The sequence below is a fragment of the Macaca fascicularis genome, chromosome 4, assembly GCF_037993035.2.
Source record: "Macaca fascicularis isolate 582-1 chromosome 4, T2T-MFA8v1.1".
Classification (NCBI taxonomy): domain Eukaryota; kingdom Metazoa; phylum Chordata; class Mammalia; order Primates; family Cercopithecidae; genus Macaca; species Macaca fascicularis.
The window spans coordinates 143,523,432-143,664,804 of NC_088378.1; the positions used below are offsets into that span (position 1 = coordinate 143,523,432).

The 141,373-nt window shown below is 44.7% G+C and overlaps 6 protein-coding genes, 1 non-coding gene and 1 pseudogene across 31 annotated transcripts; 3 read left to right on the forward strand and 5 right to left on the reverse strand.

The window, feature by feature from the left end:
* The first annotated feature begins 245 nt into the window (after positions 1–245).
* ZFP57 (ZFP57 zinc finger protein) lies at positions 246–9,079 on the forward strand. Of its 7 annotated transcripts, none has more exons than XM_045390616.3 (5): positions 246–349; positions 4,351–4,834; positions 5,648–5,774; positions 6,221–6,322; positions 7,804–9,079. In XM_045390616.3, exons 2-5 carry the CDS (start codon positions 4,412–4,414, stop codon positions 8,958–8,960), a joined length of 1,809 nt encoding a protein of 602 aa, XP_045246551.1. In that variant the 5' UTR covers positions 246–349; positions 4,351–4,411; the 3' UTR covers positions 8,961–9,079. The 7 variants fall into 7 exon arrangements, with proteins under 7 accessions (XP_045246551.1, XP_073894716.1, XP_073894715.1 ...); XM_045390617.3 differs by lacking the exon at positions 246–349 and adding an exon at positions 553–674; XM_005595976.5 differs by lacking the exon at positions 246–349 and adding an exon at positions 765–848.
* A 139-nt stretch (positions 9,080–9,218) lies between these two features.
* Positions 9,219–24,715, reverse strand: MOG (myelin oligodendrocyte glycoprotein). Of its 8 annotated transcripts, none has more exons than XM_074038617.1 (9): positions 24,488–24,715; positions 22,004–22,351; positions 15,543–15,656; positions 14,171–14,191; positions 13,910–13,930; positions 11,328–11,375; positions 11,152–11,268; positions 10,828–10,848; positions 9,219–10,127 (listed from the first exon to the last, which is right to left on the reverse strand). In XM_074038617.1, exons 1-9 carry the CDS (start codon positions 24,573–24,575, stop codon positions 10,099–10,101), a joined length of 807 nt encoding a protein of 268 aa, XP_073894718.1. In that variant the 5' UTR covers positions 24,576–24,715; the 3' UTR covers positions 9,219–10,098. The 8 variants fall into 8 exon arrangements, with proteins under 8 accessions (XP_073894718.1, XP_065400332.1, XP_065400331.1 ...); XM_065544260.2 differs by lacking the exon at positions 11,328–11,375 and adding an exon at positions 12,774–12,888; XM_065544259.2 differs by lacking the exon at positions 11,328–11,375 and adding an exon at positions 12,774–12,888 and having other exon boundaries at positions 9,219–10,381.
* A 24,517-nt stretch (positions 24,716–49,232) lies between these two features.
* On the forward strand, positions 49,233–93,627 carry GABBR1 (gamma-aminobutyric acid type B receptor subunit 1). 12 transcript variants are annotated; one of them, XR_012434077.1, is made up of 23 exons: positions 49,233–49,532; positions 49,996–50,083; positions 50,787–50,990; positions 51,740–51,925; positions 53,264–53,284; positions 54,738–54,898; positions 58,340–58,474; positions 58,879–59,049; positions 60,166–60,267; positions 60,556–60,621; positions 61,081–61,272; positions 68,384–68,626; positions 69,256–69,319; positions 70,893–70,970; positions 73,167–73,299; positions 74,670–74,786; positions 74,884–74,991; positions 75,423–75,516; positions 76,201–76,328; positions 76,905–77,033; positions 77,254–77,397; positions 78,166–78,335; positions 92,452–93,627. XR_012434077.1 is itself a non-coding variant. In XM_005553691.4 (23 exons), the coding sequence occupies exons 2-23, from the start codon at positions 49,996–49,998 to the stop codon at positions 78,337–78,339; spliced, it is 2,889 nt and encodes a 962-aa protein (XP_005553748.1). In that variant the 5' UTR covers positions 49,233–49,532; the 3' UTR covers positions 78,340–79,639. The 12 variants fall into 12 exon arrangements, 5 of the variants coding, with proteins under 5 accessions (XP_005553748.1, XP_073894720.1, XP_005553749.1 ...); XM_005553691.4 differs by lacking the exon at positions 92,452–93,627 and adding an exon at positions 72,521–72,671 and having other exon boundaries at positions 78,166–79,639; XM_074038618.1 differs by lacking the exons at positions 49,233–49,532; positions 92,452–93,627 and adding exons at positions 49,595–49,699; positions 72,521–72,671 and having other exon boundaries at positions 78,166–79,639.
* On the reverse strand, positions 89,771–93,133 carry OR2H2 (olfactory receptor family 2 subfamily H member 2). Its single transcript, XM_005553690.5, has one exon. It carries the CDS (start codon positions 93,131–93,133, stop codon positions 92,195–92,197), a length of 939 nt encoding a protein of 312 aa, XP_005553747.3. The 3' UTR covers positions 89,771–92,194.
* A 4,746-nt stretch (positions 93,628–98,373) lies between the features above and the next one.
* On the reverse strand, positions 98,374–98,925 carry LOC135970674 (large ribosomal subunit protein uL13 pseudogene; annotated as a pseudogene).
* A 158-nt stretch (positions 98,926–99,083) lies between these two features.
* On the reverse strand, positions 99,084–99,170 carry LOC123573213 (small nucleolar RNA Z195/SNORD33/SNORD32 family). Its single transcript, XR_006697943.2, has one exon. It is a non-coding gene; the product is annotated as a small nucleolar RNA Z195/SNORD33/SNORD32 family (small nucleolar RNA).
* Positions 99,171–123,559: 24,389 nt separating this feature from the next.
* Positions 123,560–126,856, forward strand: UBD (ubiquitin D). The gene is made up of 2 exons (XM_005553694.4): positions 123,560–123,617; positions 126,155–126,856. The coding sequence occupies exons 1-2, from the start codon at positions 123,591–123,593 to the stop codon at positions 126,623–126,625; spliced, it is 498 nt and encodes a 165-aa protein (XP_005553751.3). The 5' UTR covers positions 123,560–123,590; the 3' UTR covers positions 126,626–126,856.
* Positions 126,155–129,072, reverse strand: OR2I1 (olfactory receptor family 2 subfamily I member 1). The gene has a single exon (XM_074038621.1). It carries the CDS (start codon positions 129,070–129,072, stop codon positions 128,296–128,298), a length of 777 nt encoding a protein of 258 aa, XP_073894722.1. The 3' UTR covers positions 126,155–128,295.
* Between the last annotated feature and the right edge of the window lie 12,301 nt (positions 129,073–141,373).

Here is a 141,373-nt window from a genome sequence, read left to right on the forward strand (position 1 = left end):
ATGCTAAATGGAGAAAAGTTGTAAGTATTCCTCCACTGGAACAAGACAAGGAGTCCCACGTTCATCATTCTTACTAATTGTAGTACTGGAAGTCCTAGCCAGAGCAATCAGGCAAGACAAACATATGAAAGGCATCCAAATTGGAAAACAGTAAGTCAAATTATCTCCCACCCTTTTAGCTGGGTCAAGGGGCAGGTTCTCGGTGGCCTGAGGACTGGGAGGGAGGAGAACCGGGCGGGGCCTGGGCGGGGCCGCGGCGCCGGGGCTGCGGGTGCTGGGCTGGAGCGCTCCAGCCGCTGGTTCCCGGGAGACCCTGCGCCCCTAAATCGCGGTCCACTGCGGGGGTCAGGTGAGTAGCGCGGCGGCTGGGAGTCGCGTTGGCGGTGGTAGAGGCTGATGGTGGATGTTGTCCCCACTCCTCTGACTCTTCGGCAGGCCAGGGGAGCACCGCGCCCCTAATCTTGGAGGGGCTTTCAACCTCTGGGGTCCTCCGGGGAAACGTGGGTTAGTCTGCGGTGTAGCCAGGTGCCCTCTCCACTGTGGGCACGCTGGGGATTCCGGGCCCAGGAAGGGCTCCTGGCACGTGTTGAAAAAGTCGGCATCCCAGAAGGAAGATTCTGGGCAGATGCGCATCGGGGAAGGCAATCCCAACCAACGGGCCAGTTTCTGAGCACGTAAGCCTATTCAATGGGTGCTAACAAGCGCCTGCTTTGCCGGGCAACAGCTAGCAAAACCGGCTTTGTTCCTGGCCGCCGGAAGCTTCAAGGCTGGGGTTCCGGAGCTGGGCGCGCAATGGCAAACTAAGCGCCGAGGACCGGAACAGGAGCGCCCACCAGGGCCGCGATCTGGTGGGTAGGGGCAGGGCAATGGCTGGAAAGGGTCCTTGAAGCCCTGAGCAGAGACCCAAGGGCCGCACGACTGCAGGAAGGCCATTTTGCTTGACTGACAGGTGGAAAATTCACGTGGCTGGAGTAGCAGGGTTGGTGACGACAAGGGCGAATCCCACTAAGCCTTGAAGCTGTTTGGGGTGTGAGGGGTGAGGGGGATTCTCATTCTCAGAATTGCTGTGGTGTGGATAGAGGGTTTTGGGTTGGAGAGAGATTGGGTGCACTCAAAGGACTGAAAGATGGCGACGACACATTCTCTCAGAGGATTTACATTCTGGAAGGGTGGGGACAGGCCCAGGTACAGATAAGCCTGCAGGCGGCCTCCAGCTCTTACAGTCGAAAGTATGATGAGTTATGCCCAGTCGCCTTCCTCCTCCCGCCGGCCTGAGGTCTGGGGCCCCGTGGACGAAGGAAGTTCATGGGAGGCAAACGTACCTGGGCAAGCAACAGCTGCAGAGATTCAGTCCCCACAGGGGTTAGAGTCACACTTCGGGCCTCTTCCTACCGCCTCCAGCAAATGGCCATCTTGAGGACTAGCGGCAGCAGTAGGTCTCCTCTGCCAGATAACTGGAAGACCAGGTTCTTGAGGGCATTGTTACTAAGGCTGTTTTTGTTGTTGTTGTTTTTGAGACGGAGTTTCGCCCTTGTTGCCCTGGCTGGAATGCAGTGGCGCGATCTCGGCTCACTGCAACCTCAGCCTCCCGGGTTCAAGCGATTCTCCTGCCTCAGCCTCCCGAATAGCTGGGATTACAGGCATGCGCCACCACGCCCGGCTAATTTTGTAATTTTAGTAGAAAGGGGTTTCTCCATGTTGGTCAGGCTGGTCTCAAACTCCGGACCTCAGGTGATCCGCCCGCCTTGGCCTCACAAAGTGTTGGGATTACAGGCTGAGCCACCGAGCCCGGCCTTATTAAGGCTGTTTTGAAGTGCAGTTGGCTGGAAAGTGGAAGAATAATCCAAGATCTGCATGCCTCATAAAAGGAGTGTGAATGGTTTTGAAAGATAGGAAAGGAAAGGGAGAGAGAAGAAAGAGGAAGAAAGGAAGGAAATCAAATTCATATCCCAGGAATGCAGCTTTCATGACAATATTTTGGAGATCCAATTAACTCTATTCCTCGAGGGTGTTTTTCCTTGCTGGTATTTTCACTTCTATTAACACTTCTCAAAAAGTGAAAGGAAAAAATAGCCAACAGGGTTTTTTGGTCTTTATTCTTTTCTTTCTATCTCAAGTAAGGGAGATGTGGGTGAGTGGCTGTCAGCAGGAAAAGATTCAGCTATGTTTTGCATCTGAGCAGGAAACTTTCAAGGATGAGCAAGGAACTCCAGTGCTGGGCTCATTGTGAGCCCTAAATAAGGGATTGCTCTTGGGTTGTTAGCAGTATTCTTTACAAAGATCTGTGTATACAGTGGTTCCCCTTATCCACAGGTGATAAGTTCCAAGACCCCTAGTGGATATTTTGTTTTTGTTGTTGTTTGAGGCAGAATCTCACTCTGTCACCCAGGCTGGAGTGCAGTGGCACAATCTTGGCTCACTGCAATCTCCACCTCACGGGTTCAAGTAATTCTGCTGCCTCAGCATCCTGAGCAGCTGGGACTACAGGCACGTGCCACCATGCCCAGCTAATTTTTGTATTTTCAATAAAGACGGGATTTCACCATGTTGACCAGGGTGATCTCAAATTCCTGACCTCAAGTGATCCACCGCGCCCCACCCCAGTGGATACTTTGAAACCACGGACAGTACCAAACTCTGTATATACTATGGTTTTTTGTTTTTTTTTCTGTACATACATACTAATGACAAAGTTTGATTTATAAATTAGGCATGGTAAGAGATTGACAACAATAACTAGTAATAAGATAGAACAATTACAGCAGTATATTGTAATAAAAGTTGTGTGAATATGGTATCTCTCTCTCTCAAAATAATTTATATTGCCAGGCGTGGTGGCTCACTCCTGTAATCCCAGCACTTTGGGAGGCTGAGGCGGGTGGATCACGAGGTCAGGAGATCAAGACCATCCTGGCTAACCAGGTGAAACCCCGTCTCTACTAACAATACAAAAAATTGGCCCAGCGTGGTGGCGGGCGACTGTAGTTCCAGCTACTCAGGAGGCTGAGGCAGGAGAATGGCATGAACCTGAGAGGCGGAGCTTACAGTGAGCCGAGATCACGCTCCTGCTCTCCAGCGTGGGCGACAGAGCGAGACTCCGTCTCAAAAAATAAAAAATAAAAAATAATGTATATTGTAAATCTTAGCAACCTCAGCATATGATTTTTTTTTCTTTCCTTAAAACAAGAATTTTACCTTTTCATTTTATGGCTTCTCTTTGCATATCTGAATTTCCAGCATCTCTACTCTTGTGCTTTAGGGCCATGATTAAGTAAAATAAGCGGTTCTTGAGCACAGGCAACTGCTATACTGCAGTAGTCAACCTGATAACTGAGATGGCTAGCTACTAAGGAACTAATGGGCAGGTATTGTCTGCAGTGTGGATATGCTAGACAAATGGATGATTCACATCCTGGGCAGGCCAGAGAGAAAAGGTACAAGATTTCATCATGCTATCATGCTACTCAATGTCAAGCAATTTAAAACTTAGGAATTGTTTATCTCTGGGTTTTTTTTTTTTGGACGGAGTCTCACTCTATCTCCCAGGCTGGAATGCAGTGGCGCAATCTTGGCTCACTGTAACCTCCGCCTCCAGGGTTCAAGTGATTCTCCTGCCTCAGCCTCTCGAGTTGCTGGGATTACAGATGTGTGCCACTATACCCAGCTATTTTCTTTTTGTATTTTTAGTAGAGACAGGGTTTCACCATGTTGACCAGGCTGGTCTTGAACTCTTGACCTCAGATGATCTGCCTACGTCAGCCTCCCAAAATGCTGGGATTACAGGCATGAGCTACTGTGCCTGTCCTCTGGATTTTTTCATTTAATATTTTTGAACCACGGTTGACCATGGGTAACTGAAGCATTGGAAGGCAAAACCATGATAAGGGGGAACTACTACATGTATTGAAAATCCAGATCACAGAATTTTGTGTGTGTGTGTGTGTGTGTGTAATTTTCGTCATGGAAGAGATCTTAGAGAGTGTCTCCTTTATTCTCACATTTCTGATGAAACTAAGTCAGAAAGAATAAAGAGACTCACTCAAGGTGATCTGTGACAGATCCTAGCCTGGTTACCCCAGCTACATGATTTCCAATGGTACTGAGTCTAACATTAACGTTAGGTTTAAACATTAACTTTTGTAGATCAAGAATGTCCACTTGTCCTTGGAAAATTATTTAGCATCTCTGCATTAGGTCCTTAAGACAGGGCCAGTAATTGTTACCTCATTGCTGAGAGCATCCAATGGCACACAGCAGGGGTTTAATAACTAATGGCATTCCCTGACCAAATAAGGAAGCTGTTTCTTACCCTCCCTCTTGCTGATATGTTTTGTTTTTCTCTGACTTCAGGTATATAGAAGCAGGGTAGAACAGAGGGCAGACACCTAGCCCAGCCTGGTGTTACTAAACAATGGCAGCTGGTGAGCCAAGGGTGACCAGGGCCCTGAATTCTGTGGCCCAGGCTTTGAGGGAAACAAAGTTGTTCTCGATTGTGGAAGAGGAGAATTTGGACAGCAGAACAAAAAAGGAAGACAGCCTCTTGGAGCAGATACATTTGTCACAGGAAGCCACATCAAACCCTGGGGCCTTTGCTGAGACTCTCCATCTGCCCAGTTACTGGGAGGTAGATAGCCCCAGGAAGGAATCCAGTCAGCCCTGGGCGCCAGGTCAGGAGTGGATAAAGCTAGAAAGAGACACCACAGAAGAGAAGATGTTTGAACAGCTGAAGCCAATCGAACCTGTACAGAAGATGTTCCCATGGGTGGGGAAGGTAGCTGCCACCCTGCAGGAAGCCATGAAGAGAGATTGCTGGAGGGAGGCATGGGTGAAGAAGGTGAGGAGACTAAGCTAGAGAGAGGTGGGGTCCAGGTCCTAGACTCCAGGAGCTCTTTCATGCATGCTCCTGCCTGCAGGTCAAATGAAATCTCAGATTGTTCCAGACTGAACGACATCCAGAAAAAGGAGCTGCAAAACCTTTCTTCATCTCCCGCACCACCCTGGCATCCTTCATGTGGTACTTCCTAAAATTTGTTAGAGTGGCAGCATTTTTTCTTTTGCTTTGCTTTCCTATTTATATTCTGCATATCCTCTTTCCTCTCCCCCACATCTTATCTTTCTCCCTTTCTCTTTATCTTTCGTTTCCTTTTTTTTTTGAGACAGAGTCTTACTCTGTCACCCAGGCTAGAGTGCAGTGGCGTGATCTTGGCTCACTGCAACCTCTGCCTCCCAGGCTCAAGTAATTCTCCTGCCTCGGCCTCCTGAGTAGCTGGGATTACAGGCATGCATCACCACACCCAGCTAATTTTTGTATTTTTAGTAGATACCTGGTTTCACCATGTTGGTCAGGCTGGTCTCGAACTCCTGACCTCATGATCTGCCTGCCTCAGCCTCACAAAGTGCTGGGATTACAGGCATGAGCCACCACATCCGGCCTCCTTTCCTTTCTATACTTAACAGTTGCTGGCCTTGTGTCTCTCCTTTAATATTTCTCCCTTCCATGGTTTTATCTTTCTCTTAGGTTTTAATTCTCTGAATCTTGAGACTGGATGTTAATCTTGTACACACATACACACACACACACACACGCACACATATACATGCCTACATATATTTATGTAAACTTTTTGAGTCTCTTCTGTTCTTCCAGAAGCCAGTCACCTTTGAGGATGTGGCAGTGAATTTCACCCAGGAAGAGTGGGACTGTCTAGATGCCAGCCAGAGGGTCCTTTACCAGGATGTTATGTCGGAAATCTTTAAGAACCTAGCATCTGTGGGTAAGAGGCTGGGCTTCCCTCAGCAAGCCCCCTGTCATAAGGGCCCTGGAACATCTGGTTTCCCTGGACAGGTAGATCAGCTTACAGTTAGTTTCACTGACCCCTGGTTCTATGCTTTCCAGGTGTGAAAGATCTGAGTCACTAAGCTCAGTGGTAAAGAGAAGAAATGATAGCCTGCATGAAGGCAAAGATAACACTTGTAACATGATGACAGTGTTCTCAAAATATGCAAATTTTTCCATTCATCAAACAAATATTTACTAAGTCACTCCTGAGAACCAGATACTTTGCTAGCAGCTGACCTTTTGAATGTCTCCTTTCTGCATCTACATGTCCCAGGTTATGGTTCTTAAACAAAGGCTACAGGAGGTAACCTGTTGTCCCCATCAGATGTGAAGGGGCCACACCTGGGACCAACTCAATTCTTTCTCATTCCCACACATCAGCCAGAATCTTTCTGCATAAGCCAGAGCTAATCACCAAGCTTGAGCAAGAAGAGGAACAATGGAGAGAGTTTGTCCATCTCCCAAACACAGAAGGCCTTTCAGGTAAGAATTGCCAAGCAGGGAGGAAGGTAAAAAGGTCCCAGAATAACCCCTGAAAGGATGGAGAGCTGATGGGGAGGATGAATGCTCTACAGATGCTCTCCTAGTGAACCTCTGTCCAGCCTGGTCAGACTTGGAGTTGAAAGAGAGCTTAAGATCATAGGCTCAAGTCCCTCGACTTCAAGTTGAAGATCTAGGTCTCTTTTTTTTTTTTTTTTTTTTTTTTTTTTTTTTTTTTTGAGACAATCTTGCTCTGTTGCCAGGCTGGAGTACAGTGGCACAATCCTGGCTTACTGCAACCTCCGCCTCCTGGGTTCAAGCGATTCTCCTGCCTCAGCCTCCCAAGTAGCTGGGACTACAGGCATGTGCCACCATGCCCAGATAATTTTTGTATTTTTAGTAGAGATGGGAGTTTCACCATGTTGGCCAGGATGGTCTCGATCTCTTGACCTCAAGTGATTCACCCACCTTGGCCTCCCAAAGTGCTAGGATTACAGGTGTGAACCACCATGCCTGGTGGGCTGAAGATCTAAGTCTTTCAGGAGAAGTAAATGTCTTCAGTTTCTAGAGATTGAGAGATGACATGAAGGTTGCTTATGTCCATGACACTGTTCTGATTAAAATGTTCTGTCCAAGAGAAAAGAGAAGCAAAGGAGATAGGCTTCATGCTGCGTTGGAGTAAGAGAGGCTTGCCCCTGGTAGTAAATAGTTGAGAGAGATATCAAGCTAGGCTGACTACACTTCTTGGTTTGCCAGGATGGTACTGGTTTATACTTCTCATCCTAGCTTGATTATTAATAATACCTCTTGTCACCTGCAAGTGGCCCAATGTTCATGATGCGTTATTATGCGGGTGTCTGTGGAGTGTCTATGGGAATTTGAGCAATAATGAGAATGAGATAAGATAGATTTCAAGAAGTGTTGTTGTAAGTTAAAATTTACATTTCTGACAGTGTTGAAAGACTCCAGTTAAATTTTTATTTGCTTTTAATTTGAAATGCCAAATTTATTTTTTCTTATTTCTAGCCTATAAGGCCCAAGGGCGAGGATGAATGTGTTGGGTGGGAGAGCAAGGGCAGAGACAAGAAGTGTCTTGGGCTGAATGGAGAGCTGTGTTGTAGTTCTTCTTCTTTTTTCTTTTTTTTTTGAGACGGAGTTTCACTCTGGTTGCCCGGGCAGGAGTGCAATGGTGCCATCTCAGCTCACTGCAACCTCTGCCTCCTGGGTTCAAGCAATTCTCCTGCGCCAGTCTCCCTAGTAGCTGGGATTACAGGCAGATGCCATGATACCCAACTAATTTTTGTATTTGTGGTAGAGACAGGGATTCACGATATTGGTCAGGCTGGTTTCGAACTCCTGACCTCAGGTGATCCGCTGGCCTTAGCCTCCCAAAGTGCTGGGATTACAATTGTCAGCCACCATGCCCGGCCTCTGTTGGAGTTCTTATAGTGGAATTTTGTGTTATTCTTCCTCATTCACTACAGAAGGTAAGAAGAAAGAGCTTCGAGAACAACATCCCAGTCTGAGAGATGAGGGGACTAGTGATGACAAGGTCTTCCTTGCATGCAGAGGGGCCGGCCAGTGCCCCCTCTCTGCCCCAGCTGGGTCTATGGACAGGACCCAGGTGCTTCAAGCATCCCAGGCTGGGCCACCCTTTTTTTGCCGCATCTGTGGCAAGTGTTTCAGCAGGCGCTCCTACCTCTATAGCCACCAGTTTGTTCACAATCCCAAGCTGACTAACAGCTGCAGCCAGTGTGGGAAGTTGTTTCGGAGCCCCAAGTCCCTCAGCTATCACAGGCGCATGCATCTTGGGGAGAGGCCCTTCTGTTGCACACTCTGTGACAAGACCTACTGTGATGCTTCTGGACTAAGTCGTCACCGCCGTGTCCATCTGGGTTACCGGCCCCATTCATGCTCCGTGTGTGGGAAGAGCTTCCGGGACCAGTCTGAGCTCAAACGCCACCAGAAGATACACCAAAACCAGGAGCCAGTGGATGGAAACCAAGAGTGTACTTTGAGGATCCCAGGCACCCCTGCTGAATTACAGACACCTATCCCCAGAAGCCAGAGGTCCATCCAGGGGCTTGTGGATGTGAACCATGCACCAGTGGCCAGGTCTCAGGAAACCATATTTAGAACTGAGGGTCCTATGGCCCAGAACCAGCCATCTGTACTTAAGAACCAAGCATCTGTGACCAGGACCAAGGCACCCATCATTGGAACCCCCTGTCAGGATGCCAGATCCAACTCTCATCCAGTGAAGCCCTCGAGACTCAATGTCTTCTCTTGCTCGCATTGTCCTTTGACTTTTAGCAAGAAATCCTATCTCTCCAGACACCAGAAGGCCCACCTCACAGAGCCGCCCAACTACTGCTTCCATTGCAGCAAGTCTTTCAGTTCATTTTCCAGGCTGGTCAGACACCAGCAGACCCACTGGAAGCAGAAGAGCTACCATTGCCCTATATGCGACCTCTCCTTTGGGGAGAAAGAGGGCCTTCTGGATCACTGGAGGGGCTATAAAGGCAAGGAGCTGTGCCAGAGCAGCCACCATAAATGCCGGGTGATCCTGGGCCAGTGGCTTGGCTTCTCTCATGATGCCCCCACTATGGCTGGGGAGGAATGGAAGCATGGAGGTGACTAATCTCCCCCCAGGATCCATACCCTCAGGAGAAGAGGCCTAAGAGAGAAGGCCTGCAAAGGAGACAAAACAAAGGAGGCAGTGAGCATCTTGAAACATAAATAAATGGCCTTTCTGACTGAGGTCTTTCTTTGTGTTTGGTTTCCTGAGGACTGACCTCTGGGGTAAGGAGGCTGGAGTAGAGGGAGACAGGTGAGTGGATAAGGAAGGAAATATATAAAAGAAAAGGGGTTAGAAGTGTGCATATGAAAACTCGTATTATTTATTTATTTATTTATTTATTTATTTATTTATTTTTTCGAGACAGAGTCTTACTCTGTCACCCCAGCTAGAATGCAGTGACGTGATCTCAGCTCACTGTAACCTCCGCCTCCTGGGTTCAAGCGATTCTCCTGCCTCAGCCTCCTGAGTAGCTGGGATTACAGGCACCCACCACTATGCCCAGCTAATTGTTTATATTTTTAGTAAAGACGGGGTTTCACCATGTTGGCCAGACTGGTCTCGAACTCCTGACCTCGTGATCCACCTGCCTCAGCCTCCCAAAGTGCTGGGATTACAGGTGTGAGCCACCGTGCTCAACCAAAACTCTTATCATTATTAATTAGCACCTAGCTTGTTTGTTTGTATCTGACCATCAAGTAGTAGTTGTTGAATAAACAGTGGATACTCTGGTAGATATGAAGACAGGAGAAAAAGGATGAGAGGAAGGAAATTCTGAGACCTGTGGAAGATGTGTAAGTAGAAGGAAGACATTCTAAAGCAGGCATGTTGCCCAGCTTTCATTTCTTGCTTCCCCAGTTCCCTAGTAGGCTGCCAAGACAAGGTAGAGCTCTGGCTAGTATTCTGTAGGTTTCTCCCCATCTCCAGGTTTGGGTTAGGGCTACCCATATCCTCACTCTTCAGTTCACTCAGCTCTCTCTTCAATGTTTCACACTCTTCCTCTTCCTTCCCTTCACATGCCTCTCAGTTCTGCGCAATCAGGGCTGGAGTCTTGGAAGAAACAACCACCATTTGCAAAGTTATCATACTGTAATTTTCAGTGAGGAGGTTCCTGGCCTCCAGTTCATGGCAGAGACCATCCTATCTGTGTTGCTCTCCAGCACAGGTGTCCTCTGATGGAGAGAGGGGCACCTGCCTGTCCTTAGCCAGGAAGGGTTTCCAAGTGGAAGACTGGAGAGAGAAATGGAAAGAAGGATAATAAAAATGGGAAAATGAAGGAAGAGAAAAGGTAGATGACAGAAGAAGGGAAATCAATTCTACTTGGAATTCAGAGTGTTCCTGAAAGTGCAAATTGGAATGTCCCCATAGCAAAGATGCCAGTGAGTATGCAACTTGATGGATGAGATGTCCCCAAGGACCAATCCCTGGGCAACCAGGCTCTCCTCCACCCCTGCCAAGATGTGACATCACTCAGAAAGGGTTTCCTAGAAGAAGGAAAAAATAACTTGAAAAATCTATGTCGGTAGTTTGTATCATAAAACCATTGAACTAGGGAGAAGAAAAGCCCTTGGGGTCATCTTGTCTCCATGCCTGCCTCAGTGGTTGGTCTGAGAGGCAAGGCACTGGGCAGTTGCTGTGGAATGGGCAATGAGACCAGCTAGGGTGGGGTTCCTGCTTAGGGGCAGTGAAGGAGGAATGGGTCAGGCAGCAGATGGGAATGCCTCCAGCTTCTCTGCCACCTGTAAATGTGTCTAACAGCTGGCCTCTTGCCCCTGTCCCTCCCAGGAGGAGTCTTCGCTCCACCCAGGCTCTCCAGCTCCTCCTTTCCTCTGGGACTGTGATCTCTCAATAGCCCCCCTCTTCCTCTTGTTGCTTCTGTCTCCCTTTCCTCGCTTTTTATTCTGCTTATAAGAGAGAGAAGATAACTTACTTAGCTCTTCAAGGAATTGCCCTGAAAACAAAAAGAAACAAATACATAATCAGTGGAAGATGAATAGCACCTTCCCCACATCCTCCCTGTGGATATTTGGAGTGACCCACACTGCCCTTTCCACTGGGGGACCCCACAGATCCAGTAAGTGGTTCTCTTCACAGTTTCTCAGAAGAGCCTGGGGTTGGGCATGGGGACAGAGGAATAGGGAAATCCCAGCTCCCCTAATCTTGAGCCCTGGTTCTATTCTCTTTCAGCTTCCCATTCAAAGCTGGCTTGGTTCCCCACTATTTGGTGGTCTTGCCTGCTGCCCAGCCACTGCACCTGCTAGTCTTCGATGTAGCCAGTTGTAGCAGATGATCAAGGCAACCAGGGGTCCAAGAACCGGCACAATTACAAACAGGGTTATCTTCCAGCAGGGCACCCTCAGAAAGTGGGGATCTGAATTGTTCACCAGAACAAACAGGGTTAACATGTGTTCCCCCTCATGCCCCACCCACCTTTCTTTTTTGGTTCCTTAACCTGGGATCCTAGAACACCAAAGGATTCTGGGGACAGAATTCAGAGAGTCCATGAATTTGGATGAGAAAAGTACTGCCTCCTTATTTTCATTAACTGGATTTAACATTTTCTTTCATTAAAAATGTAACAACTGGCCAGGCACGGTGGTTCACACCTGTAATCCCAGCACTTTGGGAGGCCGAGGCAAGCAGATTACGAGGTCAGGAGATCAAGACCATCCTGGCTAACATGGTGAAATCCTGTCTCTACTAAAAAATAGAAAAAAGTAGCCAGGCATGGTAGCGGGCACCTGTAGTCTCAGGTACTCTGGAGGCTGAGGCAGGAGAATGGTGTGAACTGGGAGGCAGAACTTGCAGTAAGCCAAGTTCGTGCCGCTGCACTCCAATCTGGGCGACAGAGCAAGACACCATCTCAAAACAAAACAAAAAAAATGTAACAACTGCCAGGCGTGGTGGCTCACACCTGTAATCCCAGCACTTTGGGAGTCTGAGGCGGGCAGATCACGAGGCCAAGAGTTCAAGAGCAGCCAGGCCAACATGGTGAAACCCTGTCTCTACTAAGAGTATAAAAATTAGCCTGGCATGGTGGTGCATGCCTGTAATCCCAGCTACTTGGGAGGCTGAGGCAGGAGAATCGCTTGAACCTGGGAGGCGGAGGTTGCAGTGAGCCGAGATCCTGCCACTGCACTCCAGCGTGGGAGACAGAGCAAGACTCTCTCTCTTGGAAAAAACAAAACAAAGCAAAACATGTTACAACTAACCACAATATCAGCAGTACCTGTGACTTAATTACCAATGGAAGCCATATATGTTTTCATTCCCATTAGAGTTATTGCAGAAATCTTGAAATACTGTTTATGTTTATTAGTATTTTCAAATTAAAGGTTATTGGGCCAGGCCTGGTGGCTCACACCTGTAATCCCAGCACTTTAGAAGGCTGAGGCAGGCAGATCACCTGAGGTCAGGGGTTCAATGCCAACCTGGCCAACATGGTAAGACCCCGTCTCTACTAAAAATACAAAAATTAGCTGGGCCTGTAGTTCCAGCAACTTGGGAGGTTGAGGCAGGAGAATTGCTTGAACCCAGGAGGCAGAGGTTGCAGTGAGCTGAGATCGTGCCATTGCACTCCAGCCTGGGCTACAAGAACAAAACTCCATCTCAAAAAAAAAAAAAAAAAAAAGAAAGAAAGAAAGAAAGAAAGAAATTACAGGTTACTAGACTTGCTGCTACATTACTTAATGTATTACTTTTGCTAAAGAAACATTTATGATTGGGCATGGTGGCTCATGCCTGTAATCCCAGCACTTTGGGAGGCCAAGGCGGGTAGATCACCTGAAGTCAGGAGTTTGAGGCCAGCCTGGCCAACCTGGTGAAACCTAGTCTCTACTAAAAATACAAAAATTATCTGGGTGTGGTGGCGGGCACCTGTAATCCCAGCTACTCGGGAGGCTGAGAATCGCTTGAACCCAGCAGGCAGAGGTTTCAGAGCGCCTAGATCGTGCCATTGCACTCCAGCCTGGGCGACAAGAGCAAAACTTCGCTTCAAAAAAAAAAAAAAAAAAAGAAAAGAAAAAGAAAGAAACATTTATGTTGCTATATCACAAATGTGATTATCGGTTGATAGCTATATTTCAATACAATGATTGTTTTTACAATCTTATGTGTTCTATTTTATGTGTATATTTAAAAACATTATTCTGCAAAGGGGTCCTTTAGACTTTACTGGAGTGCCAGAGAGATTCATGGTACGAAAAGGAGTTAAGACCTTTAATAGTCAAGTCCTCCAAAACAAAGATACTATTCCTCCTCTTTGGGTGTGTCAAGGCGTGTGTGTGTGTGTGTGTGCATGTTCCACAAACTAGTCTAATTTTATAAATCGTAGGTTAGAACTCTGTGTGCCAGGTGACAAAAGTAGAGTCACCTACAGGCTTGGGAGGAAGGGCTGTGAAGGAAGTTTGCTCAGAGAAGGTACTATCTGTGCCCTACTGACACCTTCTAGTTTCTGCAACATTTATCTAACAGATATTTGGGTGCTCTTCTGTTGGCATTGTCTTTAGGCATTGGGCAATCTGCAGTGAACAAAAAGGCTAGAAACCATGTCCTTGGGGGGTCAATTCCTAGTGGGGCTTGGTGGCTTTTCTATTTGTCCATGAGGTCTCTGATTAGTCATGTTCTGTACTCATGGAAACATCCTGAAATATAAGTACAGGTGATACAGTTGTGTCTTGTTTTTCTGTTCGTTTCACCTCCCCAACCAGACATCAGGTTTATGTGTAAACGATCTATATTCCTGAAAAGAGAAATCATGTGCATAAGGAGTTAAGCAGAATAAGATAACGTTTTTGTAAAGCAGTTAGAATAGTGTCTGGCACATAAAAATAGTATATGAGTATTTTTATTATGATTTTACCAATCCTAAATGCAAATGACTTCTAATTTAAAGAAAGAAAAGAGAGGAAGGGACCCAACCAGGAGCCAGGGGTCCTTGTTTCCCCAGGTGACTGGAACTACAGTGAAATGCCAAGTTGACCTGGGTAGGGCCTGGATATACCAGAACTTACCAAAAGTCCGGTGGAGATTCTCTGAAAGAGAAACAAATGGAAATAGATTTAGTAGGGCACTCAAAAAGGATCCTTTATCCTGAGTCTTTGTTATTTAATTACTTAAAACTTGTTCTAGGCATGACACACCCACCATAGAGAAAGGGAAACTAAGGGAAAAACAGGGTATTGAGAGGGACAGATGGTCCGAGAACACGACCATTTCCATTATGCCAAAACACTGAAAGGCAAGAATTGAGAGAAAGGATGACTGTAACTCACCTATCTCTGCTCGAAGTTTTCCTAAAATAGAAAAAGGCAACATTTTAGTTCCTGCATGCTCTGACTCCCGGTGGGGACCCTCCTACACCCAGCGCCTGGGCCCCTTGTGCAGGCTATTTCTCTGCAGCCCAGAAACAACCTTAGGAGAGTAGGAAGAGCACTGGATTGAAAGCCAAGGGTTGTGGCTCTTTCTCTAGCTATAGTCTAGATACAATAGCGAATAAAGAATGTGAGCAATGCCCCAAACCAGCACAAGGATCTACTACCTCCCAGCTGCTCTTCGCCCCTTTTCTTGGATTCTCAGTTCATAGTGCTGCTCCAGCCCACAGCGTTGCCACTTCCCATCTGAATGAGGAAGGAGGAGCTGAGCATTTAGTGAGCAGCTAGCTACTCTGTGACTGGATTTGTAGTAGGCACTTTGCATGACTTTTATCCTCCCTACAATGTAGGAGGGAGGATGTTTTCTCTATTTGACAGACAAGGCAATTGAGGCTTGGAGAATCTAAGAATTTTGCTATATAGTTCAGTACCTGAGATGGAATTCAAACCCAGGCTGCCTGACTCTAACATTCAGATTCTTTCTGCTCAGCCATGTGGGCTGAAGGCCTTTTTCATGTGGGAAAAGTAGACAAGCAGGCATCTGGGCTGAATTCAAGGTGACAGAAAGGACTTTGTTGTTGATCCCACCAACACCCATTCCCCCAAAACATTCCCCATACCCTCCTTGCTACTTTCTCCTCTCCTCTTAGTAACAAATGAGAGGTGGGGCATGGGGAGGAGTGAAGACTCTTCCTGCTCCAGCATTGGGGAGACACTTGGTAGGGGGAGAAGGCTCAAGATGAAAGCTCTAGGCACAAAAGAGGAGCGTCATCAGCAGCTGAACCTGAGTCCTCAGTGTTGAATGGAGAAGGAAACAATGTTTGAATGCCTACTGTGTAGCACAGACTTTCACTTCAGTATCTCTTCAAAACTCCTAATAGCCTAGACCTGTCTGACTTTGAAGCTCACACTCTCCCAAGTTGCATGGAGCTGCTAGGTATGAGCCAGAGGCCTCAGCTCTACCACTTACAGGTTATATTGGTCTGAGTAAGTCACTGAACTACTCCTGGCCTCAGTTGTATCCTCTGTAAAATGGGGTTACTCTATGCCATAGTTAGCTCATAGGGAAAGCTGGGTCCGCTTATTCATATGAAAGCATTCTGTGAGATGTAGAACTCTTTCATCATGGAGTTATTTTTTTTCTTTATCATTCAGTAGTGAGAAGAAGTTCTGAACCCGGAAGTCACTCACAAATACATGTTTAGTGGTGTAACTCCAAGAAGCCAGCTCATTTAAAGGAAGGATCCTGATCCACCCACCCTCCGCCTTGTACCTCTCAGTCTATACTGCAGGCAGAGGAAGACGAGGCCGACAGTGATCTGCAGAAGGAGCACAGGCAGCACCGCGAGGAGAACCAGCACTGCAGGGCTGACCCAGTAGAAGGGATCTGAAAGGCAGGACACATTGCCCAGAGCTGAATTCTCAACACTCAGCACAGTACCTGGGGCCCAATAAATCAGGTCAAATAAAGACATGAATATCATCAGGATTCAAAGAAGGTGACACAGAATTGGTCCCTGAGCTTAGCCTTGATGGAAAAATGTTTTTTTCCAGGAAATGCTATTGATTTAGAATGACAAGTAGTTTGGCCGGGCGCGGTGGCTCAAGCCTGTAATCCCAGCACTTTGGGAGGCCGAGATGGGCGGATCACGAGGTCAGGAGATCGAGACCACCCTGGCTGACACGGTGAAACCCCGTCTCTACTAAAAAATACAAAAAACTAGCCGGGCGAGGTGGCGGGCGCCTGTAGTCCCAGCTACTCGGGAGGCTGAGGCAGGAGAATGGCGTGAACCCGGGAGGCGGAGCTTGCAGTGAGCTGAGATCCGGCCACTGCACTCCAGCCTGGGCGGCAGAGCGAGACTCCGTCTCAAAAAAAAAAAAAAAAAAAAAAAGAATGACAAGTAGTTTAAAGTCAAGATTGTGTATTGGGTCAGGCTGGGGGAGTTTTAAGGAGCAGCTAAGGGACTTAGATCTGATCCTCAAGGCCGTGGGGGTGCACTGAAGGATTCCAAACAGAGAAGTGACCACATCAGATTTAGCACCTACAGGACTGGAGAAGATAGGGAGAAATGTTAAGAGACTGTGATAACAAAGTAAAAAACAACATGAGCCTGAACTAGGACAGTGGTAATGGTATAGGAAGTCAGGGGATTCAAAGCTTAAATACGGAATGAAAAATACATATTTTCAGTAACCATTGAACTGAAATTTAGTGTTTACTTTGATTATGCCTGTAGGCAATACACCACAATAATTTGAACAGAACCTTTGACTTTGTCATCAGTAAAAATCACAAACATTGGCTGGGCGCAGTAGCTCACACCTGTAATGCCAGCACTTTGGGAGGCCGAGGCGGGTGGATCACCTGAGGTCGGGAGTTCGAGACCAGCCTGATTAACATGGAGAAACCCCGTCTCCACTAAAAATACAAAATTAGCTGGGCATGGTGGCGCATGCCTGTAATCCCAGCTACTCGAGAGGCTGAGGCAGGAGAATCACTTGAACCCGGGAGGCGGAGGTTGCGGTGAGCTGAGATCATGCCATTGCACTCCAGCCAGGGCAACAAGAGTGAAACTCCGTCTCAAAAAAAAAAAAAAAAAAAAAAAAAAAAAAAAAAAAAAAAAATCACAAATATTTTCATATCACATTAGAAAAGTCACAGAAATCTCAAACTATCACTTATCTATTTTTGATTTTACATTACTACAAATACATTACTATTTTGAAATTACACTAATTACTAGGGCAACACTAACTCTTGTTAATTTAATATTTTGATGACTGTATTTTGGTATAAATGTTTTATTTGGTATATTTAAAACATTCTTCTGGCTAGGTGTGGTGGCTCTCCCCTGTAATCCTACCACTTTGGGAGGCCAAGGCAAGAAGATTGCTTGAGCCCAGGAGTTCTCGAGACCAGACTGGGCAACATAGTGTGAGACCCTGCCTCTACGAAAAAAAATTAAAAATTAGCCGGGCATGGTGGCACAAGCCTGTGGTCTCAGCTATTCAAGAGGCTGAGCCAGAAGGATCACTTGAGCCTAGGAGGTAGAGGCTGCCATGAGCCATGATCGTGCCACTGCAACCCATTCTGGGTGACAGAGTGAGACCCTGACTCGAAAAAAAAAAAAAAAAAATTCTGAGATGGGGTCTATCAACTTCATCAGCTTGCCAAAGGTGCATAACACACAACAAAAGGTTAAGAGCCCTCTTCTAGAGCTTTTAAGAAGGTAGTTTACAGCGGGCGCGGTGGCTCACGCCTGTAATCCCAACATTTTGGGAGGCCAAGGTGGGTGGATCACCTGAGGTCAGGAGTTCGAGACTGGCCTGGCCAACATGGTAAAACCCTGTCTCTACTGATAATACAAAAATTAGCCAGGCATGGTTGTGCACACCTGTAATCCCAGCTACTTGGGAGACTGAGGGAGGAGAATTGCACGAACTGGGAGTTGGAGTTTGCAGTGAGCCAAGATCACACTATTGTACTCCAGCCTGGGCAACAAGAGCAAAATTCCGTCTCAAAAAAAAGAAGAAAGAAAGAAAAGGAAGGTAGCTTACACAGGATTTGGTAACTGACCAGATGTGCAGACATGGAGTAGGTTGAGCAATGAGGGAGGGGGGCCTTCACTTTTGTGGCTCCCATCTATTTCCCATTCTAGGTCTGCTCCTCAGCATCCAAAAGCCCCGCTCTAATCTCCATGTGCCATGCCGCAGCTGAAGCCCTTTTCATCTTGATCTCTGCTTTAAGGGAGCTAAGTAAGGATATTGACATCGAAGGTGGGGAAACATCACAGCCAATAATGTTAAACTGGTCCAGGAAGGTGGCTCAGGTATAATTGCAATCCTTTAAGCTGTAGACTAAGGCTCCTGTCTATTATTGTGTTCCCTAGAGGAATATGCAGCAAACTTTACTTTCAAGTTCTTAATGGAAGTTACCTATAGCAATGTGATTTAGTGAGTACATACTTAAGTGAGTACATACATACTTTCTCCCAAACCCCCATATTTTTACTTTCGCAAATAATTAGAAAAGAGAGAAAAGCAGACATTATTAGCCTTTGGATGTAAATCAACAAGAAGTATAGAGTATCAGTGATGAACTATACTTGCCAAAGTAAATCAAACACGAATGTCATTGCACTTCCACATCTATCAGTTTACAGAAAAACACAGGGCATGGAGGACCGTATTATGTAGCAACATGGGAATGTTGTCAACAAAATTCAGACAGTGGGAAACCCTAAGGGCAAAGGTCAACAGGTGGGTCTTGTTTGAATCTCACTAAAAGAAATCAACTGTAAGAGTGTATTTATGAAACAATCAGGAAAATTTGAACACAAACTGGGTATTTGACGATATTAAGAAATTTTTGTTGAGTTTTTAAGATGTGATAATAGTATTGTAGTTATTTATGTATTTATTTTTATTATTTTGTGTGGTTTTTTTTTTTTTTTTTTTTTGAGATGGAGTCTCACTCTGTTGCCCAGGCTGGAGTGTGGTGATGCGATCTCAGCTCACTGCAAACTCTGCCTCCCGGGTTCACTCCATTCTCCTACCTCAGCCTTCTGAGTGACTGGGACTACAGGCGCCTGCCACCACGCCCGGCTAATTTTGTTTTTGTATTTTTAGTAGAAACAGGGTTTCACCACATTAGCTAGGATGGTCTCCATCTCTTGACCTCATGATTCGCCCTCCTCAGCCTCCCAAAGTACTGGGATTGCAGGCATGAGCCCTCGTGCCCGGCCTATTTATTGTTTAAAAAGTGTTCTTTGCTGGGTATAGTGGCTCACGCCTGTAATTCTAGCACTTTGGGAGGCCAAGGTGGGAAGATTGCTTGTGCCTAGGAGTTTGAGACCAGCCTGAGCAACATGGCAAAACTGAGTCTCTACAAAAATTACAAAACATTAGCAGCGTGTGGTGCTGTTTGCCTGTGGTCCCAGCTACTATGAAGGCTGAGGTGGGAGGATGGCTTCTGCCTGGGAGGCAGAGGCTGCAGTGAGCAGAGATCATGCCACTACACTCCAGCCTGGGTGACAGAGACAGATCCTGTCTCAAAATAAAAAGAAAAAAGAGAAATGATCATGCTGCCTAGGATTTACCTCAGTAATTGAGTAGGGGAGGGTGGTAATGAGTGGGGAGCTGGTGAAGTGGGTGGTCCCTGGATTGACAAGTGCTGCAGCAAGGTGGTAGGCACTTGGAGGCTCATTATAATGTTCTCTCTGTTTTGTATGTTTTTTCTTTTTTTTTTTTTTAGACGGAGTTTTGCTCTTTGTTGCCCAGGCTGGAGTGCAATGGCACAATCTTGGCTCACTGCAACCTCTGCCTTCTGGGTTCAAGCGATTCTCCTGCCTCAGCCTCTCGAGTAGCTGGGATTACTGGCATGCGCCACCACACCTGGCTAATTTTGTAGTTTTTAGTAGAGACGGGGTTTCTCCATGTTGATCAGGCTGGTCTCGAACTCCGATCTCAGGTGATCAGCCTGCCTCTGCCTCCCAAAGTGCTGGGATTACAGGCGTGAGCCGCCGTGACTGGCATTTGTTGAAGACTTTAAAGAAAGGATTAGAGACAACTAGTAATAAAATCACAAAAATGACAAGAAAAAATAAGTAAAAAAGAGAGATTAGAAACTCTTCAGAGAAAGAGCAGAGGTAGTTACACCTGAGACTTGCAATAATACCATTACTTCATCTCATTCCTAAATTTGTCTCAACTTCCTGGCTCCCAAGCCTAGGCAAAGTGTCCCTTGTTTACTTGTAAAACAGTTTCTTTTTAGATTCTTAGGCATGCAGACTAAGAGGTGGGAACAGGAGGTTGGAATGTGGATAGCAACCCAAAAGACAACTTTCTCCCCTGAGGCAAAGTCTTTAGATCTTTAGATGCTTTTCTTTTTGTCTTCCTTTTTTTTTTTTTTTTTTTTTTTTTAGAGGGAGTTCCGCTTCTCTTGCCCAGGCTGGAGTGCAATGGCGCGATCTTGGCTCACTGCAACCTCCACCTCCCGGGTTCAAGCGATTCTCCTGCCTCAGCCTCCCAAGTAGCTGGGATTACAGGAATGCGCCAAGCTAATTTTGTATTTTTAGTAGAGACAGGGTTTCTCCATGTTGGTCAGGCTGGTCTTGAACTCCCAGCCTCAGGTGATCCACACACCTCGGCCTCCCAAAGTGCTAGGATTACAGGCTTGAGCCACTGCACCCGGCTTGTCTTCCTTTTTTGGTGTGGTAAAACTGAGGCAGATTGTTGGGAGAGGCAGTTACTGAGCTAGGAAGTTGTTGAGCAGCAAGGAGAAAAATCTGCAAACTGGAGAGGTTCTCTCTATCAAACTTTTTGACAAGTAGAATTTCCCCAATGAAAACAGCTGTATGAAGAACATTATGAGACACACAAAGCTATTTCCATATCCCTGCAGGCAGTCTCTAGAAATAATGCTTTGTTGTTCCACATACAATGCCGTCTTCTGGTCCCAGCAGTGCAATGGTCACTCACACCCCCAAGATACAATAGTGATCAATTGTCTGATGTTTGCACTGCAGTTGGGGAGGAGGAAAAGGGAAAGGATCTGACACTAAGGCCCTCAAAGCAGTTTAGTTCTTCAATTAAATAGCAATTAACTTTCAAAGCTCCACCTCCATTCTCTTCACCTTGTCCACATCTTAATCATCCTGAGATAGAGCAAAAAATAATCTCCAAAATCACCCATCACGCAGAACATGTTGCAAATGAAATTCTGAGGCCGGGCACTGTGGCTCACGCCTGTAATTCCAGCACTTTGGGAGGCTGAGGCGAGTGGATCACCTGAGGTTAGGAGTTCAAGATCAGCCTTGCCAACCTGGTGAAACCCTGTCTCTACTAAAAATACAAAAATTAGCTGGGCGTGGTGGTGGGCACCTGTAATCCCAGCTACTCAGGAGGCTGAGGCAGGAGAATCACTTGAACCCAGGAGGAGGGCACCATTGCACTCCAGCCTGGGCAACAGAGCAAGACTTCGACCCCTGCCAAAACAAACAAACAAACAAATTCTGCAGAATGAAATAGTGGAGGTACAGCCAAAAGGTGATATCTTCTTTCTATAATTATATTTAGACATTTGCTTTACTTGCTTATTCACTAGGACCACGCACAGGCATGTGTGTATGTGTGTGTGTGTGTGTGCTCACAAATACAGGGTTTTGTTTTTTGTTTTTGTTTTTTTTTTTTTTGACACAGGGGTAGGGAGTGGGGGCGAAGGGTCTTTGCTCTGTCACCCAGGCTAGAGTGCAGTGGTGCAATCATAGCTCACTGTATCTGCAAACCCCTGGGCTCAAGCCAGTCTCCCACCTCAGCGTCCTGAGTAGCTGCGAGGCAAACCACTATGCCCTAGGGTTTTGTTTTTGTATCCTACATTTTGCAGCTTGCTCTTATCACTCAACAATACCTTATAGCAGGCCTGCAAACCATCTGGCATAGTGCTAAAATAATCTTTTTAATGCCTGCATAATATTCACAGTATGGCTACCATTGTTTATTCAGTCACTGACCTACTCAAAGGCATTGACTTTGATCCCAATTTCCTCGCTACTCTGAATAATGATGCAGCAGACATCCCTAAGCATATGAGTTTCTGCTTATTGATGTGTACGTTTGTATGGAATTCATTCCTAGGCGTGAGATGTTTGGGTTGAGGGATCTCATCTTAATTGAGAGAATGATTGTTCCTGGCCACCCAACAGTTAATACCTAATATTATACGGCACTACTCACCTTCCACTTTCAATTCTATTGCTGCCTCCTCTTGGTAAGAATGATCTCGGAAGAAGCAGGTGAAACCTCCTTCATCTGAGAACCTTACATTCCGGATCCTGAGAGTCACCTTTCCCTCACCAATAGCGTCTTTCAGCAGCTCTGTCCGGCCCCGATATTCAGGTGCTTGCTCTCCATCTTGGTCCCTGCCATTTCTGTAGAGATGAACCACCCTAGAGAAGGGGGGCCGGTACCATCCCACTTCCATGCCTGTAGCGTTCTTCCCAGGAGATATGCGACATGGCAATTCCACTTCATCACCGACCAGAGCCCGGATAGGTTGTCTTGGTCCTATCACTCTGAACTGTCCTGTCAAAGACACCAAAAGGAAGAGACTGAAGGTCAGAGGGAACCTTGGCAAGTAAGCCTGTCATGGGAAGGGCTGCTTCAAAACAGGGAAGGAAGAGGACACTTGACTTTTAAATGAAATTCTAGATCCAGGAAGGAATGCAATTTTTTTTCTTCTTCTTTCTTTTTTTTTTTTTTTTCTGAGACTGTTGAGACTGAGTCTTACTCACTGTCACCCAGGCTGGAGTGCAGTGGTGCGATCTTGGCTCACTGCAACCTCCACCTCCCTGCAACTTCTGCCTCCCTGCAAACACACACACACACACACACACACACACACACACACACACACACACGCATGCGCATGGTCCTAGTGAATAAGCAAGTAAAGCAAATGTCTAAATATAATTACAGAAAGAAGGAGATGTCACCTTTTGACTGTACCTCCACTATTTCATTCAAGCGATTCTCCTCCCTCAACCTCCTGAGTAGCTGGGATTACAGGTACCTGCCACCACGCCCAGCTAATTTTTGTATTTTTAGTAAAGATGAGGTTTCACACTGTTGGCCAGGCTGGTCTCGTGCTCCTGACCTCAGGTGATCTGCCTTCCTTGGCTCCAAAGCGCTGGGATGATAGGCGTAAGCCACCACACCCGGCCCCAAGTTTCCTTCTTGAGAACAACAACAACAAAAAAGTCTCTGGTTATAGAGATATTGTGAATATCCTGGACAGAACATTCTAGCAATCATCTCATCTCAGCATCTGCCCATCTTTTTGCCAACTGTAGCCATCTCTGACTCTTCAGTCCAGGCTTTAAGTTTCCCTCTTGGAATGTGATGCAGCATCTTGAGGTTGAATCTTCCCATGGGCCTCCCTGTTAGGACTTGGCCAAACTGCTGCTTATTCTACCCTTAGAGGTTTTGCTTTTGTCACTCCATCCACTTTAACTGTCTCTCCACCACTTCTCACTATTCAATCCTTGTTCATACCCTGTTTCCCAAATTCTCCTCTGAGATCTTCCACCCTGGGGATGGCTCTATTTCACTCTTCCTTCTTCTGTATCTTCCACCTCACTGTGGCTCCTCGACCCTGACCCAAACAAGTTCCATGTTTTTTTCTATGTGGGTGTGTTTCTCGAGTCAGACTCTGAGCTACTAGGAAATAAAGCTGCTTTCTCCCCTAGACCTGGAGAGTGGATGCACTGTACCTCTCTCAGTCAGGTGGCTCCCTGAGGATGGGAATCTTTCTGTTGATTTCCCCTCTGCATGTGACAGCCGGGTTCCTTTAAAAAACTTACCGGTGCGTGATTATGCAGAGCAAAGTCTCAAACATGACAAGATATGATAATTCCACAAACATTTATTGAGATTTACTATGGACAGACACTGCTAAGCATGTAATCTCATGTAATCCTGATGGGTACTCCAAGAAGTTGCTATGATTTTATCTCAATTTGAGAGGTGAAAAGACAAGTAAGAACTAGTTCAAGGAAAGCCTTGAGTTAGTCACATTAAGGAGTCTGGGCTGGGTGCAGTGGCTCATGCCTATAATCCCAGCACTTTGGGAGGTTGAGGAGGGCAGATTACTTGAGATCAGGAGTTCAAGAACGGCCTGGCCAACATGGTGAAACCACGTCTCTACTAAAAATAAAAAAAATTAGGCTGGGTGCAGTGGCTCACACCTGCAATCCCAGTACTTTGGGAAGCTGAGGTGGCCGGATCAGCAGGTCAGGAGATTGAGACCATCCTGGCCAATTTGTGAAACCCTGTCTCTACTAAAATACAAAAAAAGAAAAAAAAATTAACTGGGCTTGGTGGCAGGCACCTGTAGTCTCAGCTACTCGGGAGGCCAAGGCTGGAGAATCGCTTGAACCAGGGAGGCTGAGGTTGCAGTGAGCCGAGATCATGCCACTGCACTCCAGCCTGAGCAACAGAGGGAGACTCTGTCTCAAAAAAAAAAAAAAAAGAGTCTGGACTCCATCTTGAAGGCTGTAAGAACCACCCACGGAAGGTTTCTGAGGAAGGGAAGCATGTCAGCAGGTCTATGTCTCAGAAAGATAATATAGCAACTTGAGGATGATTGAAGGAGCTAAGACCCAGGAAACTAGCCTTTCTGTTTTCAGGGTCTCCCCAGGGCAGGAAAAAAACACGTCTTACCTGCGTAGCTGGAAGACACTTGGAGGAGCAGGAGGAGGAGGAAGGAGCAGAGGCAGCTGGGCAGAGAGGGTCTTGATAAGCTTGCCATGTCCACCGTTCCTGGGGACAGAAAGCCCCCACAGCAGGGTCAGGCCAAGTGGAGGGCCTCGGGGTGCATGTCCCCTTACTGCTGAAAAGCCAGAGGGAAGATCTGGGAGGGCAGTGCTGCCTGGGCCCTGCCTCCACTCCAGTAAGTGCTGCAGCTGTGCCCGCAGAAACAGACCCACGTCACCCTTGCCAGGCATTCACACAAAAGGTCTACAGACTGAGGGGATGACCAGGGTTTGCCTTCCCCACCCCCCCAGAGCAATGGAGCAGAGGCTGCCTGGTACTGGGCTTTCCTCCCCCACGCCCTCCTGGAGATCCAACCCTTGAAGGGTCTTGCAGGGGCTAATTGGTGGGGAAGGATCACTTACAGGACCTCAGGGAGAGGCTCGTTTATGGAATATGTAAGGTTCCTCCAATCCACCCCAGCCCTACCAATTAGTCAAAAGAGAGAAAGTATGATTGGTTCTTCAAAAAAGAAAGAAAACTTAGATTTTTTTTTCCTATTTCTATTATCTCACAACTGTCATCACCAGACCATTCTTCTTGATGTCTAACCTCCCTTTCTTCTACCACGAATCCAAACTCTGTTTTGTATGTTTGTATATGTGATAGGTCACTTGGGATTTGTTAGTTTCTTGTCCCCAAAGAATGTTTTTAGGGAAGTCATGAGATGAACGTCAGGAGTGCTCAGAGAGGCAAGGTTGGAGGAAGGGAGACCAGCAAGGGCAGCAACTAACTGTGTCAGTCAACACAGGCAGCAGGGACAGAGCCAGCATACAGGACACGCTCTCCAGCCTTCACATCACTTGCCAGTTTCCTCAGTGTCACAGGGGAGAGTGAGATCTGGAATGGAAGCCTTTCTCTCACCTCTGGGCTCAGCTGAGAATTGCAAGGGTGAGACCAGCATTGGTACCAGGTTCCAAAAATAGACTTCCCAATCTTAAGGCAAGTATGCCTCCTCAAATAAGGAAAAAAGGCTCAATTTAGAGCCGTGCCTTCCAATGCAGCAATCACTGCCTGCAAGTGGCCACTTAAAATTAATTACAATTAAATACATTAAAAATTTGGTTTCTTGATTACACTAGCCATGTTTCAAATGCTCAATAGCACTACAGTTAGTGGTTATCTCATCAGACAACACAAATGCAGAACATTTACATCGTCACAAAAAATTATATTAGGGAACACAAAAATTTATATTGGGCAGCAAGGGGTGGAAACACAACTGAGACATACATTTCTGCTTTTGTCCGAGATGGGTGTAAGGAGCTAGAAGGACAGATTATGGTCAGTTGAATCTGGGAACTGCTTATTCTTTCACCCTGCAAGGCAGCTGGCATTTGGGCACAAGCAATGCTTGGCTACTCTGGGGCTGTGTGGTTGAAAGTCAAGATTGCACGGGTGGATCCCATGGAAAAAGTGGCCGCTGTGGATCCCTGGCTTTTTACTAAGTGGGGATTTTCTCCTTCAAAAACCTAAAATGTCCTGGGACGCTCTTTCTCCCTGATGCATATTCAGGTAGGAGAGTTATGCACAAGATGTTTCTGGGCAGGGTTTGGGGGCAGTAGGATGTATGCAAGTGTCCAGCACTAAGCAAGCTGTCAAAAGCTGGATGGGAGATCAGGATGAGGGTGGAGGCATGTGGGAGCAGGGAGGGTCAGGAGCCTGCTGAGCCATCGCAGCCACTTTGGAGAAATCACAGCATCTCTGAAAACAACAGCAACAAAAAACTAACCACCTTACTGAGATCTTCTATGTGCTGTGGTTCTAAGTGGTTTACTTGCATTAACACCTTTAGTCCTCACAACAACAAAACAAATATTGAACTATTATCACCCATATCTTACAGGGGAGAAAAGGGAGGTACAAAAGAGGTAAAGGAACTTGCTAAAGTCACACCACTAGGGAGTGGAAGAGCTGGGATTTCAAGCCAGGCTTTCTAGTCCTAGAACTGGCTCTTTTAACCACCACAATACAAGACCTCTGAAGAGCTCAGCTTATTTACTTTCATGCCCTCAACTGCCTCAAATCTCCTGAAAGGGGAGGATTCCTGGAGCTGTGAGAGCAGTCCCTTGGCTGATGTGGTCTTTGGGCAAAGGTGATATATACAAGGGAAGTAGAGAGGGGCCACCAGCAAAATGAAGCCAGTGCTGTTGCCACTTGCAGAAATCTGGGGTGTAGGGGCCAGGCGCAGTGGCTCATGCCTGTAATGCCAGCACTTTGGGAGGCCAAGGCAGGCAGATTACCTGAGGTCGGGAGTTCGAGACCAGCCTGACCAACATGGAGCAACCCTGTCTCTACTAAAAATACAAAAATTAGCCAGGCGTGCTGGCATGCACCTGTAATCCCAGCTACTTGGGAGGCTGAGGCAGGAGAATCCTTTGAACCTGGAGGCGGAGATTGCGGTGAGCCGAGATTGCGCCATTGCACTCCAGCCTGGGCAACAAAAGCGAAACTCCGTCTCAAAATAAAATAAAATAAAATAAAATAAAGAAATCTGGGGTATAGGAACACCAGGTATTGCCAGGAATAGAGCTTGGTGTAGATGTGTCCAAGAAGTGAAACTACCCTGTGTCACCCTGGGAGCTGCTCATTTCTTTCAGCATTTAAATGTTATTTTAATTGATTTTGTATAGCATATGTTATGAGATCCTGCAAGCATTCTTGAGTTGCCTCTTTTTTTTTTTTTTTGAGACAGGGTCTCTCTGTCACACAGGCTGGAGAACAGTGGCGTGATCAGGGCCCACTGCAGCCTTGACCTCTCAAGTTTAAGCGATCCTTATGCCTCAACCTCCCGAGTAGCTGAAACTACAGGTATATGCCACCATGCCTGGCTAAATGGAAACTTCTTTCCTTCTTTCCTTTCTCTTTCTTTCTTTCTTTCTTTCTTTCTTTCTTTCTTTCTTTCTTTCTTTCTTTCTTTCTTTCTTTCTTTCTTTCTTTCTTTCTTTCTAGAGATGGGGTCTTGCTATGTTGCACAGGCTGGTCTCAAACTCCTGGACTCAAGTGATCCTCCTGCCTCAACCTTCTAAAGTGTTGGGATTACAGCCTGAGCCACCACACCCAGCTCAATTTTCTTCCAGTGTTGCTGTCCTCAGTAATTTTAGCTTAATCTGCATTTCTCACCATGTCCAATGACAGACCATGTACACAGTAATATATTCAGAGTGACACACTGAATACAATAAATGTGTGTGGTAATTTTTTTTAACATGCTGTATCCTGTCCATATGTGAAATAGTAAGCACTCAATAAATGATAACTTTCCTACATTAAATACCCAGCAACAGTACTGTATAAGGTTTTCCAGATAATCTGTAAAATATATATCTTTACATTATTTATCTGTTATCAGAAGTGATAATAGACACACTGTTTTGATTCTTGTTGTCCACTTAATTCATAATTCCACGTTAATAAATATATAATATAGCTTTTTTGTACTTTTGAAAATTGATTCTAAGCCAGGCATGGTGACATGCACTTGTTGAGCCCATGAGAGAGAGGCTGCAGTGAGCACTGATCATGCTGCTGCACTCCAGCCTGTGCGACAGAGTGAGACCCTATCTCAAAAACATTAAAAAAGTAAAAATTGATTCTTGTAAAGTAACATACTTTGAAAATCTCAGCCATCCAAAGCCAATCTGTATTTTCTCTAAATTCTTCCATATTTGCATATATGCCACTAGAGGGCGCTCCATGAAAGTCACTGACCTGTGAGGGCTGAAAGTAGCGCTCACACATCCCTCCGTCTCCCTCCTCCCACCTGTTTTACATAAATGGTAACAATTTATCTTGAAGCTCTTTCCTTATCAGTACCTAAAGAACATCCTTGTTATTTTTATACAGCTTACAATATTTTATTGGATGAATATAATATCGTTATTTAAGTAGCTTCCCAAGACATTTAGGCTGTTTCAGTTTTTTAAATATCTATTTTTACTAGGTTGAAGCAAAAATGTACTCAATTAACTTAAATCAATACATATTTAAAAGCAAGTGCTATGTGTGTCATACTTTATATTAGGCCCTGATTATAAGAGTTTAAGCAAGACAGACAAGATTCTTGCCTTCATGACTTATATTCCAGTTGTACTGCAGTTATATTCCAGTTATATGTTACCTAAAGGCACAAATAGATACATGTCAGGCCATCATTTTCAACCTTTTTGTTCTTACATATAATTTGTCAGTGTAGCCGGGCGAGGTGGCGGGCGCCTGTAGTCCCAGCTACTCGGGAGGCTGAGGCAGGAGAATGGCGTAAACCCGGGAGGCGGAGCTTGCAGTGAGCTGAGATCTGGCCACTGCACTCCAGCCTGGGCGACAGAGCGAGACTCCGTCTCAAAAAAAAAAAAAAAAAAAAAAATTTGTCAGTGAATATCAGTCTACTAAGGCCAGCTATATATTTTGAGGGGCAAAATGAAACTATGGAGCTCCTTGTTTAATAGCAGGAAAAGGCCAGGTGCAGTGTCTCATGCCTGTAATCCCATCACTTTGGGAGGACCAGGTTGGAGGATCACTTGAACCCAGAAGCTCGAGTACAGCCTGGACAAGATAGTGAGACCCCATCTCTAATTAAATAAATCTATTAAAATATAATAAAATAGAAAATAAAAAGCAGGAAAAAAAAGCCTTTTCTTTTCTCTTTTTTCTGTGGTTCCACTGTCAACCTATTATGTGGGGTTTCTTTCTTTCTTTCTTTCTTTCTTTCTTTTCTTTTCTTTTTTTTTTTTTTTTTTTTTGAGACGGAGTCTTCTGTTGTCCAGGTTGGAGTGCAGTGGTGCAATCTCGGCGCACTGCAAGCTCCGCCTCTGGGTTCAAGCCATTCTCCTGCCTCAGCCTCTGGAGTAGCTGGGACTACAGGCGCCCGCCACCATGCCCGGCTAATTTTTTTTTTTGTATTTTTAGTAGAGACGGGGTTTCACTGTGTTAGCCAGGATGGTCTCGATCTCCTGACCTCATGATCCGCCGACCTCGGACTCCCAAAGTGCTGGGATTACAGGCGTGAGCCAACGCGCGTGGCCTTTTTTTTTTTTTTTTCTTTTTTATTTAATGTCACACTCCTTCAAGCACAGGAGTACCTAGGGGGAAGTGCAGATCTTCACAAGTGCCTATCCATTTGGCAAGGGAGGTGTGTATGCCTGACCTCCCCCATCATTTCCGCTGTGCCCAGGCCCCTGCTGGGAGCGAGCCTACACAGAAGGTGGTGGAGCCGGCAGCTGAAAACCAGTGCTGGGGAGCTTGGGAGGCATGGGGAGCAGGACCTCGTTTGGGCTAAGGCTCCATGAGTCTCTAGCCCATGTTCTGCTTTCTCATCGGACCTCATTATAAGACACAAATTGAAAGATAAAATTATTAAGAATTTCAAGACAGGAACCACAGAGCTTTAGAACCCAAACACAGTATTCCCTTCTAAGTATGGGGCCCTTGTGTGACTGCCCTGGTCACTCACCCATGAAGTTTACTCTGCTTTATACACAGAATAGTTTGTTCAGAGAGCATATTTTTTGGCAATTTCAATAAATATTGATAAATTGCCCTACACAAAGTTGTACACTTCACTGTACCCTGGCTTTCTCCTTAGTGAGTGAGGGAATAATATCATCCACCTCACCAGGGTTATCATGAGAATTCCATGAATGAGTCCCTGTTAACTGTGAATGGTACACAGTAACCACTCAGTAAATGCAGTCATTAGCTCTTACATGCAGTGATTTTTTTTTCCTGGAACTCCCTCTAGTGGCATAAATATAAAGAGGAATTCATTTTTTCTTTTCTACTTTTGTGGCGGTTATTTCCCATATTTGTGTGTTTAAATTGGTCTAGATATTCCACTGAGTCTCAATGACTGATAGACTATAAAATGTCTAATTTACATCCATTTAGCCAGATGCTTCCTAGGTAGGTCGGAGAAATAAGAACACTGATCCGAATCAATGTGAGGCAGCTCCCAGCAAGTAAGCGCTTGTAGCATGTGTGAGCACTGGTGCTGTGGTGAATGAAGCCAGGGGCTGCTCTTTCATACCGGTTTATTTCTTTCTCTTTTTTTTTCTTTTTCTTTTCTTTTCTTTTTATGAGACTGAGTTTCGCTCATGTTGCCCAGGCTGGAGTGCAATGGCACCATCTTGGCTCACTGCAACCTCCGCCTCCCGGGTTCAAGGGATTCTCCTGCCTCACTCTCCTTAGTAGCTGGGACTACAGGCACCGGCCACCATGCCTAGCTAATTTTTTGTATTTTAGTAGAGATAGTGTTTCACCATATTGGTCAGGATGGTCTCGATCTCCTGATGTCGTGATCCACCTGCGTCGTCCTCACAAAATGCTGGGATTGCAGGCGTGAGCCACCGTGCTCGGCCATACTGGTTTATTTCTTTAAGTAACACATACAGTGTAGAAAAATTGGAAACGATATGGAAAAATGTAGACAACAAAAGACTAATGATGTTGGGCCAAAGGTTTAAATTTTATCTATCAACATTTTTTCCATTTTTGTGTATTCCCTATTATTAATCTGAGATTCACCAATATTTTTATCTTTCAAAAGGGAAAACATTCAGCTTCTTATGAGTCAAGTGAGTCAGGCGCTGAGACTTGCCCCTCCCCCTCACCCCCCTCACTCCGTCACCAAATGGGAATGGGTTTGCGCTGATTTTAACCAAAATGCTATGGGTTGTCCTGTGGAAGAGGCTTTGGGCTGTTCTGTAGGTCCCCGTGGGGTAGAACAGTTGGATGCGAGACTCTGAAGGCAGATTTCAGCTCAAAAGAAAGAATTTTCCCTCCTTCAGAGCTGTCCAACCGTGGTGGGAATGAGTGGGAGCTGCGGGAGTGAGCTTCCCATTCCTGGATTTTCCAGCCAACCAAGAACTGGAGGTTAGGCCACATTATCCCAATATTTTTGCCTAGCTGTAGGATGATACAAGAATATAAATTTTCCTTCCCCATCTTCTCCTGCTTTTCCTCGCCTCCTTGCCATTTCTTTGGCTCCTTCGCTTTTCGCCACCTAGCTGCGGGATATTGCGGGGTAAGGGTCAGGAAGCTCTCCCAATCTGACCCGCAACAGCTGACGTCACGGCTTCACCACCGAGAATTGGTTGCCAGGAGCCTTTGGGGGCGGAGAATAAGGCGCCGATTACAAATAAGTCAAAGAGAGGTGTATGCGAGCGGCCCAGTGACACCCGGTTCCTACGCGCAGAGTCTTTCTTGCCTTTCGCATCAGACACACTGCCCTTGGTTACGTGCTTTTTCTCCGCTGCCTGCTTCGTTTATCTGCTTTAACCCAGCCTGGGCTAGGTAGGCCTGAAGCCTATAATGTTGCTTGGCTGTTGCTCAGGAGAAGAAAGGCCCAGGTGGCCAGTTTGGCAACTGGCTCAGGCCCTGTGAGCACCCACCTGGTGATGGTCCTTCTGTCACTACGTAGTCGCTCCGACGCCAGGAAAGCGCGGTGGTGGCCATTTTGGAACTGGGCAACTTACTTCCCCAGTCATCGTGGGGTCTGGCCACCACAGTATTTTTTTTTTGTTCTGGCAGAGGACACTTTATGGAGGGATAATTATGTAGCCTAGAATTTCTAGAGTTGTTTCAGGACTCATAATATCCTCATTCCAGAATATGGGAATATAGAAACTTGGAATACTCAGATGCAAATCCCAGCGCCACCCTTTCCTAACTGATTGAGGAACACATCTGACTCCAGTCTGTGGTCCTGTGGAAAGACCTGTGACCCTGGGCAAAGACCTTAAAGAAATCTCTATTTAACTGTAAAATGATAATTCTGTCACTCACCTCATGGCGCTGATGTAAGGATTAAATGAGACAAGGTACATAAAGTGCTTAGGCCTGTGTCTGGCTCCCCCCAAAAACATAACACCTCTTGTGCAGCACTTGTGGGCAGAATGTTAGCCAGTGAGGGCAGGACTTTGTCTTATTTTCCCTGTGCCCTCCTGGGCATTGAATAGTGAGGGATACGTAATAGAATAAGTTTGCTGAAAGAATGAATGACAAAGAATCCCCGCCTGTAGGTCTTCAGCCTTTGTAGTCTATTCTCTTTTAGGCTGTGGGCTCTCCCTCAGGCATCTTCTTGCCACTATAACCCCTCTAGGCTGATAATTACATTTTTACTTGCTCTAGGTCACAGCAACCTGTTAACTAAGAGATTAGGATTTTGATTAGTATTTTTTACTTTTTTTTTTTTTTTTTTTTTTTTGGAGACATGGTTTCACTCTTGGAGTGCAGTGGCCTGATCTTGGCTCACTGCAACCTCTACCTTCCAGGTTCAAGCGATTCTCCTGCCTCAGCCTCCTGAGTAGCTGGGATTACAGGCGCCCACCACCACACCTGGCTAATTTTTGTATTTTTAGTAGAGACGGCGTTTCTCCATGTTGGTCAGGCTGTTCTCGAACTCCTGGCCTCGTGATCTGCCCGCCTCAGCCTCCCAAAGTGCTCGGATTACAGGCGCGAGCCACGGCGACCGGCCTGGAAGATTTTTGTTTATTTGTTTTTTGTTTTGAGACGGAGTTTCGCTCTGTCTCCCAGGCTGGAGTGCAGTGGCACGATCTCGGCTCACTGCAAGCTCCGCCTCCCGGGTTTACGCCATTCTCCTGCCTCAGCCTCCCGAGTAGCTGGGACTACAGACGCCTGCCAGCACGCCCGGCTGACTTTTTGTATTTTTAGTAGAGGCGTTGTTTCACCGTGTTAGCCAGTATGGTCTCGATCTCTTGACCTCGTGATCCACCCACCTCGGCCTCCCAAAGTGCTGGGATTACAGTCGTGAGCCACCGCGCCCGGCCGGAAGATTTTTAGTATGCTTCTTGAAACTGTCGGTTCAGTTACTGACTTACTAACACCACAAAAGCTGAACTAGCTCAGTTATTAGTCTGTTAATGCTATTCTCTCAGAGAAGGAGGAGGACTTGGTAAGGAGCTAGTAAACCATAAAGAGACTGGGTCTTTAAAATTTGTGAGTGGGCTTGAATGTGGATATGTGTGTGTCTGCGGGGGTGGGGGGTGGGGGGGGTAGACGTGGGTGTGGTGGTTTTGAGCTGGTTATGGTTAGCCTTCTGGGGTGGCCTTGAGACATGAAAGGGATTTCAACTAGCCCAGCACAGCTTTCTGCCTGACCAGAGTTAGCCAGGACCATACATTATTGCATTCAAATCAGGGCAAGGAAACTGCCTCAAGGTTTACCCAAAACGGATCATTTTTATTTTATTTATTTATTTATTTTTATTTTTTGAGACGGAGTCTAGCTCTGTCGCCCAGGCTGGAGTGCAGCGGCAGGATCTCGGCTCACTGAAACCTCCGCCTCCTGGGTTCCAGCAATTCTCCTGCCTCAGCCTCCCGAGTAGCTGGGATTACAGACGCCCGCCACCACGTCCAGCTAATTTTTGTATTTTTAGTAGAGACGGGGTTTCACTGTGTTGGCCAGGCTTGTCTCCAACTTCTGAACTCGTGATCTGCCCACCTTGGCCTCCCAATGTGCTGGCATTACAAGCGTGAGCCACCGCGCCCGGCCGATAATTTACTTTTTATTGCATACACCACCTGATATATTTTCACAGTGAGCATATGCCCTTTATAATAATGATTTTTTGTTGTTTAAGCTACAAACAAACCTGAAAAAATACTTGCTTTTTAGAAATGCTGTTTCTGAACCTAAATTTGCCTTGTAACTAGTACCATCTAGTGGTCAAACTGAGCTATTGCGCTGAGGTTGGACACAGGAAGCTAAGGGAAGACAGAGATGTGGAAAGTTCAACAGGGGTATGCTATGGAATAGGGTGATAGAATTTTGTGGATGACATACCAACATCACTTGCTGAAGTTGTGTAGAGTTTATTCTTACTGACACAGTAATCCAGAAATTAACTCACATCTAATGACTTGGTGGTATAGCATACCAACACTTTAATGCCAGTCACTGGAGAAAAAGTGTGTTCTATAGCATTTTCACATTCCAAAAACATCTGTCTATGATTGTATTTATTTCTCACAGTAGTATGTGAGTTAAGGAGATCAAATAGTTTTATTCCTATTTTACAGATGATGAAATTGAGGCCAGACGGGTTGTGACAGGCTCAATCAAGGTCAGTCAGGTAACCGTTGTCAGGGCAAGACCAGACTGGCATTCTTTTTCAGGTGTTTCTGCTGCAGTTGGGGGCAGAGATATGCAGGCTTAACTTTTATAAATATAAAAGAGATGCTTTATTGGGAAACATGAAGTAGTGGTTCGCTGAGTTTTTTGTGCCATTTCTTAGCCTTTTTGTTTTATACAATTTTTTATTTGCCCCAACCTGAACTCTATGTTTGGAGAGGTGATATTCAGCAACTAAGCTAAATTTATGTATAATTTGTTCCTTTTTCTTTTATTAGTCAAACATGTTTTAACTTGTAACTTTTCTTCTAAAGTCAGTATCATGTGTATACATATGCAAATAATTCCACTTCAAGGTAAGGAAACTTTAAGGATATTTTAATTAGTGCTCACAACAAATATGTGTATCTCTTCTGATTTTTAAATAATAAAGATGGAGCATGACTATCTTATTCTGTTTCTGTATTCCAGTTTTAAAATCATTGGCTGGGGGCAGTGGCTCATGCCTGTAATCCCAGGACTCCGGGAGGCTGAGGCAGGCGGATCACTTGAGGCCAGGTGTTTGAGATCAGCCTGGCCAACATGGCAAAACTCTGTTTCTATCAAAAATACAAAAAAAGCTGGGCATAGTGACATGCACCTGTTGTTCCAGCTCCTTGGGAGGCTGAGATGGAAGGATTGCTTGAGCCTGGTTGACAGAGTGAGACCCCCCATCTCAAAAAAAAGAAAGAAAGAAAGAAAAAAGAAAAAAAAATCACCATACCACACTGTAGGAGCTGCCCTATTCCATTGTAGCAGGACGGGCCACAGACAAAACTCCTCAGACACCGGATTAAAGAAGCAAGAGGTTTTTTATTCGGCCAGGAGCGTCCGCAGACTCGCGTCTTAAGAGCCGAGCTCTCTTGGCCGGGCGCGGTGGCTCAAGCCTGTAATCCCAGCACTTTGGGAGGCCGAGACGGGCGAATCACGAGGTCAGGAGATCGAGACCATCCGGGTTAATACGGTGAAACCCCGTCTCTACTGAAAAGTACAAAAAACTAGCCGGGCGAGGTGGCGGGCGCCTGTAGTCCCAGCTACTTGGGAGGCTGAGGCAGGAGAATGGCGTGAACCCGGGAGGCGGAGCTTGCAGTGAGCTGAGATCTGGCCACTGCACTCCGGCCTGGGCGACAGAGCGAGACTCCGTCTCAAAAAAATAAAAACAAACAAACAAAAAAAAAAACAAACAAAGAGCCGAGCTCTCCGAGAAAGAAATACTTGGCCGTTTTAAAGGCTTACAACTTTAACGGGTCCACGTGAAGGGGTCGTGATAAATCGAGCAAGCGTGGGAAACGTGACTGGGGGCTACGTGCATCAGCTAACAGAACAAAAAGTTTTACAATGCTTTTTTCATACAGTGTCTGGAATTTACAGATAACACAAGTAGTTTAGGCCAGGGATTGATATTATTATTACTTTGTTTAACTCCTAGGACTGGGTTGGTGGTGCCAAGGTTGTCTGGCTATTTATCTTACTTTTGTTTCTTTCTCACTTTCCTCCTGTCTTGAGAACTAGGCAAGGTGGGGGGAGGAGGGCAGCAGGAGTAGTAATGGTCTCCTTCCTTACCATAAATATTTATTGACTAAATGAGAAATCTTACAGCCAGATCAGTTTCTATTGCACACCTGTAATATTTTTAATGGTAGTTATGGAAGGTGATACTAAATAACAATAATATTTTCTGGACCAGGCATGGTGGCTCACCCCTGTAATCCCAGTATTTTAGGCGGGAGGGTCACTTGAGGTCCAGAGTTCAAAACCAGCCTTGCCAACATGGGGAAACCCCGTCTCTACTTCAAATACAAAACTTAGCCAGGCATGGTGGTGCACGCCTATAATCCTAGCTACTGGGAAGGCTGAGGCACAAGAATTGCTTGAACCCTGGAGGCAGATATTGCAGTGAGCTGAGATCGCACCAGTGCACTCCAACCTGGGTGATATATGTATATATATGTAAATATATATATTTATTTTTCTTATGAGCCCCTTAAGAATAATATCAATACACAGGGAGAAAAAAAGCATTCCAAGATTTTTGTTGTTGTTGTTTGTTTTGTTTTTGTTTTTGTTTTTGAGATGGAGTCTCGCTCTGTGGCCCAGGCTGGAGTGCAGTGGCGTGATCTCGACTCACTGCAAGCGCCGCCTCCTGGGTTCACGCCATTCTTCTGCCTCAGCCTTCCGAGTAACTGGGACTACAGACGCCCGCCACCACGCCCAGCTAATTTTTTTGTATTTTTAGTAGAGACGGAGTTTCACCATGTTAGCCAGGATGGTCTTGATCTCCTGACCTCGTGATCCACTCCCCTCGGCCTCCCAAAGTGATGGGATTACAGGTGTGAGCCACCATGCCCGGCCTCCAAGGTATTTTTTATTTTTTTGAGACGGAGTCTCACTCTGTCGCCCAGGCTGGAGTGCAGTGGCCGGATCTCAGCTCACTGCAAGCTCCGCCTCCCGGGTTTACGCCATTCTCCTACCTCACCCTACCGAGTAGCTGGGACTACAGGCGCCCACCACCTCGCCCAGCTAATATTTTGTATTTTTTAGTAGAGACGGGGTTTCACCGTGTTAGCCAGGATGGTCTCGATCTCCTGACCTCGTGATCCGCCCATCTCGGCCTCCCAAAGTGCTGGGATTACAGGCTTGAGCCACCGCGCCCGGACTCTTTTTTTTTTTTTCTCAAGATGGCGTCTTGCTCTGTCGCCTAGGCTGGAGAGCAATGGCGTGAACTCGGCTCACTGCAACCTCCAACTCTGTGGTTCAAGCGATTCTCCTGCCTCAGCCTCCTGAGTAGTTGGGATGACAGGTGTCCACTACCACACCTGGCTAATTTTGGTATTTTTAATAGAGATGGGGTTTCACTATGTTGGTCAGGCTGGTCTCAAACTCCTGACTTGGTGATCTGCCCACCTTAGCCTCCCAAAGTGCTGGGATTACAGGTGTGAGTCACCGCACCCAGCCTTTTTTCTCTTCTCCTTCTCCTCCTCCCCTCCTCATCGTCTTCTTCTTCCTCCTCGTCCTCTTCTTCCTCCTCGTCCTCTTCTTCCTCCTCGTCCTCGTCGTCGTCCTCCTCCTTCTTTTTTAAAATAGAGACAGGTTTTTGCCATGTTGGCCTCAAACTCCTAGGCTCAAGCAATCTGCCTGCCTCAGCCTCCCAAAGTAGTGGGATTACAGGTGTCAGCCACTGAGCCAGGCCTAAAACTTTTTATTTTCTAAAGCTGAAATAACTTCAAGATAAAATTTAGAAATATCGTGACCCCTTGGGGCCCAGAGAAGAAAATCACTCAGGAGTTAAAATTAAGAGAAGGGTCAGGCACAGTTGTGAGTGCTGTAGTCCCAACTACTCAGGAGGCTGAGCAGGGAGAATTGGTTGAGGCCAGGAGTTCAAGAGCAGCCTGGGCAATAGAGTGAGACCTGTCTTTTAAAAAAGTAAAAATAGGCCAGGCGTGGTGGCTCACACCTGTAAACCCAGTACTTTGGGAGTTTTGAGGTGGGCGGATCACCTGAGGTCAGGAGCTCGAGACCAGCCTGGGCAACATGATGAATCCCCATCTCTACTAAAAATACAAAAAATTAGCCGTGTGTGGTGGTGCACGCCCTGCAGTCCCAGCTACTCAGAAGGCTGAGGCAGGAGAATCACTTGAACCCAGGAGGTAGCGGTTGCAGACAGCTGAGGTCGCACCATTGCTGCCTGGGCAACAAGAGTGAAACTCTACCAAAAAAAAAAAAAAAAGTAGCCGGGCGCGGTGGCTCAAGCCTGTAATCCCAGCACTTTGGGAGGCCGAGACGGGCGGATCACGAGATCAGGAGATCGAGACCATTCTGGCTAATACGGTGAAACCCCGTCTCTACCAAAAAAATACAAAAAACTAGCCGGGCGAGGTGGCAGGCGCCTGTAGTCCCAGCTACTCGGGAGGCTGAGGCAGGAGAATGGCGTAAACCCGGGAGGCGGAGCTTGCAGTGAGCTGAGATCCGGCCACTGCACTCCAGCCTGGGCAACAGAGGAGACTCCGTCTCAAAAAAAAAAAAAAAAAAAAAAAAAAAAAAAAAAAAAAAGTAAAAACAAAATCACTAGGAATGGTTGGAGGAGCCCAGCCCATTCTATTTGTGCCTCTATTTTGAGCCATTTCATCCTCTTCCCTGACCAGTTCATCCATCATCCCTCCTCCCCATTAACCACCAGCTTACCTTTTACTCTTCAGTCTTAGAACCCACATTACCTTCAATCTTCTTTGTAAAATGTTGGTAAGAAGTTAACAAATTCAGGCCGGGGGTGGTGGCTTATGCCTGTAATCCCAGCACTTTGGGAGGCTGAGGTGGGAGGATCACTTGAGGTCAGGAGTTCTAGACCAGCCTGGCCAACATGGTGAAACCCCATCTCCACTAAAAGAACAAAATTAGCCAGGTGTGGTGGTGCACGCCTATAATCCCAACTACTCAGGTAGCCGAGGCACAAGAATTGCTTAAACCTTGGAGGCAGAAATTGCAGTGAGCCAAGCTTGCACCACTACACTCCAGCCTGGGTGACAGAACAAGACTTTAAAAAAAAAAAAAAAAAGTGAAACTCAAATTCAGGAATGCTTTCTTAATACATTTATCCTGCTGTTTTCCATTTTTCCCATAGTGGAAAATAGAAAATAGAATGGCATCACTTGAGTTCAGCATAGGGAAAGAAATTTCAAACAGGGCATAAGTTCTAGGATTTAGAACAGCTAATGCAGGAGTAGAATTAAAGAAGATACCCCATGTAGCCTAGCCCGCTAGCTGCTTGACAGTAACCAGGGATAACATGGGAACAGTTAAGGTTCTTCAGATCATGGTCCCTTTCTTTTTCTTCTCCCCTCCCCCTTCCTTCCTTCCTTCCTTCCTTCCTTCCTTCCTTCCTTCCTTCCTTCCTTCCTTCCTTCCTTCCTTCCCTCTCTCCCTCCCCTCTTCCCTTCCTTTCCCTTCCCTTCCCTCCCCTCCCCCTCCCCTCCCCCTCCCCTCTCCTTTCCTGTTCAGACAGAATGAAAGTTTGCTGCAGGTACAAGTGAAAATTTTCCACCTGTATCCCTAGTTCACAGCAGGATCTTGAGATAAGACCAAGGAGAATGATCCTTGGAAAAGTACTTTCTTAAGAGCAGCGAATGGCCGAACATGGTGACTCATGCTTATAATCCCAGCACTTTGAGAGGCCAAGGCATGTGGATCCATCTGAGGTCAGGAGTTTGAGACTAGCCCAACCAACAATGTGAAACCCCATCTCTACTAAAAATGCAAAAACTAGCCGGGCGTGTTGGCAGGCGCCTGTAGTCCCAGCTACTCAGGAGACTGAGACAGGAGAATAGCTTGAACCTAGGAGGCGGAGGTTGCAGTGAGCTGAGACTGCACCACTACACTCCAGCCTGGGCAACGGAGCAAGACTCCATCAAAAAAAAAAAAAAAAAAGGCAGCGAGAAGAGAAGTAAGGCCCTCTTCCTGGTAACATCTTGCTCTACTCCTGTTCCAGATGTGGGCCACCATTAATGCCACTATGTGGAGCAGAATTTGTGCATGCACCAGAGATTATACTTGCAATGCTATCAAAATACTCATGGGTGGTGGGGGATGCACAGAGGTCCTGCCAGGTCTAATGCTGGTAAGGAAGCTTTAGTTTGCTAATGGTAAGGGCTACTGGGCAGTACAGTAAGGGTACTGAACATAGTAGCATCATGGACAGCAAAACGGCAGCACCTAAAAATAAGGCAAGTAAGTAAAGCTATTGCTAAAAGAAAATATTCAGATAAACACTGCTAAGTCTTTTTGGAGAGGGATTCTGCCTATGGCTCAGCCAAGGCCCCCTGCTCTATGGCAGGGTGAATCTTCTGAATCTTCTGCTAACAGAAATCTTACCCATGTAGTGATAACCCCAGTGGTTTAATCCATAGCAGCATTGCTGATATGCAGAGGACTCTCAGGGAGAGAGACCCCTGGGTGCCGTGAGGATGCTTTCCACATCTTGTCATTGGGCTGCAGAGGGTCTTTGTGAGACACTGTGCAGATTATTAAACATGTCTGAGTTTCATTTTTCCCATTTTGCAAATGGGAAGAATAATATCTATATCAGAGAATGCTATAATGAGCAAGTGAGACAATCCAAGTAAAACACACAGCCCAAAACTGGTTATAGTAAAATAAATTCTATTATTATTATTATCCTGTAACTTATAGCGTGGCATGACTTAAATGTGTTTACAATGTGTCACTGTTATGGCCCATGGAACAAAGCATCCCATTTTACCAATACCTAGTAGGTCTTCAACAAACAACAAAGACCACTAGATTAATAGACTTGGAAACTGGTGTGATCATTCTGTACAATGGAATGAAACTCATCTCTGAGTCAGAAAATATGTAGCTCTTTTAGTGGGATAAAATGAGTCACATAGTCATAATCCCTGCCCTCCTGGAGTTTATGGTCTGGTCAGGAAGTCAAATGTAAATACACAATTCCATAGTTACCTTAATTACCACTGAGATAAGTTTTGTGTTTTTATTTTTATTTTGAGACAAGGTCTCTCTCTGTCACCCAGGCTGGAGTGCACTGGCGTGACCGTAGCTTACTGACCTTGACTTCCTAGCTGAAGTGATCCTCCTGCCTCAGCCTCCCAAGTAGCTGGGACTATAGGCTCATGCCACTATACTCGGCTAATATTCCCCATGTTACCCAGACTGAGATAAGTTCCTTCTTTCTTTCTTTCTTTCTTTCTTTCTTTCTTTCTTTCTTTCTTTCTTTCTTTCTTTCTTTCTTTCTTTCTCTCTCTCTCTCTTTTCTTTCTTTCTTTCTTTCTTTCCTTCCTTCCTTCCTTCCTTCCTTCCTTCCTTCCTTCCTTCCTTCCTTCCTTCCTTCCTTCCTTCCTTCCTTCTTTCCTTCCTTCCCTCCCTCCCTCCCTCCCTCCCTCCCTCCCTCCCTCCCTCCCCTCTTCCCTTCCTCCCCTCCCCTCCCGTCCCGTCCCCTCCCCTCTTCTCTTCTCGTCTCGTCTTGTCTCTTCTCTTCTCTTCTTTTCTTTCTCAGGGTCTCCCTCTGTCGCCCAGGCTGGAATGCAGTGGCATGATCTCAGCTCACTGCAATCTCCACCTCCCAGGTTCAGGCGATTCTCCCGCCTCAGCCTCCTGAGTAGCTGAGATTACAGGCATGCACCACCATGCCCGGCTAATTTGTGTATTTTTAGTAGAGATGGGCTTTCACCATGTTGGTCAGGCTGGTCTGGAACTCCAGACTTCAGCTATCTCCCTGCCTCGGCCTCCCAAAGTGCTGGGATCACGGGTGGAGGGGCGTGAGCCACCACACCTGGCCTCTTTTCTTTTCTTCTTGTTTCTTTCAAAACAATGACTACCATATGCCATATATGAGAGTGGCTAGTGGGATTGGGGAAACAGGGTTCTAAGTCTGGGGAATTCAGGGGAGGCTTTACTGAGGAGGCGCCGTTAAAACTGTTAGTAGCATGAAAATGGTGTGGGGTGAGGAGGTTGAAAAGGGCACCACGCCCAGGCAGAGGGAGCTGGGTGTGTTTGGTTTCTGAGTTGAAAGTTAAGGAAGTTAAAAGAACAGCAATTAGACTACCATGGCTGGAGCACTGTGAGTGAGGGGGAGAAGGACCTGAGACTTGACTTTGAGGCCAACCTGTGGTATTTATTGGCTGTGTGATCTTACGAAGTTCATTCAAACTTTCTGAGCTTCGGTTTTCCTATCTGACAAATGGAGATATTATCTTATAGAAACAACTGAAAGAATTAGGAGAGCTAATGTGAGAATTCTTTGTAAATTATGCACCAGTAAGGTATTCAGTTTCTGTGCAGATCTAAGTGTAACAAATACTGAAAGCATCTGAAGGTGTGTATGAGTCATGTCTGCTTTTTAGGTCTTCAGAGTGATGGCTTAGAAAGACAGGCAAGGAAGAGTAAACTCAGCAGGTGTTTGTTTACTCTCAATTGCTAAAAGTCAAGCTTGCTTCACATCTGTTCCAGGCTTTCCCTCCACTGGGACTCAGTGGTTCCTATGGTTCTCTGGACTAGGGTAAGATTCATCTGACCTGCTGTAATAGGGTCATGGATGTGACATGATCAGGTTTTCATCCGTGGCCTTTATGGGGATCCTTACTGGCATTTAAAAAATTATTTTAGTTTATTTTATTTTGAGAGGGAGCCTTGCTCTGTCACCCAGGCTGGAATGCAGTGGTGGGATCTCGGCTCACTGCAACCTCTGCCTCCCAGGTTCAAGCAATTCTCCTTCCTCAGCCTCCCCTGTAGCTGGGATTACAGGCACCTGCTACCATACCCAACTAATCTTTTGTATTTTTGGTAGAGACAGCGTTTTGCATTTTTGGTAGAGACGGGGTTTTGCCATGTTGCCCAGACTGGTCTCGGACTCCAGTTCAAGCGATCCACCCGCCTCAGCCTCCCAAAGTGCTAGGATTATAGGCGTGAGCCACCGCGCCCAGCCCTTTTCCTGGCATTTTTACCATATTTCCATGAATAGAATTTCTAGTCTGTTGCCTCAGATTTGTTCATTTGACTCCTAAAACATTTATCTGTAAATATCTTCTCATGTTTATAAACAGTTTCACATATCCTTTTCTGCAATTCCAAAATTCACAATACTCTGAAAACCAAAATTTTGTAAGTCATTTGGTGGCAAAGCCTGGCCTGACTTGCATTCATTCTGTGACAAAACGAGATGTGAAGCTATTTATAGTCTTTCTATACCTCACCTAGCGTAAATAGCCATACATTTAACGTGAAAATATATTTGTGCTTAATATGGACTTTAGATCTGCATACACATATTAAATGATAGATTTTTGAGTACTGTGTAGCTTCTAATAGAAAAATCTGGGTGATATATCCTTTTACTCTGAGTATTATTTGATTAGTATGCTTTGAATAAGCGAACAATCATTTTAGTATTTGAACAGAATATGACGAGAGAAAGAAATCTATTGCAGCAAAATGAACAAACAAAACCCCTAGCAACCAATTACATACACACATTATGATGCATATGTTTTTCAGATTAGTATGAATAATTAATTGTAGATATTCATACCAGTATATACTTAATTACACATGTTTAATTAAATATAATACTTATTTTGAGATCTTTAAAATGCTTACTAAATTTGTGTTTATGAGAACTGAGCCTTTCTTTTTTCTTTTTTTTTTTTTTTGAGATACTTTTGCTTGTTGCAATGGCACAATCTCGGCTCACTGCAACCTCCAGCTCCTGGGTTCAAGCAATTCTCCTGCCTCAGCCTCCCAAGTAGCTGGGATTACAGGCATGCATCACCACGGCCGACTAATTTTGTATTTTTAGTAGAGATGTGGTTTCTCCATGTTGGTTAGGCTGGTCTTGAACTCCTGATCTCAGGTGATCCGCCCACCTAGGCCTCCCAAAGTGCTGGGATCACAGGCGTGAACAACGGCGCCTGGCCGGAGAACTGAACCTTTTCTAAGTCTGTTAACATGACCTCATAATCCTGTAGATGAATGGACAAAGAAGCTTTCTATTTTCCTTTTTGTTTCTTAGGTTAATCAGATTTAATTACATTGTGTTCATTCACTTATTATATAAAGGTGTACTTATTGAGAAATTATTTCTAGAGGCAACTTCACAGTGTCAACGTTGTAATCTGGTTATGGGCTCTGGGTACTCCTGACACAGGGGTAGGATCCCCACTACCTCAGGGCTTCTTGTGGGTGAGGGTGGTTAAGTGTTAGCGCAGGTATTCATAATGTGGCTTTTTAATTTCACTGAAGTTTTATGACTCCCAAACTGGGCTCACCTGTACATGCCTGTAAAGACATGATAGAAATAGCTTCATGAGCTTCCTATGTCCTTTTATTGGCACGAAGAACTAAGGCCAGAAATGCCAAGAATGTACAACTGCTATGGTCTGAATGTTTGTGTTCCCCCAAAATTCATGTTCTGAAACCTAATCCCCAATGTGATGTGGTATTAAGTGGTGGGGACTTGTGTGAATGAGATTAGTGCCCTTCTACAAGAGGCCCCAGGGAGCTTGTTTGCCCTTTCTACCATGTGAAGACACAGCTAGATGGCAGATGGCAGATGGCAGTCTATGAGGAAGCCAGCCCTCACCAGACACTGAATCTGCCAGTAACTTAATCTTGGATTTCCCAGTCTCCAGAACTGTCAGAAATACATTTTTCTTGTTCATAAGTTACCCAGTATAAGAGATTTTGTTATAGCAGCCCAAATAGACAAAGACAGCAACCAAACTAGAATTGTGTGTGGGGAGCAATAGAGAGGGTTTATTAAAGAAAGATTTTCCCTTACTCTCTTTCTGGCTCAGTGATTCTGAGTGCCTGTGCCTATCAAGATGGGAAGAAAGAGAACATACAAATGGAAACTGAGGGGCAGGATCAAACAGTTTCACAAAAATATCCTATTTTAGTGATATTAAATATGATGGAAAGAGTTCAAAACCTCATTAAAAAGCCAGAGTGAATCCCAGAGTTTAAATAACTTCACATTTGAATAATGAACCTTTGCTCTATACATTTTTCTAAACAGCAAGAGCTGTTACAGGACAGAAAACTCTCCCAGAAGACAGGTCTTTCATCCTAATCCAAGAGGACATGAACATCTTCCATTCACCCAGTGATCACCACTACTTCAGATGAGAGAACAGAACTGCAGTTGACCTTTGATAGAAAATGCCTTGGAATGGGAGTTGGGTGAGAGAAGCGCCTCAAAACTAAGCCTCTCAATGCAATAGAAAGAATTTGGGAATAGTGCAGTGAACTTAAGTGCAAATTTGGCTCTGTCAGCTTTATAGCTGTGTGACCTCTGATTTGCTTCTTACTTTCTTTAAATGGTAGTTTACTAGGCTCAGTATAGAACATGAATAACCACTCTGTGTGGTTAGGTGAGAATTTAATGAGATACCCACAAAATGCACCTAGCATCTACATGATCATCAGTAAATTGAACTACATTGGTTAATATGTTTTCAGGGCTCCCAGTGTGTTAAATTCTGGGCTATATGTTCTCAGGGATGGATGGAAGATGAGGCAGAAGAGAGGAAAGGAGGTAGAAAGAAAGTATGGGAGGCTGGGCCCGGTGGCTCACACCTGTAATCCCAGCACTTTGGGAGGCCAAGGCAGGCGGATCATGAGGTCAGGAGTTTGAGACCAGCCTGGCCAACATGGTGAAACCCCGTCTCCACTAAAAATACAAAAAATTAGCTGGGAGTGGTGGTGGGCGCCTGTAATCCCAGCTACTCAGGAGACTGAGGCAAGATAATTGCTTGAACCCAGAAGGCAGAGGCTGCAGTGAGTGAGCTCGCACCACTGCACTCCAGCCTGGATGACAGTGTGAGACTCTGTCTCAAATAAATAAATAAAATAAAAATAAAAATAATTTTAAAAAAGTATGGGAACTAAAATGAATAAGATTTGTCATTTTCCAGTAATCTGAGTAGGAACTCCACTGTCTCCATGAAAAACAGTCAACAACTGCAAAAGGAGATGACATTGCCAAAGGTACAAATTTTACAGAAGTGAGAGAACGATGGGATCAAGCCCGGGGAGCTTTCCAGAGGAAATAAGTTGTGTACTTGATGTAAAAGGAAAAGATGATGTAAAAGGAAAAGAAGGAAGTAGACTGTGGGGAGGATGAAATTAGGATGTTCAAGTAGTGGTTCTGGAAGGACCTTTATAAATACCCTGAAAAATATGGCCAGGAATCCTGGCAGTGACATTGGAGTATGAAAATATGTGAAAGGGGGAAGTTGCAGCTACTGGTGGAAAAAGGTAAGTGGTTTGTATAGTGAATATAATTGGAGCCCCTGTCTGTACCCTCAAATGCCTCTGCCTCCCAAACAAATAACAGATTTTAGCTATACTGATTCAACTTGCATAGGAAGGTTTTCTTTTAAACCTTTATAAATCAATTAGAAATGATTTATAGAGGAGACACTTGTAAAACATTTGAACAAAAGTTGAACAACAAATATGACAAAAGAAAAGTGTACAGGCCCTGTGCAGTGACTCACACCTGTAACCCCAGCACTTTGGGAGGCTGAGTCAGGTGGATCACCTGAGGTCAGGAGTTCGAGACCAGCCTGATCAATATTGTGAAACCCCATCTCTACTAAAAATACAAAATTTAGCCAGGCATGGTGGTGTGAACCTGTAGTCTCAGCTACTTGGGAGGCTGAGGCAGGAGAATGGCTTGAATGAGCCGAGATCACGCCATTGCACTCCAGTCTGGCTGACAAGAGTGAAACGCCATCTAAAAAAAAAAAAGTAAAAAAGAAAAGTATGCAAAAATTAATGGCCCAGAGGCAATTCTTGTTAACATTTTGATGCATCTTTTAGCTGTTTTTTTGTTTTGTTTTGTTTTTTGACTGAGTTTCACTCTTGTTGCCCAGGCTGGAGTGCAATGGCATGATCTTGGCTCATTGCAACCTCTGCCTTCTGGGTTCAAGTGATTCTTCTGCCTCAGCCTCCTGAGTAGCTGGGATTACAGGCATGCACCACCATGCCTGGCTAATTTTGTATTTTTAGTAGAGATTCTCCACATTGGTCAGTCTAGTCTTGAACTCCGGACCTCAGGTGATAAGGGAAAGGGCACTATTGACATTTATGGGTGGGGCAGAGGTGTAAGATATTCTTCAAAGCACTACCTACATGTTGAAGAATTGTTCCTCACCCAGATTCTCAAAAGTCCCCTAGGACATTCATGTAGTGAAAACCTGTGTTTAATTATCTGAGCCTAGAACTTAATACAGTTTAAAAAAATTTTTTTAAATATACAATGAACTTTCTAGGAATGCAATTATAGTTCGGTGTAAATTTAGGGAAAATTAACTTTGCTACCAAGAGTTGTTCAACATTTTGTTAAATCACTTCATTGATGGCAACATGCTGGAGGTAGTTGAGTCACCAACTCAGCACCTGGATCAGCCTGTGTTGGTAGCAGTTCCATCCCCGTGGTTCTGTGAATAGGTGGAAGCATCTGCTTACTCCATCAAGACTTCTAGGGTAGTTGGGCCTCGGCACTCACACATTAAAATACTGTTTATATTATTTTATTGCAAGTTACTTTTCTTTCATTTCCCCTTTACATTACAGAAAGGGAAGCATTTTGCTTTTGTGTGTGTGTGTGTGTGTGTATGTAGGTAGGTTATATCATCTATGACTTTCTCTCCCTCCCTCCCTTTCTTTCTCTTTTTTGAGATGGAGTCTCGCTCTGTCACCCAGATTGGAGTGCAATGGCGCGATCTTGGCTCACTGCAACCTCTGCTTCCTGGATTCAAGTGATTCTGGTGTCTCAGCTGGGATTACAGGCGCACACCACCACGCCAGACTAATTTTTCTATTTTTAGTAGAGATGGGATTTCGCCATGCTGGTCTCAAACTCCTGAGCTCAAGTGATTGGTCCGCCTTGGCCTCCCAAAGTCCTGGGATTACAGGCGTGAGCCTCATCTATGAATCTCAATTTAGGACAGTAAAAGTGTCATTACAAAATATTTATTGTAAAAAAGAGTTGAAGGTTGAGAGCCTCAATTCTAGTCAGTCTGTCAGTGTTTGGTTTCTTCCTACCATTTTTTCCCCCTAGGACGGTCAGAAAGAAGCTTTTTTTTTTTTTTTTTTTGTCCCTCCGCAAGAAGGAGCCCACTGTTTCCTCTCCCAGCCCAAACTCAGGCCTACGAACAACAATACCACACCACACACACACCCCTCCACTTCAAGGTATAGCCAAGAGCTTCTGGAGCCGTCAGAAAGGTCTGTACCTGCTGTCTTCAGAGCTTCCAGTTTGCCCTTGGTCAAGAAATACTGTTTGCTAGGCCCTGCTGGAGTACATTAGATAATGTTGGCTTCTAACCACCTGGAGGTTCTTCTTTCTCTTGTCCTTTTACGCCCTTCGTACCTTAATTTCTCTCCTTGATGTCCCCCTCCCTTTTTTTTTTTTTTTTTTGCCTCCAACCCGTTCTGCGCGTTCCCTGCAGAGCAGGCGAGTAGCAATGCTGCTGGACCATGGAGCTGCTCTAGTCTCCCAGAAATCTTTTCTATACCCAACACTTCTCGCGCTTAAGTGGCCCTCAGCCCCCCTCCCCCACCTCCTTCTGACCCAGGTTTCTTCTTTCTTGCCCTCCGGTCGCAGTTCTCTCCTGGGCCTCTGCTTCTCTCCTGTCACCCGGATCCAGGGCTGCCTTCTCTTTGTGCAGCCGTCCTTCTCCACCTTCATCCCAGACTCCCTGTCTCAGCGCCAGCTCCTCTGCCTTTGGCTCGGGTTCCCTCATCCCGACCCCAGCTTCCAGTAGTCTTGCCCGCAGGTCCCCCGGTAGTGACCAGTGCCCGCCGGCGAGTGCGTGTGCACCAGCGCACCTCCCTCTCTCCCACCTCTCAGCCGCGCGCCTCTCCGCCGCCCGCCCCACCGCGCTGTGGGCGGTCCAGGGCGGGGCTGGGATCCGGGGCGGCTCCCGGGGCTCGGGTTGTGGGAGGCGCCCGCTCCCCGGTCTTCCCCTCTCTTCCCCCCGCCCTGCCTTCCCCTGCACCCTCCTTCTTCCCTCCGCCCGGGAGCTCTCACCGGTCCCCGGCGCCGCCTCCTTCCCTCCCGGCTCCCCGCTCCCGTGGCTGCCGCCGCCCCGGGGAAGAAGAGACAGGGGTGGGGTTTGGGGGAAGCGAGAGAGGAGGGGAGAGACCCTGGCCAGGCTGGAGCCTGGATTCGAGGGGAGGAGGGACGGGAGGAGGAGAAAGGTGGAGGAGAAAGGAGGGGGGGAGCGGGGAGGAGCGGCCGGGCCTGGGGCCTTGAGGCCCGGGGAGAGCCGGGGAACCGGGCCGGCGCGCCGAGGTAAGAGCCAGGGCCCCGGGTTAGCAGGACTCGGAGAGGGGCGCGCGGCGTGGTGGGGGAGGGGGCAGTGGGCGCAGGGCCCAGCTGGGGGAATCGGGGCTGGGGGAGAGGAGGAACCGCGGGGATGGAATCGGGGAGCGCTGAGGCGGCCGATCCCGGGAGCGTGGGTAAGCCAGGCTCCTGTGAGCCGCGGGGGCCGGGGGAGAGGAGGTGGTGAGAGGTGGAGTCCCGGGAGGGTTGGGGGCCGAGGGAGGCAGGAGGAGGGTGGGGACAGGCTTTCTCTCCTCCTCTCCCCCCACCCCGCGCGGGGCTCCGCCCCCGCCTCCTCCGCGGGGCGCTCTCTTGGTCCCTGGGCTGAGCCCAGTCGGAGCCTGCGAGGCAACCGGCAAGAGGTCGAGTAGTCTCCGAGTACGGGCCGCGCCGGCGGGGCTCGGTCCGGTCCTCATGGCCGCCTCTCACTTAGATGCTGCTGCTGCTGCTGCTACTGGCGCCACTCTTCCTCCGCCCCCCGGGCGCGGGCGGGGCGCAGACCCCCAACGCCACCTCGGAAGGTGCATCCTTCTTCGACGACCTCGGGCCCTCCTTCGCCCCACTTCCCTTTCCCTGCATCTCCTCATTTCTGGTCCTCATCACGATCCCGTCAGTCTCACATATCATTCCGGTCTGGCAACCCCTTCTGCTCGGCTCCACTTTACTACTGCTGACCTCTTTCTGTCACCCCACGTTACTATCCAGCACCCCTTTTCTCTGCCCGCATTACTACACTATACCACCTTTTTATGCATTATTTTCTCCGTCTCAATCCCTTTCCCAGCCCCTCATTACTACCTCAACTACTCCCTTTTCTTGGTCCCACTTTGCTGTCCAGATGATCTTATAAGGCCCCCTTTATCCTCCCATCCTAATTCAACTCAAATATCCTCATTTAGCCTTTATTTTTTTTAAAATAAAAGCTCCACCCACATATCATACCCTTCATGATTTCTTTACTTTTCTTCCTTACCTCCACCCAGCACCCTTCCCTCCCCACTTGTGGGTTCTCTCATCAGCTTTAACCCTGGCCCTTTACTCTCGGTCCTTTAGCCAGGGGATCTGTACCTGTCCCCACTCCCACCCTCTAGTGCCCCATCCGTCTTCCTCTGTCCCCAGCTTGCCCACAGACCACGCCCTACCCTCCCCTGCCTCCCACTGGGGAGCCTGCCTTTTCCTCTTTCCCACCATTCCTCTCTGTATGCCTCCCCACTCACCCCTTAGGTTGCCAGATCATACACCCGCCCTGGGAAGGGGGCATCAGGTACCGGGGCCTGACTCGGGACCAGGTGAAGGCTATCAACTTCCTGCCGGTGGACTATGAGATTGAGTATGTGTGCCGGGGGGAGCGCGAGGTGGTGGGGCCCAAGGTCCGCAAGTGCCTGGCCAACGGCTCCTGGACAGATATGGACACACCCAGCCGCTGTGGTGAGTAGCCTCGGAAGCCCCTCCCCTCTTCAAGACCATTCCTTTTCCTGCCGCAAACTTACCATTACTGCTTGCAAGTCAGCACTTTAAATCCAGTATACCAAAATCCACAAATACATTTATTGAAAGACTACTACATAAGAGCAGTTTTGCCTGTGCGGTTGGAGGTAGTAGAGCTAGCAGCCTGCACAGTTCATTTCATCCTCCCTTCATTAGGCCACTGATCATTGGCCTATAACATTGATAATTCATCTTGTGAATTATTCTCTTTGAGGATCATTAGTGGCAGATGATGACAAAAAAATTCTAAAATGATTTCATCACATTTTTGAATACCTCTGTCACCAACCCAGAGACCATATGCCCAAGAAACAAAAGCCAGTTTAATATTAATAGAAGCCAACTATAATAAGAAAATCTGATTGTGCATCCAAAGTTATATACATCTACATATTTCAAAGCCAGAGAACCGCCCACTGTAGCTGACTTTGAAGAGATCCCATTTTGTGTGCTTATAGCCCCATCTTGGGTTCCTACAATGATAATTTTTTTTTTTTTCTTTCGGGAATGTGTGGACGCTTGCAGAGGTAAGGGAGGATTGGAAGATAGGTAGGCAAATCCTTTTCACATGCGATTTTCTTTAGAGCAGGATGCTTGTGGACCCAAACCCACACCTGAGTCCCCTGCTCTTTAAAGGGAAAAAGCCTTCTCCAACTCGCCTCTCTTCTTATTTTCCTGTCTCTCCACAGTCCGAATCTGCTCCAAGTCTTATTTGACCCTGGAAAATGGGAAGGTTTTCCTGACGGGTGGGGACCTCCCAGCTCTGGACGGAGCCCGGGTGGATTTCCGGTGTGACCCCGACTTCCATCTGGTGGGCAGCTCCCGGAGCATCTGTAGTCAGGGCCAGTGGAGCACCCCCAAGCCCCACTGCCAGGGTGAGGGGAACAGCTGCCTGCATGCAGCTGATGAGGACGCTTGTGTGAGGATGGGAGTGGGGTGGGAATGGATAATGGGAAAGAATGGGGAGCTATAAAAATGTGGGGGAGGACATTGGAAAGGGGGAGATGAAAGTCCCTTTTTCCTCCATCACTTGCCTCAAACTTCCTCTTGCAGTCCCGGGTATCCTCTGTAGGTTGTGGGCTTCCTTCTTTTACCTTTTAAAAAAATCTTCTTCCTGCTCCCAAGTCTTAAAGCCTCACGTTTTCTCTTTTCCTTTATGAATCTCACCTCTCTCACCTTAAGGTTTAAATACTCCAATTTTCCCTTTCTCTAAACTTAGAACTTTCCATTGCATCACCCTCTTCTAGAATTGATCCCTCACCATTCCTTATATAATTTATTTATTGTAAAGTCTCAGAAATAAATCAAACATTGTACTGAGAAAAATTGAGAAGGAGAGCTCTGGGGGTCAAAACATATTAGGGTAAAAGACTTAAAATTGGAGGCAGCACTATCAGAAGATGAAGAACAACTCAGGGATGGGGTGGGAAGAAGACAGTCCTTTCTATACCTCCCAGACAACCTCCATTATTCCCTAAGGGAATCAGTGTTGTGTCTGTCTACTTTTTTTTTTTTTTGCCATGTAATTCTACAAACTCTCCCTTTTCTAGGCACCCGAACTCTCTGCCATCTTCTCTCCTGGGGTGCAGTCATCCCATTCCTATGCCTCATACTTCCTCTACCCTGGTAGATTCTTTCAAGATCCTTGGGCTTTACTTTCCTCACATAGCTCAGTTATTCTGCTTCTAGTTTACCATTTTATTCTGGAAATTGAGAGTCCCATCCGGGGGTGGACTTATGACACTACTGAAACTTAGGCTTCAAGGTTTCTCACCTACAGGGCCCTCTTCCTGTGCTGTAATAATATAGAGGGCTCGATGGATATGTGTTCATATGGTAATAGGCTTTTGTAAAAATTGCAGAAATAAGATTTTAACAGCAATTGCTTAAAGCCAATTGTATGTGTAATTTTTTTCTTAAAGATTCCCAATTTTGTAATATTCAGGCACCACAGAACCAAGATCTGCCCCAAACTTAGCTATTGGCATTCCTGTCTCAAATTCTGTTGTCCTATAAAAACTCGAAGAAGAAAATAAGTCCTGATCCCCAGACCCACCTTGCTCTTATCCCCAGGCACCCTCCCCTCAGAAACGCAGGCTTCTGCCCTCCCCGGTCTTCAGCATGGACAGGTGTGGGAGGGGGCTGGGGATCAGGCCAGGGAAGCTGGGCGCCAGTGGTAACTCTTCTCTGATCCCCGTCTTTCCTGCTGCCAGTGAATCGAACGCCACACTCAGGTGAGATGAGAAACCCTTACCGCGTGCACTGCAATGCCCTCCCCTTCACTCTGCACCCTCCACCCCCTGAAATTCTGCCCTTGAGGCTACGGGGCGTCCTCCGTTGTCACCTTCCCCAACCCACCCCAGTTTGCGGCCACCCCCTTCCCTTCCTACCTGTTTCCTGCCTCCAGTCCCGGTTTTCCACGGGGCTGCGGTCCCTCCGTGTCCCTGCTTGGCTACACTTCCCTGGGCTCCACCTCCTCCCAGACTGCCTCGCCGGTGTCAGGCAGAGCCCAGCAGAGGGCGGCAGGGTGCTGGGAGACCCTGAGCTTCCACCACGTCTTCCCGGTGGGGTTTCTTGCGACCTTCTCTGGAACCTTTTCCAGCCTGCTGCCTCCTAGGATTTTACCTAATGGACTTCCTCAGCCCGTCCCACCCATCCCAACCCTGGCCAGGCCTCTCCCGCTCTTCCCCACATCCTTTCCTTCTGTGGACCCCTTCCCTTGTCTTTTCTCAATTCCATGTCCCGTCTCCCTTTCTCAGGTTTCTGTCTACCCAGCCCCAGGCTCCCTTCCACGACCCCACCACTCCCTCAAACCAGTCTCCCTTCCGCACCCAACTCGTTCCCTCCAAAACCGTTTCCTCTCCCCCCACACCCTCAGTGCTTCACTGTATCGACTCATACTCCCACTTCAGACCTCAGGCGCCAGCCCCGTTTCTCTCCCGTCCCACTCGCATCCTTCCCTTCCTACCTCTGGTTCCTCCGTGCTTCAGCCTCCCGCGGCTCCCTCCGCCCACCCCGCCCGCCTGGCACGCCCCGTCCCCATTTCTCCTCCCCTCGGGTCCCCTTAAGTGAGATCCCTCCCTTCTTCTTTCGTTCCTTTCCTCCTCGAGGTTGCATCCCCCCTCCTCTCCCCTCCCCTCCCCTCCCCGCCCCTCCGACTGTCGCTCCCACCAAGGCGCTCGCTTCCCTCCCCGCCCCCTTCTTGCCTCCCCAGCTCCCGCCCGCCCCCCACCCCCCGCTGCCGCGCGCCGTCCGTGACGTCAGAGCCCCCTCCCAGCCCCACATCTCCCTCCTCCTCCTCCTCCTCCCCTCCGTCGGTCAGTCAGTCCGCGAGGAGAGTCCGCGGTGGCGGCGACGGTGGCGAGAGCCGCGGGGGCTGTAGGAAGCCAACCTTCCCTGCTTCTCCGGGGCCCTCGCCCCCTCCTCCCCACAAAACCAGGGATGGAGGCGCCTCCCCGGCACCCTCTCAGCAGCCCTCCCCGGGAAAAGTGTCCCCCCTGAGCTCCTTCCGCTCCCCAACAGCTACCCCTGCCCCCCACGCCATGGGGCCAGGGGCCCCTTTTCCGCGGGTGGGGTGGCCACTGCCGCTTTTGGTTGTGATGGCGGCAGGGGTGGCTCCGGTGTGGGCCTCCCACTCCCCCCATCTTCCGCGGCCTCACCCACGGGTCCCCCCGCACCCCTCCTCAGAACGGCGCGCAGTGTACATCGGGGCACTGTTTCCCATGAGTGGGGGCTGGCCAGGGGGCCAGGCCTGCCAGCCCGCGGTGGAGATGGCGCTGGAGGACGTGAATAGCCGCAGGGACATCCTGCCGGACTATGAGCTCAAGCTCATCCACCACGACAGCAAGGTAGCCCTGGACATGGGGGTGGGTGGGAGGTGGGGGCTTGCGGGGCAGGGGGCCAGCCAGCTGCACGCGCCTCCATCTGTCTGAGTCGCCTCTGGGATTGCGAGGCAGACCCCTCCCTTGTGTGACTGGCAGGAGATGGGCTGGAGGTGCAGGAGCTCGGGGAGAGTCGCAGGGGCTGGAGGTCCAAGATGAGGGTCTAGGGGTTCAAGATGGTTAAGCATGCTGCAAGGCAGACCCTTCTGCCCCGCTGCGGGAGTCTCGCAGAAGTGTAGGGGTTTCGGGAAACTGGTGGTGGATTTAAGGTATTGGGAGACACTGATCCTCTGAGGGAGTAAACTAACCCTGGAATGGGTTGGGGGTGGAGGGAATGTCAGAGGTGGGGAGCTGGATTGGGGGTTTACATTTACCATGGTAACAAGGTAAAATCTTGGCGTAGGTTGGAGCTGAAAGGAATAGAGACAGAATGAGGAAAATTTTGAGAGACTTGAGAGCTCTAATTTATTTATCATAACAAACAGCAAGGTAGTGGTGAGCCCTACCTGACTCCTTCTCATCTCTCTATTTCCAACCCTGTTGAGCATTCCCAGACTGTGGGATAGATGGCATATGGAGATTGGGGAAGGCTAATGATCAAGAGGTGGGCAAAAGCACTGGGAAAATGATTTGGATTGGGGATCCACATGGGAGCCCCCACAGTAGCATGGGGATGGAGAAGAGTCAGCATATAGGGAGAAGAGAACAGAAAAGAATGGCAGTGGGGAAGAGGGGCAAGGAGGTAGGGTAGGGATAATGAGAGATCTTGGGGCACCCTATGGAACTTGGGTCCTGACCTTAATCTTCCCTTATAGCATTGTGGCCTCTACGATGTGAGAAGGGAAATGGGATTTAGGGAATAGGGAGGTGAGTTGAGGGAGAGAGAAGGTAAGCAAATTTGTGTCCAGGGGTATTAGGGGATAGCTTATAATGAGGTTCCTTTCCCACCCCTCTCTCCTACATGAATAATTGGGGGTGCGGGAAAGGATGTGACACAGGGAAGGAGATTTAAGACCTCAAATTTATCTTTACTGACATGGGGCCCCAGAGACTTAAGGAATTGGGTTAGGGTGAAAGAGAGTACAGAAGGTGAGAATTTGGTGATCTTACCAAAGATCAACCTTGGGTGGTCCAAGGGTTTATATTCATTCTTTAGAATGTCACTATACACCTAGAAATAGGTGTGTGTGTGATAGGTGTGTGAGGGGACAGAAGTGAGGTTGAAAGTAGGGTACTTGAGAGCACAAGAATTGTCAGGAGCTTGGAGAACTTCAAATCCCCTTTGACTGTTACTTTCTCATGGTTCTCAACCTTCAGTGTACATAAGAATCACCAGAGGAGTTTGTTAAAAATACAAATTTTAGCTCCTTGGTCAGGGATGAATCCCAAGTATTTATCTGTATTTTTACCAATAGACATCCTGTCTTGGTGAATTCCTGAGCTGTAAGCTAACCCCAGAATGCCTGTAGGAAGAGCAGGAGGGTACAGGAAAATAATTAGGTATTAGGGGACGGGAGGCAGGAAGAGAAATAGAGGATCAGATCTGGTAGAGGGTCAGACTCGGTCAGAGAGATCACTGGCTATGGGGAGTGGAGTGTGAAGAAAATTACTGGGAGAGATGGGTGCAGGCTTTATGATAGGGGATCACAGGAGATAGGGGAGGCCTGGCTGTGAGCTCAAACTCATCCACCATGACAGGTGATTCCTTGGAGGTGGTGGGGAGCAGACGCGGGAACTGGGAGAAGGGAACTGGAGGAGAACATACCAGAGGCAGCAAGCCGGGTTGGATGGGAAGGCAGAGGAACCGGAATGTGTCAACTGGAATGAGTCGGTTTCCTGCCTGCAAATCCAGATCATTGCAAGAGCAAAGAGAGGGAGGAGAACTAAGGAAGTCTATTGGGGAGGGGGAGAGAATCACGTGGTGGAGAGAATCTGCAGTGATGAACAGTGTGTGGAAGAGGGAAAGGGTTGCAAGAAAAGGTAGATAAGAAATCAGGAAACAAAATGGGGGGCATGCATTGCCCTGTTGATATGTATCTTATATGTTCTTGTATGTCCTCATTATTCCTATTAACCCTGTCTTTAGAGGAGAAGTGGAGGGGCACCGAGGGGCTGTGGGAGAAGCTGGGAGCAGGATCTGGAGTAATAGATGTGGGGAGAGTGCAGGAAGGTGGGTCCTGAGAATGGTAAAGATTCACAAAGTTGCCTTAGTGGGAGGCATAAAGAGAAAACCTTCTAATGTTGTTGAACACTGCCCTTGGCCAGGGTGAGGGTAGGGTGGGCAACAGAGTTCTCAGTGAGTGCTGGTTCTTCAGATTCCAACAGCTTCCCCTGTTTCCCCCTTCTCCAACTTCCCACCGTGTCCCAAATGTCAGGCCTCAGTGGGAGGTAAGCAGGCTCCAGAGTGCTTTCTTTATTTCCTTTCTACTTATCCTCTCCTCCCCGCAACATTTCACCCTCCTCAGTCCCCTGAGCCCCCTGTCTGTGTCCCCTCTGCCCTGGCTCCCCACTGGCTGCCATTTTGTCTTCACAGGCACTGAGGTTCCAGCAGCTTCTGAAATGTCATATATCAGCAGGAGGGGAACAGGCAGTGGGAGACCCAAGGCTGGCTCTTCCTCCCCCATTTCCCCTCCTCCCAGGCTTCCTTTCTTCTCCAGCTTTCTGCTTGTTTACTTTCCCTAGCTCCAAGCCTCTCTTTAAGGCACCTCTCAAATTGTCTGGTTTCTTGAGAGTTCCATTCTATTCATTCTCTGTGTTCTTTCCTCATCCTACATTCTTCCCCACTTCCACCCCCCAGTGTCTTTGTTTCTAATGGACCTGTCAAATGTCAGGGCCCAGCAGGAGGGATGGATCACTGAGCAGGACCCCCTACTGGTCTTGTTCCTGTTCTCTTTACTTATCCCTAGCTCTGAAAAGAGAAGAGGGAGGAAACAAATGGAAGGTGGGGAGAAGGGGTTTGCAGAGGTGAGGAAGGAATTTTCATAATATGGCTTTGAGCAAGCTGCCTGGGGACATGGAAAGAGTTTACCATATTCCTACTGACTCTTTTCTACCCACTGGTGTTTGGAGCATAGAAACATGGGGTAAAGGGCCTGGTGACAAAGGGAAGGGTCTGAGGGTGAGCTGAAAGGAGGTAAGGTAGTATATTCATTAATACCAAAGGAGGGGTGTGCAGGAGAGGTGATGGGTAAGGCTCCAAATGGAAGACAGAGAAGGAAGTTTAATGAAAGAGGAGAAAAAAGACTCTTGACAGGAAGAGATGCCAGAAAGGAGAAGAAAATGGTAATTAATGATGAGAGTGAGTAATTGAGAAAGGAACTAATTTGTTCGAGAAAGGTAAGAGTAGGAATTGTAGACAGGGGAGGGGCCCCAGGAGAGCTTGCCCTCATCTCTTCTCTTGTCTTTCAGTGTGATCCAGGCCAAGCCACCAAGTACCTGTATGAGCTGCTCTACAACGACCCTATCAAGATCATCCTTATGCCTGGCTGCAGCTCTGTCTCCACGCTGGTGGCTGAGGCTGCTAGGATGTGGAACCTCATTGTGGTAAGCAGGGCTATGGGGGTCAAAAGATGGGGTCATTCCCTTTTGAGCTCTACTAAAGGGATTGCGGGTTTGTATTGAAAAGATTGTGGGGGACCTGCTTCTAAGATTCAGAGTCCTCTGCAGACCAGAGCTAGGCAGCCTCCTAGCAACAGTGGCCTGACAGTACTGCAGCTGACCTCCTTCTTCAGAAGGAATTGAAATTAGATCAGTGAAAGAGCATCCCGATTATGAGGGGTGCGTGGGCCTTTGAGAATCACTTTTCCTTAGGCAGACCAGAGGTGGGGAGGTTTGGAGAGAGTAAGGTAGAGAAACTGAAAGACAGGAAGAGGGTTAAAGGAACTCTTAGCCACTCTTGGTATCCTCAGTCAACAGACCCTGTTGCACTCACTCTCCCTGCCCCACAGCTTTCCTATGGCTCCAGCTCACCAGCCCTGTCAAACCGGCAGCGTTTCCCCACTTTCTTCCGAACGCACCCATCAGCCACACTCCACAACCCTACCCGCGTGAAACTCTTTGAAAAGTGGGGCTGGAAGAAGATTGCTACCATCCAGCAGACCACTGAGGTCTTCACTTCGGTGAGGAGGGGTTGGGCAAGGGCTAAAGGGACATAAGCTCACATTCCAACCCAGGGAGATGTGATGTGAGATTCACTTTTAGAGGCGAGAGCTTGATTCTTCATTAAAAGAGAATGCATTTCATGTGGATTAAGTGCATGTTCTTTCTGTAGCCAGGGGAAATAATAAGTTGAGTTTTTGGGATCCTCTTTGTCTTTATGATTTTATGATTTTTTTTCCCCTGTTTAATGCCCTGTTCCCGACAGACAGACCCCGAATGACTCAGTTCTGTTAAAGTAGGTTCAATCCAAAGTGGAGGCAAGAGATGGGAGGGAAGATGAGATAGGAATCCAGGAAGGCAGCAGATTCCAGAGGCTCTCAAGGGGGGTGGTGGGTGGGTGCGAATGGGAACAGGGGATGGAGCCAGTGGATTACAGGGGAGAGAGGGAGAGGAGAGAGAGAGAGAGAGAGAGAGAGAGAGAGAGAGAGAGAAGAGAGAAGAAAATGGGGGAGAGGAGAGAGAGGGGCAGACGGACAGCTGCATCGGTCTGGTAGTTGGCACTAAGAGAGAGAAGCCAACAGACAAGGAAAGGTTGAGTGGGGAGAGGGAGATTTGGGGAGGTAGAGAGGAAATACAGGCTCTACATCTGAAGAAGGCAGTCTGCTCCCTTCCTTTTATTCTATTCTTTGGGTCTTCTATCCACTGTGTTCAGTGGCCCTTTAATCCTCCCCCACTTTCACTCTGATTCAGACCATTCTTTGTCTGTCTGCCCACTTGCCTCTTGAGGTTGACATCATGCTGTCTGTCCTAGTCCTCGCCTTGTCTTTTCCTGGTTCCTCTATGTTTCCTTCCCCCATCTTTGCCTTCAGTGGTAGGAGTGGGTGAATGGAGTGGCTTCCCCCACACAGAGCCTCAGCAGGGGCTCATCATTCACCTTCCCACTTGGAAGTCATATCCTAAGACCAGAGGCCTTCCTGAACTCCTCACTCCAGGGACAGAAGCTGTTGAAGGAAGGTTCAGAATGGCTGTTTCTTTGCTCTGTCTGAGTATTGCTCTGAAATCCCCAGTTAACCTCTCTGGTCTTTATTCCCTCATGCACCTGTGTTTTTCCAACTTGTTTGTCATTCCCACCCAAGACTCTGGACGACCTGGAGGAACGAGTGAAGGAGGCTGGAATTGAGATTACTTTCCGCCAGAGTTTCTTCTCAGATCCAGCTGTGCCTGTCAAAAACCTGAAGGTCAGATGGCCGGAAGTGGTGGGCTCTGTTTACAGAGGGACCAAGCTGGGGGACAGTGGCTGGTTGGAGAGGAAAGCCAGGCGGGGGCAGGTTTTGATTCTCTGAGGCAATAGCATCTCCTGGGGAAGTTTAGCTCCATCTTCCAATTGACGTTTATCCACTATGCATTGAGCGTTACCCTGCACTAAGCACTTTGGGATGGGAAATCAAAGCTGCGAAGATGCCTGGCTTAGCCCCTCAGGCATTCCCAGACATCCCTCAGGAGCTGTTTCTCTCTCTGTTCTGTAGCGCCAGGATGCCCGAATCATCGTGGGACTTTTCTATGAGACTGAAGCCCGGAAAGTTTTTTGTGAGGTGGAGTTGGATCTGAAGAGGGAGGGGCACTGGGTGGGAATTCCCCTTGGTTTTCTTGTGGGGCCTCCTTTCGGCATCTGTGCCTGAGTTGATAGCATATGATCTGAGGTGACGATTCATAGGATGTCTCTGTCTGTTGGCTCTGACAGCATCCCTTGTCTGCACACACATGATACTTTCTTCAGATCTCGTTTTTCTACTGCTTTGTGTTTCCCGAGAAGCCTATGAATTCCATCTGTCCTGACTGACTGGAAAAGGCCACTCAGAACTACAGGGACTGGGGAGTAACTTAGAAGGAGGAATTGTCAGCCTTTCCTACCATCCCCAATACTTGCAGATTTCTCTTTGTAGTTCTGCTGCTCTTCCCTGATTCCCAAGAGGCTAAATAGTGTCAAGTGAGATAAGACAAAAACAAACAAACGAGCAAACAAAAACCCAGCCATCCTCCTCTGTATTCAGGTGTACAAGGAGCGTCTCTTTGGGAAGAAGTATGTCTGGTTCCTCATTGGGTGGTATGCTGACAATTGGTTCAAGATCTACGACCCTTCTATCAACTGCACAGTAGATGAGATGACTGAGGCCGTGGAGGGCCACATCACCACTGAGATCGTCATGCTGAATCCTGCCAACACCCGCAGCATTTCCAACATGGTGAGAGTGTGGGGACTTGCAGGCTGGCATCTGGGAGGGTGGAGGGGACTGAGGGAGGCTTGCAGGGGAGAGGGGGCCAGGGAGAGGGTGTGGAATTTGGATATAAAGGAGAAGAGGGCACTGTGCCCACCCTGGACTTGTCTGCATTATGTTTCCTGTGGATCCTACCTTTGCTCTGACTTCCTTGGGTAGGAGAAAGAAAAAAAAAAAAAAAACGATAGAGTTGTATGTTCAGTAGGTTCCTAATGAGTGGAAGGGCTGTTACCATGGAGACGAGGAGCAGTTGGTGAGAAGTCAGAGGAGGAACCGGCGTTAAGATAATATGGATGCTGTATACGCAAGCACACCTTTACAGGAGCGCTGTGTCTGGGCAGGATTGCATTTTATTTTCTTGGTGATTTACGTTAGTACTTTAGAGTTGCTTAATATTCACTCATGATTGATATGCAATTAGCTTGGATCCTGTTGCTTTTTTTAATGATTCTTTTTTTAGAATTTTATATGGAGAAGGGGCTTTTGAAATCATTTAGCCCCAGACAGCTGGTTAATGACAGACTTGGAGCGAGCAGGCGCATTCTCTGATTTGGGAGGGCTGGGGCAGTCCTGCAGCTGAGGGGCAGAAGTGAGTGTGGGCGTGGGCGTAGGGGAAGAGGCTTCTTTGTCGCTCAGCACTACATTGTAAAGAGTACAGGAATTTGGGATAAGCTCGATATGTCCACCTATGTGTCTACTTATTATACCAAGTGTGTACCTGCTTTGGAGAACATGCTAGGGGTGAGTTAATGGTTGTAAAGGCCCCAAATAGCTTAATTTAAAAAGTTTCACTAACAGTGGCATTTATGTGGAGCTTAGATTCATGATTTCAGGGATCCTAACAGCAATACTCTGATATGGACTTATTATTTACATTTTGTAGACCAGGAAAATGAGACTCAGAGTGGTTTAATAACTTGTCTCAGGTCATGCAGCTACTCAGCAGTCCAGCTGGAGTTGAATCCTAGTTAAATCTGACTCCAAACTGCTCTGCCTCATCACTTCGCATGGAAAACTATAAAGCCTGACTAAAAAGTTTGTACTTTTATCTGCTAACACTTTTTAGCTACTGGCAGTTTCTGAGCAAAGGAGAAATAAGATTTAGGAAGTTGACTCTGGTGGTGCGTTGTGATGAAAGATCTGCTGCCACATGGACTCTGGTCATACACACTGTTTTGGGACATTCTAAGTGGACTCTATGTTTTAAGGTATGTTAGTTGAAAAATACAATGAAAAAGTTTTGGAAGATCACTTTCCCATAGAGTACCCAAGAGGTGAGTCATCCCTAAAACCTGGGAAAGTATTGGAACTGGCTACCAAAGCCAGAAAGGCTTGTTGGTGCCCTGAGCCCAGGACCCGCCGATCATTGATTCTGTCTTATAGCAGGGAGCTAGAGGAGGCTGACAGAAAACAGGGATTTGGCTGGGTCTGGTGGCTCACACCTGTAATCCCAGCACCTTGGGAAGCCAAGGCAGAAAGATCACTGGAGCCCAGGAGTTCAAGACCAGCCTGGGCGATATAGTGAGACCCCCAGCTCTAAACAAAAAGAGAGAGAACAGAGAGTTGGTTAGGAACACAGAGGGACACCTGAGCGTTGGGGCAGGAAGACTTGGAAGGTCCCTTTCTGGCTTTTTGTCTCTAGAGAAAGATAGAGTCCGTAGGGCTTCCAGTAGGACCAGCCTAAAATGCCAGTGGGGAAGCCAATATTTTCTGAAGAGGAGAGAAGCAGTCTTGACAACAGGTTAGGGGCCGGAGAGATTATAGATTAATCAAACAGCACCAACAGAAGTGGATCAAAGCAAGGGTTGGACTTAGGGGGCCGGAGCCATGGAGACTTAGAAAAGAAGCAGAGTTGCTTTTATTCCCTGAGGATGGCCTTACGTTTAGATCAGCAGTTCTCAAACTTTAACGTCCGTCAGAACCATCTGGAAAGGTAGTATACAGGTTACCAGGCCCTTCCCCTGGAAATTCTGATTCAGTAGATCTGGGCTAGGGCCTGAGAACTGATATTTCTAGCAAGTTCCTGGGGATGCTGATGCTACTGGTCTGGGGATCACACCTTGAGAACTATTAGTTGGGGTAGTGGTTTTCAACCAGAGGCTACACTATCTGGAGGCATTTTTGGTTGTTACAGTTGAGGGTAGGGGATGGGGAGGGATACATGCTCCTGATATCTAATGTGTTGAAGCCAAAGATGATTCTAAACATCCTACAAAGCACAGCCCCTGACAACAAAGAATTATCTTGCTCAAAATGTTAATAAATAGTGCAGAGAGTGAGAAACCCTAGTTTAGAGAAAACATCTTTAGGGGCCATATGTGGAATTGGAGAGTAGGTTAGGGTGGTTTTAGAGAAATGTAACTGTGGGATAGACGGGAATGTGGGAGGTGGCATCCTGGAGATAAGATTGTGAGGAAATCCTATTGGGGTAGAGATCCCATCAGACCTAGGACCAATACAAACTAAAAAGCTACCTCAAGATACACATTCTAGCCCACTGTCAAGCATTCATTCTTGAGAGCCAGACAAGGATTTGCACTTGGCTGGTTAACTAATTGCTATGGGTCGAGGGGTCTTTATTGTTCAGATTTGCTTAAGCTGCAGAGTAGAGTTTCTGTTTGACAATCTATAACTGTATCTTTACTGACTCAAGGGGGAAGCATTCTAACTGTATCTTTACTGGCTCAAGGGGGAAGCATTCTACTCTTCTCTACTCTTGGGGTGGCAGGAGCAATGGTGCCCCCAGTGGTTAGGTGTGTTTGTGGTAGTGACCTGGCGTGAGTACAGAGTATGACGACCTGGGCAGGGGACCGCATCATGCTGAGCAGATTAATCCCTTTCCATCTGGGTGATTTTTTTTTTATGCCGTATTTACATTGAACTGAAGATTGAATAGACCAATCTTTCAATTTGAAACTAAGGACTGCTCAAAGTATTAGCCTAGCCACTATTTGTGCAGGTGCTCTTGGAGAGAGGCAGTCTCACGTACAGAGACTGTGTAGTGTGGCTGGTAAAAGTATGGATTAGCTCTGCTACTCACTAGGAGTATAATTTTTTTCAGGCAAGTTATGTAACTCTTCTCTGCCTCAGTTTTCTTATCTCTAAAATGGGGATAATAACACCTCATTGGATTGTTTGAAGATTAAATAAGGTGATATAGGTTCCCTAGGAAAATGCTTGATACATACTAAGCACCGTAAATGTTAGCCATCGTCATCATCATCATCATCGTCATCATCATCACCATCACCATCATCATCCTGTGTAAGGAGGGTTCAATATCAATGAAGCATTTCAACAAAAGAGTTAAGAGGACTCAGTGATTTGAAAGGGTCTATTGTGATTCCAAGGCTTCAGTCTCGTTTACTGGGAACTGTTTGGGAGTAAGGAAAAATGGCTTTGTCTTGGATATTTTGATTTTGAGATTATTCATCATACATTTATAAATGCCTCAGAGTCAGTTAGAAATATGGACTTGAAGGCCGGGCGCGGTGGCTCAAGCCTGTAATCCCAGCACTTTGGGAGGCCGAGACGGGCGGATCACGAGGCCAGGAGATCGAGACCATCCTGGCTAACACGGTGAAACCCCGTCTCTACTAAAAAATACAAAAAACTAGCCGGGCGCGGTGGCGGGCGCCTGTAGTCCCAACTACTCGGGAGGCTGAGGCAGGAGAATGGTGTGAACCCGGGAGGCGGAGCTTGCAGTGAGCTGAGATCCGGCCACTGCACTCCAGCCTGGGCGGCAGAGCGAGACTCCGTCTCAAAAAAAAAAAAAAAAAAAAAAAAAAAAGAAATATGGACTTGAGGCCAGGCGCAGTGGCTCACGCCTGTAATCCCAGTACTTTGGGAGGCCGACGCAGGTGGATCACAAGGTCAGGAGTTCAAGACCAGCCCGGCTAACATGGTGAAACCCTGTATCTGCTAAAAATACACAAATCAGCTGGGTGTGGTGTTGCGTGCCTGTAATCCCAGCTACTTGGGAGGCTAAGGCACAATAATCTCTTGAAACTAAGAGGTTGCAGTGAGCCAAGATTGCACCACTGCACTCCAGCCTGGCAATAGAGCAAGACTCCATCTCAAAAAAAAAAAAAAGAAAAAAAAAAGAAAGAAAGAAGAAAAAAAAGAAAAGAAATATGGACTTGAAATATTGAAATATTTGGCTGAAATTATAGAACTGAGTATCAGTAACAAAGATGAGGTTGAGAGTCAAGGAAATTCACATTGAAAAAATGCAACTTATTTTATACCCAGCATTTTTATACATGTTCTAATTTCATTTCACACTATTTTAGATAGTATTATTCTCATTTTAAAGCTGAATAACCAACTAGTGAGGTTTAATAACTTGTTTGAGATTTCATAGCAGGTAAAATGATTAGAATATGAATTCATCCCTTTATCTATCCAACAGACTTTTATTTTTATTTTTTTTGAGATAGAGTATCCCTCTGTTGCCCAGGCAGGAGTGCAGTGGTGCAATCACTGCAGTCTTGACCTCCTGGGCTCAAGCCATCCATCCGCCTCAGCCCCTCCTAAGTAAGCTGGGATCACTGGTATATGCCACCAAGTCTGGCTAATTTTTTTTTTTCTTGAGATGGAGTCTTGCTCTGTTGCCTAGGCTGGAGTGCAGTGGTGCAATCTCAGCTCACTGCAACCTCTGCCTCCTGGGTTCAAGCGATTCCCCTGCCTCAGCCTTCTGAATAGCTGCGATTATAGGCGCATACCACCATGCCCAGCTAATTTTTTTTGTATTTTTGGTAAAGATGGGGTTTCACCATGTTGGTCAGGTTGGTCTTGAACACCTAACCTCGTGATTCTCTCCTCGGCCTCCTGAAGTGCTGGGATTACAGGCATGAGCCACTGCACCTAGCCAAGTCCGGCTAATTTTTTTTTTTTTTTGAGATGGAGTCTCGCTCTGTTGCCCAGGCTGGAGTGCAATTGGCATGATCTCCGCTCACTGCAACCTCTGCTTTTTGGGTTCAAACGATTCTCCTACCTCAGCCTCCCAAGTAGCTGGGATTACGGGAGCCCACCAACACACCCAGCTAATTTTTGTATTTTTAGTAGAGATGAGGTTTCACCAGGTTGGCCAGGCTCTCTGGAATTCCTGACCTCAGGTGATCCACCTGCCTTAGCTGCCCAAAGTGCTGGGATTACAAGCATGAGCCACCGAGCCACTGTGCCCAGCCTGACTTGTTTTTTATAAAGCCTTTTAAAAAAAAAAAATTTTTTTTTTTTTTTTTTTAAAGACAGAGCCTTGCTCTGTTGCCCGGGCTGGAGTGCGGTGGCATCATCTCAGCCCACTGTAACCTCCGCCTCCCGAATTGAAGTGATTCTCTCTCCTCAGCCCTCAGCCTACTGAGTAGTTGGGACTACAAGTGCACACCACCATACCCAGCTAATTTTTTGTATTTTGGTAGAGATGGGGTTTCATCATGTTGCCCAGCTGGTCTTGAACTGCTGAGCTCAGGCAGTCTGCCCACCTCAGCCTCCCAAAGTGCTAGGATTACAGGCATGAGCCACTGTGCCTGGCATTTTTTTTTTTTTTTTTTTTAAAGAGCAGTTTTAGTTTCACAGCAGAATTGAGATGAAGGTACAGAGACTTCCCATATACTCCTCACATACTCAGCCTTCCACATTATCAACATCCTCCACTAGAGTGGTACATTTGTTACAACTGATGAATCGACATTGATACATCATAATCACCCAAAGTCCATAGTTTACGTTAGAGTTCACCCTTGGTGTTATATATTCTGTGGGTTTGGACAAATGTATAATGATGTGTATATGTACCGTTAAATACTTTACAGAGTATTTTCACTGGCCTTATCCAATGGACATTTATTGTTACTTCATTATGGTTGGGCACAGTGCTAGATGCTGATGATTAAGAAAGGGATGGGATTTGATCTTGTCCTCAAGGGTAGAACCCAGGCCCCTTCTACCCAAGGGTAGAACCCAGGCATCTTCAAAGCCCAGGCTGCTTCAAATCCCAATGTAGTAGCCACTGCTCTACACTGCCTGTGCCCTTTGCATATCTCACTTCTCCATCTCTCTAGAAAGTTGGAGAAAAAGTGAGCAAGTCATGAGGAACAAAGTTATTTATTTGTTCTTCATTCATCTATTTATTCTTTCATTAGTGTATGTGTTAATACATTCCAAACCCAAACAATTATTTGTATGGTCCCCTGTGTGTTACTTGTGGTTTGCCAAGAAGTAGTTGCTAAGCTTTTCCTTGTATGGTTTCTGGTAAGGAAGGAATGATGTGATTTTTTCCAGTATGTAGAATGTAGTTCCAAGAGGTTAAATAATTTACCTACAGTTATTTAGCCAAACAAGGTTACTGCAAGGTATATGAAGTCTGGTCTCTTGACCCAGTTCATGAGAGAGTTAAAGGAACTATAATTCTTTTTAGCTTTCTTGGAAAAAGAAGGTTGAGTGTTAGGAGGGGTGTGGGTAGGATTGAGTAATGGACTTCAAAAATGTGAAGGATATTTCTGTAGTTTTCAGTCTTCCGAAAGCCCTCTAAGAGGAAGTGAACTGAAAGCACACAAGAATGGCAAGAAGTTAGCACGCTGAAGAAAATTCCTCCTGGTTGGCAAGCAGAGTGAGAAGACTGTGCTATCACCTTTTCTAGAATCTTTCAGAACTGTAGGAGCTGTTAGATCCTCGGTTAACTCTATGAAGAAAGTCAGAAGGATCAGAGAACATCAATGTCACAACTCTTCATTGGAATATCCATGTCTCCCCCTTTACTCTAGCTCTACCTTCCATCCTTTGCCACTCATTATCCAGAGTGTTTATTTGTCAAACTTCTCTGTTTGCAGTTCTGAGCTAGCAACTATACACACTAAGACCATCGGACACAGCTAATCCCTGCTCTAGTCTAGTAGCTTCCGATCTAAGGCAGACACATGGGTATAGTTAAAGATTTTGAATGTACATATGCCCAATCTGACAACAGTAACACAAACCATCCATTCAAGTAGAAGTGTTTGAGCCAGAATTGGATTGCACCCCTTCCCCCACACCCACACACATTTCAGTTCTTTCCTCATGATTTTTTCCTCCTAAGACATCCCAGGAATTTGTGGAGAAACTAACCAAGCGACTGAAAAGACACCCTGAGGAGACAGGAGGTTTCCAGGAGGCACCGCTGGCCTATGATGCCATCTGGGCCTTGGCATTGGCCCTGAACAAGACATCTGGAGGAGGCGGCCGTTCTGGCGTGCGCCTGGAGGACTTCAACTACAACAACCAGACCATTACTGACCAAATCTACCGGGCAATGAACTCCTCGTCCTTTGAGGGTGTCTCTGTGAGTTACAACTTCCTTCATACTCCCTTGTCTTCCCAATCTCAAGAGAGACTCCCTAGAAGCACCTTCTACAAACATGCATTCTCTGTTTCTCTTAGTTACTTCTTTGCAATAATCAGTCTCCGACCAGAGAAGTAGGGATCTTCAAATTCGAAAAACCCATCAAAGACTAGAGGGAAAAAAAGGATGTATTCCATTTTTTTAAACCCCTCCCCTCATTTCTTTTCAAACTAGTCCGAGTATTCATGAGTCAGATGAGAATTGTAGGATTTTGAAAGACAAAACAGTCTGAAAGGTCATCTTGTTATTCCTTTTAAAATGGAAAGATTAGTTTCCAGAGAGATTTGCTGACTTGCTTAGGCCACACAACCAGAAACCTGCTGGTGTTCTGTCTGGGGATTTTTTCCCATTCAAATCTCATGAGTGAAGCTCCTTCTCCAAAGAATAATGTTTCTAAAATCTAGGGTATGGGCATCTGGGGTATGTCCTATATGCAGGCAAATGCCATAAATAGCATTCATTCAGAGGCTCAATTACATCAAAAACAGAAGGATTTAAAGAGTCCCTGATGTTCTCTTTCACTCCTGCTTTTATCCCCTTTGCCTTCCTCCACATGTTCCTTCCCTCAGGGCCATGTGGTGTTTGATGCCAGTGGCTCTCGGATGGCATGGACGCTTATCGAGCAGCTGCAGGGTGAGTACTGGGGCAGGAGGGGACTGGACATGGGGGCCCAGCTGGGGCTGGGCTGGGATGCCACCTGGGGAAGAATATCACAGACATCACAAGATTGCCCTGGCACCTCCCCACTTCTGCCCTTCTCTTTTAACCCTGTTCATCAAGCTTGTAAATAATAATAATAAAAAGCTTAGCTACAAGTAGATTGATGTCTTTGAATTGCACTGGTTTTGCTCTCGAAAAGAGGTGTGTAGGCTGGGTGTGGTGGCTCACCCCTGTAATCCCAGCACTTTTGGGAGGCCAAGGCGGGCAGATCATGAGGTCAGGAGTTTGAGACCAACCTGACCAGCATGGTGAAACCCTGTCTCTACCAAAAATACAAAAAAAAAAAAAAAAAAAAAAAAAAATTAGCTGGGTGTGGTGGCAGGCGCCTGTAGTCCCAGCTACTTGGAAGACTGAGGCAGGAGAATCATTTGAACCCAGGAGGCAGAGGTTGTAGTGAGCCGAGATCATGTCACTGCACTCCGGCCTGGGTGATAGAGTGAGACTCTGTCTCAAAGAAAAAAGAAAAGAAAAGAGGCATGTAAATTAAAAACAGCTACTCTCTTTCCCAGTGGCTTCCATTCATTTCACAAATTTCCCCTTGAGTGGCTTGGGTTGAGAGGTTGATGACTTGTCAGTTAGACTCAAGAAAGCTGAATCTAGGAGAACTGCTACTTTTTTTTAAGGGAATACGCCAAATTTCCTTGCTGTGTAAACTATCATTTCTAATTTATCTTCAGTGTGTATAGCTTGGCTTTTGTAGATTGTATTTTCTTGAAACTTAGCACACTTAGGTATTTGCAGAACTTCTAGGAGTTAATTTTTCTGCTCCACCCAGCTCTCAGTCTTTTACGGCATGGCCAAGAGAGCTATTTCTTGGCCTCCTGTGAAAAGTTTCTTTCTTCCTTTCTCCCCACCTCCACATCCTCTCAGCTCCTCTTTGTATCCAGGACAAGAGGAAGTGGACTTCAGCCATGGTGAAAGGAGTGTGAGTTGGCTTTTGAAGGAAAAGTTATGGTAACGGAAACAGTTCTAGAACAGAAATCTTAGAAGTGACCAAATTTTACTCAATGGCGCTTTAAGAGGCAGATATAACTTATCCAAGGAATTAAAACCTAAGCCAACGGAAGAGAATGTTCTAAAATTAAAATGAAAGCCACTGGGAAAATAGAGCCTGCCCATCATGAGAGGAAAAATAAGCAGAAATATGTGTAAAGCTTTAGAAGCCAAAATCAAAGTGAGAGACATCTCGCCGAGAGAGGTGTGAGGAATGGAATAGGTGGCAGACATGTTGTGGAGCCTCCTCACTGAAGACTTTTAAACATAGATATTCTTATTTATTTGAGTTGCCTTGGGAACCACCTTATATTGCTTTTAAGTCATGTTGCTGATTCAAGCGACTCGTAGGTCCTTCCAAGCATCCTTTAGGGCCTCAGGTGAAAATAAAATCAGATACAGCCATGCAAAGCTAGGGAAGTGGGAAGTTGAAAATGCCTAGGATCAGCTCTTTGGCTCCCTGTGGTCACTCCTTTTATTGTCGTCTGCCCAGGTGGCAGCTACAAGAAGATTGGCTACTATGACAGCACGAAGGATGATCTTTCCTGGTCCAAAACAGATAAGTGGATTGGTGAGTGGATCTTGTTTGTATTTTCCTTCAGCCCCTCTGGACAATCAAGGGAAAAAGTCATGCCTTTGAGTGAGGATGGAATGGTGGAGACTATTAGGTTGGTATGTGGCTGGCAGCTGGGCTAGGAGAAAGGGTTAAGTGAGAGTGAATACAACCCCTAAGGCGTGGGTAGGGGAGACTGGTGTATTTGGAGAGGGAATAGGCGGTGGTTATACTATTTTTAATAGTACATTGCTGGGGTAACTGGGGATTAGAGGCAGGGGGTGGGCAGAGGGCGGGAAATGGAAACTCCATTTGGGTTTCCCAGATGTCCTGGTGTCTTGATATATTTGAACCAGCTACTTCAAGCCCAGAGCTGTCTCTTTGTCTGTCTCTTTAGTTTAACGGTTGCTTAAACTATGGAGGAGGAGGGAAAACCTCATGTAATTGTCATCTGCCAAAATGTGCTTGTTATTTTTATATGCATTTTTAAAAATTTTCCTATTTTTATATAATTTTAGAGGTACACATGCAGTTGTGTTACATGAATATATTGCATAGTGGTGAAGTCTGGGCGTTTAGTGCGCCTGTCACCCAAATCGTGTACATTGTACCTAATAGGTAGTACTTCATCCCGCAAAATATACTTTTTAAAGAGGGAAAGTAAGCAGTTATTCTTTGTGTACTTGGCCTTAATGATAGGACATGGGAGAGAAACTGAAGGGGGACAAAAGGAGGGACCTACTGATAAAAGAAAGGCTCCTTGAGAATGAAGGGGAGGCCCAGCCATTGAAGACGGCTGCCATCTGCCCTGCCCAGTGGAAATCTAGTCATTCCCAGCACTGCTGGAGTTTTGCCCTTTTTTTTTTTTTTACAATTTGAATTTAGGACAGTGTTCTGGGTTGCTATAAATGCTGCATGGCCTAAATTATTCTTAAAAAAAAAAAAAAAAAAAAAAAAACTAAGCAAATTGCAATTAGTTTTTTTGGTGAACTCTGACAAATTTGAACCCGTAATAATAACTGGAAAACATCTTTGGGAATATCACCCTGCCAGGATTAAAATTTCAGATTAGTTTTCCTTCTTTTTTTTTTTTGTCTTAAGATTAGGTGTCCACCCTAGATACTTCAAGGCCTTTTTAGCTTTATGATTCAATAATTGTCGTTCGAAACTTTGATTTGGGTTATAAGAGACCTTATAACATTTTTTAGTTATCCCCTTCTTTCTCTTCCCATTTTCCTTTGCTGTAAGAAAGACAGAAAAACTTAAAGAACAAACAAAAACAAAGACTACAACTTTGGTGACATGCCTCAGCATTTCCCAACCTATGGATAGACCATTCACTCCATCTTCTCATCTCGTTTCTGGTTGCTTCCTAACGGCCCCAGTGGCACTGAGCATTCTGCCTGCGGTAACCTCTGTTCAGTGCAGTTAGGGCCTCATGTCCCCAGCCAATGACTGAAGCCTGTCAGCAATCTAGTTCTTTGCTCTTTTCTCCTATCCCGTCTTCATTCCTTTGTCCTCCTTCCCTTCTCTTTTCCCTTCCCCTCCTCCTCCCCTGTGCCATGCAGGAGGGTCCCCCCCAGCTGACCAGACCCTGGTCATCAAGACATTCCGCTTCCTGTCACAGAAACTCTTTATCTCCGTCTCGGTTCTCTCCAGCCTGGGCATTGTCCTAGCTGTTGTCTGTCTGTCCTTTAACATCTACAACTCACATGTCCGGTAAGTTTCTCTTCTGACGTTTTCCTTGTCTGCCTCTCTGAGATACTGATCATGTTCCTGGACAGGATGAGAATGAAACCTGTGTAACTCGCATAGCCATGTATCATGGAGTTTTTCATTCTGACTTGTTAAGAATGAAAACAGGGAAACCAGATATAACCCCCACTCCTACTCCAAAGTAGCTAACTGGAAGGAAAAAGAAAAGAAGAGAAAAAAACAACCTTTGGGGCCAGGTCTCACAGTCTTGGACTCTACATAGATAGCCTGTATTCTAGTGGGAGCCTGTGCTTGAGAAGCCCTCTGCAACTCCATCTTCAGCCCCATGACTGCATTGCTTTGCCTCTCAAGGCTCCACTGTCTTCTCCAATCCTGTCTTCCTTTAGCCCCTGGCCCTGAAATTAGGGTCATGCCGTTGCATGGTATTTGGAGAGCTCAGCCTCCCTGGAGAAGAGGGGTAATTATCTCTCCCTGTCACCCTCTCCACCTCTGCCCTAGTTATATCCAGAACTCACAGCCCAACCTGAACAACCTGACTGCTGTGGGCTGCTCACTGGCATTAGCTGCTGTCTTCCCCCTGGGGCTGGATGGTTACCACATTGGGAGGAACCAGTTCCCTTTCGTCTGCCAGGTGAGGAGGTGGTGGGCAAATTCCTCACAGAATGTGGCTCTCCCACCCGTCTCAGGAGCGCCTTCCATGATTTATGGTTCTCTGCCTTTCCTCCTCAGCTTTCCCTGACTCTTGTCCCTGTTCTTTCCTTCTAGCATCACCCCTCTGGTCTCTGTTTGGCTCTGTCCCTTCTTTCTGTGCCTGCAGGCCATTTTCATTCTGTAGTTCACTTGTCAGTTCCAAGGTTGCCATGGCAGGCCTTGCAGAGAAGAGGGAGCCATTGAAGGCAAAGGAAGGGGATTTGCTCAAAGGTCTCCTGAACAATGGTTGCTTGTCTGTGGTGTGGGGGCTGAGAATCAGAACTGTGGACCTCCCTTGGGAGCCTCTGTTGGGTTTGGAAGGATGGAAGCAGAGATCAAAACAGACAGCAGAGAGAGTTGGGGGGAAGGGACCACTGCCACACAGGGAGGAGGGGCTCTGGGACTATTGGTACATGGAAGGTTCTAGTGCTGTGGGGAGAGGCCAGCTTCAACAGTGGTAGTTGATTGGTTCTCTTTTGCACTGGTGGAAACACCCACTCTTTTCTCCTGATCTGCCTGCCTGTCCTTGCTCTCTCTTTTTCCTCTGCTCTGTGCTGTCCTGATCATACATCTGTGCACATGGCATTTCCATGCACATGCACATGCAGTTCATCAGGAATCCTCTGTTCCCAGTGAGGCCAGAGTGCAGCTGGAGAAGCAGACAATTAGCTGCAGTGCAGTAGGAGAGGTTCCAGAGTAGAGATCTGCACAGAGTGCTTTGGGGGCAAAGAAGGGAATGCAGCTCACTGTTGGTGTGATTGGGTGGACCTCCGTGAGGAGGTGCATTTGAATACTGAAGGACAAATAGGATTTTATCAGCTAGAGAAATAGGGGAAGGCTACTTCAGGGGCATAGGGAGCATTGTGTGGCTAGAAAATACTTGAAAGAGAGTAGATGAAGAGAAAGTGGGTAGTTCAGCATGGCTGGAGCGTGGGGTAGATGCAGGGCTGGGAGATGAGCCTAGCTGGACAGGTTGGTGGGAGCATGTTGTGAAGGGTCTGTGTCACATCCAGAAGTGTTCAGGCTGTAACTTATAGATACTGGGGAGTGGTTGGAGGTTTTTGGCCACTAAAGCCAGGAGGTTTTAGCAAGATCACCTTGGTGGTGTGGAAGTAGAGGGTGGATGGGAGGAACTGTTCAAGGTGGGGAGACTGCCCTCTCCCTGCCGCTCCCTGTCCTGTTAACATTTTCCCATCCTCCCTGTGTCACCATGTGCTCCCTGCCCACACTCCCTTAGGGTTCTGCCCATCCTTACTGAAGTCCCTGCTACTAGCCTACCCTATTCTGCCTGTGCCCTCTCTTCTTTTCTAGGCCCGCCTCTGGCTCCTGGGCCTGGGCTTTAGTCTGGGCTATGGCTCCATGTTCACCAAGATTTGGTGGGTCCACACGGTCTTCACAAAGAAGGAAGAAAAGAAGGAGTGGAGAAAGGTGAGTTGCTGCCCAATACTTAGCCCCCAGATCCTTGGCTCCTGGGGCACAGAGCATTTTTGCCTGATGTGCCTGTTCTCTCCACATATTTATCCAGACTCTGGAACCCTGGAAGCTGTATGCCACAGTGGGCCTGCTGGTGGGCATGGATGTCCTCACTCTTGCCATCTGGCAGATTGTGGACCCTTTGCATCGAACCATTGAGGTACCGCTGGAGAGGAGGTGCTGTGGTCAGGAGAATGAGCAGGACTCAGTGGCCATCAGGGCCCGGGGTTGTGTGTGGTCTTGAGGGATGAAGCTACTTGGTGAGAGTGCCTTCCTCATATTGGAAGCTCTTCCTTTCCTTCCTGGAAGGAGCCCCTCATAGGCCTCCAGATTCTGAAGAAAGAAAGATTCCTCCAGATAACTGAAGAAAGGAAGGGGTGGGGATCTGGGAAGGGTGTGTAGAACTTCAAGGCATCAGGGCAAGTGGGGAACAAGCACCTGCAAGGGTTCAGGAAAACATTCTCAGGCCTGGAGTGAGATTTGGCATCAGCATTGAGGGTCTCATAGGAGAACAGCTGGAAGCCAGAGAAGCATTGAGGAGAGGAGGGGAGGCTGGCAGCCATCTTTCTTGTGACCTTGTTTCTTCCCTAGACATTTGCCAAGGAAGAACCAAAGGAAGATATCGACGTCTCTATTCTGCCCCAGCTGGAGCATTGCAGCTCCAGGAAGATGAATACATGGCTTGGTGTGTGGGATGTGGGCAAAGGAGGGCAGGGATGCACAAAGGCAGGAGGGAAGGCAAGGGCAGAGGGCTTGGAGGGAGAGGGGTCTTTGGAAGAGGAGGTAGAGAGCGTCTCAACCCAGTTTGAACACCCTACTCTTTATTATTGCACTAATCTTTTCTGAGAATAGGGGAGAGTTGCTCTTTTGCTATGAGGAGCTTAGGGCCCAAAGCACAGATGAAGAACTTGTGTTCAGCAGAGGGACAAGTGAGGGTAATCCACTGCCAGACCCGACGTTATCTTCTAGATCCCCCTTGGCCTTATTAACATTGTTCGATTCATGGTCACAAATGGCAAACCTACCCTCTGCCTGGAAAACCACCTTCCCCACTGGAGGGTAAGGGTGAGGCATGTGTGGCCCAGACTGGCCTATTTCTAGATATTCAGCAAGCTCTTGCCTGACTGACAGCAGCTCGCCACCATTGCCTTCCTGTGTGAATCCCAGGAAAAAGTGATGAGGTCTGGGCAAGTTGGGTGGACATAGCGGGTAGGGGATACAGGGTGAGGTTTGCTAGGTCAGAGGGGCTGGATTGGAGAGGAGGGCCCCCTTTCCATTGCAGAGTAGGTGAAGGGCAGAGAGGGGACGGGGATTGAGTGAGGAGCGTTGTGGTCCTTGTTGCTCAAGTGACTCTCTCCTGCCATTCTAGGCATTTTCTATGGTTACAAGGGACTGCTGCTGCTGCTGGGAATCTTCCTTGCTTATGAGACCAAGAGTGTGTCCACTGAGAAGATCAATGACCACCGGGCTGTAGGCATGGCTATCTACAATGTGGCCGTGAGCATTGACCCCCTGGCATTGACCCTGTGGGTTGACCACCACAGCCCAGATGTGATGGACTAGGAAGAATCAATGCTAGATCTGGGATCGGTTGCTTAGGGGTCTTAAAAAGTTTGTTAATTCTTCAGGTTTACAAAGCACTTTACAGTTTACTAAGCTCACTGTAGACATTGTATCATTAATCTTACAGCTACCCAATGAAGTAGATATTAGTATCCCTACTTTATAGGTGAGAAAACAAAAACACAGAGAAGTTAAATTGCTTGTCTGTGGTTAATGGACTGGACTCTGTTGACATTTCCTACCAGGGACCGACTCTGGAGGACCTGGAATGTGTGCATAGAGATCCTGGGAGTTCCTGCCTTGAGGGGAATGGTCTACCAAGAGTGAAAACTGGTTTGGGACCGTTTGAGATTTTTCTCAATCTGTATTTCAGGATGATCCTGAATTTGGATCCTTTTCAAAGGGAAAGTTCACCAGGAAACTGCATAGGCTCCCTCCCATGGGAAGTAAACTCTGGATCTTGTCTGAGCCTGCAGACCTGAGACTCCCTCAATGTGTCTTTCCCTCTAGGTCCTGTGCCTCATCACCGCTCCTGTCACCATGATTCTGTCCAGCCAGCAGGATGCAGCCTTTGCCTTTGCCTCTCTTGCCATAGTTTTCTCCTCCTATATTACTCTTGTTGTGCTATTTGTGCCCAAGGTGAGGTTCTATTTTTTCTCTCACCCTCTTTAGTCCCATGTTCCCTCCCTCCCTCCTTCCTACAGTACTGAGTTCCTCTGCCCTTCCATTCACCCTCCTTTCACTCCTCCCCTTGTTTGGGCCCAACTCTCTTAGCATTCTTTCCACCTCCAACTTTCCATCAGCCATTCACTAGTACAGTCACTGCTGGGCCACCCCACACCCAAACATTTGCCCCCAGATGCGCAGGCTGATCACCCGAGGGGAATGGCAGTCGGAGGCGCAGGACACCATGAAGACAGGGTCATCGACCAACAACAATGAGGAGGAGAAGTCCCGGCTGTTGGAGAAGGAGAACCGCGAACTGGAAAAGATCATTGCTGAGGTGCGGGGGTGGGTGTCAGGGTGGGGTGTTGGAGTGGTGGGGTCCAGGAGGCTTGTGTCTTAGCTTGGGTTGTCTGAAGCCAAGCCTGAGGTACAGGGTCAGATGTTCTTGGTTCATGGAGGGGAGGGTCCTAGGAGAACAACCTGTAAGGAGTGAGTGGAGCAGGATAGGGGAAGGGAAAGGGCTGAGCAAGATTCTGTCTCAGGCAAAATCCAGTGTTGGCCTGACAGGTGGAGGGGCTCTGGAGTGGGAGCTATGTGGTTGACTCAGCCTCCTTAAGGCAAGAGGATGGCTGTTGGCTGTGGGTGGCAACTGAAGAGAGGCAGCAGTGAGCCTCTAGTAGTCAACACTCACAGCAGCTGGGTGTCGCATGCAGCCCCAGCATAAAGGACCTGGGCAGGCGTTCACTGTGCCCTAGGCTGTCATTAGGGGCTGGTGCAATGCCAAAGAGAAGGATGTTCCAACTGGGTTGACACAAATCTCCCTGATTTATTGGAAGCTCTGTGCACTGACTTTTCTCTCCTTCTGCACTTTTTCCTTTTGTTTTTAAATTCTCTCTTATTTTCTTGATCTCATTTTTTTATTGGTATCCCCATTATGTTCTCTGGCTTTTCTTGTTCTATTTTGATTTCTCCTTTTAATTTCTTCTGTCCACTTACCCTATGTCCTCCCCCCTACATTTTTCTATGCCCTTCCTCTCTTTCCCTCCTCCCCACCCCTTCATTACTTCCTCTTCCCCTACTCTCCCAATTGTGCTTCTTCCTCCAGAAAGAGGAGCGTGTCTCTGAACTGCGCCATCAACTCCAGTCTCGGCAGCAGCTCCGCTCCCGGCGCCACCCGCCGACACCCCCAGACCCCTCTGGGGGCCTGCCCAGGGGACCCCCTGAGCCCCCCGACCGGCTTAGCTGTGATGGGAGTCGAGTGCATTTGCTTTATAAGTGAGGGCAGGGTGAGGGAGGACAGGCCAGTAGGGGGCGGGAAAGGGAGACGGGGAAGGGCAGGGGACTCAGGAAGCAGGGGGTCCCCATCCCCAGCTGGGAAGAACATGCTATCCAATCTCATCTCTTGTAAATACATGTCCCCCTGTGAGTCCTGGGCTGATTTGGGTCTCTCATACCTCTGGGAAACAGACCTTTTTCTCTCTTACTGCTTCATGTAATTTTGTATCACCTCTTCACAATTTAGTTCGTACCTGGCTTGAAGCTGCTCACTGCTCACGCGCTGCCTCCTCAGCAGCCTCACTGCATCTTTCTCTTCCCATGCAACACCCTCTTCTAGTTACCACGGCAACCCCTGCAGCTCCTCTGCCTTTGTGCTCTGTTCCTGTCCAGCAGAGGTCTCCCCACAAGTGCTCTTTCCACCCCAAAGGGGCCTCTCCTTTTCTCCACTGTCATAATCTCTTTCTATCTTACTTGCCCTTCCACACTTTCTCACATTTGTCTCCCCCTGAATTTTGCTTCCTTTGGGGGCTCATTCTTTTCACCAAGGCTCACATGCTCCTTGCCTCTGCTCTTTGTGCACTCATGCTCAGCACACATGCATCCTCCCCTCTCCTGCGTGTGCCCACTGAACATGCTCGTGTGCACCGCGTTTTTCCCATGTGCTTTCTTCATGTTCAGTCACATGTGCTCTCAGGCGCCCTGCATTCACAGCTACGTGTGCCCCACTCACGGTTATGGGTCTGCCCTCGAGCGTGTTTGGGTAGGCATGTGCAATTTGTCTAGCATGCTGAGTCGTGTCTTTCCTGTTTGCACACATCCATGTACTTTCCCTGTGTACCCTCCATGTACCTTGTGTACCTTCTTCCCTTAAATCATGGTATTCTTCTAACAGAGCCATATGCACCCTACCCTGCACATTGTTATGCACTTTTCCCCAATTCATGTCTGGTGGGGCCATCCACACCCTCTCCTCATCGCAGAATCTCCATTTCTGCTCAGACTCCCCCCATCTCCATTGCATTCATGTACCACCCTCAGTCTACACTCACAGTCATCTTCTCCCAAGACTGCTCCCTTTTGTTTTGTGTTTTTTTTTTGAGGGGAATTAAGGAAAAATCAGTGGGGGCAGGTTTGGAGGGCTGCTTCCAGTGGATAGTTGATGAGAATCCTGACTAAAGGAAGGCACCCTTGACTGTTGGGATAGACAGATGGACCTACGGGGCAGGAGGTGGCGTCCCTTTCACACTGTGGTGTCTCTTGGGGAAGGATCTCCCCGAATCTCAATAAACCAGTGAACAGTGTGACTCGGCACCTTGCACTCTTCCTGTGAACAGAATGGGCTTCAATCCAAGAAGGAAGGCTCAGAGGACTCCAAGTTCATGAAAAGGCATTGAAGCAGAGGGTGAAAAGAGGTGTTTTATTGATCCATTGAGGGCTTAGCAGAATAAAGCAGGACATGATTAAGTCTGAGATTAGTGAGTGAGGACACTACTGGTTAAAAGTGTGGGCTCTGGAGTCAGACTGCCAGGGCATCAGATCCAACCACATGCAAACATTTTCTTAGTCTCTATTCCCCATGTCCTCATCTATAAAAGTGAGAATAACAATAATAATACATTCCTCCATATGTTGGGTACAAAGACTATATAAATTGTGCATTCAGGTGCCTAGGATAGCCCTTGGGCCATGGTATATGTTGCGTGCATGTTAGCCTCTGTCCCTGCTGTTTAATGAGTACCTCGACAGTAGTGGGCATGAATTGGGAGCCTGGAGCAAGTGCCTAAGCGTCCCCTCTAGGGACGCTCCTTCCCAGGAACTAAGAACAGTAAAAGAATGATGACTGCTGGAAGGTAATGGATGAGATGGCCACTGAGTGCTTCCAAACTGAAACATCTTTGTCTAGGAACTCTGAGCATTTTGGAAATAATTTGCTATCAAAATGAAAAAAATTTTGAATGGGCAAGGGCCGAAACACTTGCCTGAGACTTTAAACATTTTTTTGTGTCGTCTTGGAGAGTGCTTTTTTGAAGCTCAACTTTTCTTTTACTTTGGCACTGATTTTTAAAATGATTCTCAGATTTTTGTAAGAGAGCTGCAAGGGTTGGATGGGCCCTGTCATTCATTGACCTGTTAAGTGCCAATTTCTGAACTTCCACTAAAGCATGAGGTGGTGAATCTTAGACCAGTACTTGAAAAACGTTCCACAGTGATTATCCACCTGGGACCAGTTGGACTTAATTTGAGTCTCTCTTCTTCCCACAGTGGAATATCCTCTAGGAAAAGAGAAGAAGCCAATGGAGTAGATAAGCCTGCAGTGTGGAAAATGAATAGTTGGCATCAGAACAGCAGCAGGAGGCTGGGCGCGGTGGCTCACGCCTGTAATCCCAGCACTTTGGGAGGCTGAGATGGGTGGATCACGAGGTCAGGAGTTCAAGACCAGCCTGGCCGAGATGGTGAAACCCTGTCTCTACTAAAAATACAGGAATTAGCTGGGCATGATGGTGGGCGCCTGTAATCCCAGCTGCTCCGGAGGCTGAGGCAGATAATTGCTTGAACCCAGGAGACAGAGGTTGCAGTGAGTTTGTGCCATTGTACTCCAGCCTGGGCGACAGAGTGAAACTCCATCTCAAAAAAAAAAAAAAAAAAAAAAAGAAAGAAAAGAAACAGTAGCAGAACCTATAGAATAGCCATGGGTAGAACCTAAAAGACCCAAATTATCATCTCAAACTTGCATTGCACTTAGGTGGGCTATAAATTATAAACAAAGGGTGAACAGTTCTACTGGGGTCAAAGGTGAGCCAGACACTGCTAGCAGGAGTGCAGGAGTCTCAAGCCAGATGGTGGGACTAGCAGAGTGCCCAGTGCAAAGGGATGGGAAGGAGTGAGATTGAGGATATTATAAAGGTACTTAGAAGAGAACTTGTAAGATTTTTACTGGCCAAATTTAAAACATGACTGAGCACTGTTTTTCATACAGGCCTCCTACTAATAAGAAAAACAATTTTGAGATAACTGCTTGTTTGAGTTCACAGTTAATGTTCCTGATGATTAAGATCAGTTGCAAATGTACATCTGTCAATGCTCATCTACAATCAGACTTCATGTATCCATTTTTGAAAGTGTCTTTTCAGGGAGAAAGGTGCTATTGATTAGCACTAATACTAATTATTAAGGTATTAATTATATATAATTACAATGAGATACACACACACACACACTCAAAGATATTTAATTAATGTATAATTGTACCCCAAGAGGCGCAAAGGAGATGTGTTGCCAGGTGGAGAGGCTACCACTTGGCAGTTCTGGGAGGACTTGCTCCCTGGGCTCTGTGAGGCACGCTTTGCGTTTCCAGCCCTGCCTTAGGGTAGGGTTCAGATCACTTTCTGACTTTGGAATGTCCTGGAATGTAGACTTCCTGCAGGCTTCCATGTCCCCTGCTTTTCCCTGACTTAGCCTGTTGCCTCCCTGCCCTCCTGTTGGTTGTCTACCAGTGGAGAGCATTTTGTGTGCACTTGGTTGCTACATTAGTTGGGTTATCTTCAACAAGTGTTGATGGTGAGTTGCTGTGGCAGGTGCTTTGCTTGGCACTGAGGCAAAATGGGGAGTAAGATGGCTTTCAAGGGTTGTACCTTCTTGACATGTAAATAAATAAATGAGATCACTTAAGAGAGCAACCAGGAGTGTTAGGCATCTCACAACCATTAGCTCTGGTGTGAAGGACAACTCTAAAAGCGAGGGAATTGTGTGTCATTTTCTGGGGTCACAGAGCTACTAAGGAGCAAAGCAAGCATTCAAACTGCATATATTATCTATTGCCACAAAACCTGTTACCCTAAATGGCTTCAGACAACAATAATCATTTATTATCATGGTTTTTGTGGGCTAGAAATTCAGATAGGGTACGGTGGGGAGGGTTCACCCTGCTCCATAGCATCTGGAAGGTCAGAAATCTGGGGGCTGTTGTTGTCCAAAGGGTCCTTCACTCAGCGTCTAATGGGGGTGTTGGCTGTTGGCAGAGACCTCAGCGAGGGCTGTCAGCTGAAACCCCTACACATGGCCTTTCCATGTGGCCTCGTATTCCTCATGACCTAATGACAGTTCCAAAGGCAAGTGGAGGCAGTTGTAGAGAGCCAGCCAGGTTTAAGCTGTATTTATTTATTTATTTTTCCTCACAAAGCCTTGAAAGTCACATAGCATCACTTCTGAGATATTCCACTGGTCCAGGCAGTCGCAAGGCCATGCCTAGGTTCAGGAGAGGAAACACTTCACCTCTTAGTGGGATGAGCGTAAGTCACACTGTAAAGAGAACATGTGGAATTGGACAAATGTGTGTTGCAGGCTTCTTTGGTAAAAGCAATCTGCTGCATCTGGTCTCCCTGCTACAAAGCCAGTGTTCACTTCATCTTACCACGTTCTCTGTCCGCCCTCTGAGCTGAACACCCTATCCTTGTAGATTTGCTGTCATGCAGCCTCTTACTAGGCCCTAGATTCCTCTGGATACTTTGGGGCCAGCTGTGATCTCACCCCAGCAGAAAATGGGAAGTGTTGAAGATGGTCCTGCCAATTGCTTCTCCCACAGTCCTTGGTAACTTTAGGATACCCTGGATAGGCAACATTTTGTTTATCCACTCAGGCTTTTGAAGCAGGTAATTCTGTGACTTTGCCCTTGAGGGAATCTATCACTTGACATGAAGCTACCGTAAGGTAGGCAAAAGTTATGTGCAGATTTTCGTGTGTGTGTGGGGTTGGCAACCCTAAGCCCCAAGTTGTTCAAGGGGCAACTGTATGAGCTCCAAATTCCCTTTTTTTTTTTTCGTTTTTTGAGTCAGAGTCTCGTTTTGTCACCCAGGCTGGAGTACAACGGCGCAATCTTTGCTCACTGCAACCTCTGCCTCCCGGATTCAAGCAATTCTCCTGCCTCCACAACCGGCTAATTTTTGTATTTTTAGTAGAGATGAGGTTTCACCATGTTGCCCAGGCTGGTCTAAAACTCCTGACCTCAAGTGATCCCCTGCTTTGGCCTCCCAAAGTGCTGGCATTACAGGCATGTGCCACCACGCCCAGCCATGAGCCCTTAACCACTTGGCAGTTCTGGGAGGACTTGAAAGTCTAATAGCTTACTGTTGACTGAAAGTCTTACCAGTAACATAAACAGTTGATCAACACATATTTTGTATGCTATACATCTTATATATGTATTCTTACAATAAAGTAAGCTAGAGAAAAGGAAATGTTATCAAGAAAATCATAAGGAAAATACATATAGGGCACTATACTGTGTTTATTGATACCTTAAGTTTACATCATTTACAGGATGAATTGTCTATCTGAAATGGCAGCAACCCCAGCTAATGGACCTCAGTGGACCTCAATCTATGGTGTATATCAAGCAATTCAACTTTTTATAGAGTCATGACTCTTCTCTGCTTCTTGGGAGAACTTCCAGCATCACTATTGACACTTCATTTGGGTCCTATGGTGTTATTTAAGGTTTATGGTATTGCTCTAGACATGATGAAATATATGCAAGAATCTTGAGCGATCACTCTTTACTGCTATACACAATTTACTGGATAGATGAGCTGCTCATGCAGAGATGATTAGTGTCACATGGCATTTTAGGCAGATACTTGCAACAATTGAGCTCATTGCAATAGTAAGAGGAAGTGGCTATCAAATTACAGTAGAACAGTATACATTACAGTTAATTTTTTGCCATTATGATTTAATTCTGCATCTTTTGTTAAGCTTTCTCTTGACTTCGAATGGCTCATGTGTGGTCTGTAAGTGTGTGCATAAGTTTTGATAAATTCTATTTATTTTTTGAGACAAGGTCTCACTCTGTTCCCCATGCTAGAGTGCAGTGGCATGATCTTGGCTGACTTCAGCCTCAACCTCCCAGGCTCAGGTGATCCTCCTACCTCAGCCTCCTGGGTAGCTGGGACTGTAGGTACATGCCACCATGCCCAGCAAATTTTTTGTATTTTTAGTAGAGATGGGGTTTTACTATGTTGCTCAGATTGGTCATGGATCCTGGATTCAAGCAATCTGCCCACCTCAGCCTCCCAAAGTGCCTGGCCAAATTTTTGTTTTTTATAGTAGATTTGTGTATATTTTTTGGTAGTATCTACATATATTTTATACACTTATGTGTTGATGAAAAAAGCCAAATATGTAAAATATTTGAAGAGGTTTATTCTGAGCCATTTATGGGTGACCATGGCCTGTGACACAGCCTGAGGAGATCCTGAGAAGAGGTTCCCAAGATGGTTGGGTTACAGCTTGGTTTCGTACATTTTAGGGAGCCGTAAGTTGCTGACAAAGACATAAATCAATACATGTAAGGTATACATTGGTTCAGCTCAGAAAGGCGGGACATCTCAAAGCAAGGGAGCTCATAGGTCATAGGGGTTATTCAGATTTTCTGACTGCCAATTGGTTGAGAAAGTTAAGCTCTACCTAAAGAGTTGAGGTCAGCAGAAAGAAATGCTTGAGTTAAGATAAGGGGGCATGTAGGTGGCGTTGGGGGAGATGTTTGTGGACGCAAAGATTCTTGTTATGTAGTTGAAGCTTCCAGGCCTTAGAAATAATAGATGATAAATGTTTCTTATCGCACCTTAAAAGACGTCAGACTCTTATTAGTAAAATCTCTCCGGATCAGAAAAATACCTGGAAGGGGAAGGGGATTCTCTGCAAAATGCAAATCCCCACGACAAGAGATGGCTTTGCAGAATCATTTCAAAATATGTCAAATATATTTTGGGGTAAATACTTTGATTTTCTTCAGGGCCTGCTATCTGTGATGTGATGCTATACCAGAGTCAGGTTGGAGTTGACTATTTTATTGCCACAGAGAATCTTTTGTCAGTCTTATGATCTCTATTTTAATGTTATGCTGGTCAGTTGTCCCTAAACTCCAAAGGAAGGAGGGTATCACTGGCATGTCTTACCTCTCTTCCTGTCAGATGGGGAGCTGAGAATTTTATTTTTGGTTTATACATGACATACTTTTCTCTTATTTATTTATTTATTTATTTATTTAAATTGAGGCTGGAGTGAGGTGGCACAATCACGGCTTACTGCAGCCTCAACCACCTGGGCTCCAGAGAGCCTCCCACCTCAGCCTTCCTAGTAGCTGGGACTACAGGTGCGTGCCACCATGTCCAGTTAATTTTTTTTTGTTTTGTAGAGATGAGGTTTTCCCATGTTACCCAGGCTGGTCTCCAACTCCTGAGCTCAAGCAATGCATCCATCTTGGCCTCCCAAAGTTCTGGGATTACAGGAGTGTGCCACAGCACCTGGCCTGTTAATTTTTCCAATGTGTCTAGGCTATGGGGTTTGTCTGTTTTTTCAAATTGTCACAAATCTCCAAAAACTTTTTCAATATACTTACTGAAAAAAGTCATGTGTGAGTGAATCCATGGAGTTCAAACTCATGTTGTCCTTAGCAACTGTATACCATCTTGGCTAGGTAAAGGAAAAGGAGTTTGGGGCTTCCGGGTGAGTGATAGATGGGGAGGCAAGTTATGGGAAAGTGACCAGGAAAATATGGAACAAAGTGGTTTAGTAAGGTTTGTTATGCAGATTTAAACTGATGTCTTCTCCATTAGTAAGAGTTGTACCTTTACAGATGTAAATTTATTTACAAAAGGAAAACTTGTACCCTGTTTTACAGTATTCCCTAGTCTGATAATTTTCAATTGTTAGCTCAAAATAATCCATATGCTAAAGATAGTTTGAGGTGGCATATCCTGGTACCCTTCAAGGGTGAGCGATTAATTCTGCATAGGAGGAGCTAGAAGGTTTCCCCTTCCCTGGGAGAAAGAGGGATAAGACAGGGTTGGGCCCTACAGGTAAGTATCTATCCATGATTCAGTGAGCCCTTCAGACGTTTGAGTTTTTTTTTTTTTTTTTTTTTTTTTGAGATGGAGTTTCACTCTGTCTCCCAGGCTAGAATGCAGTGGCATGATGTCAGTTCACTGAAACCTCCACCTCCTGGGTTCAAGTGGTTCTCCTACCTCAGCCTCCCAAGTAAGGGGATACAGGCACCTGCCACCAGCCCTGGCTATTATTATTATTATTTGTATTTTTAGTAGAGGTTTTAAAAATTTTTATTAGAGACTTCATATTTTTAGTAGACATGAGGTTCTTGAATAATGTTCCTTTAAGGCTTCCAACTCACATGTCATGTTGGAATGAATAGTTAAGTGCCTGCCCTCAGGAGACTTAAATCATGTAGGTTTGAAACGTCTGTAAGGCATCTTTTTTTTTTTTTTTTTTTCTAGTTGTGTTCAATTCAGTAGTTTCTGTATCTTTCTGAAATAATCTCTGCCTTCCTCCTTAATCATTTTGCTCCCTGGTGTAACTCCTTCCCCTACATCTCCCTATCTTAATGCACAACACGCTTATTTCTGTCTTTAGCCTTTTCTGTTATAGAACCAAGCTGGGGTCTGCTTGCCTGGTGCAATAAAACCAGATACCTACACCAAGGATTGCGCCAACAGAAAGAAAGGCATTGATTGCAGGACACCACGCAGGGAGGACCAGGCAGCTAAATGCTCAAATCCTGGCCTCCCTGATGTCTTGCAGGCACGGGTGTTAGTGGCAGAATGTATCAGACTTACATGGCATAAAAAGTATGTTAGCAGCTGGGAATCTGTATGGGTGTGCAGCAACCTCAGTTTTTGCCTCCTCAGAAGAAAGAATCTGACTGAGGGGCATAAGGCAGAGTAAGAGACGGAGGCAAATTTTAGAACAGGAGTAAAAGTTTATTAAAAAGCTTTACAGCAGGAACAAAAGGAAGTAAAGCCCACTTGGAAGGGGGCGAAGCGAGCATCTTGGGAGATCAAGTGCATGGCTTGACCTTGACTTAGGGTTTTATATGTTGACATGCTTCCAGGGTCCCTTCTCCCTGATTCTTCCCTTGGGGTGGGCTGTCTGCATGGACAGTGGCCTGCTAGTGCTTGGGAGGGGCCACATGCATGGTATGTTTACTGGAGTTGTAGGCATGCTCCCTTGAGGCATTCTTCCCTTACCAGGGAGTCTTATTATAAGGTTATAAACCAGTTGACGCTGCCATTTCCCCTCTTAGTCTCCATGCATGAGCCCACTTGCCCAACTCCTGAGATCTTATCAGTTTCAGGTTTTTCTATTTATTGGGAGGCTGTTTTTTCCTGGCACGGGCTGTGACCAATTATTATTTTAGAGACAGCTTAACAACTGCCTATCACCTGATGGTTGCCTGTCATTCCTGGTGGGGAAGGAGGCCCTTTCCTGCCCTGCTCATGTCTGACTAACTACTGTAGCACAGGTTTTTAAAGGCAGGGGTAAGGCAGTGTGCAGTGGCTCACACCTGTAATCCCAGCACTTTGAGAGGCTGAGGCAGGAAGATCACTTGAACCCAGGAGTTCAAGAACAGCCTGGGCAACAAAGTGAGACTGCAACTCTACAAGAAATCAAAAAATTAGCCAAACATGGTGGCACATGCCTGTACTCCCAGCCACTCAGAAGGCTGAGGTGAGAGGATCCCTTGGGCCCAGGAGGTCGAGGCTGCACTGAGCCATGATTGTGCCACTGCACTCCAACCTGGACAACATGGCAAGACCCTGTCTCAAAAAACAGAAAACAAAACAAAACAAAAGGCAGGGGTAAACTTCAGAAAAGCAGAAGCTACAAGGAACATTGTAAATCAATGCATGGAGGTTCCACATTTTTTTTTTTTTTGAGATGGAGTCTCACTCTGTCACCCAGGTTGGAGTGCAGTGGTGCGATCTTGGCTCACTGCAAGCTCTGCCTCCCAGGATCAGGCCATTCTCCTGCCTCAGCCTCCCGAGTAGCTGGGACTACAGGCTCCCGCCACCAGGCCCTGTTAATTTTTTTTTTTTTTTTGTATTTTTAGTAGAGACAGGATTTCACTGTGTTAGCCAGGATGGTCTTGATCTCCTGACCTCATTATCTGCCCACATCGACCTCCCAAAGTGCTGGGATTACAGGCGTGAGCCACCGCGCCCAGCTTCCACATTGGTTTTGATCTAAAGGGTGGGATATCTTGAATCGGGCTTACAGGTTATAGATAGATTCAGAGATTTTTCCGGTCAGGTATGGTGGGTCATGCCTGTAATCCCAGTGCTTTGGGAGGCCAAGGAGAGAGGATCCCTTAAGACCAAGAGTTTGAGACCAGCCTGGGAAACATAACAAGACCCTGTATCTACACATACAAAATTTTTTTAAATTAGAGGCTGAGGCAGGAGAACTGCTTGAGCCTGGGAGGTTGAGCTGCAGTGAGCTACGATTGCAACTGCATTCCGGCTTGGGTAACGGAGCAAAAGCCTGTCTCAAAAAAGCAAAAACAAAAAAAGTCCCAAAATTTGCAGCTGGTTAAGGAAGAGAAGCTTTGTTTAAAAATTTGGGGTCCAGTAGAAAAATGTTAACTGGCTAGGAGGTGTTACTTTCTCCAAGCCCCTCAGGAAGAAACTTAGAACAAGGAATGACGGTTAAAGTTCAGTCGTCATTTTCCTGTCCTCTGAGGTCTATGCCATCAGATCCATTTGGTGGGGTTCCGGGTTTCTGAGACAACTCGGAGACATATGTTAAGATGTTATCTTTAGTTTCTATGAGGAAATCAAACCTATTCCGAATGCTTAACTTCCTTGGCTATTGTCTTAGGCTGCTATTACCTTCTTGCTTATCAAGTTGCTACTTATTTCTCAGAGCTAGCTAGGTGCCTGGAATTTTCCTTGAAGAAACTCAGGATTTTGCTTTATTTCCATGCTTGGGGGGGTTCACAGGCCCCTAAAAAGGGGGTCTCTGCATCTCATTTCCACACAGTCAGCAAATATTTTTTATTAATTTTGTTTACTCTTCTGTGGTTCAAACCTCTAAGAAGATGTCTATGATCACTGCCGCTCCAAGCACTCACACACTTTTTTCTTCAATTCTGTATTCCTGTAGACTCTTATTTGCTCCAATTCAGTTGTGTAACTGTCATGCATGCTGGAACTATGTGTCTGACCATCCCTGTTTTCATTGGACATTGTGGGGGTTGTGACTGAGTAACCTTATATTGGATTTTCTCACAGAGTATCCAATAGATGACTATTACATGGAAACTGAATGAATTTGGGATAAGAGATGTTAGTCTTAAGGCCTATGTTAAACCATTTATTCAACAAAGCAGATTCTTTTAGACTGCTTTATTTAATTCTCTGTTGCACTTTCTGTAGAGTCTGTCTAGAAATGATTTTACTATACACAAACATTATAGCCTCTGGCTGTAGGGAACTGATAAACAGGAGAAAAGTATAGACATTTCTAGGTGCCAGTAAGAGAAATAAGAGAGAGGGGGTCATAAAAAAAGGTCTTACTACAGTGATTTGAAAAGTGGAATTAAGGTTAGCCTTACCTATCGGGCTGAGATTATGATATGATTATTTGAGACGGAGTCTCGCTGTGTCGCCCAGGCTGGAGTTCAGTGGCATGATCTCGGCTCACTGCAACCTCCGCCTCCTAGGTTCTCCTGCCTCAGCCTCCTAAGTAGCTGGGATTACAGGCGTGTGCCACCACGCCCAGCTAGGTTATTTTGTTTTTGTTTTTGTTTTTTGTATTTTCAGTAGAGACGGGGTTTCACCATGTTGGTCAGGCTGGTCCCGAACTCCAGACCTTATGATTGCCTGCCTTGGCCTCCCAAAGTTTATAGGATTATAGGCGTGAGCCACCGTGCCTGGCTGATTAGGATTATTAAATATAAAATGGGGGCTCTACATTAAGATTAGGATATGCTCTAATGAGGTCAAGGAGACAATAAGATTAACACAAGGATGGCTAGGATAAAGATTAGGATTATAAAAGAATTAATATTGTTGTTCTGTGCCAATGCCAGGCTAAATGTTGAATCAAAATCATTTTATGTTGGAACTAGAAATAAAACTAAGATTTTCCTTTTTCTTATTTTATCAGTGTGTACTCAAAGGGAATTTGGTATTGCTGCCCTTGCCAGGGAAAAGCTGGGAGACAGCATCTGTGGGATTAGAACCCCAGAACCTTTTAGATATTCTCTTTGGAGAGTAGGATTCATTCATTCATTCATTCATTCATTCATACATTTATAAAACTGGGTGCCAGTTTTATGCAAAATTCTGGTCCTTGCCTTCTGAGAGCCTGAAATCTAGTGGGTGAACTAAGCCAGAAACACATACACAATGAACTGTAACACAACTTTTTCCAAAAGTTTTATTGTTCTATTGTTTCTTATGCTTTGAAGTATTTGAAAAACTCTTATTTTAAGGAAGCAAAACCCCTTCGGCTGGGGGATCATTTAGATATAGTTTTAGATTAAAATGATTTCCTCAAAGCTTGTTGAGAAGTTGAAGCTTTTCACCTGGGCTCGGGAGGCATTATTTGTACCAAAAGGCAAGGTTAAGAGCATGGAGTCTGGAGCCAGTTTTCCTGGGTTCAAATCCTGGCTTGTACATTTTCAATTGGTAACATAAATTCTGTGTTTTAGTTTTTACCTCTGAAAAAGAATAATAATATTATCTGTTTCATAGTGTTGTTATAAGGATTAAATGAGTCAATATGTGTAAATTACAGGCGGTTCCTGACTTTGACCATTTTTTGACTTTACGATGATGCAAAAGAAGTACATTCAGTGGAAACCGTACTTTGAGTACCAATATAACCATTCTGTTTTTCACTTTCAGTACAGTATTCAGCAAATTACATGAGCTATTCAAAACTTTATTATAAAATAGACTTTGTGTTGAGGATTTTGCTGAACTGCAGGCTAATGTAAGTGTTCTGAATATGTTTAAGGTAGGCGAGGCTAAGCTATGATGTTGATAGGTTAGGTGTATGAAATGCATATTCAACTTACAATATTTTCAGTATATGATAGGTTTATCGGGAGGTAACATCATCATAAGTCAAGGAGCATCTGTTCTTTAAGTGTTACTTGGGTTATCATAACGATTACATAAATGCTTTGTAGTATCATAACAATACCTATGTCTTTGAGCAAAGTACAGTTCGGATGACCCTGGAGCAGAAGTCTGGGATGTCACATGCAATACCATATTTGGCCGGTAGATGACACCAAGGTCCACAATGTCGAAATTGTGCCAGCCGAAACATTAAGATATTTTTGTGTCTTTCTAGCTGATCCTTTATCTGCGATTTGTGGGCATTGTAAGAGAAGAAATAGGACTAAAGAAGCTAATTTACATTATTAAAGCTAATCTACAAATTTCCTTTGTAAGGCTCAAGCCTGAAATACTGAGATATTTGATTATGGTGTGAAAGCAACAGTGTGTATTTGAGAGTTGCCTGACTGAAAATTATGGGGCCTGGATTTTAGTTCTGATGCTGTGGACGCTGTGTGTTCCTGGGTGAGTTTCTGAACTTAACTGAGTTTCAGCTTCCCCTTCTCTTTTGCTGTTATTTGAGGAATAAAATAGAATGAGAATGCAAAACAGACATATAACGAAGTGGAAAAACATGAGGGAGAAGCAAAGAAGATATGGTAGGAATTAGAATTGGAGGTGAAGGAATAGTGGGCATACGGCAAGGGAGGGGAATTAAAAATGGAAATGATAAAGGTAGGAACATGACTATGGAGGCGAAGACAAAATAGAAAAATATAAAATATTATACTTAATGCCTATAATTTGTCACATAAAGATACCTGCCTTTACTACATTTCAGATGCTGTGTCTTGCACGCATACACACAGACATGTGGCTTTCATCCATTCTCGCAATGTAATGGGTGTGAGGAAGGCAGAGGGGCAGGGAACTCAAACTTTCTGATAAAAGCACATGGAATCTCCTCTCTTTTAAAGCACATTAAGCAGCTCTCCCTCAGCTTTGTGTGAGCCCCATTTCCTTCCCCAGCAATCTCCTGAATGCCCTGGTTACCTCCTTGTTCCTCAGGGTGTATATGAGAGGGTTCAGTGAAGGAGTGCCCACTGCATAGAAGAGAGCAAAGAACTTGCCCCTCTCTTGGGCATAGGGAGTTTTGGGCTGGAGGTAAACAGCAATGACTGAGCTGTAGAAGAGGGTGACCACAGTGAGATGGGAGGAGCAGGTCCCAAAAGCTTTCCTCCGCCCTTTTGCAGAGTTAATCCTCAGCACTGCCCGGGTAATGGCTCCATAAGAGACAAGGATGAGGCTGAGAGGCACAACCAAGATGAAGACACTGGCAACAGCCATCTGGATCTCATTGTAGGAGGTGTCCCCACAGGAGAGTCGAATTAGAGCTGGGACCTCACAGACAAAATCATCCACTTGCCGATGGGGGCAGAAGGGCAGGCGCAGGGTGGATGGTGTCTGGACCACTGACTCCACCAGCCCAATGACCCAGGCCACAGATGCCAGCTGCCAGCACAGGCGGGGGTGGATGATGGTGGCATAATGGAGAGGCTGGCAGACAGCCACGTAGCGATCAAAAGCCATCACTGTCAAGAGGATGCACTCAGTGGTCCCCAGGGACAGGAAGATGAAGAGCTGGACAGAGCAGCCCAGGAAGCTGATGGTCTTCTTTGGGCCCCAGAGGTTAACCAGCATCTGGGGGACACAAGTCGTGGTGAAGCAGAGGTCCAAGAAGGAGAGGTTGGAGAGGAAAAAGTACATTGGAGAGTGGAGCCTGGGGTCCAGCACAGACAGCAGGATGATGAGTGTGTTGCCCACCAGGGTTAGGAGGTAGGAAGTGAAGACAACCACAAAGAGAGTCCTTTCCAGTGCTGGGTGTTCAGAGAAGCCCAGAAGGAGGAAGCCCATGGGGGAGCTTTGGTTAACCATGGCCTGTTCTTGTTTGTACCTGGAAGGATGAGGCTGTCGCCCCAGTGTGATTCAACTTGTCTTATCAAAACTCAGCCTGGGTGTTTGTGAGGTCACAGCAGGTGGGTGTTTCTCTTTTGTCTCTGCTCACCCAGTCTCCATTTCCCAGGCTTATCACCATCCAGCAGCTCCTTCTCGTTCCCTGTTCTTTCTGGTCAAACATTGCCTAGTGAGAATGAGGAAACCATGAATGTACTGGACAGCGGATGGAGACTCATACTGGTGCCTCTGACTTCCTGGGTGAGGGCAGAGGAGGCTGATTTAAAATATGCATTAATTAATTCATTCATTCAAGGGAAACTTACTGAGTGCCACTATGTTCTGAATGCTGTTCTAGAGTTGTCTCTTATTTATTGGATGATCTTGTAATGTATATTGAATGAATTTTCTGATAAGTGATCTCTGTAGGCTCAATTATTGCTCTATTGGTTGAATGAATTTTATAGAACTCTGTATATTCCATTTGTTTTGTATTTTTTCATTTGCAAGTGAGCTTATCAGAGACAGTGTTTTATCTAAGAGAGATTTTGTTTTGTTTTAAGATGTCCCCACTTGCAGAGAGACCAGGTTGGTTGCCCCGGCCTTTTTAGCAACCTAAGTTGCTGAACCAACTGACCTGAAGGGAGGGGTGGAAATTGGTCCACGTGCTTCGTCCTTGCCATGAGTAGCTTACAAGTAGGAGGCGAGAGTGACCACAAGCATGTTAAAATCACCAGGAGTTCACAGGAACATTATCGAAAGACTCCAAGAGTCACTCTCCTTAAATCCTGTAGTCTTTCAGACACCACCAAAAAAAGAATCCAAATTTTAAAGGCCAGTAACAGCAATGTACTGGGTGAATGAGAGTAAAGGTTCTGTAGGATGACTGACCTATTTGGTCGGATATGTCAGGGAAAGCTTCCTAGAGGAGGTGGCTGGGTTTTTTCCTTAAAATAGAGATGTATTGGGGCATAGAAGGTCAGCTGAGAGCTGGAGGTGGGAGACTGAAGCCACTCTGGCAGGTCAGAGACAAGGACTCAGGGTCTTACAGGACCTTAGGAAGGCCGTGAGGGGAGCAGAGGAGATGGTGGGCCACCCACAAACGTGCCGTGGAGCTCAGAGGATGGCAGGAGTGTCTTCCTCTTACAGGGTCTCCATCTTGTATTAAGTTCTATCACATCTCCCTTTTTGCCAGGACTCACTGCCATTGTCTCTTCTTCCTCTTTCTCCCATTATTCTTTTCTTGCTTAAAAAATATTTTTAATTTTTAAAATATTGTTACATATTTAAACATAAGTATGAGTAAGGCAAATTGCAGTTTAAAGAATAATAATGTTAGGGCCGGGCGCGGTGGCTCACGCCTGTAATCCCAGCACTTTGGGAGGCCGAGGCGGGTGGATCACGAGGTCAACAGTTCAAGACCAGCCTGACCAACATAGTGAAACCCTGTCTCTACTGAAAATACAAAAAAATTAGCTGGGCATGGTGGAGGGTGCCTGTAATCCCAGCTACTTGGGAGGCTGAGGCAAGAGAATCTCTTGAAACTGGAAGGCGGAGGTTGCAGTGAGCCGAGATTGCGCCACTGCACTCTAGCCTGGGCAGCGAGAGCAAAGTTCTGTCTAAAAAAAAAAAAAAAAAAGAAGAATAACGTCAACCCCTGGTATGCCCATCAAGCAGATTAAGGAACTGAGCAAATGTTTCAAGTATTTTAGAAGCTCCTGTGTGCCCCTCCCTGCTATCTCAATTCCTCACCCCTCAAGACGTCACCACTATTCTGTTTTTTTTTTTAGATGGAGTCACATTCTGTAGCCCAGGCTGGAGTGCAATGGTGTGATCTCTGCTCACTGCAACCTCCACCTCCAGGGCTCAAGCTATTCTCCTGCCTCAGCCTCGCAAGTAGCAGGGATTACAGGCACTTATGACCATGCTCAGCTAATTTTTGTATTTTTAGTAGAGATGGGTTTTTGCCGTGTTGGTCAGGCTGGTCTCAGACTCCTGACCTCAGGTGATCTGTCCGCATCAGCTGCCCAAAGTGCTGGGATTACAGACATGAGCCACCGTGCCTGGCCTCTAAAATTTTAATTATGCCTTCACTTTCATTTTTTAAGGTGTATTTCACATACCATAAAATTTGCCCTTTTGAAGTGTGTAATTTAGTGGTTTAAAGTATATTCACAAGTTGTGCAACCAACATCATTTACTTCCAGAACATTTCATCACCCCCAAAAGAAACCTCATGCTCATTAGCTGCCACCCCCCTCCTTTGTTTCCTTTGTAATATAAAATTCTTTGCATGTAACCTTAAACAATAGCCAACTGTTTCTTATTCATCCATTATGTGTCATCCTAATTAATTTTCTACATTTCTAACTTTGTCATTATCTTGGCATTTTACTCCTTTCCTTTCTCTGCTATATTGCTGAATCTCTTTAGATTACACCTTTCTTAGTGACTCTTTGTTTCCCTTTCCCTCTTTGATCTCTGTCTTTTCCACTCTCATTATTTTTCTCCTACTCCTTTTCCTTCTGATATATTCATGCATTGGTCTGTGCATTTATTCATTTATCAAACTCCAAAGTGCCAGCATTGTGTTAGGAGCTGGGGAAGGAGTTGGGAGGTCCCTTGAAAGGGGTTTATGATAGGCTAGTGACCATGACCTACCCTTGCTGTTAGTAAGGTGCTTCCTGTGTGCCAAGCATGGTGATAAACAGCTCCCTGAACATCTGGTTCTCACAGTGACCCTACAAAGACATATAATTATTCCAATTTTACCAAAAAGTGAACAGTCACAGACAAGATAAGAGACTTGTGTAAGGTTACCTAGCCAATAAGTGCTAGGACTAGGATTTTAGAGTACATTTAACTCCAAATCTGGTGCTCCAGTGTTGAGGATAGGTGGAAACTGATATCTCAGAGCCAAAGAGCAAAGGTTCTACTTACCTTCAATCAAATAAAAATCTCTTCTGCTACCAGCAATACCCATAACAGAGCTCTTAATTAGCACCCAGCCTCCACTTGTACATCAGGAAGAAACAAAAAAAAAAAAATAAAAATAAAGAGGAATGGGCATCCTTGAATGGGCAACTGCATCTCTGGTCACAATAGGGATTGCTAATGTTGGCCATCTGGCACTTTTCTAAGCACACATGTGTGTGATGAGCTGGAGCTGGCTGAGACTATCTCTTGATTAGTAAAATTTAGGAATTTTGTGAGACAGTTATTAAACCATCAGTGGCTTGAGACAGCCATGGCAGGAATATTTACACTATGAAAATTGGCAAACACTACAAATTAGGGCTCTCCCCATCTGCCACCAACCAAGATATTTATTAAACATTTAGCCTACACTGCTGATTGTCCTTCACAACTCTACATATTATTCTCTTCCTTCCAATATGAAGAAGTTGAAACAAAGAAATGTAAATAACTTTCCCAAGGCAGTAAGTAAGCGTCAGAGCTGATGGTTGAACCCAAATCTGCTAACTGTAGAGGGTGTGCATCAACCAAAGCCCACCAAATCTCTGTGGGGAGGATGAGGCCAAGGTCAGAACTTTGCCATTGAGTTCTTTGACATCGAGTTCTTTGCCAACAATTTTTCCCCTCCGTCTAAGGAGAGGTGTGCCCGTGTTTTAGTGGCATTGGAGGTAGAAATGTTGACATGGTATGGTGGTAGAGAGAGGGATCCCACAGAGGGAAAGAGCTCATTAATTCTGCTGAGACCCTAGGGTCCATAGCCCATAGACAATTCATTAGCCACTAATTATGGTAAAGGGGGCAGGGGAATATCTATAGGAAATATGCCAACAATAGTCATCACTGTGGTAGGTAAAAGAGGTCCCTCACTGCTTCTTTCTGTCAATAGGAAGAAAAAGGACAGTGTCTCTCTTCCCCACCACATCCAGTGAGTCCCGGGCATCCTGATAGTCCTCTCAAGCTTATGATTCATCCATTCAGAACCTCAGTTTTTTAAGTTCTCAGCTTCCTCCTTTTCTATTTAATTCTTCTGCGATGGATCACATTGTAGTAACAGAATTATAAAGCTCTGGATTTGGAGAGTACTTAGGACATTTAGCCAGGCTTCATATAACTGAATTGTTATGCTTCTCTTCCATTAGAAAGGAAGCCTACGGGGTCAGCTAATAAATGGCATGTACTACGTCCATGGATCTACTCAGTAGTCATTTCTGTGGCCTTTAAATCTGTAACTGGAATGCACATGCTTGGCAGTTGGCAGAATCCCCACATAGTTCTTTAATCTGTGGAGTAAGAACTACAGATTCAAGTGGAAGACCTGAATCTACACCTCTTACAACAAAGACAGTAAATCAAGAACAATATCACAATTCAAGGGAAATGGCTGATTGATGCCACCTTTAATGGATGTGAGGGTTCATTCCTATCAGATTTCACATTTAATTCACCTGTCTGGTCACTACGAAAATCAGAGGCATCTTGAAAGGTGACCAGACTAGCACAAACCCAACCAGGAAATAGCTGTAATTGCAGCTGTTGTGCCTGATTAACACGGTTTCAGGTCCATGTTTTATAGCTATTAATCTGTTGAATAGTGTGTTCTTTTCTTTTCTTTTTGAGATGGAATCTCACTTTGTTGTCCAGGCTGGAGTCCAACGGCGCGATCTTGGCTCTCTGCAACCTCTGCCTCCCGAGTTCAAGCAATTCTCCTGCCTCAGCCTCCTGAGCAGCTGGGACTGCAGGCGAACGCCACCACGCCCGGCTAATTTTTGTATTTTTAGTAGAGGGTTTCACCATATTGTCAGGCTGGTCTAACTCCTGACCTTGTGATCTGCCTGCCTCAGCCTCCCAAAGTGCTGGGATTACAGACGTGAGCCACTGCGCCTGGATGAATGTGTTCTTTTCAAATACTATCAGGAAGAAAGACCAAAGGCAGTTTAAATTTACAGGGTATGAATATAAGTGTACATTTACATTTACATTTTTGCTTCAGTACCATGTTAAAACTCTCCCATTATAATAGGGTCCATATAATAGGGACATGGATGTGCTGCAACTCCGGCAAAAAAGCCTTGATTTCTATAGTGTAAATATTCTCACCATGGCCAATTTTAAACTGTCAATGTGAGATTACTGAAAATGCAGAGTTGTAGAGAAATGTATGGTAACACACCATTACGCAGAAGAATTTATAATACAGAGGGTTTTTTTTTTTTTTTTTTTAAATAAACAAACAGTCTTTATTAGGCTCAGACTAGAAGTCCCTGGGTCTTGAGGAGACCTGTGTGTATTTGTCAGTTTTCTTTTTCATGTTCTTTTCCACCTATTTCTGCAGCCTCGTAAGCTGTGTCTTCTTCTGGTAGCGGATCTTGGCCTTCTCCTTCCTCTTCTCCAGGGCGGCTGTCACTGCCTGGTACTTCCAGCTAACTTCATGAGCCGGGTGTCTAGGCAGACAAACTTTCTCGTAGGCTTCAGACACACAGCCCTGAGGGGAGCAGGAACCACTATCGCTTTTTCTTGTCATAGGGCGGCGGAATGCCATCAGACACCTTGAGGTGGTTCAGGGTGGCCTGGCCTCGCTGGGTCTTTTGGGGCAGCTGGCCTTGCACCATCCACCAGAAGATGCCTCTGGGGCCGAGAAATAGCAGGGCCTCGAGAAGGGTTGATGTTCATCTGCTTGCGGAGAAAGGCCTGCGGAAAGGCCAGGTACTTCAACTTGTTTCTGTAGAAATTGCCAGAAAGGTTGATGCTCTCGCAGCGCACGACCACCACCTTCTGGCCTAGAAGGAGGGAAAGGGTTGGGAAGTGCTAAGGGTGCCACCTGAAGGCTCTCCCTCTACCTGTGACTGCACCCAGACAGTGATGGGCAGAGCGGAGTTCATGTTTAAATGAAAAGACAGCCTAATGGAAAATCACTTCTGAGCCAGGAGGACCGCACTCAAGGAATGGGAGTGGCTGGCAGGTCTCAGAGCAGCAGTGCATGGGGTTGGTCTCATGGCCGTGAAACTCAAACGAAAGATGGTGATTGGTGCTCATCACCGATCCAGAATATTTTTATTATACGACAACATTATTTAGTATTTTTATTATACAGACATAACAGATATAAATAACCAGAATAGTATAGAAAATATGGTAAGATAAATACCTAGAAAATGAAGAGCTTAGGGATTTGTTACCTATGTCTTAAAATAACTTCTTAAAATAATAGTCATGTTTAACAACTGATTTACACAATTTCTGAAAATTTAACTGTTGGCTCTATGAGGCAGTATGAACTAGCTGCAACACACCACTGAACTTGGACCTTCTGGACATTCAGCAAAACATCACATTGTTCCACTGTATCAACAATATCTTATTAATCGAACAGAATGAGCCATGAGGGCAAGCATATTGGTGACACTGGTAAGACAAATGCACTCCAGAGAGTGGGAGATATACCCTGTGAAGATTCAGCATCCTCCACATCTTCGAAGTTTTTAAACTTCGTGCCAGGATATCCCTCTAAAGTAAGAACACATTATTGCATTTCACATGTAACACTACTAATGCAGAACTGGAAAGAGATACACAGTAACACACCATTACACAGAATAATTTATAATACAGGAGTGTTTTTTGTTTGTGTGTGTTTTGGAATAAACAGTCTTTATTAGGCTCAGACCAGGAATCCATAGGTCTTGGGGAGACCTGTGTGTATTTGTCAATTTTCTTCTCCACGTTCTTTTCCACCTGCTTCTGTAGCCTCATGAGCCGTTTCTTCTTCCACTAGTGAATCTTGGTCTTCTTCCTCTTCTCCAGGGTAGAGAATGCTTGGTTGTCCTATTTAGTTTCTAGAGGGAGCATATTCCACACTCATGGGAATACCACATGGAACAGTTTACTAGCGACTGACTGAAGCCCAGAGCAGACATGGGGTCTGCAGTTGTTCTAGGCTGTCATATCAGCCATGTGGTACTGCTTTGGCCATGTGACTTAATAGACCTAATAAGCACTAAAGGTATCAGTGGTGGGAAAAGATACAGTGTGGCATTTTGGGCAAGCCTCAAAAGGAAAATCACAACATAGATCCCCGGGGTTCTTGATCAAAGCTATACTGTCTGTTGCAGGAAAGTGAACTCCATTAGGAAACAAGTCCTAGCCTGCTCTTGGGCCTTAATAGAGACAGAGCTCCTGATCATGAGACATCAAATGGCCATGAGGCTAGGACTGTCCATCATGAGCTAGGTCCTGTCAAATCAATCAAATGATGAGGTCTGGTGGTTACAACATCATCAATTGGAAGAGAGAAGTAGTATATCCTGGATCAATCGTGGACAGAACTGGAGGGCAAATGCAAGGTGCTGAAGTGGGGGACCAGGTTCCCATGTCCCGCACACTGTGGCCTTGGTACTTCCCAACTTGCTCATACCAGTAGCTCATGGGAGTGTTCTAGTTATTTATTGCTGCATAACAAAATCTCCCCAAATTTAATGGGCTTAAATGAACACAAACTTCTTTGTATCTCACATGTTGTGGGCCAAGAATTTGGGAAGAAATTGGCTGGGTTTTCTTATATTCCATGTTGTATCAGCTGGGATCCCTTGGAAGTATTCAGCTGGCAGATGGACTGCTCTAGAGGGTCCGAGACAGCTTCACTCACATGCCTGACACCTTGGTGGGTTCGCTGTAAGTTTGGGCTCATCTTGACTATTCTCTGTCTTCATGCTATCTCAGGGCCTTTCTACATAGTCTGCCCAGCATGATAGTCAAACTTTTTACTTGGAAACTCAGGACTCCAAGATAGCAATGAGGAACAGCCAGTTCTCCTACAGGCTGGCCCCAGAGCCGGCATGGTGTCACTTCTGCCACACTGTTTTTGTCAAAACAGTCATAGACTAGCACAGATTCAAGGGGAGGGGAAATAGATAGCCCTCCTGATGGGATGATTGTCCGATAGTTTGTAGCCATCTTTAATCTGTCATGGGGTGAGGGGTAGTTTATAATTGGCTAATGGAGGAAAAATAAGATGACCTTGGTTCATGGATGTATCTGCTCAACACATTGGTGTGAGCTGAAAATGGACAGCTGCTGCATTATAGCCGCACTCAAGAGTAGTTCTGGAAGACAATAGAAATTGTAAATCCTCCCAATGGGCAAAGCTTTGCGTAGTGCACCTGATTATCTATTTTGTGTGGAAAGAATAATGGCCTAATGGAAGAATATTGTGAATACATGGGCAGTGGCAAATGGCTTGGTTGGCTGGTCAAGGGCTTGGAAGGAGGAGATTTAGAAGATGAAGAACAATGAAATTTGAGGAAGAGGCACTTGGATGGATTTATGAAAATGGGAAATCTTTTTTTATTTATGAAAATGGGAAAATTGTGAATATCTTTGTTTTGCATGCTAATGCCCACTAGAGAGCATCCACAATAGAAGGGGCTCTAAACAACCAAGTAAACAGTGACTACAGGCCAGTTCACACTAAGCAGCTTCTCCAAAATGGATTTGAATCCAGACCATCTGATGCTGCACAATGGGAAAGGGCTCCGGGTATTTGCAGAAAACCCCCAAACTGACCATTTTCTCCTATATCCTCAACATTCGACACTTCTAGTCACCAAAACATGTTGGGTTTTATTTTATTTTATTTTATTTTATTATTGTTATTTTTTTTTGAGATGGGAGTTTTGCTCTGTTGCCTAGGCTGGAGTGCAGTGGCACGATCTCGGCTCACTGCAAGCTCTGCCTCCCAGGTTCACGCCATTCTCCTGCTTCAGTCTCCCGAGTAGCTGGGACTACAGGCGCCCGCCACCACACCCTGCTAATTTTTTGTATTTTTAGTAGAGACGGGGTTTCACCTTGTTAGCCAGGATGTTCTCGATTTCCTGACTTCGTGATCCGCCTGCTTTGGCCTCCTAACGTGCTGGGATTACAAGGCTGAGCCACCGCGCCTGGCCAACATATTGGTTTTTCTCCCAGACTGACCAGTATATTCTCCAGTGGATACCAATTAGGTGTCCTATAGTTCAATTCAATTCACCTCTGATATTATTCACCTGGAGATAGAGTGAGATCGCACAGATTAAAGGATCCCATAAGACTGCTTCCCACTTCAGATGCCAATCACAAGTCCAAGCTTCTGGAACTTCTGACCTACTGGGAATCCTATTGGGGGTTCCCACAATCCCCTCCTTGGGTTTGATCATTTATTAGAGCAGTTCACAGAATACATGAAAGCTCTTTACTTCAATTTACCAGTTTATTATAAAGGATATTCCAAAGGATACAGATGAACAATGAAATAGAAGAGATGCACAGGAAAAGGTATGTGGGAAGGGGCACAGAGCTTCCGGGGCATGCCGCCCTCTCGCACTTCTGTGTGTTCACCAACCTGGAAGTTCTCTGAGCTCCGTAGTTCAGGGATTTTTGTGGAGGCTTCTTCAAATAGGTATAGTTGATTATTAACTCAATGTCTAGCCCCTCTCGATTTTCTGGAAGATGAGGGTGGAGCTGAAAGTTTCAAACTTCTAATCATGGCTTGGTCCTTCCAGTCAGAGTCCCCATTCAGGGGCCCACCAAGGGGTCACCTCATTAGAACAAAAGATGCTTCTGTTACCCAGGAAATTCCAAGGGATTAGAGCTCAATGTTAGGAACTGACATATTTGCTCAAAGACCAAATATTAGAACAAAAGACTCTCCTAGCACTCCTATTGCTCAGGGAATTACAAGGGCCTTAGGAACTCTGTGCCAGGAACTGGGATCAAAGGCCAAATATGTATTTCTTATTATATCACAATATCACAGCCTCTTGGCCACCATATTATTCTGCAGCCCCTGACTGCAATAGCTTTTTGGATTATATTCAGATGGTTTTCACATGTGGCTATAGACTCAAGTACCATACTCAATGATGATCTCAGAATTACATGTCATTTTGCTATGATTCTCTCCCATGTTTAGCTTTTTGAAAAATCTTTTGGTTTCATATTATATTATGGGATATATTAGCAATCTCTGATAGTTTTGTGGCATATTAAATATTCATGGATGAAGCAACTTTGGGAGTAGATAATGGATAGGGTGTTTATAACTAACCTAATTTAAATTTTATTCTAGTTACTACATTACTTAGCTATTTTGCCTGGCAATTAATGAAGAGCACTGGAACTGATTCCTACTGGGGCATAAACTTGTAGCCACTTCTGTCTTGAGTCTATTAGCTGCTTAAAATTTACACACACGCACACACATACACACTATTTTGAATATGTAACGCACACACAGCTGTAACATTTAAAAGACAGGCAAAAATATAAAGTGAAAAGCAGATTTCTCTTCCATGTCTGTTCTTCTTCAAGTTACAGCTGTCAATGATGTCATAGGGCTCACCAGCTCCAGAAACAGCTTCTTCTGCAGGAACCTGGGAGGCTTCCAAGACACAAAGAGATTTTACTTCCTGCTGAAAGACATTGGTGATGGCTTTCTCGACTCCTGTAGACCTCGCGACTGCCGGATCCCAGTTGGTGTAATCTGCCACGGTCTTTGGCAGGAGCAGGCATCGCGGGCCCAGAGCTTGGGCCGATTTCTTCTTCTCGACACGGCAACCTTGTCTAGGGAAGGCTGGCACAGAGGTCTGCAACCATGAGCCAGCTCCGCCCTGCTCTGCTGTCAGTCTGCACCAGAGGCCAATGCTTTCATGAGGACGCAGGGCCTAGGATTTCTTTCCATAAATATAGTCTATCCTCCATTCCCACAGGTTCTGCATCTACAAGCAAACATGAATTGAAAATACAATATTCTCAGGATGCTGAACTCATGGATGTGAGAACCGACTTTTTGTATCTGTGAGTTCTGCAAGGTCAACTTTGGAACTTCAGCATCTGCAGATTTTGGTATCTGCCCTGGGGATACTGAGGGATGACTGTAATAAATGTTCATTAAATGCCTACTGTGCCAGATACTATGCCAGGCACTAAGAATATAAGGATAAGTGAGCCAAAACCCTGGCCCTCACTTTCCTTACTGTGTGCTTTGAGAGGTAGACAATTAAAAAGATCTTGTTACTTCATGGGAAGTGCTTTTTGTTGGTGGTAGAGAGGAGCTGGAGGGGAGAGTCTTCCAAAAAGAGGGAGGAGCACGTTCAAAGGCTAAAGGTGGCAAAGAGCCTGGTGTGGCTCAAACACTTGCACTTGCAGATAGTTCTGTGAACTTGCAGGATTCTAGGCGGTTGAGCCTTAGGAAGTGGGGATGGTAAAGTCTGGAAAACAGGAACCCGATCTAGGAGTTTGGGCTCCACATTTTATTGCAGGGGGAAGCTATATATTATTTTTGGCTAAGGGAGTAACATAGTCAAATTTGTGTTTTAGAATGATTACTCTGATTCAACATGGATAATCAATTTGAATCGGTCAAGACTGCAGGCAAAGAGGCAGTTAGTAGTCATTCCTATCATCCACCAGATATTTCTGGTTCCCTTTCCTGCCACATGATTGGTTTATTTCCCCTCACCTTGAAGTTATATGTAGCCATGAGATTTGCTTTGGCAGATGACCAATGAGTCAAAGTGTTATGCCACTTCTGATCGGAAACTAAGTGCTAGTTTGCTATTTGTCATGCTTATTATTTCCTTCTTTCCCAGCACCTAGGAGTGTTTGAGATGGTGGGTGTTCTGTCAGTCCACATCTTGGGGTGAGGATGACAAGGCAGAACCTCTGGTTGGATGACAATGGGCATGCAGCAGCAGCAAGAAATAAACCTATGCTGTTTCAAGTCACTGAGGATTGGTATTGTTATCACAGCATAACCTGGTATATACTGACTGGTACACCTGAAATGCAGCTATTGCAATAAAAAGCAGCACGTGGACTGCAGGTAAGGTAGAAGCAGTGGGAATGGAGGGAATGGATAGATGTGAGGGCTGTTGAGATAAAATTGACAAGATAAAGTGACTGAAATGCAGGAGAAGAAACAGGTTCAGGTAGAGAAAGATGCTGACTTTAATGTGGAACATTCTGGATTTGAAGTTCAGGTGGAGGTGTCCGGTGGACAGCTGGACTTACAAGTGTGCAACTCAAGAGAGCTGGGTTACAGATGAAGATTAGAAGCATCAGTAGATTAACACATTCCTGCACTCCTCTTCCTTGACCTGAAGGTCAAGATTCTCTGCTCTTTCCTTCTGAAGGAGGCATTAGCATCAAGATGGTGTAGGCTACTGAGGGGATAAAGGCAATGAGAAGAGGAAAGAGGAGAGAATGGTTCCATTCTAAACAGATTTTCCATCACACTCTCCATTCCATTCATGTGAGGCTTTGAGAAAGTAATGAACGTAGATCAACTTGAAAAAGGAAATAAGATTTCATAGAAGTTGGGGCTTACACTGCTGCTCCCTTTCTTCTGAGGCCTTTGCTCCATCCAGGCTCCACTGCAGCACTTTATTACTTACAACTGGATTTCATTTTTGTGCCTGGCCAGTAGAGGTTGGTCAGAATTTCAGAACCGCACTAGGAAATGGGTGCAGGACAGCTGTTACCACTGTATGGCCAGTGAAGAGCAGACTCACACCTCCTCATGGTCACTGTCATACAGAGGTTGAGAAGAGGTAAAGGAAAATCATCTCCAGAAATGGGAACACATTTTCAGGGTTTGGCAGGAGATTAGTGTTGTGATCCCTGGAAAGCTGGATAATCAGGAAACCTACTAGGACTGGAAAAATAGAGTTTTCTGCCTGATAACCCATTTGGGTATAAATCCTAATGATGTTGGTATATTTATAATGGTGTAAAAGCAACTGCATGCACTTGGTAAGTTAACAGATATGCATCTCAATTTAGGTCTAACAAACTGCTGTGTGTTCTTGGGTGAAATTACTACATTCTCTGAGCTTCAACTTTCTGTCAGTCCACCTCAAGCAAGTGGAGATGAACCATCCTGATGACAAAGGAAATGAGATTGTAAGAATCAGAAGTGGCTGGGCACCATGGTTCACTCCTGTAATCCCAGCACTTTGGGAGGCCGAGGTGGGTGGATCACCTGAGGTCAGGAGTTTGAGAACAGCCTGGCCAACATGGTGAAACCCCGTCTCTACTTGAAATAAAAATTAGCTGGGCGTGGTGGCGCACGCCTGTAGTCCCAGCTACTCAGGAAGCTGAGGCAGGAGAATTGCTTAAACCTGGGAAGCGGAGGTTGTAGTGAGCCGAGATCACGCCACTGCACTCCAGCCTGGGTGACAGAGTGAGACTCTGTCTCAAAAACAAAACAAAACAAAACAAAAAAACCAAAAAAAATCAAAAGTGATGGTAAAGTGATGATGATAATATAAGAATCAGAGAGAGGTTACATAACCAGAAATAGGCGTGGTGTATCTGGAGAACCTGTAATGGAGAAGACAGTTAAAAAATCGAAAAGAAAATAAAAACATAGAAATTAAATATTAAAATGGGCAAGTATGATAATCTTTTTGAGTTTTAGATGTTAATTAAAGATACCTACCTCCTCTTACCTGACTCTTAGTCTTTCTCTGTCTCTTTCTCTCTCACACACACTAATGTACTGTGACCCATTGTAAAGGCTTTGATGGGTGTATGAAAGGTAGTATACTTGGGAGTTCAAACTTGTTCACCAAAGGATACATAATTTCTTCTTAATTTAGAAAGCACATTAAGCAGCTCTCCCCCAGCTTTGTGTGGGCCGCATTTCCTTCCCCAGCAATCTCCTGAATGCCCTGGTTACCTCCTTGTTCCTCAGGGTGTATATGAGAGGGTTCAGTGACGGAGTGCCCACTGCATAGAAGAGACCAAAGAACTTGCCCCTCTCTTGGGCATAGGGAGTTTTGGGCTGGAGGTAAACAGCAATGACTGAGCTGTAGAAGAGGGTGACCACAGTGAGATGGGAGGAGTAGGTCCCAAAAGCTTTCCTCCGCCCTTTTTCAGAGTTAGTCCTCAGCACTGCCCAGGCAATGGCTCCATAAGAGACAAGGATGAGGCTGAGGCACAGCCAAGATGAAGACACTGGCAACAGCCATCTGGATCCCATTGTAGGAGGTGTCTTCACAGGACAGTCGAATTAGAGCTGGGACCTCACAGACAAAATCATCCACATGCTGATGGTCTTATTAAAACTCAGCCTGAGTATTTGTGATGTCACAGTAGGTGGGTGTTTCTCTTCCGTCTCTGCTCACCCAGCCTTCCTTTCCCAGGCTCATCACCATCCAGCAGCTCCTTCTCATCCCCTGTTCCTTCTGATCAAACATTGTCTAGTGGGAGTGAGGAAACCATGAATGTGCTCGACAACGGATGGAGCCTCACACTGGTGCCTCTGACTTCCTGGTTGAATGCAAAACGGCTGGTGTAAACCATAGATCAGCGAACTAGTTAGTTTTCATTAATTTTGAAAAAATTTATTAAGCACCTATATGTTCTAATCACTATGCTACTACTGAATTTTCCCTTTGTTATGTGTGGAAGGAAATACAAAGAAATGTGTGTTCAGTGAGTTTCCTGATTGTAAACATTACTAGAGAATTCATCATGTTTTCTAGTGGTTGGCATAAATTTTCTCAAATCATTCACATTCTATCTACTTTACACTTTTGCAAGAGATTTGAGCAATGATACAAATGTGGACTGTGGAGATTTCTTCTGTATGTGAAATGACTCAACCGCTGGAAAGATCAGTCTGGTGATTTAGGTCTTGCAAAAAAATGACGACTTATTAAACTAAGAACAAACATTTCTTCTGCAAATGAAACGTCCTACCTAAATGTTCCATTATGTGTAATATGTAAAAATAAGAAAAAATATAATGTCAGTCAGAAAGATTATTTTCTGGTTCTATAAATGCAAAAAAATCCTGAAGAACTGATGTTTGGCGATAGAAAGCTGAAATAGATTTCAATATCCTCTCCTTTTCATGTAAGATAAAATATAGTAGTAAAAACATACCATGTTGAGTTTGGGACATGTAAATAAAATTTTGTTTTGACAATGCTTGGTTAATTTTATTCACATGCAATTAAAAACGTTTGATTTTGAAATAAGTCGAAACTTAGAGAAAAGTTGCAAGTGTAGTTCCAAGAACTTCTACATAACCTTTATCAAATGCATCAATTTTTAGTATTTTTACTCATTTTCACTATCATTATGCTCAATATGTTTATGTATCATCATTTTTACTCTGAGTCACTTGGGAATAACTTGTGGACATCATGCCTCTTTCTCCTTATTGTCTTAGTATGCATTTTCTACAAGATGATCTTAATTAACACTATTCAGCAATTAAATTCAATAAACTTAATATTGATACAGTAACATACATTCCATATTCCTATTTTCTCTATGTCCCAATAATATTCTTTGTAGTATTTATTTATTTTTTTCACATAGGATCCAGTTGAGAGTCACATATTGTACTTAGATGTCAGGTCTGACTGTTCTCTTTAGTAGCCTATCCTAAGTCACTGAACTAAGGAGTCTACTTCAAATTATTGAACAATGTGGTCATTCAAGGTTGAGGAGCTTATGGCCTGGAAGAAAGAGTAGTCTTTCTTTCTTCCCCAGGGTTGAAAAACCCTGGCTAGTACATTCAGCATCAGCAGAAATCTTGAAACATTGCGGGCAAATAAGGCAAAAATATTGGGGTAGCGGGGTAGAGATGAGAAACAGATCTGTAAAGAAAATGAGTAGGGTGGTTGAGTGAATCAGGGAATGCTTCCTGGAGGAGGGGACTGTGCTTTTGAGAAGGGAAGGAGAGTTTCAGCATACAGGGCCAACTCAGATGTGGGTGGATGGTGGCAGCTGAGAGGCAGGAACTGGGCAAGTCGTTGGGGAGGTGGCTGGAAAGGCTATAGGTTGGCAGTGTCTCCCCATTGCAGTGTCTCTTTTTTGTGTGTTTAAAAGCCCCATCTCATCTTTTTATTTGTTCAACCTGTTTATATTTGTCTCTTTTTTTCTTTTCCTTCCTCCTATATTCTTTTTACTCTAAGAAAAAGTTTTCCTTTAAAATACTGTTAAATATTTTAACAAAAGATTATTTAAATCTTAAAAGCCTTCTGTGTGCCCTTCCCTAATCATACCCACTACCTACTCCTGAAGAGGCAATGACTATTTCCATTATTATTTTTATAAAATCATTCCTATATTGTCTTATAACATTACATCCTTTGTGTTGGTAAAAAATAGCCAACTGCTCCTTATTCATCTGTCAACCATCATTCTAATATGCTTTCTGCGTCCTGCTTTTACACTCTTATACTCTTGGTAATTCATTGCTTAACTCTATGTCATTTTTCAGTCTCTTCAATTTACATAATTCTTTGACTCTCTGTTCTCTCTTGTTCTGCGTTTTGCAACATGTCTTTATTCTCACTCTCTTCCTTCTGGTCTTTTTTAGTTTTCTTGGACACCGACAAAAGTCCAGTACAACTTTACTCTCTACCTATTAATTTCATATTCACGGATGTATTTCTTTATTAATCACCAAAGACCTAGTTGTGTACTAGGTGCTACAAGGGAATGAAATATCAATTCTTTTCTCCAATTCATTAGTGAAAACCATGTTAATACTTCGGCAGCTACCATCTGTTGTGTACTTCCTATACACCAGGCACTGTGCTAAACATTTTCTGAATACCTGGTTCTCATAACTCTTTGAGGTAGTTAGTGTCATCTTCCTTTTACAGAAGAAGAAACAGTCGCAGAGAGGTTAAGTAGCTTGCCCAAGGTTACATAGCTGATAAAGACTATGTATGGGGTAGTCTCTACCATTGATGATATGTGGACATTAATGGGCAGTAGGAGAAGAATAAACTTACAAGTTTTCCTCAATCATGTCAGAATCTCCCCATTGCCTGCTGCTGGAGCTTCTCCCTGACAAGGAGCTTCTGGACTGAGTAAGCCTCTACTTAATCCTCACAATGAAATCTATAAACAAAGTCAGGAGTGTCAGGGACCTTTGAAAAGGTGGTGGATTAGGGCTTAGGTAGTAATGTTGACTGCTAGTGCTGCTGCCACACCTTTCAGAGCACTTCACAACCTTTGTATGACCCAGATATTATTTCTATATTCTATCTTTATTTTCAGATGAAGAAACTAAAACATAGACAGGTTACATAATTAGCTCAAAATTATATAGCCAGAGCTGAGACTTGAACCCAGGTGGGCTGGCTCTAGAGTCAGGCACAAACTATACCCCATCACCATCCATCTTCTGGACCCGTGAGGCAGGAGGTTGGTCTATGCCCACAACCTCTCCTCTTCAGTCCAGTAACTTAACCTCTCTTTTAGTGGTAGTGGAGATAGAAAAGGAAACGTGGTGAAGTGATGGAGGGGGGGATCCCAGGACTCCCATCCCATGGAAAGAAATGGCTTGTTAATTCTCTCAAGACTCCAGAGCCTCACAGCCCACAGACAGTTAATTAGCCGCTGGTGCTAATGATGATTAAGAAAGGAGATGATTCAGAGGAAACGTGCCAGTATTGGTGCTCCCTGTGGTAAGTAAAAGGGTCACTTTCTGCTCCTCTGTGTCATTGAGGAGCACAAGGTCATGTTTTCTCATTGCCACCTCTCCTGAGTGTGTCCCATTCTTTTCTCTCAAGCCTCATTTGAACCCATCTAAGACTTCGTTATTTCTTGTTTCTTCTCTACTTGTTGAAATTTGTATATAATTTACATGCAATAAAATGCACAGATTTGAGATATACACTTTGATGAATTTTGATGACTTCAATGAAGAAACAGAAGATTTCCATCATCCTACAAACCTTCCCCTTGCCTCTTTCTTTGATACCTGCCATTTTTGCCCAAGGCCAACTGCTATTAAGATTGCTATCACCAGTTTTGGCTCTTCTAGGACTTCATACAAATGGAATAATACAATATGTACTCCTTTGAGTCAGAATTCTTTCACTAGGAGTAATTCTTCTGCAATTTATTAACGTTGTTTCATGTATCAATAGCTGATTTCTGCTTTTAAAATCAACTTGAGTCTGGGCATGGTGGCTCACATCTGTAATCCCAGCACTTTGAGAGGCCAAGAGGAGTGGATCACTTGAGGCCAGGAGTTTGAGACCAGTCTGAGCAACATAGCGAGACCCTGTCTCTACAAAGTGTACAAAAATGTAGCTGTGTGTGGTGGCCTGTACCTATAGTCCCAGCTCCTTGGGGAACTGAGTTGGGAAAATAATCTAAGCCCAGGAGGTTGAGGCTGCAGTGAGCTGTGATCATGCCACTGCACTCTAGCCTGGGTGACAGAGTGAGACCTTGTTTCAAAAAAACATAAAATAAACTTCTTTAAGGTACAATTCACATGTAATAAAATGCACATATTTTAAGTATATTGTTCAGTATACTTAGGAGGCCAAGACTGTAGGGAGCCGTGATTGCACCACTGCACTACTGCACTCCAGCCTGGGTGACAGAGTGAGACCCTGTCTCAAAAAAAAAAAAAAAAAAAAAAAAGAAAGAAAGAAACAAACAAAGCATTCATACGTTCATGCCAGCTGATTTCATTGACATAACTTTCCTACAACAGGAAAAACAAATCTAACAAGACAAAAATCAGACAACTGGTTGTCTGGGACAGGGCATAGGAGAACTTTCTAGAATAATAAAAATGCATGCTCTATATATTGAATGGGGTATTGGTTATCCAGGTGTATGCACTTGTCAAAACTTGTTGAACAATATACTTAAAATGTGTGCATTTTGTTACCTGTAATTTTTACTTCAATGAAGTTTACATTTTTTATGTTTTTTGAGACAAGGTCTTACTCTGTCACCCAGGCTAGAGTGCAGTGGCATGATCACAGTTCACTGCAGGCTCAACCTCCTGGGCTCATTATCTTCCCAACTCAACCCCCATGTAGCTGGGACTACAGGTGCAGGCCACAACACATGGCTAAGTTTTTGTACTTTTTGTAGAGACAGGGTCTTACTATGTTGCCTGGACTGGTCTTGAACTCTTGGGCTCAAGTGATTCACCCACCTCGGACTCCCAAAGTGCTAGAATTACAGGCATGAGCCACTGTGCCTGGCCTTCATGCTTTATTTCTGGCTTCTGTTATCCAACTTGTTATGGAAACTCATTATAGTGTTTCATATATTAGTAATTTGCTCTTTTTTATTGCTAATAATATTTCACTGTGTAAATATACCACAGTTTATCCATTCATTGATGGGCATTTGGGTTGTTTCTAGTTTGGGGCTGCTATGAAAGAAGCCACAATTGTTGGTGTGGTGGCTCACACCTGTAATCCCAGAACTTTGGGAGGCCAAGGTAGGAGGACACTTGAGCCCAGGAGTTCGAGACCAGCCTGGGAAACATGATAAAACCCTGTCTCTACAAAAAAATACAGAATATTGACCGGGCATGGTGGTGCATCCTGTAGTCTCAGCTACTTGTGGGGCTGAGATGGGAGGATCACTTGAGCCCAGGAAGTCGAGGCTACAGTGAGCCATGATCATGCCACTGCACAATAGCCTGGGTCACACACACACACACACACAAAAAAAAAAAAAAAAAAAAAAAAGAAGAAGTGAGCAGTTAGTTGTGTTGTATATAGTTCTTTGATCTTTGTGTGAACACATGTGCTCTTTATTTTGGGTAAATACCTAGAATTGGAATTTCTGAGTCATTTGATGTCTGTTTATCTTTATAAGAAACTGCTAAACTGCTTTCCAGAGTGATTGTGCCATTTACGCTCCCTACAGCAATGAGAGTTCCAGATGTTCCACATCCTTGGTAATGCTTGGAATTGTCAATCTCTTGGTTTTAGGCATTCTGTCGGCTGCGAGGTACTCCCTCAAGTCGTTTCAGTTTGCTCTGTGATGGTTAATGGTGTTAAACATCTTATCATGTGCTTTATTGGTCCTTACCTGTCTTTTATTCAAATTATTTTTCATTTTTTAAACTGTGTTATTTGTCCTATTAAAACTGTAGTCATATCTTATAATAATATAATAAAGTAATATAATAAGTATTTATGGTAATACTTTGAGATTATGCAAGTATCTTTTACACATTATAGTTTTGCCTACTAATTTTAGCATCCACAAATGAGTTTTGACTGTAACAATTACTATTGGGCTGTTTGCCTAGTGATAACGTTCATCATTTCTCCTATGTTTGTTATTTTGAATTCTGTAAGAGCTGTTCCTCTCCTCCTATTCGTTTACTGTTTATTTTCTTTATTCATATCCAGTAATGACTCCTGGATATTTATTTTATTCTTTCTCCAGTATTCTCATTATTTTCTTTGCTGCTTAAATTTTCCCAGATTTGGCTATGGGGAAATCCTTTAACTTGATTACTGTGAATTTGTTGATATGTCCTCATTTTTTTTTAAATCACTTCTTTAGTTTCCAGCACTATACAGTATTCCAGGGTTATCTTGTATGTTCTCTTTCCTCTCTCTGGGATCAACCATCTCTCCAAGGACTCCTGGTTCTTTTTACCAGAAAATCATATACAGTCGACCCTTGAACAATGTGTGGGTTAGAGGTGCTGACCCCCTCATACATTTGGAAATCCATGAATAACTTTTGACTCACGTAAACCTTAACTACTAATAACCTACTGTTGACCAGAAGCCTTACTGATCATATAAACAATTGACTAACACATATTTTGTATGTTGTATGTATTACATGCTGTATTCTTACAATAATGTGAGAGAGAAAATAAAATGTTATTAAGAAAATTATAAGGAAGAGAAAATACACTGACAGTACAATACTGTATCAATTATGTAAGTTTGTGTCATCTCTTAAGAAGATGAATCATCAGTCAGAAATGGCAGGAAACTGCAGCAGCAGACCTCAATCTATAGCACATATCAAGCAATTCAACTTTTTCCTGTAATGTTGTGACTTTGTCTCCTGGGAGAACTTCCAGCATCACTATATGGGTCTCATGGTGTTATTCAAGCTTTATGGAATTGCACTAAACACAATTAAAAATACACAAGATCCTGGGTGCGGTGGCTCACACTTGTAATCCCAGCACTTTGGGAGGCCGACGGGAGTGGATCACTTGAGGTCAGGAGTTCAAGACCAGCCTGGCCAACATGGTGAAACCCCGTCTCTACTAAAAATACAAAAATTAGCCAGGCGTGGTGGTGCATGCTTCTAATCCCAGCTACTTGGGAGGCTGAGGCAGGATAACCACTTGAACCCAGGAGGCAGAGGTTGCAGTGAGCCGAGATCGTGCCACTGCACTCCAGCCTAGATGACAGAGCAAAACTCTGTAACAAACAAACAAACAAAACAAAAACAGAACAACCACAAGAACTGTGAGACATCACTTTTTCCTAAAGAGAAGATGAACTACTCACATGGGAATGATTAGTATTACATGGTATTTTAATCCCATACTCCCAACACTTGAGCTCACCCTTAGTAACAGGAGCTGGCTACACAATTATTATAGTAGGACAATACGTACTATGACTAATTTTATGCAGTTTTGATTTAATACTGCATTTTATGATTGTTTATAAGTATTTGTGTGTGTTTTAATAAATTTTAACTTTTTATAATAGATTTGTGTATATTTTATAGTAAATGATAAAGTATGCTAGTATCTACATGTATTTTATGCATTTATGATATACCTAATGTTTCTTAATTATTTTGATATTTCTAAGCTATGAAGTTTGTGAGTTTTTTCAAACTGTCACAAATGTACAAAAAATTTTCCAGTATATTTACTGAAAAAAAAATCTACATTTAATGGACCCATGCAGTTCAAACCCTTGTTGTTCAAGGGTCAACTCTATTGTATTTTTCAGTTCCAGCGTTTCCGTTTGGCTTTTAAAATGGCAGTTTCTACATCTCTCTCCTAAAATTCGTCATTTTGTTACCCATTGTATAAATCTTTCCCTGTAGATTCTTTAAAATACTATAGTGATCTTAAAGTCTCCATCTGATAATTCTAACATTTGGGTGGCGTTTGGGTTTGTTTTTATTGAGGATTTAAAACTATTTGTCTAATATTTCTGTTTCTTCACATGATTGGTAATTTCCTGTTTTACACTTGATGATGTAATATGTTACAGAGATTTCGTATTCTATTATCTTTATCTATTTCGTATTCTATTATCTTTCTCTGAAGCATATTGAATCTTGTATAATAAGCAGATATATTACCCACTGATCACTTTGAACTTCTGAAAAACTGGCTTTACATTTTGCTGGAATGGATCATTGCAGTTTTTCCTTGGTTCTAGGGTGAATTCCTTAAGCCTTGGTTGTGATTTTGACTTCTAAAATCTGGTCCTTTTGGGGTTTCAGTTAAAGCCACATTATTTTCAGGTCTCTGTTAATGGTAGCACAGCCTAATCCTAAGTGAAATCCGAAATCCTCAGCTGACAGAAGAAAGTACCAAATAAGTTGCATGGGAAGTAGGAGGCAGAGCCTGGATTCACTCCAAGTTGGCGTGACTGCTACAAAGTGGATATGGGTCAACACATCATCCTGCACTTATGACTGCATTAGTTATTCCAGTTGCTTTGTCAGGTCAGACAATTTTTGCACATTGACATCAGACCCAAGTACCAGACTCAGCAATTGTCTCAGAATTACTTTTTTTTTCCGTTAGGTTTGGTCTCTGATTTTAGCTAATTATAAATTTCTTTGCTTTCAGATATATTATGGGCTATATATCAATGTTTCCAAGTTTTGCGGTATGTAAAATATTAGTGGAAATTAAATTCTGGGGAGTAGGGAAGGCACAGAATCACGATAGTTAACTTACTATAGCCACCAACTTTTCATGGCCCTTTGCCTGTCAACTAGTGATGAGCACTGAAACTGGTTCCCATTGGTGTATAGCTTATAGCCAGCTCCATTCTGAGCTGATGACTATATAAAAAAAATACTATCCCTTCCCATACTATCTGCCTATCTGAATGTGTAAAACAAGCACGGTTGCAAAACTAGAAAATAACAGCAATAATAAGATAAGAAGTATAATAAATAGTCCGCCTCTCATTCCTGTTCCTCAGGCAACTCAGTTACTCTTTGCAGAGTCAGTGTCTCCTCACAGAGATGTTGTATGCACATGTTAGCATATGTGTATATTTTCTTCCTTTCTAAATAACAAAATATTATACATATATTTTGCAACTTGGCTTTTAAATTTAATTCAACCGTATACACCAGCATTTATTTGTCTATTGATAAGTGTTGTTCCCATTTATTTCGATTGCCAATAGTTATTTCACATGAATATTCTCGTACATGGCTTATTCCACACATACATAAGTGTACTAATAGGGCCAGGCATGGTGGCTCATACCTGTAATGCTAGCACTTTGGGAGGCTGAGGCAGGCAGATCACCTGAGGTCAGGAGTTCGAGACTAGCCTGACCAACATGCTGAAACACCATCTCTACTAAAAATAAAAATAATAAATAAATAATAAATTATAGTCAGGCATGGTGGCACATGCCTGCAATCCCAGTTACTCAGAAGGCTGAGGGAGGAGAATCGCTTGAACCCAGGAGGTGGAGGTTGCAGAGAGGCGAGATCGTGCCATTGCACTCCAGGCTGGGAGGCAAGAGTGAAACTCCTTCTAAAAAAAAAAAGTGTACTAATAGGATAAGTTCCTAGAAGCAGAATTGCTGAGCTAGAGAATATGAACATGAAAAGTTTTAAATTATATTTTATTATAATCTTTGATACCACAGATAAATAAATATAATGCATATAGAATAATATAATGTAACACTATAAAGCGTAATAGTAGCATAATGAACACTTACGGTTTTTACATTTTTATAGCAGCCGTATTGCTTACATATGTAGTTTTAGATACTATATTCAGTTTTGCTTATGTTTATTTTTCTTTGGAACATTTGTTTTAGATAATATTACTTTACCTTTAATAAAGTGAATATACAATATGTCTGTCAAGTAATACATTTCTTTAACAAACATTAAGTTCTCTTGGTTAAATTTCAGATTCTGAATATGGCAAGATGAAATAATATCAGGGCTTCTAATGCCCTCTTACTTCCTGTTGAAAATCTCCTTCAAGTAGCTCGTATCAGCATTTAGATTGGACTTCATTTTTGTTAAAAAGCAGACATATCCTGAATTTCAAAGTAGTTCCTCTTTTTCTCGTCTCACTATGTAGTTTTGCTTGCTTTTGAGATTTATGGGGAGTATCATACTTTATGTAGTCTTATTCATCTTGCTTTTATTAGATATAGTGAACTCCAAGGTGCTCTTTACTCTTTGATTCTCGATTTTAAAGTTGAACTTCCGGGTTCTCTTCACCCTCTTGCCTCTAGTTTCAGTAAACAACTTTCCTGTCAGTTCTAATCAGTAGTTCACATCTGTTCCCCTGGTCACCTGCTCCATCGTGAGTCACCCCTGGCCACCTGCTTTGACGTGAATCATCCTGAGTTACCTGTTCTGTAACCGCCCTTCCCGCCAAACTACCCACCATGCCACTCCGGCTCATACTCCTGCGCTCTTTAAAATAGCCAATCGGAATTAGCTTAGATTGTGCGGTCCAAACCTAGCCAATAGGGGAACGACACAGCAGTAGGGGCTACCTGCCTCAGGAATAAGAACTCCTTCCCCTCCCTTGTCCAGGTGTGCTCTTGCCATTACTCAATTTGCGAGTCTCACCCTTCTATAGAAGTAAAAATTCCTTGCTGAGAAAATTAAATTTATGTCTGAGTGCTATTTCTTTGCAGCTCTGCGGAATACGCATTTGTTTCTAAAACTTTTTTCACTCAATACGTTCTAGCACATTCATCCACATTGTTGTTCACGGATAATTCTTCTATTTATGCTGCTTATGATATTCTACAATTTGGTTACCTATTTCCCTAACACTGATAGGCATTTGGTTGTCTTGGTTTGGTATGTCCATTTTAAATTTCGATAGGTATTTTCAAACTGTTCTTCTTTGAGTGTAGACTTTTTTTCCCAATCACCAATAAATGAGAATTCACAGTAACTTTGTGACTGAGTTTGGTTGGCATTTTTGAAGCGATATTCCAGATCTCAAAGCAGTTTAGAAACTCTTTCATGGAAGTTATTAAAGAGACTAGAAAGGGACCTCTGTTCCAAGTAGGCCTCAATGGGGGCAGTGACAGGCCCAAGAGCGTCCCGTCAGCCAGGGCCACAGTGGGACAACTCGTACATAACTGCAACAATTGTTTTATAACTTGGCAAGATCTCCATACCATCATCTTTTACTTTTGTTACTGGAAAGGGATCCTGATCCAGACCCCAAGAGAGCGTTACTGGATCTTGCACAAGAAAGAATTCAGGGTGAATCCATAGAGTAAATGGAAAGCAAGGATATTAAGAAAGTAAAGGGAAAAAAAGAATGGCTACTTTATAGGCAGAGCAACCCTGAGTGCTGCTCATTGACTATTTTTATGGTTATTTCTTGATTATACACTAAACAAGGGATGGCTTATTCATGAGTTTTCCAGGAAACAAGTGGGCAATTCCTGGAACTGAGGGCTCCTCCTCTTTTCAGACTATATAGAGTAACTTCTGGACATTGCCATGGCATCTGTAAACTGTCATGTCCTGGTGGGAATATTTTTTAGCATGTTAATGTTTTATTTAGCATATAATGAGCAGTGAGAATGACCAGAGGTCACTTTCGTCGCCATCTTGGTTTTGGTGGGTTTTGGCTGGCTTCTTTACTGCTTCCTTTTATTTGCAAGGTCTTTATAACCTGTACTTTGTGCTGATCTCCTCTCTCATCCTGTGACTTAGAATGCCTAACTTCCTGGGAATGCAGCCTAGTAGGTGTCAGCCTTATTTTACCCAGCCCCTATTCAAGATGGAGTTGCTCTGGTTCAAACATCTCTGACACTTTAGCTGGTTTTCTGAACTTGTCAGAGGGGTAAATGATGTAGTTTGGATGTTTGTACTCTCCAGATCTCATGTTGAAATGTGACCCCCAGTGTTGGAAATGGACCTACTGGGAGGTGTTTGGCTTGTGGTGGCAGATCCCTCATGAATGGCTTGGGGCTGTCATCATTGTAATGAATGAGTTCTCACTCCATTAGCTCACATGAGAGTTGGTTGTTTAAAAGAGCCTGGCATTTTTCCCACTGTCTCTTACCTCCCTCTCTCGCCACATGACACACCTGCTGTCTTTCACCTTCCACCGTGAGTAGAAGCTTCTTGAGGCCTCACCAGAAGCAGATGCTGGTGCCATACTTCTTGTACAGTTGGTGGAACTATGAACCAATTAAACTTTTTTTCCTTATAAATTACCCAGCCTCAAGTACTCCTTTATAGTATGCAAAACAGACTAATACAGCAAATTAAAAGAGATCTGTCTCTGAAAGAACTTATTATAACATAGAGAGAGAGAAAAAAGTCAGATTGACACTGGGTAAGAAGCAAGGAGGCCAGGTCCCAAGAAGAAATCCTGCCTGTGGTCAGCAAAGGGGCACCAGGGTGTCTGGGACAGTCTTGGCCCTGGCTTTGGGCAGGGAGGGAATTTCTCATAGGAAGGGAAGAGTAGAGAGAGAGAGGTCAGAGTTCAGATTTGTTGTTCATATGTCTTCTTGAAAGGGCACTATTTCCCGGAATCCAGGTCCTCTCTGGGTAGGAAATCCCCTGAACTAGTTTTTTCTGAGAGTATATTAGATTTGCCCTCACAGTAACCCCATGCTGGAAATACCCAACTCCAGTAGCACTTTTCTCCTCGCCTTTTCCCACTGAAAGAATATAATAATATGGGAAGAATACGAGGACTATAGAAATACAGATTAGCGTTTGAACCCTTGCTTACCAGCTACTACTACTATGATTGTGGATGGGGATACTAATACAGGTGGTTCCTTACTTACAATGATTCCACTTACTATTTTTTTATTTAATAGTGATGCCAAAGCAATACATATTCAGTAGAAACCTACTTCAAGTTCCCATAAATCAGTCTGCTTTTCACTTTCAGTACAGTATTTAATAACTTAAATGAGATATTTCACACTTCAGTAGAAAATAGGCTTTTTGTTAGATAATTTTGTCCAACTGTATGCTAATGTAAGTGTTCTGAGCATGTTTAAGGCAGGTTAGGTTAAGCTATGATGTTTGGTGGTTTAAGTGTATTAAATGCATTTCTGATTTTGGATATTTTCAGTGTACAATGGGTTTACTGGGATGTAACCCCATCATAAGTTAAGGAGCACCTGTACTTACTTCATTAAAATGCTGAAACAGTAAATAAGGTAATATTTAATAATAAATTGTTCAGTTCTTGAAATTTAAGTACTCACTAAATATTACTTTTCCTTTTTTGTTATTTATGGACTTTTCATTCATTTATTAATTCATTTGTTCATTTAGTAAACATTTATAAATTATTTCCTGTGCCAGACAGCATGCTGGAGCAGTGCTAAAGATACAAGTTAATTAAGACACAATCACGACCCTCAAGATTCCTACTGTTTTCTAAAGATTACAGACAATAGGGCCGGGCACGGTGGCTCAAGCCTGTAATCCCAGCACTTTGGGAGGCCGAGACGGGTGGATCACCAGGTCAGGAGATTGAGACTATCCTGGCTAACACAGAGAAACCCCGTCTCTACTAAGAAATACCAAAAAAAAAAAAAAAAAAAAAAAACTAGCCCGGCGAGGTGGCGGGCGCCTGTAGTCCCAGCTACTCGGGAGGCTGAGGCTGGTGAATGGCGTGAACCCGGGAGGCGGAGCTTGCAGTGAGCTGAGATCCGGCCACTGCACTCCAGCCTGGGCGACAGAGCGAGACTCCATCTCAAAAAAAAAAAAAAAAAAAAAAAAATTATAGACAAGCAGACGATGCTGTTGTTGAAGAAACACGCTCTGGGAGGCATTTGAAGGAAGCGTAGAGGACAGAAGATGGGCACATAACCCAGGATGGGGAAGAAGAGAGTTAGGGAAGGCTTTTTGACGAAGATGCTGTTTACACCGTGTGTTCTTATACATTCATGGCGGTGGGGATAGAGTTGGAGGAAAAGGCATGCTCAGTGGCATGGAGATGGCAGAGAGATTGGGGTGTTCAAGGATATGCAGGAAATTCAAGGAACGAGAATCCCCATAGACACAGACACAGCTAGACATATAGATCTGCGCTTAGGTTGGGACTGTGGGTATAGATCTGGGTGGCTTCAACAGACAAAGATCTTTCCTGAGAAATGTCATCCTGGCTTCTCCTCCTGGAGCCAGCCTCTGGCCAAGGTTCCTTGTTGCTCCTGATACTTGGTGCAGACATTGGGACCAAGATAGTGTAGGTACTGAGGTAGAAGGAAAGTGGGAAAGGGTATGAGAAGAGAGTGACCTAATTTTAAGCAGCTTTTAACCATCTTCTCTTCCTCTTGTCTCCCTGGAAATAACATGAAGATCTAAGAAAGTGGTGAGTGCAAACAAAGTTTGAAAAGCGAGAGCAGTTTACTGAAGTCTGGGTTTGTACAGCTTTTCCTTTCTCTTTTTCCAGGTACTTCCCCCACCCCTGCCATCCCGCAGGGCTTTCTGTTTCCTGATCACCCTGAACCTGATCTGACATTGGCCACTGGTAATGTTTCAGAATCTCCAAATCCCACTGGACAACGGATGAGGGGCAGCCCTTATCTGCTGTGTAGCAGCCAAAGGTCAGAACATTAGTTTCTAGACACAAAGGGGGTCACAGGGACCTGGAGAAAGATCTGAAAGGAGAATAGCAGAGGCCAGTGGTTCCTAATGTATTCCATTAGGCACTCTTCTGCTTTTTAATTATCCTGCCTGTGTATTAAAAATTATGTCTACTCCACAAAATACATTTAAATAATAATTAATGTTTTCAATTTTATTAGCTATCTAATAAAAGCTTCATATAGAAGAACATGATTTATAGTAAGCTTTTGAAGTAGAGAAATGAGCTGTTGCATTTCATTACTCTACATCAATCCAGTACTTCTGTAAATTCGATTCTCCAGGACAGAACCTCCTAGAATAAGATGGGGTCATTTGCGATCTGTCAGTGAGTGAAGGTACAGTAAATGCCTCTGCAAACAGAGATGATAACTTGGCATTTTAAAGAGCTTCCTACTTTGAAAAGATTTGAAGCACTTGAAAACATACTTTTAGGCTGGACACGGTGTCTCACATCTGTAATCCCAGCACTTTGGGAGGCCAAGGCGGGCAGGTTGCCTGAGATCAGGAGTTCGAGACCAGCTTGGACAGCATGGTGAAACCATGTCTCTACTAAAAATACAAAAATTAGCAGGTGCCTATTATCCCAGCTACTCGGGAAGCTGAGGCAGGAGAATCACTTGAAGTCTGGAGGCGGAGCTTGCAGTGAGCTGAGATCGCACCATTGCACTCCAGCCTGGGCAACAAAGTGAGACTCCATTTCAAAAAAAAAAAAAGCTTTTAAAAACTGGTTCCATAGCAATGCCCTGAGAGTTTGGGAGGGGGCAGTAGTTAATTTGGGATACGAGGAGGATCAGAGTGATGGAGTAAACTTCCCGGGGACAGGCACACCTTTCTTGTCTCCATCTAAGTCTCAAGGGCGAGGGAGAGAGCGGCACCTTTAGGTTTGTCTGAGATCACAGTGGTGAGGTGCATCCAGGAGTAAAGGTAGAGAAATAGAGGCCCCGCAGTGTGAGAGTGGATGTTGATTGCTTTGTGTGTTGAAGTGAGGAGTCAGCATTTAATTGTTGGCTTAGGATTGTTCTCAAGTAGTGGATTTGGTTTGCAGGTTCTGGGACAGGGTAGGACGTATGTTGGAGAGCTCAAGACCCAGAAATCCAATGTTATTTTGCAAAGGGAATTTTACAAGCAAAGTTTTCTGAGCCTGGAAGACACTTAGGAATCTTTTCCAGTCATCTCATTTTATAGACTGGGAAACCAACATCTAAGGAGATGAATGGATTTGCCCAAGGTAATGTAGCAAGTGGCCCTCCTGGGACTCTAACTCGTATCTCCTCTCAGTCTGAGGTTATTTCTCCTATGTCTTCTTAAGGCATGTTTTACACCTTCTGCCAGACTAGCCATGTCAGGCTCACAGTCACAGCACTCCACACAATGCTGACTGCCGTATCCTGCCTGGGTGCTCTCGTTCTTAGGACGGCCCCTGAGTAATGGGGTGCTCTTAAAGGCAGCATGAGAGGTTCAGCAAGCATTACAGGTCTTCATGCCAGTGAGGGCCCAGGCCACAGGACGGACAGTAATAAGTCAGGACTGGGAGAGGAGAGGTGGATTTTTAATCAGGGAAAAGTTTTCAACACAGAAAGACCATCCCGTTTGGAATGAGGATTGCAAATAGATTGCCTGAGGGGAGAAGTACGTAATCAGAAAGCATTCTTTGTTTATTAACTCCTGCCCAGCAAAAGTGAAAGAAAATTCATGGGAGCATGCAAGAACAAAGGGCACAGCAAAGCTGGACAAACACAGCAATCCAGGAGGGGATTTCCAATTCAACGCTGGTATATAAGCTGGAGTTAAAATCCTTTTTCTGTCTCTGGTTTCTGGCCCCTTGACTGCAAAGATGGCTCCCAATGCTTCCTGCCTCTCTGTAAGTTGGGATTTGATAAAGGGGATGGGGAAAGGAAAAGCACTTTCAAGAGTTGGGGAGAGATCTTAGAAACGGGGGATGGACAGTACTCAGGGCTCTGGGTGGCTGGGCAGGCATCCTTAAGGGGAAGAGGCTGGCATCGACATTTGCAGAATGGGAAGAGGAATTGTCTGAAGAGAAGCTGGTTATCTGGCTTCTGTGTTCTTTTTTTAATCAAACATTGGACTAGCTACTCTTAGGGATAAATGGTAGAAAAAAAAAGTGGGGGTGAGCTTTGTGTTCCACAGGGCTGGTGAGATTTGAAATTATGGAAACATTTTTTAGGGTTCTTAAACTTAATCTTCTCTTTCCTCTCAAAGGAGAGCTTCACAAAACTCATTTATCTGAAGTTGTTAATGATCTAACACATTACATTATATAAGAAAGTATGCACTATGGAGAGAACCTGGAATTAAGGCAATGCTTAACACAGATCCTCCAGTGAAGAAATGTCTGCAATATCTAGATTGGGAAAATATTTCTGAATGGAGTATGAGGGAGGTCTTCTCAGGCTTTCAAGTGGCCATTAGGAGTGAGTTTTCCAGTCTTTTAGGGTTTTCCAGCTATTGAAGTAAGACTTAGACATAGTCCCTACCTTCTGTGAGTGAGGCCCTGGTCTAATCAAAGGAGATCGTATTCTATATTAGATAGATATAAAAATACAAGAAATATAAATTAACAAGAAACACTGAACATAGTGTCACTGTAATATGTAAGTTATTATTGTAAAGCAGTGGGAGATTTGAAAAAAAAATAACAGTTCAGTGATTATGTGCCCTACCCAGGATTTCCTTCTGAAGTATTGACAGAGGGTATCCTATTGCTGTATCTTATGAGGCTGTCATATTTTAGAAATTCTCTTTGACAGTTGTTTTTAGAGTCTGGTGTACATCTTTTGAAGCTCTGTATTTACTTTTTTGACATTTGACAAACTTTATCTGGATAGGAGAGGCAGGTAAATAAGGTGGAAAACCTTTAATTACATCTCGAGATGAATAAAGGTATGTTTTTTACATCTATTGAAATGCACAGAAAAGCGAAATAAAAAATTGTCAACTAAAAAAAATCACACAATTTATAAATTTAGAAAGGAGACTTCATTTCTTATGAAGGGTTATAGTCTGCAAGGTAGCCATTCTGACAAGCTGAGAAGCTCGGCTTCTGGTTGAAAACCAAAAGCAAGCTTTGTAGGAGGAAAGTGACACAGGAATTTATGCTGAAGGGGTTTGCTAAGTATACATATCCAATAGGTTATGGCAGAGGCAATGAATATTCATGAAGGGAGTCCTAATGCATGCATGTTGAATGAGCTTGCATGTTATATACCACCCATGGTCACTCTGAGGTGGAGACTTAACATTTAATTGCATTACAGTTAGGCCTTATACATGAAAAGGTGAAGCAGGGACACAAAGGCATTCAAATGTGCAGCTTCTGTAGACTAGCCAGAACCAGTCCATGGTCAGTGGTCTCTTATCAGGAGAAAATTACTGAAATCAGTCATTTGTCCAATTAAAACTGTAGTTATGGCTTGAGGAACAGGGGGTCAGTTAGCCTGTGGATGAACTGTAATTGTTTTAATATTGTTCCTCTCGAGGCCAGTGCTTGTTTAGCTGCTACAGAAAAAAGAAAAATATTTTGTGGCAGTTAGAACATAGTTTATTCTTTAAGTGTAGGGATGCATGACTTAACTCTTGCCTATTATAGCCTTAGGTCTTGTTTAAAATTTGCTACAAAAATCTTATTGCCACCAATAATCCATTCTTTCAGTCTTATAATCTCTAACGTTGCTAGTCAGTTGTGTCTAAACTGCAAAAGGGAGAAGATATAATGAGGCATGTCCAGCCTCCTGTTTCATCATGACTGAGGTATTTTATTTATTTATCTTTTTGAGACAGAGTCTCACTCTGTTGCCCCAGCTGGAGTGCAGTGGTGCCATCTCCACTTACTGCAACCTCTGCCGTCTGGGTTCAAATGATTCTCATGCCTCAGCCTCCTGAGTAGCTGGGATTACAGGGACTCACCACCACGCCTGGTTAATTTTTGTATTTTTAGTAGAGATGAGGTTTCACCAAGTTGGCCAGGCTGGTCTCGAACTCCCAGCCTCAAGTGATCAGCTTGCCTCAGCTTCCCAAAGTTCTTGGATTACAGGTATAAGCCACTGCCCTTGGCCCAATGACTAAGTTCTTAAAATTTCTCTAGGGTCCCCCTGAGCAAGAGAGGGTCCGTTCAATTGGTTGGGGGCTCAGGATTTTATTTTTCATTCTCAAGATTGAAAAAAAGGTGTGATTATAAAGGAATGGGACAAATTTTCTTATTTGTGTTGCAACTTGGTAATTCCAAAGGAGAAGTTCCAAGAAAGAGAGGGACACTGGCTACTGAACAGGAGCTAGGAGACCAGATAGATAGCGGAAGGGTGGGAGCCATTGTGGTGGGGAGCAGAAATGTAAAGTGAGGCAGGCATCCTAGGCAACTGTCTTGTGGCTTTCACTTCCCAGGTGCATGTTCTTTCTGAGGAATGGGATTTAATGACCTTTGATGCCAACCCAGAGGACAGCGTGAAAAAAATCAGTGAACACGTCCGGTCTAAGACCAAGGTTCCTGTGCAGGACCAGGTTCTTTTGCTGGGCTCCAAGATCCTAAAGCCACGGAGAAGGCTCTCATCTTATGGCATTGACAAGGAGAAGACCATCCACCTTACCCTGAAAGTGGTGAAGCCCAGTGATGAGGAGCTGCCCTTGTATCTTGTGGAGTCAGGTGATGAGGGGCAGAGGCACCTCCTCCAGGTGCGAAGGTCCAGCTCAGTGGCACAAGTGAAAGCAATGATCGAGACCAAGACGGGTGTAACCCCTGAGACCCAGATTGTGAATTGCAATGGAAAGAGACTGGAAGATGGGAAGATGATGGCAGATTATGGAATCAGAAAGGGCAACTTACTCTTCCTGACATCTTATTGTATTGCAGGGTGACCACCCTGGGGATGGGGTGTTGGCAAGGGCCAAAAAGCTTATTTCTTTTAATCTCTTAATCAACGTGAGAATGAGATGAGTAGAGTAAGATTTGGGTGGGATGGGTAGGATGAAGAATATTGTCCAACTCTGTTTCTTTGATTCTAACACAATTAATTAAGTGGCAGGATTTTTAATAATGTATTACTGAGACTAGTAAATAAAATTTTAAGGCAAAATAGAGCATTCAAAGCCAGCTTGCAATTTAATTCTTTCTTGATACCTTGTTATTTATGGAAAAACTCCTATCTCCTTTCCTTTTTGACAAGAGAGTTTTAGGTTGGGATCCATGTTCTACTGATTTCTGAATTTCTGTGTTTGTTAAGCCCAGTGCTTTATTTATATCACTCAATAATGGTTGAATCAAAATGAATTTCTACTTACAGAGCATAGTGAAATGATTTATTTTAAAATGAATTAGTTGCTCTGACATGATCATAATCAAATTACTAAACATTTTAGAAACTAAATTGAGCTCCTTTCCCCCTCTTCTCCTTTAAGGCTATTTGGTATGAAATGAAGTCTGGCACCATGCCCCCTCCCACTCTCTATGTCCCACACCCAACTAAAATAGTTATTATTTATGGGGATGTTGGTGGGCAAGGAAAGGTATTTTCCACAGGGATCTAGTGATTGTGTGTAACTAGTGGGGGTTCCTAGGGGTAGATGGACACCGGGAGAGAACAAACTTTCTGAAGCTGGGGGACTGTGGACCACCCTCTCTCCTACCTGCCATAGGGTCTAGCAGGTCTTCTGTATGATAAGGGTGCCGGTCTGGGCGAGGGTGGGTGAGGAGCTGGCTTCTGGATTGACCTCAATATTCTGCTCAGGTTCTGCTGATTGAGCATTTTTCTCTCTGCTTTTTTTCATGAGTAGATCCCTGTTCCTGTCTTGAGAACTTCCTCCATCTTCCTCCCTCCATTTACTCCTCTTTCTGACTCTCTTGCTCTCTCTCTCTCTCTCATGTCTCACTATTGATCACCTGTGAGTTTTTTTCACAGCCTGAGACATGCCCGCCTTCTTCCACACTCGTCCTAGTTCCTTGTTTCTTTAAAACTTGTTCAAGAACCAACTCCTGCAGGAGGGTTTCCCATCTTAACCCCACTCAACAAAATTCACCACCACTTATGGGCTTTCCTCATCACACTTATGGGTGAAATGCCCTGGGGAGGGCACTGGTCCCCTGGCAAGGTCTGCACTAGGTTGGACTGGTTTCCGAGAAGAGAGTCCATGGCCTCTTTTTCTGGATGACCTTCTCCTGCAGAGTAGGGACTATGATTTTCTTGTCAACTTGAGACTTCTGATGGCAGAGATCAAGAGGTCTTCCACGGTCTTCCATCAGATAGGGAGGAAGCTAAAGGCAGTCATCACGTCCATCATCTTACCTGCACGTGGAGTCGTGAGGGGTAGGTTTTCCTTCCTTAAACCTGTGTATATAGAGGATTTAGGAATTTTCCCTCAAGAACTAAACATTTCCACACGGGAGGAAAACATTTCCCCCATTGGACTCCTTAGGACAAATCTTGCAGATTATCATACAAAAATGAAGAGTCTGAAGTCTAAACTGACTCACTAATGGGTATTTCCATCCTTGGGTTCTGGCTTAATACTTTCTCCCCTCCCCAACCTACTCACTGTACAGCCTGGCCTCTCCCCAGACTCCACAGCAGCCTCCTCGCCGCCCCCTTCACTTCCTTATTCCTGAGGGTGTAGATGAGCGGGTTGAGAGCGGGTGTGACCACGGTGTAGAAGAGCGATACGAACTTGCCCCGTGCCTGGTTGTAGCGCTGCGCGGGCTGCAAGTAGGTGTAGATGGCCGAGCCGTAGAACAGGCAGACCGCTGTCAGGTGGGACCCACACGTGCCCACCGCCCTTCTCCGGCCTCCGCTGGACCGCATGCAACAGACAGCTCGGGCCACGGCACCATAGGAGGCCAGGATGACGCCAGACGGCAGCAGCAGGATGACCACACGGGCGGCGAACATCTGGTTCTCGGTGGTGTCTCCGTCGCCTCCGCAGGCCAGCTTGAGCAACGCCGGCAGCTCACAGATGAAGTGGTCCAGCAGGCGGGGCCCGCACAGAGGCCGCTCAGCCAGGAGCGCTGTTTGCGCAACGGAGTTGGTGAGGCCGCCTAGCCAGGAGGAGCTGGCCAGCGCGCGGCATAGGCGCGGGGAGGCGAGCCCAGCGTAGCGCAGCGGACGGCACACTGCGGCCGCGCGGTCCAGCGCCATCACGGCCAGGAGGACGCACTCGGCGGAACCCAGAGCCAGCGATGCGCACAGCTGGGCCGTGCAGTGGCTGCGCGGCAGCCAGAGCGCTGGTCCGCGCAGGTTGGCCAGCAGGGGCGGCACCACGCTCGTGGTGAAGCCCGCGTCCACCAAGGCCAGGTGGCAGAGGAAGTAGTACATGGGCGTGTGCAGGCGCGGGTCGCGCACCGTCAGCAGCACCAGCACCGAGTTGCCGGTCAAGGTCAGGAGGTAGCAGAGGAGGACAAAGGCGAAGAGGACCGGCTGCAGGGAGGGCCAGTCGGAGAAACCCAGCAGGAGGAAGCGCTCCTCTGTGCTGTAGTTGGCCTAAAGGAGGAAAACTCCCAGAATGTTTGGAAGGTCGAAATAAAAAAGGGTGACTACCCTGTTATAAGCAAAGGAAAAACCTTGGAGTGTGGGGCTGGGTTGGGCGAGGGAATGGAAGCATATACAAGGTTAGTTTGTGGATTGTAATCCCGTTTACAGATGAGATTACTTAATAATAATCCCCCTAAGAATAAGAGCAACACTCCAAGCTTGGCCTGGCCAACATTCGGTAGGCAGAATGATCACCTCCGTTGTTTCAGGTACTCTGTGTTTATTTATGCAACTGTTCATATAAAATGGAGACCAGGCCAGAATAATCCTTGAGCTGGCAGAGCCAGTTGGGCCTCCTAAGTAACATTAACCTTGCTTGATTCGCAAGCATGTCTGAAACTTTATTTGTGCTATTTCTTGTAAATGCCTATATTAAAGAGACATAGAACTTAAGCTCAACCAATCAGAAGCAGCCAACAAAAACATAATTATATAACTAGGACTTCCTCATGGGATAGACCAAATAAGGCAACTGTGTAACTGTAACCAATGAAATATTATCTTTGCTTTACCTGTTTTCCTAAAAAGCCTCCTCCTCATGTCCTAGAAAGCTTCTCCACAGAGAGATCAGTGGAGCTCCCTAGTCACTTCTGGCTTGGAGCTGCCCAATTCAGGAATCACTGCTCAAATAAACTCTTAAATATTTTATTGGGCCTTAGTTTACTTTCTAACAACCCATTATACTGCTGATTACCGATTTTTAATTTGTTGTGAATAGAGACCACTCCCAACGTCCATGCCCCTCCCACTGAGGGGAGATCAGCACATACATACTAGCCTTTAAATCAGGAATCAGTTGGGTAGAAAAAAAGAACACTTTCTGGTAGACCAGAAGTCAGGACATCTTGGTTTTACCTAGCATACTCCCTTTAGCCAGTTATGTGATATGGGGATATCTTCATTTCCCTTTGTCTCAGTTTTCTCATGTGTAAATCAAGGAGTTTGAACTAGATGACATCTAAGTTTCCTGTCCGAACTCCTTCACTTTACTACCAAATATTGATCAAAAAAATAAAAAATAAAAAGAGAACCCCAGGGAACAAAAGGAACCTCATTTTCCAAAGGGTCTTGTTGAACCAAGCGTCTTAATGGTACAGAAACATATGGTTTATGTGATGGATGAAAGTTTATGTGATGGATAGAAATCTTTCTGCTGCATGACTCCTGACATAAATTGTTGTGTAGATAACTTATTTTACACATCATATTCACTTCTCTTAATTACAAAAGCACAGTAACCTAATTTTTCATTTTTCAGGGGGAAAAACACTGTTCCCTACCAAAGCATCCTGTTTAATTGTATGTTGCATTCATTTATCCTCACTGGGCAGAACAAGCATTAATGTTGTGATTAAGAACCAGGGCTTCGCAGCCAGACTGCCTGGGTTTGAGTCCTGGCTCTGCCATTTTCTAGCTGAACAACCTTGGGCATGTTACTTAGCCTCTCTCTGCCTCAGTTTCCTCATATGAAAATAGAAATATGTTAAGGGGGCTAAATATGAAAAGCTGTTAGAACAATGCCTGGCACATAGCAGTTGTTAACTATTGTCATCCTTTAATAAATGCTAACTATTGTCTTATCTTTTTCCCAAATTAAGAAACAGGTTTTTAAGGGGTTCTTATGCTAGGCAATGATATAACTGCTATGAACATTTACATCGCTTTTCATTTATTAACTCTAATCTTTACTCACTTGAAAATTAGGCAATAGCCTTATTTTATAGAGTGTGTTAGGAGAGTAATTGAAGTTAAATTACTTGCCCAAGGCCACATCATTTGTAAATGCTTAATAGGTCTTCCACTTATATTTGACTAACTTCAAGGTCCTTCCCTGTTTGATCAACCAGGCTCCACTGTGCTAGAGACTGTGGAGTATAAAAGGACATGCAAAGTCTGACCTATATTTAGAGATAATTTTATAATTTGGGGTCATATCAGAGATGAATAAAATAGGAGAGGTGAATTCAGGCTTACAGACCTATGGTGGCTAGAGATGTTGAGTTACAAAAGGTCAAATTCTTTAATGTGATTACACAGACACTCAACAGTTTAGCCAGGCAAGCTCTAAACCATTCCTCTTCAAATATGCCACACCATGAAAACAGGCACACAATAATAAAATTGCACAGATAACATTCTTGTTACATGTATGCACAAATTCCCCAAAACACAGGCATGTGTGCACCTGTAAACATAAACCCATCATCTCCCTCACACATCTAGAAGACAAATCTGTTGTGAAATATATAATATAATGTGTCATCAAACTTCACTTGGTATTTCAGAATGTATCTCTCGGCACGAGACAATTTGCTGTAGGGCACTGTAATACCCAACTTACCTTCATAACTTATCTTTGGCACTAATGTTTACACCTTGAGCTTCCAGATGATAGGTTGGTCTCTTGCTCCTTCGCTGGATTCTCTGGATTTGAAATGGCAGTTGGGAGGATTTAATAAAAGATACAATTGCATGGCTATGTTGATTTCTGGAATGGGTGCCTGAGATCAGAGCCAGGTATCTCAGGAAGAGGATAAGGGGTGGGTGTCATCGTGCTTGTAAATAGAGGAATAAAAAGAACGGGTAAGAAAGAACCTATGTTTGTGAAATTTCAGGATCTAGGCAGAGGTGGTGATGTCTGTTCCTGGAGAACCTTGTAATGGGGTACAGACCAGACAAGGACCTGGGCCTTGTGCTGGTGGCAAATCAGCATTAGCTGCTGGTGGTAGCAAAATCCCTCCTGGATCTAAAGGACACAGTTAGAGAGAAGGAGGAAGCATGCTGATGAGTGCTCTCACTAGAGAAGAAACAGGGGAATCAACATTCCCTGTTATTTAGAAGAGAGGATGGAGCTCTGGGGAATCGATGTCCCACTCCCATCATTAGTACTTTGCATGAAGGTGTCCGGAGAGGAGTCCTCAAGAGAGGGGAAGAGGAAATTCTGGAGGGAAAGTCCCTTTAGGGTAGTGTGTCTCTGGCAGTGTATGAAGGCCAAAGGCAGCACAATTCCCTCTCATTATCGTTTCTACTATTCAATTGGAACTGGTTTAGAATTTCGTTCTCTGATGGAGTGACCTTAAACTAATTGTTTAACTTCAGTGATTCTCAGTGTCATCGTCTGTAAAACAAGGAAAATAACTGTTTCTGTCAGGAATTTTGTAGATTTGTTGAAGTCATTTTCAGTTTTGAGTGTAGCTTTGACTGTTGTGTCATCAGCTTTGCTCCAAAGCCCGCTTCCCGGCTTGGGCTGTCACCATTCTCGTTCCCTGTGCTCCTCCTTCGTCCTTGAAGATTTTTGTCCCTGATCCCCTCTCACTCTCTCCAGTACTGTGATGATTCTTGGTGAATTCAGTATCCTCATAGATTATCTTTCTATCCTCTCCTCTCAGTTTCTTCCTCAGTGAGAGGTCTGCAAATTCATCATGGCCCCTCATGTCCCTTGTATCTTCACTTCTCTGTCAAGCTTAGACTGTCTGGTCAATCACTATTACTCCTTTGCATACTCTCAATGTTCCTGCACTTTTCACTTGTTAGACTCTTATGGCTAAGTTGCTTTCCTATTTAAATCCAACTATAATCCTACTCTCTCCCTATATTTGTTCAGCTGACTGTGGCTGAAGAAAAGCCCATAGCCATGCTGAGAGGTTTCATTTTACATTCATGACCATTACTTTAAGAGGAAGGGGCTAATGTCATGGATAATCGTATTTCCCTAGTCCACTCACTTTCCCCTCTCCTATGTAACTCATGCATACTTTCTGGTCTCTCCTTAAATCCCCAATACTCCTCTCTCTCAAATAATATCATCTTTCTCAGATAAAAATTTTACTTCATTTTTACTGAAAAAATGTAAAGCAATCAAAAGAGAAGTTCTTACCAACCCATCTGTTCACCTACTTGCATCTGTGCTCACATATGGGACTCTACATTTTCTTCTGATACTGTTAGGATTATACTATTTTGCATCTGTCTGATGTCAGTACCTCCACTTGCCCACTATATTCCATCCCTTTCCACTTATTCAGGGATATTACTCTAGTCTTTACCCTTTTTCCTGTAGTAAAATTTGTCCTTCCAGTGGACCATCCCTATCCATACATAAACATACTTTGATTTCACTCATTAAAAAATAATCTTCTCTTGACTTCTCTTCCCCCTAGCTACCACCCAGGTCCTTGAATTCTCTTTTGGGTTGGCTCCAACAAGGCTTCTGCACTGGAAATCTTTCATCGAAGGTCACAAACCGACCTCCACATTGATATAGTAGTTTTCAGTCCTCATGTTACTTGACCAGTTAGAAGCTTTTCAATAGAGTGGACTTAGCTTTCCTTTTTGGAACATACATTTCACTTCTGCTAAGGACTGAATTGTGTCCCCCCTCAAAATTCGTACGTTGAAGATCTAATCCTCAATGTGATCGTATTTGAAATGGGCATTTTAGGAGGTAATTATGAGGTTAAATGAGGTCACAAAGGTGAGGGCCTAATAGGATTAGTTTCCTTACAAATAGGAGGAAAGAGAGTAAGAGCATGGGAAAGGCCTTGTGAGGAGGCAGCAAGTAGGGATTTGTCTGCAAGCCAGGAGGAGAGCCATCACCAGGACCAAAATCAGTCAACATCTTGATCTTGAACTTCCCAGCCTCCAGCATTGTGAAAAATAAACTTCTGTTGTTCAAGCCACCCAGTTTATAGTATTTTGTTATGGCAGTCTGAGCTGACTGACAGCTTCAAAAGCACCAAAGTCTTCCAGCTGTTCCTTCTGAATCTCCTTTATTGGTTTCTCCTCCTCTCCCTGCTGTGCCCAGGGTTCCGTCCTCTTTCCTTTTTTGTATGCACTTCCCTCATCCAGTCTTATGACATTGTACACCATCTACATGCTGATGACTCCTAAATTTATATTTCCAACCTGGATTTTTCTCCTAACCTTCAGATTCCTATGTCCAATTGTCTACCCATCAGCAGCATTTTGGTGTCTAATACACATCTCAGGTTTAACATGCCATAAACTGAACTCCTTACTACCCACCCTCTCCCCCACAATGTGCTTCTTCTGTAGCCTTTCTTGTCTCCTATAATGAAAATTCATTCTTCTAGTTTCTCAGAAAAAATCTTGTGATACTGACTCTTCTTCATCTCACCCACATATAATCTATCCACAAATTCTATTGGCTCTACCTGCAAAAATATGTGGTGAATCTGACAAGTTGTTATCACTGTTAGGACCACCACTCTGGTCTGTCCTTGTAATCATCACCTCTTGCTTGGATGATTGAAATAATCCTCTGGTTCTTCCCTTAACCTTTAGTATATTCTCAACATGGAAGCCAGAGTAACCCATTTAAAACACAACTCGGATCATACCACTTCTTGTCTCAAAATCTTCCAACAGTTTCTGTCTTACAGAAAGAAAGAAAAAGCCTAGTCACAAGACCTAACGATCAGTGCTCTCCACCTCAGTACTACTGACAATTTTGACTGGATCATCCTTTTTGGGGGTGCTGTCCTATGCATTGTAGGATGTTTAGCACCATCCCAGGGCTCTACCCATAGGTGACAATAGTGCCTCTTCTCCAATTGTGACAATCAAAACCAGCTCCAGACATTGCCAAATGTCCCAGTGGGAGGCATAATCATCCACGGTGAGAACTGCTGCTTGACTTCATCAGATCCCTCTGACCTCATTGCTGTCTTTCCTGATAAATCACTCTACTCCAGTCACACTGGCCTCCTTGCTGTTTCCACAGTCACAACAGTGCTGCTCCTACCCCACGGCCTTTGCTCTTGCTCTTCTTCATACATGGAATGCTTTTCCCTCAGACTACTTGCTTCTTGACTACTTTACTTATTTCCTTTGGAAAATTTACCTAAGTGTCAGCTTCTTAGTGAAAGTCCCTCTGGCCATGCTATCTGAGATTCTGAGATACAAACTTCTTCCCTCACTATTCCTAGCCCCTTCCTTGCTTATTACTTTCTTATTAGGATTTATCATTATCTAACATATCAATGGTTCCATTGTTTTTCTTATTTAAATAATCAGTAAAATGATTTTGTCTCTCATTAAAGTCTAAGCTAATTGAGAGTAAGGATTTTGGTCCTTTTTTCTTCTTCTTCTGTTTCATTTACTGCTGTATCTCTAATGCCTAGAACATTCCCTAGTACATAGCAGACAGTAAATGGATTTGTGGAATGAATGACAGAAAGAATGGATCCAAAGTGCCTCGTGCTCCATGGTGAGCACTCCCTGAGTAGTAGTGTTTATTATTTTATTGAGCAGTTGCTTTTTATGAAGCATGATGTTTGGGACTGGAGTTAAAGAAAACACAATAAAAGGGCCTGACCATAGAAGTTTGAGAATGCATGTTAAATTCCTTAAAAACAAAGGAAATTCCATCTGAGAATGCATGTTAAATTCCTTAAAAACAAAGGAAAATACTACTTTAAAATGCACTTAGGGCACAAGTCAGTAAACAACCAAGGAAAGGCAAGTGAGTGCTGTGAGGATCGAAGATGGGACATGCATTACCAGTAGGAGAAGTGGGGAGGGCTTTTCAGAGGAGGTGCAGGGACTTCATCTCACCATGATAGGCTCCCATTAAAGTCCAGAAGAGTTCATTCGAACAAAGATGTTGATGTGAAAATGTGCATGGCAGATATGGTGTCCATGATAAAAGGCCAGCATTCAATGCATCTTAAACTATGTTTGGGGCATAGTGAAGACAACTTGAATAATATAATAACTCACAGAAGACTTCCCATGGTCCTTTCCTTTCCTTTTCCCTCAGGATCTTTTCAGTTTTTTTATTTGCCTTGAATTTAACCTAAATGTCTCCTGCCTCAGTAAGAGGGGTGGGCAGTGGCTCAAAGGATGTAATTACCTCCTGTACTCCTCTCTAGTTAAAGCTGACAATGGAGACTTCCAACAATCCAGCCCCACGTTTTTAGGCCTAGTGGGTGTTCTGTTTCTCTTCATGTAAATGACACTACTGGTCAGGTTGGGTGACTGCCCATGATTTTCTGTCTCACATCTTTGCACTTTCATTTGTTTTTGCTTCAGTAAAATGTCCTTCTTGTTCTCTCTGCCCTATCTTGGCCCTCTTCCACTCTCAAGGCTCAGCACAAGCTCCATCTCCTCCAGGAAGCCTTCCCAAGCCCCCTGTCACTTCCCAGACCCCTTATAGTTTCCATGAGCATGCATGACCTTTCTCACACATTGTTCTTCATTTTTACTTCAAAAGTCATTTTCTGACTTTTGGAAGTCAAAAATAAAGTAATATATAAATAACCCTTTCTGTCAGGAAATAAAGTAATAAAGCAATATTCTGAAATAAAGTAACAAAGAAACATATACTGAAATAAAGTAATATATACTGATTATAAAGTAATAAAATCTAAAATAAAGTAATATATACTGAAATAAAGTAACATATACTGATTATGGAATAATCTGAAATAAAGTAATATCTACTGATTATGAAGTAAAGTAGTATATACTGATTATGGAAAACTGGGAAATAAAGTTTCTGAAATAAAGTAATATATACTGATTATGAAATAATAATAATACTGAAATAAAGTAATATATACTGATTATGGAAAACTGGGAAATATAGAGAAGTACATAGAAGTTAAAAAGCCTATGCATAATACAGTCAACAAATACTGTTATTAATCATCTTCAATCTTTTAATATATTCCCTTTTGCACCCCTTTCCTTCAACTTTTAACATAGCTGAGTGCATTATGGTTTCTGCAAATTTATGTTTTCACTTTGCTTTGGCCATCTAACATTATAATGACAGAATTTCTATGTTATTAAAGGTTCTTATAAAGAGAAAAATAATTTACATTTATTGATCATCTGCTAACAACTAGGCACTGTAGTATCCGCAAGATACATGTGCTGTCAATTGTGTAAATTTATTATAATTTTCTTATCTATTGCCTTTTCTTTGATATCTAGGCTATTTCAATTTTCTTAGAAAGTAATAAAAATAACACTTTAAGAGACAGAATTAGTTTTCTGTATTCTTATCTTTTTCTATAGGAAAGAGTGTTGGAAATAGATTGCATTAAGTATGCCCTCAGAATTAGTGGAGTCTCTCTCTGTCTTTCTCCTTACCTACCTAGCAATCATCTGTCTGTCTGTCATCTATCTGCATATCTATCTCTCTGGCAACAAAGCAGAAAGGGTGTATGCTTTGCAGATAGGAAGACCTGGGTGTGCATACTGGCCATGATGCCTGGCTTTTAACAATGCATTTGAGGTCTGTAAGCATTAGTATCTTCATCTGTAATTTGAGTAGAATACCAGCTTTAGTGCAAGTATTCTTTGCTGTGAGGATCAGATACGATGTATCAAAACCCCTGACACACAGTAGGAGCTCAGCAAATGGCAGCTTTTCAGAAGAGTTTTGTTTGTGTACACTTCTCTCTGCCGTGTACAGTGTACATGTTTCTCTGCCACTTTTCAGCTATTGCTAAATATTCTTATTTAAATAAAATATCTGCCCATTTACAGGTGAAAAATTAAATTATTATTATTATTTTAAAGTTGCACTGTACATATAGCTGTCTGCACCAAGTGTATGTAAAACACCATGCCTGTGGGCACAGGGCTAAGCCTACCAACCTCTACTTGTTGTAGCTGCTGTATACCCGGTCATGCTCATTTTGTGCTGTTTTACCTCTTGATTACTAAGGATCAGCCACATATGCTCCCTTTCTTTTTCTTAAACAAGGTAAACTCTTTGAATTGCTGTTTCTTCTTCCTGGAATACTTTCCCCTTCACTTGTCCAAGATTGGCGCCTTATCATCTTTGAGAGCACATCTTAAGTAGGAGTAGAGGCCCCAACCCTGGGGCTTAGGAGGTGATAATTAGAGGCCAGCCAGAAAAGGCATGGCAAGAAGGGAGGTGAGATACTGTGGATGGTGGGGAGTTATGTGGAGACCCCATGTACGCTTCCCAAGGAATAGTGTTAGTTTGGGATTTGCTAAGCCCAGAGGGAGTTAGCATTAAATATTTGCCATTGAGAGTGGAAACTGGCCAAATCATAGGTACTGCCAAATCATAGTAAGTCCTTTTATGTCCATTAACTTATTCCTCCATACCCATCTCCCTTCCACCTCCAAGTCTGAAGGAGATAGAGGCAATCCTAGTGAGTGGAGGAGTAGAATAGAGGCAGACACGTCTCTCAAATCCCACTACAGGAAGGCCCTAGTTAGGAGAAGGAAGAAATTCAGAATATTGACCTTTATAAAATTTTGGTCATTTTATTTACTTAAGTCGACTATTGGGACAAAAGGTGACCAGAGTACATTTATTGTCTGAGTGGTCTGTTCAATATTTCACCCAATGAGTTGGCAAGTGATCCACATGGTTGGTTTGCCCACATAGTTGGTGTGAGGGAATGAAGCACAGTTGTTTTCTTTTGGAATCTCACTCTTTGGAATTGTACTTGTTCAACGTACTGGTAATATTTATTTGTTTATTCTCTTCCCAACTAGAAAGTGAACTCTAGAAGAGCAGACACAAGGTTTATCTTGTTTATAGCCGTGTCCTCAGTGCCTGTACATTAGGATTGCTAATATTTCTCGTATCTGATTGCATTGAAAGTACTTTGTAAAATAGAGTGAGATATTATTATAGCTGATATATATTTTGATATTTTAATAAACTTACATGAACATTATTAGTGTATAATTTACATACTAAACTGTATTGGATGTTCTGGAGAGGGTGGAGCAAGGTGGCAAAATGGAAGCCTACACTGTCCCCACCATGGGAATACCAAATATTAACAACTAACTACACCCCAAAGCACCAACGTGAAAACCAAAAATGAGGTGAGCAATCACAGTTTAACTTCATATCACTGAAAGAGACATTGATGAGGGCAGGAAAGACAATCTTGAAGTGCCAACACCACCTATCTCCCAAGCATGGAGATCCTGTGCACTTGGGAGAGGGAGAGTGCAGAGACTATGAGGCTTTGCATTGAACTCAGTGCTACCCTATCACAGTGGAAAGCAGAGCCAGGCTGTACTCAGCTGACATCCACCCATGGATGAAGCATTTGGACTAGCCCTAGCTAGGGGGAAATTGCCCATTCTAGAGGTTGGAGTGTGAGTTCCTGCAAGCCTCGTCACCATAGGCAAGAGTGCTCTGGGGTCTTAAGTGACGTTGAGAGGCAGTCTAGGCCACAAAGACTGTAACTCCTAGGTAAGTCCTGGTGCTGACCTGGGCTCACAGCCAGAGCACTGAGAAGGGCACACAACATACTGAGATACCAGCCAGAGTGGTGAAGGGAGTACTTGCACCATATACAGAAAACTGAAACTGGACCCCTTCCTTACACCTCATACAAAAATTAACTAAAGATGGATTAAAGATTTAAACATAAGACCTAAAACCATAAAAACCCTAGAAGAAAATCTAGGCAATACTATTCAGGACATAGGCATGGGCAAAGACCTCATGACTAAAATACCAAAAGCAATAGCAACAAAAGCCAAAATTGACAAATGGGATCTAATTAAACTAAAGAGCTTCTGCACAGCAAAAGGAGCTATCATCAGAGTGAACAGGCAACCTACAGAATAGGAGAAAATTTTTACAATCTACCCATCTGACAAAAGGCTAATATCCAGAAGCTACAAAGAACTTAAACAAATTTACAAGAAAAAAACAAACAACCCCATCAAAAAGTGGGCAAGGATATGAACAGACGCTTTTCAAAAGAAGACATTTATGCACCCAACAAACACATGGAAAAAAGCTCATCATCACTGGTCATTAGAGAAATGCAAATCAAAACCACAATGAGATATCGTCTCACACCAGTTAGAATGGTGATCATTAAAAGTCAGGAAACAACAGATGCTGGGGAGGATGTAGAGAAATAAAAACACTTTTACACTGTTGATGGGAGTGTAAATTAGTTCAACCATTGTGGAAGACAGTGTGGCGATTCCTCAAGGATTTAGAATCAGAAATACCATTTGACCCAGCAATCCCATTACTGGGTATATACCCAAACGATTACAAATCATTCTACTTTAAGGACACATGCACATGTATGTTTATTACAGCACTGTTCACAATAGTAAAGACTTGGAACCAACCCAAATGGCTATCAATGATAGACTGGATAAAGAAAATGTGGCACATATACAGCATGGAATACTATGCATCCATAAAAATGGATGAATTCATGTCCTTTGCAGGAACATGGATGAAGCTGGCAACCATCATTCTCAGGAAACTAACACAGGAACAGAAAACCAAACACCACATGTTCTCACTCATAAGTGGGAGTCGAACAATGAGAACACATGGACACAAGGAGGGGAACATCACACACCAGGGCCTGTCAGGGCGTAGGGGGCTAGGGTAGGGATAGCATTAGGAGAAATACCTAATGTAGATGATGGGTTGATGGGTGCAGCAAACCACGGTGGCACGTGTATACCTATGTAACAAACATGCACGTTCTGCACGTGTATCCCAGAACTTAAAGTATAATAATAAAAATTATAGTGTAGAGTTTTTATTAGTTCTCTTTTTGTTTGTTCGATGTTTGTTTATGCAATCACTGTTAAGTTATTGTCAGTTTGAAATAATTTAATTCAACCAGAGAATGCAACAATTCTAAATATATATGCAGCAGATACTGGATCATCCATATATACAAAGCAAATATCATTAGGACTAAAGAAAGAAATAGATCTTAATACAATAATAGGAGGAGACCTCAATACTTTCAGTACTGGGCAGAACTTCCAGATAGAAAATTGATAAAGAAACTCCAGATTTAATCTGCACTGTAGAACAAATGGAAGTAATAGACATTTATAGGACATTTTATCCAATAGCTGCAGAATACACATTCTTTTTCTCAGCACATGGATCAATTTCAAGGATAGAACATATGTTAAGCCACAAAATGAGTCTTGAAACATTTAAGGTATTTAATAATATCAAGCATCTTCTCTGACCGAAATGGAATAAAAGTAGAAATTAATAGCAAGAAGGATTTTGGAAACTATACAATCATATGGAAATTAAACAATATGCTCCTGAATGAAC

Coding starts and splice junctions, on each gene's coding strand:
- ZFP57 (XM_045390616.3), top strand. CDS start 4,412: ATGGCAGCTGGTGAGCCAAGGGTGACCAGGGCCCTGAATTCTGTGGCC. Junction 5,775..6,220: donor TAAGAACCTAGCATCTGTGG/GTAAGAGGCTGG, acceptor CCCACACATCAG/CCAGAATCTTTCTGCATAAG. Junction 6,323..7,803: donor AAACACAGAAGGCCTTTCAG/GTAAGAATTGCC, acceptor CATTCACTACAG/AAGGTAAGAAGAAAGAGCTT.
- MOG (XM_065544260.2), bottom strand. CDS start 24,575: ATGGCAAGCTTATCAAGACCCTCTCTGCCCAGCTGCCTCTGCTCCTTC. Junction 15,657..22,003: donor AATAGAATTGAAAGTGGAAG/GTGAGTAGTGCC, acceptor CCTGCCTTTCAG/ATCCCTTCTACTGGGTCAGC. Junction 11,269..12,773: donor CCGAGTAGCTGGGATTACAG/GTGCCCGCCACC, acceptor TGAACAATTCAG/ATCCCCACTTTCTGAGGGTG.
- GABBR1 (XM_005553691.4), top strand. CDS start 49,996: ATGCTGCTGCTGCTGCTGCTACTGGCGCCACTCTTCCTCCGCCCCCCG. Junction 51,926..53,263: donor CCCCAAGCCCCACTGCCAGG/GTGAGGGGAACA, acceptor TCCTGCTGCCAG/TGAATCGAACGCCACACTCA. Junction 68,627..69,255: donor CGTCCTTTGAGGGTGTCTCT/GTGAGTTACAAC, acceptor TCCTTCCCTCAG/GGCCATGTGGTGTTTGATGC.
- OR2H2 (XM_005553690.5), bottom strand. CDS start 93,133: ATGGTTAACCAAAGCTCCCCCATGGGCTTCCTCCTTCTGGGCTTCTCT.
- UBD (XM_005553694.4), top strand. CDS start 123,591: ATGGCTCCCAATGCTTCCTGCCTCTCT. Junction 123,618..126,154: donor CCAATGCTTCCTGCCTCTCT/GTAAGTTGGGAT, acceptor TTCACTTCCCAG/GTGCATGTTCTTTCTGAGGA.
- OR2I1 (XM_074038621.1), bottom strand. CDS start 129,072: ATGTACTACTTCCTCTGCCACCTGGCCTTGGTGGACGCGGGCTTCACC.